Source organism: Lepidochelys kempii, chromosome 17 (genome assembly GCF_965140285.1).
Source record: "Lepidochelys kempii isolate rLepKem1 chromosome 17, rLepKem1.hap1, whole genome shotgun sequence".
NCBI lineage: Eukaryota > Metazoa > Chordata > Testudines > Cheloniidae > Lepidochelys > Lepidochelys kempii.
The window spans coordinates 7,119,565-7,263,743 of NC_136396.1; the positions used below are offsets into that span (position 1 = coordinate 7,119,565).

A 144,179-nucleotide genomic window follows, 5' to 3' on the forward strand; every position below is an offset into this window, starting at 1 on the left:
GTCTAGATCAAAGTTTCATTTTTTATTTTTTATTTTTTGGCTGTAATATGAACAGGCTGGGAGGGAATCTTTTCTTTCCTTGGGTCCTCTTACTAATTAAAAGTAAAATACTAATGTATAATTTAAATATAGTAAAAATGTCACTTTCAAGCATAGGTGCCAAACTACACAGCTGAATGCAACTGTTTTATGCAAGTACAAAGAAATAGATGAGTAAGTCTTAATTAGCCATGTGACTACTGAAACCATTTTTGTGGATCATCTGTTTGACTTTGTAACATGGGAGTGTTAAATCAGTTATTTCTCAGCAGCAACATGGTACATGTTAGATGGGTTAAAAACTGGCCACTGATGAGTCTTAATAGACTCTTCATTGTCAGTTATTTCTGTTAGGGTCCCATTTCTAGTAGTAATCTGTTCTAGGCCCTATGCTATTTAACACTTTTATTAATGACCTGAAAGAAAACAAAATCATCATTATTGATAAAGCTTGCAGATGACACAAGTTAGCGGAATGGTAAATAATGATGGATCACTGATACAGAACAACCTGGATTGGTTGGTAAATGGGGCACAAATGAGCAATCATAGAGTCCTAAGAAGAATGTAGGACTGGAAGGGACCTCAAGTCAACTAGTTCATCTGCCCACATGGAAACACAGAATTAAGTATACCCAGACCATGAATTTTAACAACCCACTCTTCTTCCCTGCTACTATGGAGTCAATATAGTCTTGATTCTTGTATTGGTGAAGAAAAATGGTGATTGGCCATTCATTGCCTTTCTATCCTCAGGTAGGGGTGTGAGGGCATGCATGGCATAGGTGCAGTCCCAAAAATACCGCTCAATAAAAGAATGATCTTGTGTATGGAGAGAATGCTCACTTACAGCAGGATTCACATGGACAACACATCTTGAAGGATTACAGTTATTCTAAGGTGTAAGTAACCATTCTTTATCAGGGCCACTGTGATTCATGTGGCTAAAGTTTGCAGTGGTGTGTTTAGCCATGTTGGTATCAGGAGTTTAGAGCAACCAGGTGGGTGAGGTAATATCTTTTATTGGACCAACTTCTGTCGGTGAAAGAGACGAGCTTTTGAGCGAGACAGAACTCTTCTTCGGTATACAGTGTAACCCAATTATCTAGAGCTCCCAACTGTCTGAAACGTGGTCCTGTTCCTTTGACATCTATTTGAGGGAGTTTATAATATGATGATTGATTGACTGCATGAAAAATACCATCATTAACCAAAACCTTTAGTTAGGTAGACTCCATCTCCCTTATCCCAGAGTTTGAATTATCAAGTCTGTAAGTAGAATTATTTGGATAGAGCATTCTACGCCTTAAGGACTTGCAGAGGTGGGCTGTAAGAAAATAGATGCTTGCCCTTTTTATGGAGGGCTATATAAAAGGAAAGGGACAAGATGTCTGGAAAACAAAATGGATAGCCCATGTAGAGCTGAACAAATTGATTTTTGGTGTGGCCATTTTTGGTTCAGCTTCACCCAAAATAGACTTTTTGTGGGGTTACTCAATGAAACAAAAACCTGAGAAATTCATTTCAGGTTAAATTAAACATTTTGTTCAACCCAAACTAACTATATTGTTCTGGGTTGAGCAAAACATCTCATTCAGCACCACAGGATATTTCTCTTTGTTTTTGTGTGTGCTCTGCTTTTTTTGTTCTTTAATCTAGCTAAATGTCAAAACCTTTCATTTTAAAAAGTTGAAACATGACTTAGAAAAATTATTTAAAAAAAAAAAAAGCTGAAACTCTTCACGGAATTAGACGCAAATTTGCGAGTACTCATTCCTCTGGAAACTGCATAAACTATTTTGTCCAAAAAACTTCACGCTGCTCTAATGACATGCCCTTGTAAAAATTGCCCCCTTCTCTTTAAAGCACCTCTTTGAAATAATGAGAGAGTGAGTCTCTTGAAACTGTTCTTTTTAAAAAAAAAATCAAGACTTTTCTGTTTTTTTGGTATGGCAAATCCATGAGTTTTTCAGCTCCTTACTATGCTAAAAAAGACAGTTACAAACCAAAGGAATATGTGTGTTTAGTACTATTGTCCACTTGATGGCGCTTTTCTGGTTTCGTGTTGCATTTGTTGAAAAACACTAAGGATACTTCAGCTTTTAAGGGAAGAGAGCTCTTTCAGTTCCCTATCCTCACAAATGAGCTAAAGAAGTGCTACTTTGTATTTAAAATAAATCCATATAACCCAACCTTTCATTTTTTGTAAAACTAGGTATCTTCATACTTCAGTGAAATGCTGAATACTTGTGACTCTTGGATTTTGCTCTAGGATTTGTTGGTTTCCTACAGACTTCTGTAATTTCATTCTTGTATGTTGGAAATGGAAATAAATTTTAAACCAATTAAAACTTGATGCCAAACAGCACTTTAGGAGAGTGAGAGTGTGAAGGTGGAAGGAAAGCATCTATTTCAAATCTGGCTGGCTTTTTTTTCAAAGTGGGCTCCATAGTAGGTGGTTACTCCTGATGATTTCAACCAGAAAGCTAGAGATTGTAGTTGGTAGATAAATCTTGAGGGAAGGTATTTGGGCATTTTTATTTTCCTGCTCTGGATAGGAGTAACGCCAGATGAATTCACTGAAAATTTCTTGTATTTGCTGGCAGGAAAATACATCTAACAAGAGAAGTTGCATCCAGCAGGGGAGTCCAGGGTAGAAGAATTCTGTGGAGTTCTTAGTTTCCCTCCACCATTGCATGAATTCTGATTCGGGAGCATGGTCCATATAGTCTTCTTAATAAACATGGACCTGAAACCCTGAAAAATGATTACCCTCAGCCTAGAGGAAAGACAGACTTGGATCCAAACTTTGACTCGGGATCTAGTTTTTAGAACCTGTACCCTGTATTAGGGCCATCTATATCTAGCCAGACTGTAAGTGCATGATTGATTGTTGCTCTCGCAGAAATAACGTGTGCCCATAATGACTCAGAAATTACAGATTTTGACCTATAATAGACTTCTGCATATAATGACCCTGATACTAGTGTATGGTCCTTGCCACGTACTTAGTCATCAGAGTACCCATATAATATTTCTGCACTGCTGCTTAAGACATTATCACTGTCCTGGTTTTTATTTTTATTGGAAGAGCAGATTAGCAGTTGCAAGTGCTCAGCACCTTTCAAATTCATGCCCTTCAACTGTGTATTTATTGCCTTTAGGTTAAAATTATTTGCCCATTTATTTGCATCTAGTTTTCTAAACTAAGACCTGACCATTTGTCTGGTGTGTAAAGAGTATCTAGAGGGTCTTTGCCTTCATAATTTCTAGAATATGGTTGAGATCATAACACACACAATGTTTGGAAAAACAGGAAACTTGGTATGTAGTCTGAGAGCCCAGCTTTCTTCTTCTTTCATAAAATCAAATATCCTTGCTTTTGTATCAGCTGTTTTTATTCAGCAGTTTCCTCAAAAGAATTTCTACAAATTATTAAAACATGATCTTCATTTCTTACGAAGGAAGCTGACAGTCCTTAATTAAGCTTTGCTTATCCTGTGAACCTTTTTTCCTGTTTGATCTTATGAAATTTTTCCCCTCAGACTTCTTCTCACAACTGAAATTAATGGAAGTCTTTTGTAATACCCTACTGTCTGTGTCCCTGCATTTTTCTTTTAAAATTATATGACCTAGGCCAGATGTTCTACTGTTGAGCAGGGCTAAGCACTTCTCTGCAAGAACCTGATTACACCCAAATATATCTTTCACGTTGACAAGGGTGGGGAGAGGGAAGTTGCTTCTGGATGGCAGTAATTTATAGGGCTGACATAGGGCTTGTGGTGATTTGGCTCCATCAGTGGCTCCCAGAGGCCTATCAAAAAAGATCGCACGTGAACGACCACCCCCACATGCACTAACATTAGACTGCCTCTTCCTAGTCTTCTGGGATGCTTCCTAAATTGAGTGAACTTGTAAACGTGTCTGAAAACCACTCTTTCAACATCTGCAATGTATTTGAGTGCACACCGTTTGGTTTGGTGCCCGATTGATTTTAAAGGCTTCCAGACTTCAAAGAGGCAGCTCTTTTCCTTTTTATATTAAGATGCCTCTTGGGATCCGCTTTAGGCTTAGGTTTTGGAGAAAGTTGATACTCTTCTGAGCTGGCTAAATTTTCTTAGTTTCACTCTGTCGCTGTCCTATTTTACTGAAAAGCTGGTCTGTGTGTATGAATTTCCAGTTTTTAAATTCTATTTAAAATGTGCACCATCAATAACAGTAAATGAGTTTTAGTGTGATACGTAACCGTATTAGAATGATTTGAGATAATAAACTGGAGTATGATTAGGAGAAGTGGGGTGATGTTAAAGGAAAGCTTAGGCTGAATATCCGGAAAACTTCTGCCCATGGCAGACTGAGTTGATAGTTCCACAAGGAGGTGGTGTTAGCCCCTTTACTTGAAACATGTAAACCAGACTGGACAACATGCTAGTAAACGTGCGCTAAGAAACAATCCTGCATTGGCAGGGACATGGACTGGATGGCATAAGGGAGCTTTTTCATCTGTTATTTCTACAATTCTATGATGTGGAGGTGGTGATAAATCTTTGCAGGAGTGGGGGCCCTTGTTTGTTCTACACATTAAGGTAACGGGCTTGACCTGCATGCAAATATGTTACCCACAAGCAGTATGGGCAGACACCTGCAGTAGCTCTATGTTTGGGGATGTAAGGATCTAAACAAGCCATCTCAGCTACTCAAGCATATTAGGCGTGTCTATGGACAAATAGGATTACAGCAAAACTCAGCTGCAAATATCCCTGCTGTTTATCTGAGAGGCTCAGTGTCCCCTTTGGAGGCTTCCTTGTCTCAGTTAAATATAGTACCTTAGAGACTAACCAATTTATTTGAGCATAAGCTTTCGTGAGCCACAGCTCACTTCATCGGATGCATACTGTGGAAACTGCAGAAGACGTTATATACACAGAGACCATGAAACAATACCTCCTCCCACCCCACTCTCCTGCTGGTAATAGCTTATCTAAAGTGATCACTCTCCTTACAATGTGTATGAAAATCAAGGCGGGCCATTTCCAGCACAAATCCAGGTTTTCTTAACCCCCCCCCCCCCCAAAAAAAAACCAAACACACACACACACACACACACACACACACACACAAACTCATTCTCCTGCTGGTAATAGCTTATTCAAAGTGACCACTCTCCCTACAATGTGCATGATAATCAAGGTGGGCCATTTCCAGCATAAATCCAAGTTTAACCAGAACGTCTGGGGCAGGGGGTAGGAAAAAACAAGGGGAAATAGGCTACCTTGCATAATAACTTAGCCACTCCCAGTCTCTATTTAAGCCTGAATTAATAGTGTCCAATTTGCAAATGAATTCCAATTCAGCAGTTTCTCGCTGGAGTCTGGATTTGAAGTTTTTTTTGTTGTAAGATAGCGACCTTCATGTCTGTAATTGCGTGACCAGAGAGATTGAAGTGTTCTCCGACTGGTTTATGAATGTTATAATTCTTGACATCTGATTTGTGTCCATTTATTCTTTTGCATAGAGACTGTCCAGTTTGACCCATGTACATGGCAGAGGGGCATTGCTGGCACATGATGGCATATATCACATTGGTGGATGTGCAGATGAATGAGTCTCTGATAGTGTGGCTGATGTTATTAGGCCCTGTGATGGTGTCCCCTGAATAGATAGGTGGGCACAGTTGGCAATGGGCTTTGTTGCAAGGATAGGTTCCTGGGTTAGTGGTTCCCTGGGTTAGTGGTTCCTGGGTTAGAGTATTTGCTTCAGGTTGGGGGGCTGTCTGTAGGCAAGGACTGGCCTGTCTCCCAAGATTTGTGAGAGTGTTGGGTCATCCTTCAGGATAGATTGTAGATCCTTAATAATGCATTGGAGGGGTTTTAGTTGGGGGCTGAAGGTGACGGCTAGTGGCGTTCTGTTATTTTCTTTGTTAGACCTGTCCTGTAGTAGGTGACTTTTGGGAACTCTTCTGGCTCTATCAATCTGTTTCTTCACTTCCGCAGGTGGGTATTGTAGTTGTAAGAATGCTTAATAGGTGCCACAAGTACTCCTTTTCTTTTTGTGAATACAGACTAAAACACGGCTGTTACTCTGAAACCTGTCAGTTAGATATGTAATTAGGCAGGGTTTCCCCCACCTCACATTGATTATTGTATAATTATGTAATTAAATTAATGTGCAATTACAAAATTAGTCCATGTAATTATCTTTTCTTACCACTTTTTCCTTTTCGGGCTCAGCACACTTACTATATGGTTAGTTACTTCTTCCCAACACAGTTTAACACTCATCAGTTGGTCCAACCTTCTGATAAGCTCTTTCATGTGCTTCTGTGTGGTTTCATCCAGAACAACTCCTACAGTTTCAGGAGGTTGGGTTGTAGATTTTTCTAACACTCCACCAGCATCTTGGCTTTGCAACCTTTCCATTTAGTCTCTTGTACGCAGGACTCCATGTAATTATGTGGTTTAAAACAAAAAGGTTGTGAAAAATGTTTACTTCTCTGCTGTAGTGAAAAGTGTTTGCTTTTGTAACTTCAAAATCACTGAAATCCCCATAATTTTTTCTAAATCCCATCCTCCGTGCCCCAGTGCACCAAAAAAGAATGGAAAGGTCATCTTGAAAACTTTGATTATATTGGGCTATATTCATTCCTTTTGTAACTCATCTGCTTTCATTAGAATCACACCTCAAATTTAGCCCGGTGATTGTTTTGTTTGTCTACTGCAAAAACGGCCACATGATTTCTCTTTAATTGTGTACATTTTTTTCAAGCAGAGTTTGTATGTGAAGTTCCAGTCCAGTGTGACTGTTTAAATCCCATAAAGCTGAACTTAAAATGGAAACACTGGCACAGTTCTAATTATAGCACACTGGAGACTGCTGCTATAATTATCCTGTGACCCCAGGTGCACCATCAACTTGTATCTTATTTATCATACTTAGGTCATTTCCTGGTACTAAGTAAAATGTAGTTTCTGATTTTGCTGGTTGTCGACCAAATTAATTATTCCTGTAAATATCTGCATGTAAGTGAAATCATACTCAGTTTACTGTATTTTACAGAACTCCCTTATCTTCAAGGCAAAAGCTTTCTGACTTTTGGGGGGAAGTTGCCCTTGAAGTCGATGATGGTTCCTGTACTGTACTTTTGTTTTGTTTAGAACTATATTATCTGAATTCAAAAACACCTGCCATAGTGGTTAGCTTGTAAATGAATTTCCTTAAAAACACTACCACTTTCACCATGCAACAAATTCATTCCTGGTGCTATTCCATGGGCATCAACAAGATTACAGGCGGGGATGAATTTGGCCCAGTCGAGGACCCACTGACAAACTTTCATTGATAGCAGGAGGATCGGGCCCATTATTGTCAATCTCCTGGGTATTGTTGGTTGCCTTGTCCTACTGGGTTTTTTCTTTCTGTTAAGGTATACACAGCCTGATAATTTTGTATTCTAGTCAGTGTCTGAAACTGAGTAAGGCTTAGCTAGTCCCAATGACATGTGCTGCTTCCGTTTTGCGTGAGTGTCACTGACAAGCCCCTTTTCCAGCCTAGTGAATTGTAAGCAGTTTTCTTTAAAGATTTCATATCCCTTCAGATGTTCCCATCACACAGCTTGCATTGCTCAGGTTATTTATTTAGGGCCTCATCCTGGGAAGCGCTGGGCAACTCCTGCAAGCTGTTGAGTGGCCTCAACACTTGGAATAGCTCAGTGGTTTGAGCATTGGCCTGCTAAACCCAGAGTTGTGAGTTCAATCCCTGAGGGGGCCATTTAGGGATCGGGGGCAAAAATTGGGGATTGGTCCTGCTTTGAGCAGGGAGTTGGACTAGATGAGCAGGGAGTTGGACTGAGGTCCCTTCCAACCCTGATATTCTATGATTTTATGAACACTCAACTGAGCTCAGAGTACTAAGGATTGACCTACATCTTTTAGGATTGGGTCGTTAACTTTAAAGGTCCTTGGAGCATGACCTTGTTTTCTTATGTGTTCAAAGGGGTGTAAGTGCTAAAGTGCTGTAGGAATAGTAACAAGTAGTCACTGGAGGCTTGACAGCTCTGCTCAGAAGTTGAATTAACCATATCACTGCAAAATGACATTTGTGACATCAGTTGTCTGGTACAAATACATTCCTTCTAAAGGATGCTCTCTCTCTCTCAGAAATACTTAATTAGAAGAAAATGTAAATGCCAACCTCCCCTAGTTTTTCCTCAGGTTTTCTATACATTTCAAGCCTTATAGATACTGCACATTCAAAATCATAGGGATAAACCAAGCATGATCTAGTGGATAGGGCACTGGACCTGGAACTAAGAATACCTAGGTTTTATTCCTGACTCTTACTGAGTGGCTGTGTGACCTTGGGCTAGTCATTCCACCCTTCTGTACCTTTGTTTTCCCTCACATCTTTTATCTGTCTTGCCTGTTTAGATTGTAATCTCTTTGGGGCAGGGACTCTCTCTCATTGTGTGTGTGTGTGTGTGTGTGTACACTGACTAGCAGAATGGGGCCTTGTTGTCCCTGGGACCTCTATGTTACTGCAGTACAAATAATAAGCATGGTAGGCAAAAAGAGAAACTTACAGCTTCCAAGGGGTGGGTTTGTCTGAAGGCAGATAGCGTCCAGGTCACTTTTTGCCTAGCTTTCGGAAGTGCTGAGTACTCCCATGTCCCATTGTGATGATTGTTCAGCACCTCTGAAAATTCAGCCCTAACACTGAGAGTCTCAATTTCTCAGGACTAACTTATTTAAGAACCTCTCTACCTCCTCACCTTGGGAGGCTGCCAAGGCTCACTCGAAAGCCATAATTACACAGTTTCCCTTTGACTCTCCAGATTTTCCTTATTCATAACGTGACTTTTGAGCACTTCGCAGGAATAAATCAAATTTGTTCCATTTAATGGGCACTTGATTTGTTTCAGGTTTTAGGACCTGCGCTCCGGAGACTTGTCACCACTTGTGGTGGAGAAGGCGATAATTGCCTACCTAAGCCAGGAAAAAAGGTGTTTGCTTACTCTCAAGTTAAAACAAGAAGTCAAAGTGAAGGAAGGATGGCTTTGCGGTTAAGGCACTGGACTGGATCTGGATTCAGTTGGCACTTCGGGCAAGTCACAATCTCTCTGTATCTCAGTTCCCTATCTGTAAACTGGTGGTGGTGATCCCTTTTTTATTCCCTCCCATCCTGTGTCTGTTTAGCCGTTAAGCTCCTCAGACAGGGACTTACTATGTGCATGTACAAAGACTACCCCAATGGTGTTCTGATCTTGGCTGGATGCTCAAGGCGGTACTATAAGGCAAATAAATAATGCGAGAAGCCAAGGTAGCCATGTCTTCATCTATTTGCCCATCAAAGCTGTTGGGAGAATTTTCAGTTCAATTTGACTGGACTGAGTGATCTTTTTGCCAAACAAATAGAAAGTTTGATTTGAAAAGTTCCATGTTAAGGCTGAGGTGGCAAACTCTGTAGAAGAGAAGCTAAAATGTTATGTAGTCTAACCTGTCTATCCAACCCATGCTCATCACTGGTAGCAATAGACTTGGTCTTTGAAAGAGATTGGGGCAGTTGGCCTCCTTAAGGCATTGATAGACATACAGTCCTCAGTCTAGTGGCAGCAGCACTGGGAGTCAAAACAGGGAAGAATTGGGTTGAAGAGGGGTGAAACAAATATAAAACTATTTATTTAAAAAAAAAAACAAAACCTGCTTGACAATCACCTTTAACTGTCCCCAGATACATGGTACACAGTCATTCTGGATGAAATGCTCTGTCCTACACACAGATTTGATTTATTCCCATTTATTGTTGCTATAATTGGCCTTTACCAAACCCTCCGGTTTAATGTAGTTTTTTTTCCTAATCTGTAAATATACTGGCTCTTGCTGGTTCCTCTCAATGGCCTACAGTTGTGTTAAAAAGATAACGGTATTCCCATTGTTTTTTTGTATCTGAAGTTAATCTAGTTGGTGATCTATATAAATATCTCACATTTTATAGCCCCTTTGAGCTCAAAGATCACAAAGCACTTTGCAAATTATATAAATATGCAACATGGAAATGCAGTCATCGGTGGCATTGAGGGTGGCAACCAACTAATCCAGCAATGGTGGAGAGGGGGAAATGTCGGTTAAGAACCCTGAAGTGAATCTCTGCACCTACAAGAAAGGCCAAGGGATCTTTGCTATCCATGCAGAGAAGATCAAATCTTCCCTCTACACTGCCTGGTACACGGTTAATCTACCTTCTAAGTGATGATGGGCTGAGTCCACCCTGATGGAATTTAAACTTCAAGTCCCCGAGAGACTAGGTATTTCAATCCTGATGTTTAGTCCTAAGAGGGTAAGTTCCTATCTCCCCATCCCTGCCAGACCCAATTCACTTCTCCAAGTCTTTATGAAACTCCCCCATGCCATCATAAGGGTCTCATTGCCCCCACTACCCGTTTCTCATGAAAGCATCTTATTCTATTGCAAAGAGAATGTTACTACATTGTTACAAGTGTTGCCTTCCTCTGCCTCCTGTCAATGGTCTGAGCTTTGTTCCTTCCCTTTGTGCTTTTTCCTGAGCAGTGTCAGCCTGATGGAGAAGAGGGTACTATGGACAGAATAGACCCATGGTTGACTGCATATTCCTAATGACCCTTGGCCTGGCTCTGACTAAGCCATCCTCACCTCCTTCCGTTTCTTTCAACAAAGGCAAGGTTCATCTATTTGCTAAAGCATTAGCTTAACAGTTGGTTTAAAAGTAGGAAAAGGCTGTTTTCCAAAGGACAAGAGGTGGGTAGCAAGTTGGCTGGTGGTTATTGCTGCCTGGCTCATCTGTTGTTTTTATTCTGCATAAAGGGCCCCAGACTCTGAAGACTTGTATCTATTTGTTACATAATATCTTGTTAAATATGCACCTCTCCTAATCTTTAGCTGCATGTACAAAGCACTGCAAGTGACAAAAAAGACCTCTCAGAAATTTCCTTCAGCTCACAAACAAAACTCCAACCAGCTCTAGCCTCCTGGGAAACCCTCAGTGCATAGGTAAATCCACAGGGCCTGCTGCAGGAAGAACACAGTCAGGCATTGTCAGACTCATGGAGGAAGTAGGTTACAGAACCCTAGGTGCAAAGCTCATCTCTTTAGCCAGGTCTTTGGGTGAAATGCTGCATTACTGAAGCCAACGGTAGTTAAGAATCAGGCTCTTTCTTTGAAGTAGGTAATCTCAGAGCCCAACGTTGCTTCCATTGATACAAAAGCTCCTTGGGTGTAGAATCAGGCCCTCCGTTCTGTAGGTCACAGGTTCTGAGCAGTGACAGTGTGACACTAGTGTATTCTGTGTTTTAAATTGATTTTTTTTTCATGGATGTAGATTTTTTGAAATAAGAGCATTGTATAAATTAAAATAAATAGCAGCATGTATACAGGAGTCTACTCCTTTTTATTTAGAGGCATTTCTAAGATGCCTATAATGTCGAGCTCTTCACAAATATTCGTGAATTTATCCTGATAAACCCCTTTCCCCTGTGCGGCAGGGGAAGTGTTATTATCCCTATTTTACAGGTGTGGATTCTGAGGCACGGAGAGGTTAAAGGAGTTGCACAGGGTCACGCAGCTAGTCTGAGGCAGAGCTGAGACCGCAGCCCAGCTGTCCTGACTCTGTCCTGTGTCTTAACCATAAAACCATCCTTCTTCTATTACGGTAGCCCTGGAAACCCCCTCCAAGATTGGGGACTTACTGTTATTGTTGCTGTACCTATATATGAGAGGGTCCCTGCTCTGAGGAGGTTACAGTCTAGAATAGGCAAGGTGAGAGAAAAGAAGTATTTATTATCCCAGGTGAAGGCTGGGATTATCAAATGAACCAGTAGTCTAACTCCCTTCGGCTCCTTGTCGTGACGAGCTCAGGCTCACACAGGCAGGTCCTTAGCAAAGCTAGGACCAGAACCATGAGTTCGGGACTCGCAATGGGGGGGGGGGGGCGAGCCCACCCCTTCCCCTCTTCTGTTTAACCTACCTGCAGTAGAACCTCAGAGTTACGAACGCCTCGGGAATGGAGTTTGTTCGTCGCTCTGAACAAAAAGGGGTTCTTTCAAAAGTTTACAACTGAACATCGACTTAATACAGCTTCGAGACTTTACTACGCCGAAGCAAAATGCTGCTTTCCCTTTGTTTTTTTAGTAGTTTACATTTAACACAGTACTGTGCTGTATTTGCTTTTTTTTTTTTGTCTCTGCCGCTGCCTGATTGCGGCCTTCCGGTTCTAAATGAGGCCTCTGGTTGACTGCTCAGTGCATAACTCTGAGGTTTTACTGTGTCTTATTACTGATTATACTTTATTATCTGCACCCTGGTAGCATGGAAGTGCATGGACCAGGACCCCACTGCGCTGTGTTTGGCATTGTACAAATGCCACAAAAAGACAGTCTCTGCCTCCAAAGAGTTTAAGGGCTTTGTCTCATCTGCTTTGCATTCCCTCATTTTTATAAAAAGAACAGGAGGGCTTGTGGCCCCTTAGAGACTAACCAATTTATTGGAGCATGAGCTTTCCTGAGCTGCAGCTCGCTTCATTGGACGCACCCCGGGGAGCTGCAGGGCTGAGGGCGAAGAAACCCAGGGCAGGGCAGGGCAGGCTCCGGGCTGCTGAATATTGAATAGGGCGAGGGAGAGGCTGGGCTTGGAGAAGGGGCGGGAGGAGAGGGGCGGGGACGGATTCATCCTCCGCGGGCAGGAGGCTGGCTGGTCTCCCGTGCCGGCCCGGGGGACGGCGGCTCGGCCGGGTGCGGGGAGCGAGTCCGGGGCCATGGAGCGCTGGAAGGGCAGAGTAGCGCTGGTGACCGGCGCCTCGGTGGGCATCGGGGCGGCGGTGGCCCGGGCTCTGGTGCAGCGGGGCATGAAGGTGGTGGGCTGCGCCCGGAGCGTGGACAAGATAGAGGTAGGGAGGGGATGGGGAATGGGGGGGGGGGAGAGAAGGGGGCTAGGAAGAGAAGGAGCAATGGGGAAGGCGTCTCTGGGGGATCCCCCCCCAACCCCTGAATTTTGGGACCCGGGAGGGGGGACACACTCATCCCCTTCCCCACTGGGGCGCAGCCTCTCCTCCCGCCCCTTAGCGCTCCCGGTGCGGGCTGCGGACAATGCCGGATTCCCACCCCCCACCCCCGCACGTGGGGGAGCCGAGGTGCCTGGGGAGGGGGCAGCTCGGAGCCGGGGGTCTAGGGGCAGGTTGACGGGTCCCTCTCAGCAGCTGTGAAGGGGGGGGGGGGGAAACCTTCCAAGGGGCGGCCCGGAGCGGGAATGGGGGATGAAAGAGATCTGGGGACTCCGTGCAAGCAGTCCCTGTCCCCATTATTCTTCCAGTGCATTTTGGGGGCAGGGAAGCGGTTGGGAAGTTGGGGGGAGGCCCTCAGTTAAACTCTTATTCCCCCATCTGAAATTGACGAGAGCTCTTCCCTTCCCACCTCTCAAGTCACCGGTTAAAGTTGCAGATCCCCTGTGTTTGTTTATAGTCGCCCCCCCAGCCTTACACTCTCTATTGAGCTCTCAGGTTAAAATTCAAGGCCAAGATTTTTCCAAAGTGACTGGTAATTGTGGTTAGCTCCATTATGCTGGGGGGGGGGAGAGTGGGGGTTTGTCTCATTTGAGGTGCCTTGAAAGGGACCTGGTTTCCAGAAGGTGGGTTCTTAGCACTTTTTGAGCTTCAGATCCTTTGAAGGGATCTCAGGCTGAGCACTCAAAACCACTAGCCGTTTTTGAAAATCATGGCCCATATTATTTTGAAAGGATCTCCTGTGTGTATTAGAAATAACCTATTTAGCTTAAATTTTAAAACTCAACTGAGTTCTCCTAATTTTTGCTGTTTGTTTACTTTCCACACTTTTCACCTTGGAAAATAGTCCTGTCAATTTCACTTCTGTTTATGAGCCCAGTTTACTCTCTGGTTCTAGCACAATGCTGCAGTGTAGGGGTTGCAGACATTTCAGGGAAACCATGACAAAAACTGTTGCCATTGAAATTAAATTGTAAAAATTCCTGGAAATATTTCTATTGGTGTTAGGATTTCTAAAGATGAGTTTTTACAAAACCTAAATTTAGGGGAAAAATTGACCTGTGTCCCTCTAGTTAAATAATACTAATAAAACACTTTGACCTCAGTAGATGAAAAGATGTATAGAAGTGCGAAGTATTACATTATGCAGCTGACTGTATTTAAAATGAAGCAGAAAGGAGGGTTGGATAGTAAAGGGTGTGTTGGTTAAGGAGGACTACAGGGAAAAAAGGTCAGATAGTGTTATGAGGGTAGGGTGACCAGACAACAAATGTGAAAAATCAGGACAGCGGGTGGTGCGGTAATAGGAGCCTATATAAGAAAAAGACCCCAAAATCAGGACTGTTCCTATAAAATCGGGACATCTGGTCACCCTACATGAGGGAGATTGTGCAGGGTAGTTGGGTAAGGCGGCATTTTGCTTTACAAGGGCTTACCTCCATTGCAGAATTGTATGGTGTTTGAAAATGATTGTGAACAAATAAGTTAGCCGACATGATTCTGACCACATCTAAGTGGACAATTTGTATTCAGAATCATCATCAGGTCAGCTAAGTGTGATTCATGATCAGTCAGCTGATATGAAGCTAAACACCATTTGTCCTGGTCTAGACAGACCACTCAGATATGGTCAGCAGCATCATGTCAGCTAATTCAACTGTTAAAAGTTATGTTCCGGCACAATACAATTTTGCAGTGTAGAAAATCCGTAAGGGATAATAGAGGGATAGTGGTGAGATTACAGAGGGAGTTTGGTGCATAACGGTGAACATATCTTATAACAAGATAACCTTAACAACTAATGACAGGTTTCAGAGTAACAGCTGTAGCTCACGAAAGCTCATGCTCAAATAAATTGGTTAGTCTCTAAGGTGTCACAAGTACTCCTTTTCTTAACAACTAAGTGACCTCATGACTATATTTCTGTAAAAACCTCATGTGCTCATCCTCCTCTTTCCCTCATCTGCTATGGCTTTCACTTGTTGTGTTATGGCTACCAATATAACCTAAACTCTTTGGGGCAGAAACTGCACCGTGCTCTGTTAGAAAAGTTTCTGGTACATTTTGACTGTTACCCACATTAAGATAATAAATACCATAGTATAAATACTTTGAGTGTAAATTTCATAAAAAGGTAGCTGGAGAGGTGAAGAATGGTTTAGTATTCTGCATAACTGTTCATGCCAGTTTGAAACCTAGTGTTTATGAATGTGTATTATTTCCAGAAAGGGCTGTGAGTGAAGTTCACTAAAGATACTCAAGTCACCTGTGATTGTAAGGGTGAAATACATTCACGTATACACTTTTTTTGGGTAAGACTACACGTTGTCTCATATCTGGTGGTTGCTGTTGTAATGGTCAAAGGCACATTTAATTGACTCACCTAGCAATAAATGTAAAATATATTCTCTCCTTTGCCAGCTTGATTACACTTTGTACAATAATTCAGTTTTATTACAAATCTTTTAGGCCCCCAACTCATCAAAACAGTTAAACACATGTTTAACTTTAAGTTCAATCTTGAATTCACTGGGTCCTACGTACATGCTTAAATGCTCTGACGAACTGGGGCTTCAGTGCGTAAGTTGGAAAGTCATTTTTGGAGTCGAGGTACACCACTAGCCAACTATAATTATATTCCTCTCAGAAATCACTGGGTAGCAGTTACTTATTATATTTTTATTAGGTTACATCTAAAACACACACTGTGTGTGCTATTTTGATTGTTAAATTTGTTGCCTCGCAGTTTAGGTTTAAATCCTTTGAGGGGAAGTAGCTTGTTAATCTAGTTGGGAAAATTTAGGTTTCGCTAGAGAGTGAGGCATGCTTTTTTTCCCTTTTTATTATGGAAAGATTCCCAAAAGCTTGATTTATCCTTTGTCCAGACAGATCTTTCTGTGCAATGTTGGCTCTACAGAGCTAGTTAAAAGCTAAGCAGTAGCATGGTTTATGTAAATATTGACGACACCTAATGATCTCCAGCAATGTATTTGGAAATTTGAGGTACTAAAAATGCTGGCTTTATTGTTATGCCCCTACAGAGAGAGGGAAAAATTACTTCCCAACAAGCCTGAATTTGGAGGCTAGAGCTTGGGGGATGAGGTGGCAAGACTCTGAAGACAGAAAATACATGTAAATAGAATATGGTGAAGCTTTGGGAGAGTGGCTGTAATAGAGAAGAATACCTGAGACATCTAGGGAACATGGGAAGGAGGATGTAAATATCGTGGCCAATAAGGCTTTGGGAAGACTTCTCTCTCAGAAGGATTTGATATCCCAGCTGCTTGTTTATTTTATTCAGGTCAGTTTCTTGGCTTTATTATCAATAGGGCTGCTGCAGATACATGTTTAATAGTCTCTGTTTGCCTTGTATAGTCTAGCCATGCAAATTAATTTCAACTTTTTCTTTCATCAGCTCTTCCCCTGAGATTTCTGCCCTGTTTCTAATCAGATTTTTCACAAAGCTCTTTGTTCAAAGAGAAGAATTGGAGGTTGTACCGTTAAGTTTTAAACATAACCAAAATCCACCTTTATTTACCACCTACTGCCTGTATTTAAGATATCATTTTATTGTTTTTTAGCTTCTGTGTTGTAGGAAAGTATTATTTTAAAATTGTCTGAAAAACAGAATTGGTTTATGTTCTGAGCTGACTGGGGGCCATGCAGCATTTTAAGGCACTTGTATTTTATGTGTGGTTTAATACATTTTATCTAGGCCATGTAAATCCATCTGAACATTGGAGAAATGCTGATCTTGCCATAATTGAGGTTAAAATAGCTTTTCATTTTAAACACAGTTTTGTCCCTACAGCAAACTTCTCCAGAACTAAACCAAATTAGCTGAAATGTTATAGATGTGATTTTTTTTTGTAATGCCAGTGTAAGAAATTTTTTGGGCAAGCCTAAGGTATATTAGTTATTTGGGACCATGTTGATATATATATTTTTGGGGACACCAAAACTCCAAAATGGTTTGGCCTAAAACCTCCAAATCGGTTTTAATCTGTTGGGGTTGGCAAGGACTGGTACCATGGAGTAGTTTTGTGGATGGAATTGTGCAGTTATTTGAAGCAGTTTTTGCATAGCTTAACAACTCCGTGGAGTTTATAAACTCTGGATGGCCACCACATGGGGAGAGGCAGAGGGAAACCACATAGGGTAGAGAGGAGTGGGCTGGTATTCAGGGGAGCAGAACAGAGAGAGCCGCATGGTTGCGAGATGAGAGTTACACCTAACCAGTCAGGAAGCAAAAACAATGTCATGTGACCCATCTAGCCAATCAAAATTAATGAATATATTTTGAGTTTAAAATATTAGATAACCACAATTACCTTCTTCTAAGCAAGCTATGATAGTAGTGTTTGCCAGATAACTCTGAACAATGAATGAATCTGAAAAATGTATAAGTTGGTTGTGGATGATTTGCAAATAGAGAATGGTCATAAGGGCAGATTCTCAGCTGTACAGATCAACATCACTCCAGTGAAAGCAAGGAGCTAAGCTGATTTACCAACTAGAATCAGGCCTTCAATTCATTAAATATATTGTTCCCTATGAGTTATTCATTTTGCTTTAGTTTAAAACCAAAGCCAAGTACTCCAGTCTTGACTCCACAGGTAAACCCTGCAAAGAAGGGGAATTTATGTCTGTAGTCACAGGCTACAAACTTCTTAAAATCTTCATCAGGTCCTACTTCATTTAAAAGTCCTCCATCAGATATCTCCATCTTACAAAAGGTAAAAAGGTAAAATCCTGACTCCACTTAAGTCAATGGAAGTTTTGCCACTGACTTCCGTGGACAAAGATTTTACCCAGAGTCTGAGCCAAAGCCTATTGAAGTCAGTGGAAAGATTCTTATCTACTTCAGAAAGCTTGGGCTCAGTCCCTGTGAGCACAGGGCAGAATTAAGGAATTTGGAGTGGCCTCAAATCAGTATTGCCAGCCCCAAGCATTCAAAACTCACAAGTCAGACTCCAAAATACAAAACATTTTTTGGGGACTGATCTTTATTTGTCCTCTGGTTTTTCAGCCATTGCTGTGTTTGTGGGTAACATTTTCAAACTTTTCTCCGCAACCATGAGAGCTAGTAGCTTACTTCAAAAAAAGCGGAGTCTCGTGTAATCACGTGACTCCAAGGGCTGGGGCTTTAAGAAGAACACCTCATATTTTGAGTCTCCATAAATGTGTGACAGTAGCAACACTGCATTTCCATACATTCTAATATTTTGAGGGTCAGGAGGTGCTGTGTTTTATTTTTAAAGATATAATCTTAAAGGTCACCCATACAGGACAAAACAAACAAAACATCTTTATGAAATGTAACCAAGGCGTGAAAGGTGTTTTTTTGGTTTATTTATTTTTTTTTTGTGTGTGTGTACACTAGAAATTCAGGTTTTGTCTAACCGGATACTTCATGAAAACTACGAGGATGATGAGATCATAACAGATGGAGAGCTGAGCAATTTGTCATGGGGGAAACTGGTTTATTGTCAGATTATTTAAAACTCTATTGTCTTTTGGCTATTTAACATTTCCTTTTCCTTTGTAATATCTTGTAAATGATGCCATTGTATGAGTTTTCCTTTAAAAAAGAAGCCATTTCCAGTATTGCCTTGGTCACAAGTCCTTCTAAACTAGCTCTATAATAGCTTTCATTATGGGGTGATTGGTTAGCATCAGATCCTCCTAAAAACTTGCTGTTTGCTATAGAGGCATAGCAGAATTTGCCAATAAGATTGTGATCTGTGGAGGGTCAGGTTAGTCCATTATGATAATGAAGCGCTCTAATCTGAAGTTGGATAACATTATACATATGCAAGAGTAATGTTTTGTCATAATCTGTCAACGATTGTTTACCCAAATTTTTTATAAAGTCAGAACTCCTGGGTTCTGTTCCCATCTTTGTTTCTGTGCCTCAATTTATTGATCTGTAAAAGGGAGATGCTCTTGCTTACTTAACTCACCAAGTGTTTTAGGAGGCGTAATTATTTAGGGCTTGATCCAAAAGCCCATTGAAATCAGTGGGAGTTTTACCATTTATTTTATAAGGCTTTGGATCAGGCCCTTAATATTTGTAAAGCAGTTTGTGGTTTTTAGGTGAAAGGAGTTATACAGATGAAAATTATTATTGACATTTCATGGGAGGCTTTGGTAAAGTGGCCTTTTATCTTGCTATTTCCTTTTCATTTAATCTTCATTATCATATCTTTAGACTGGCATTAAATCTGCACAGTTCCTAATACACCTTTGCTTTTTTAGGTATCCATAAGCACTGGCATATGGTAATGCATACATCTGAACTTTTTTGAAAAATTGCAGATAATATCCTGCAAGTGGGTTGCGTGGTTTACTTGGAGCTAGAGTTTTTATATATTTAGTTAATCGAGTTGGACTGGTCTTTGTGAAACTGTACTCCTCACTCCACCCAGCTACATTATCCATCCATTCACAAAGGAGTTCTGCCCTGCTTGTATGAAACACAAACATGAATGAATGTTCACTCTGAAACTTGAATCACAGATGATCACCTTTCACAACATTTACTATCCGGTGGAGCAACATAAGCACCATTGTAACATGTATACAGACTTTCATTTAAAGTGGTGTTTTACTGAATATTGGACTTCTGCTGGGCCTCTCTGGTACAGTAGTACTGGTTAGTTTACTGAGTTGTGTAACTGATGTTGGTAATTGCACAAAACTTTTAAAGGAGAGACTTTCCAAAGCATCTGAAAGATTTAGGGCAGGAAAGTCAATGAGGCTTGTGCTCTCTAAATCTCATAAGTGCTTTTGAAAATCTCAGCTTAATGGTCTTTGTTACTCAAACTTTTCTGGCAAAAGTACATTGTGTATAATGTGGACCTCAGAAATGCTATCTTTTAAAATCTTTGCTTTTTATTAAAACCAGCACAAAATGCACATTTTATACTTGTAATTTATTTGTATATAGATTGTGTTGCAGAGTACCCAAATGTCCCAGATAAGATCAAGTTCCATATTCTAATTCTGTTTAGATTCTTATGTCACTGTAGAATCTGAGCATCTTCCAGTTGTGCATGAAGTAATGCACTAACATCTGTCTTGTGTGGGCCATTCTTTCTCTCAGCCTGTCCCCAGGGTGGAATTGGATGTGCAGTGTAGTGATTTGTTTTGCTAGGGTTTTGGTTGATTGGTTGGTGGTCATAGTTAAGTGTCCACACGGCTCTGTTTTTGCGTTAGAGGAGACAAGGTTAAAGAAGTACAGCTTGCACTTGGAACAGAGGGTGGGAGGTTTCTGGTGGTCCTTAGCTCCCAGGGAAGGTCATTCCGCCGTCTCAGACTGGCCCCCAAGAAAGCTGTTTCCTGCACTGACAAGCTTTAACCTTATGTTTGTAGAAAGTTCCATTTTGGAGTGGAGTTGTTAACCATAGTCCTCATCTTGGAGATGTAGGTGATCTTTTAGATATCCTGGGTGTAGGCCCTTCAGCACCTTGAGGATAAAGGCCTTGAACTTGACTATGGGAAACTAGTGTAAAGAGTGGAGGTCAGGTTTGTGTGCTAGGCATTATACAAACACATAGGAAGACATGAAGCCTGCCCCAAAGAACTTAGAATCTAATTTGAAAGTTGCAAAATGCACAACACAATTCCCATTGAAGTCGATGGAAAGTCTCCGGTCAACTTCAGTGGGAACTGGATTGGGTCCCAAGTGAGTGAAACCAGGGGTACTGGAACATTATTTATAGTGGGGGTGCTGAGAGCCATTGACCTAAACTGTAAACCCTCTAAATGATGGAAACCACTTGAAGCCAGAGGGTGCAGCAGCACCCCCAGCACCTGTAGTTCCAGCGCCTATGAGTGTAACAAATATTAGCTGGGAAGTGGGGAGAGAGGACAAAGACAAGGTTAAAAAGAACATGTGGTTACATAGATTCATTTAGAACTTGGTGATTTCAAATAAGTCAAACCGCTATCCCTGACTGCGGCTCCTCTGAGCCATCACTCTAAGGCTGGTTTCTTGAAGGCATCACAGGGGCAGTGGGTCTTGAGTAGGGAGAGGGATAGCTCAGTGGTTTGAGCATTGGCCTGCTAAACCCGGGGTTGTGAGTTCAATCCTTGAGGGGGCCATTTAGGGATCTGAGGCAAAAATTGGGGATTGGTCCTGCTTTGAGCAGGGGGTTGGATTAGATGACCTCCTGAGGTCCCTTCCAACCCTGATATTCTGTGATTCTATGATATGATATGAAAGATGAGTGGACCTATGGATTAGTTCAGGGAGAGCATTTCATGTGTAAAGGGCAGTGTGGAAGGAAGCCTGGTCATGTTTGGGAGAGAAGCAGGCAAATGGAGAGCTCACGGCTGGCATCAGTGGGAGCGATGGGAGCAATGCAGTGAGAGACAGGAGCAGATGAGCCAGGAAGGGAATTAAAGGGGAAGAGAAGCAACCTGTGTTTGATGCAGTGGGAAATGGGAAGGCAGTGGAGGGGTCAAAAGGAGCCACGGTGACATGGACTATTTGAATGGATTGGAGAGAGGCAGTGTGGGTGCTGAAGAAGCAATAATGAGGGAGGAGGCAAGAGTAGGCAAGACGGTTGGTACAGTATGTATCTCACTGATTAAAATCTAATACATTGATAGATAAACCATTGTAACTCTTGTATATAGAAAATAAATTCAAGCCATCTTTAACTGGGGGAGCATAAATGGTACGGTTTAAAAACAAAACCAGATAATCATATTCATAATCTCTAATCCTTCTAAGGTAAACTGGCTGGAACCACCATGTGTAGATGTTTTATAACCTACTGCAAATTGGTGACTGAGAGAATATGTAATCTTGTGGGGGAATTTATCTAGGGCAATAAATACTATGTCAAGATTTCTTAATCTCTCGGAAAATCAGATAAGAGGAAGAGGCAAGATTACAAAGGAGTTGCCGATTTGTGGTTTGGGGTTTTAAGTGGTGGTGGGAGTGGTACGCTCTTTACTTGACTTTGAATAAAAGTAAAATGTTAGAGCTGGTCAAAAATGTTGTGAAAAATGAAAAATTTTGGATCAGCTCTATGAAACAGAGCATGGGCCATTATTATTTAGTTAGACCATCATTTGGTTTCAGTGAGTACAGTACTTACTGTGTGGTTTGATTTGGATCGATAGTTATTTTATCTGTGTGGCACAATAAAGAGCTAGCTTAGTCATTTGGATTTATCCTATATAATAATGTCCCGTAGTGATGGTCTAAAATAAAATATTCTACAAGCCCAATCCAGCAACTGTGACTCACGTAAAAGTTCATTACTCAATTTAAGTCAGTTTCTCACCAGCGAAAGTCTTTAAATCTTAATCAGTGCACTACGCTTGTGAGTAAGGGTTACTTGTGTCAGTTGTACAATTGTGGTGGTCTTCTATAATTAAAGTTTGGAGGAATAAGATAACCCTGCTTTTTCTGTGCAAGTCTGCTAAATTAATTTGTCTAAAGACTTGTTTTTAAGTGGGAATCCTTGAGGCATTTAAGCAGTAATACAGTTCTTGGTGGGTACGGAAACCCAATATTTCCAACGTTTAAGTACAGGTGTATTCAATGTTCTTGAAGGGTACAGGCACTGCTGGTCAACCTTGATTCCGCATTACTAAAGTTTTTGGGCAATGCATGTATTAAAGTCAAGCATGTACTTAAGGGCTTTGCTGGATTGGCCCCAGAGCATTTAGTACTTTGCATTAAGTGACTCACTTGTGTGGTTTCTCTTATCCTCTGTGTGGGAGAAGAATTGTGTGTACAAGCAGTGTTTCATTCTGGGTGTTGGACTCTGTGATCTGCAAGGCTTTTTCCATCTTGAATTTCTGACTTCCGTTTCATAAAACCATTCTGTAGTCTGAAACCTGCGTGTGTGAATATAGCATTTTTCGCTGGGTGTTGAGAAGGGCACCCTGACAAATTTGTGAGTGTTGTAACTGAGAAGACTTGGTAACACAGCTGAATATTTAAAAAACTCAGATGTTTCTAAAGTAACAAGAAAATTCAAGCAATATTTGAGATCTGTTCATGTCACTGAGAATAAAATATCCCATCTCCTGGCTGTACTGGCTGATACAACATTCTCTGCTCCTCTTACTTAAAAATGTAATGCATCAGTTACATTTTGCAACACTCTCCACCTGAGATAAAATTTGAGTATTTATTGGTAAGCATAGGGTCTATATGGCTTGGAGGCATAATAAAGGCAGCTGAACATCCTGTCACTTGTAACAGTGTGCTTTTTTTTATTAGAATGCAGGAACATATTAAATGTTTTCCTCTGTAAGAAGAGGCTTAGAGTAGAGAGAGAGAGAGAGAGAGAGAGAGAGAGAGAACAAAGCTGCTCCTATGGGATATGAAAATGAATTCCATGTGTAAGAATGAAACCAGATAGCAAGTCACTCTGCTGCTACTCCTTTCTATCAGCCAGCAGAACATTACTCTGTGTAATTTTCAGGGAACATATTTGTGCTAATTTAACCAGTACAATTATAAGAAGGCTTTCAACGTTAAATCATGTATTATTAACACAGTGCAGTAGGTGGTAGAATGCTGCACAATAAGACAAGTGGGCTAAGCATAGAGTCCCTCTGCCTAGAGAATTTACAGTCAAAATTCTATGTCATCCTGTTCTTTCAGGTCCATTCAGACTGGATTGTATACCCTTAGCTGGTGGATTTTTTCTTTTCCCTACTGACCTTAGTCGTCAATGTATGGGTTGTATATTTATGTGATAAAAGTGCTCAGCTGGGCTGGAAGAAATCCACTCTCCTCAACCCCTTGGCTGTGGAACTATACCTAAAACTACTATTTTAAAACTCTGGGGCTGGATTAACCCCCCTCTCTTGTCCTTATGCACATCCCAACCAATCCAAATAGACAAGAAAAACAAAGGGTAAGAGAGAATACAGGCACAGAGAGGCGAGGTGACTTGTCCATGAACAGTGTCAGGAGTAGAATCCAGGCCCCCTGTGTCGCGGTCCAGTGCCCTATCCACTGGACCATGCTGCCTCGTGTACAGCTCTCTAGTTTTCTATTTAACCAGATGGGTTTGGAGTACAGAGGTCGATTTTTCGTTTCCTTTTGTCTAAATGTAATAGACTTCAGAGGCGTATTCACCTCACCCGTGATAATTCTGTCCATGTTTTATTTATGTGTATTCTTCCTTTTAACGGTGAGATGCTAGTTGCTAAAGAGGACGTTGTGGTTCATGTCGCAGCATTAAGCGTGGGACACAACATTACAAGACTGAGACAGGGTTAAAGTATTTCCTTGGCTCCCTGCCACTCCACCACAAGAGGGGAACATCAGAGACGCGTGTTGTCTCGTCGTCTGTGTGCTGCACACACAACACAATCCAGACACAGCAGGGGGAGGCAGGCGCGTTACGCTGACGCCCTGGGGACACAGCTGCAGCAAAAGTATAGCAGACGGAGCACAGCTCTGACTGTAGCAAAAGGATGAGTTCAGTGGGACTTGATGCAACTGTGCTAACCACTGCTCAGGGGGCTACCTCGTATTTCATTACATTTAGCGGCTGCTTAGGGAGATTGAAAACTGTTTCTAAACTAGCTGCTGGTATGCACAGGGCTAAACTGTATTCACATCTGCTTTGCCAGGGTCAGGATGAGTTGTGAAATGCTTTTTAAACACCTTTCTTTCTAGTTTATATAGGGATCATCCTCCCATCCTAGCTGTATTCATTTGGGGCCAGATCCTCAGCTGGTGTAAATTGACTTTGCCCATGGAACTGTCAGTTTAGACAGGCTGAGGATCTGGTCCCATTTCAGAAAAGTTGATAGGTCATTAGGTTGTTGGTTTCCCTATAGGAGAAAAAGTTTCAAGGTGAATTTTTTGGTGGTTTTATCCTTCTCATTGCTCCTTACTTCCTCTGCCACTCTTTCCTTTTCGCTAAGATTTGCAAATACATGTTCTTTATTTGCCAGCACTGATCATGGTTGCAATGTACCTTGGAGATAGGTGGCAAGGTGGAGTGAGCCTTAACTATGTTCTAATACCGGTATGCATTATGAAATTGTGCTCACGGCTGCCAAGGAATCTAACTGTAGATAATTTGACAGGTACCCAAAGGTACTTTTGCTCTTTTCGTCTGTAGATCTCAAAATGCTGTAGAAAGATGGGTATCGTTCTCCCCATTTTACAGACGAGAAAACCAAGGCACAGATTGATAAAGTAACTGGCTTAAAGTCACATATCAGGTCAATGGCAGGGCAGAGGGTAGCACTATCTCCCAGCCCATGACTCTTTCCACTGGACCATACTACCTCTTTCTATGATTTGTGTTTCTCTTGGTGAATAATTTTTCCATCTTAAATTCTCCTTTAAGTCCTGCGTTGAGGCAACTTTCTAGCTGAGGAGGCCTAGATGTGGCTTCCTCTGGAAACAGGCAGTGTAACCCCCGGAAACATTTGAGCAGTGTGAGGTGCTTCCTTTCTTCTCCTCTTGGTTTTAACACACATCCTTGAACAGTCAGAGATCCATACATGTCTTCCCTTTGACGATTTGCATTAAGATCGCCCGTGGCAGCTGTCACTTATTTCATTAACCTATAGGCTTTTTAAAAATGTTGTGAATTCATTGCTTGTGAACGTTCCTGGATTGACAGCCCAGGAAACTGAGGTCTTCTATGTACAGAACATGCACCGCTTACCCACACAGCCCCACCTGTGTTCCTTACCCTGCCTCAGGTCGTTCAGCCTAAGGATGAGAGGGAGCTCAGCTGTCTCTTTCAATCTTAGCCTCTCTGCTAAAAAAAATAACAAAATGGGAGCTTTTTTCCTTTTCTCTCTCCACACATCTGGCCATTAGGAATTGGACTACTTACATTGGAAGCTATTTGAGGCAGGGACCATCTTTTTGTTTTGTGTTTGTACAGCGCCCAGCACCATGGGGTCCCAGTCCACAGCTGGGGCTCCTACGTGCTACTACAATAAAAAATGGATGAATGAGTTAGTATCTTATTATTATTTATTATCACACAGGCCACCCAATGTCCACCAAATTCAATAACTTTCAGCCACTACTAATCTAGGTTGGATTAGGATCAGGGACTGAAAAGTAAAAGGTTCAGGATCCCATTACATAGTTCCCTTAGCCAGCCATTCCCCCCATGTTCTTAATAAACAGGACAAAACAGGAGGACCAGAGAGACCCAAACTAGCAAAGGGGAGTGTTGGGAGATCAGACAGGATATAACTGGTTTCACAGGTGTGTTTTGATTTTTCCTTGGATTGCTTTTAATAATTGATATTGTGTCCTACAAAACAACTTATTTTGGTAGGCTGTACACAGCGTGATACAATGTGGCTCCAGTTACAAGCTTTAACAGGTTAATTTTAATGCATTTGTGACAGTTATTGATCAAAGGTAACATTTATAACCAAGGCCTACTTTGTCAAGGTTAGATGTTGCTCAAGAAACAGCCTTTGATAAGATGAGCTATTGACTGTAAATTCTAGACGCCCAGCTTCTTAACAGATTAGTGCTTTCCTTTTCAAGCAAGCTGTAAGTAGGAGGAGGGGGAAGAGAAATGCCGGGCCTCAGTCTCCCTGCTATATGCACATATATAAATGTTCACTCTTTAAAACCTCCCGATATATCCCACTTGTATATTTATTATTTTTAATTACTGGTAGTACAGTAAGGCCAAGAGAGAGCCCAATGGAGATCAGGGCCCCAGTATGCCTGCAGTGAAGTCCCTCCTGAAAAGTTTGCATTCTAAACAGACAGACAAAAGGAGGAACACAGGCCCAGAGAAGAAATGATTTGTCCAAGATTATTGCCAGAGCCAAGAATTCAAATCAGTACCGGTCAAACGCCCTATTCATATACAGCTCATAGAGTAAATGCAAGCAACCTGCATAAGAGCTGTAGCCATATCAGGTGCTACTGTATTCCCCTCTTGCAAAGAAAGCCCCATTGCGTTGGGCTAGTACTTGGATAAGACACCGCCAAGGAAAAGCTAGGTTGTTTGCAATTCAGTAGCCAGCACTCTTTCCTCCTAGTCAGCACTGAACCAAGGTACTAGGATGTGTTGCACCGTTTTTGACATGTGACCTTGTCAGGCTCTTGCGGACATTAACAATCCAATGGCATTTTCCACAAGAACAAGAATGCTGGCCCAATTCCAGCTCATTACATTCTGTCTCCTTAATAAATTCCCCCTCCAGCTTCAGGTAAACATGGCAAATTTACTTTGTCCTAAACAGTTGTGTAGATTTTAGGGTTGCCAGGCATCCGGTTTTGGACCAGAACACCTGGTCGAAAAGGGACCCTGGCGGCTCTGGTCAGCAGTGTCGACGGGGCTGTTAAAAGACCGGTCGGCGGCACAGCAGCGCCAGGGGCTAAGGCAGACTCCCTGCCTGCCCTAGCTCCATGCAGCTCCCGGAAGCGACTGCCAGGTCACTACAGCCCCTAGGCACCGGGGCGGCCAGGGACCAGGAGGCTCCACGCGCTTCCCCTGCCCCCAGCACCGGCTCCACAGTTCCTGTTGGCCAGGAACCGCGACCAATGGGAGCTACGGGGGGCAGTGCTTGCAGGCGGGAAGGCAGAACACACCGCGCAGAGCCACCTGCCCATCCATGCACCTAGAGGCTGCAGGGCCCTGGCGGCTGCTTCCTTGGCACCGCAGTAAGCGCCGTCGGGATCCTGCCCCAGCCCGGAGTCCCCTTCCGCACCCCAAACCCCTCATCCCTGGCCCCCACCCCCAGACGGAGCCCTCATCTCCCCCAACCCCCTGCCCCCACCCAGAGTCCCCTCCCAAACCCCATCCCCGGGTAGGATTTATTTTATGGCAGTGTAAACTGCTTCAGTAATTGTGGGTCTTTAAGCTTAATTGGTTCATATTTATCAAATTATCCTTTCAGTTCTTTTGAGTCCAACCCGAACTTCCCAGCATTTGGTACCTCTGGTTCAGTTTGGTATATGGGTTGCGTTCAAAATCTTTCCCAGTCCTGAACTTGAAGTTCCCAGAACACTAGACCACTAAGACTTGGGTAGCCTTAATTTTCTGAATACCACTAAATGCTGATCACTTTAAACCACAGTAATTGGTGCCAGAATTATAAAATATAAAGCAAGAGGAAAGCTTTAGACCCTATATGTACTTTGTACAGTATTTTGGTTAGTTAACTAAATGGTAAATTCTCTCTCAGTGTATGCACATGGGAGTAAATTAGGTTCTAGGAAAATTGCAAAGGTGACTCTCAAAGCTACCCTTCTACTCCAGACTTATTTCTTTCTGTCCAGTCTAAAATCTTGGCCCGTCTCTCTGATATCTAGCCATCAGCTGAAGTTCAGCATGGCTAAAACAGAGCTCTTCGTCGTTCCTCCCCCAAATCCCTCCTCACTACTTCCTTTCTTGATCACTGGGGACAACATTAGTATCCTACCTGTCACTCAGGCCTGTGATCTGGGAGTCCTCTTCGATTCGGAACTCTTTCTAGGTCCTCACATCCAGGCTGTGTCTAAGGGTTTGTCTATGCCAACAGTTAGACCAGAGTAAGCTGGGGTCTGACTCTACTCCACACTAGCCTGCTGTGGTCTAAGTGTCCTTGTGCACACTACCACTGCATGTTCACAGTTTGTGAGAATGCTTCGCTCTAGTCCTCCTTCAAACAGGACAAGATCAAAGGGCTCGAAAGAACTGTTAAATTACCTCAGCAGCATGCATCCAGGTAGTGAGGCCGGTCAGTGCCAAGTAGATTTACAGCCCAGCTTACTGAAGTCATCTTCTTGTAGATAAGACCTAAATCTTGCTGATTATTTCTGTATAACATCTCTCACATATGACCTTTCCTTTCCAGCCACACAGCTAAAACTCTTGCCTAGGCTTTCATCAACTTGCCTCCTGATAACTGCAGCATTCTTCTCTCTCGCTTTGTGAAGTGCAGTCTTGTCTTGCTCATGTCCGTTCAGAATGCTGCTTCAAAGGTCATTTTCCAAACCCATTGCTTTTATCATGCTGCCTTGCTCTCTGACTCACTTCACCAATGGTCCCTTCTCTATCTCAACAAGCACCAGCTGCTTGTATCAGAGGGGGAGCCGTGTTAGTCTGTATCCACAAAAACAACAAGGAGTCCGGTGGCACCTTAAAGACTAACAGGTTTATTTGGGCATAAGCTTTCGTGGGTAAAAACCTCACTTCTTCAAATGCATGGAGACTTGTTTTCACCTTCAAAGCTCTACATGTCTTATTCCCACCATATCTGCCATCTGTAGTTCACTATTGAAATGTCAATGCCCGCCTCCAACTGGCCATGACGTTAGCCCCAAGGACCTGCTTGTTAAATTTTCAAATAAGCTCCATCATGCTTTCTCCTACACTGCCTCTCACACTTGGGAGGAGCTCCCCATAAACGTCTGCAAAGCTACCTCATTCTCCTCTTCAGTCCTTCCTAAAAACTCTCCTTTACTACGATTCCTAAAAAAAAATTGACAGCAGCTACGCTGGTGTACTGAGATCACGGTCTGTCATGCTGACCAATATTGTCTCATTGGTTCTTTGTACTTCCCCGGCAGTCTGTCTGTGCCCCTCTGTTGATCTCTTGTGTTATACTTAGATTGTAAACTCTTTGGGGCAGGTACAGACCGTCTTTTTGTTCTGTATTTGTACAGCGCCTAGAACCATGGGGTCCTTGTCTATGAATGGGGCTCCTAGGTGCAATGGTAAAAAAATAAATTTCCTTTCTTGTTGAGGGTAAGTGGTACATTTTTGCTAGTGATGTTTTAGCCTGCCCCTAAGTTAATTAGCCTCGGGACAGAACTGTACAGAACAGAATCCAGCTTGAGAACGGTTAATGAGAAATGTACTCGATTCCAAAATGATTAGCCTGCTACATCAACCTCAGAAATTGCCTTGGAATTTTCTAGGTTAAATAATAGTTAGGCATTTTGTTAATAGCTTCTTGGTAATATTTCAGTTCATAGTGTCTCTCTAAAATAACTCCGTTTTACAGGTGACAAGATGGGTGAGGTAATATCTTTTATTGGATCAACTTCTGTTGTCTCTGCATGTCTCAAGAGCTTCTCTCTCTCGCCAACTGAAGTTGGTCCAATAAAAGATATTACCTCACCCATCTAGTCTCTTTCATATCCTGGGACTGCCACAGCTTCAACTATACTGCAAATGTCAGTTTTAAGGAAGACAGTCCCGGAAAGTAATATGAGAACTTTATCCACTGTGATTTTTAATCCTGTATCTTTAAGAAATAAACCGAAACCAGGACTATTTCTCTTGTAGGTAGAAGACACAACACAAGTCGGTAGTGGCTTGCTCCTTCATGAACAGCCCTTTGGTTTATTTGACGTCAACCAGACTATCATGTGTGCTAAGTTACTCCTGTGTGTTTGCAGGATCAGGCTCATGTGCCGTAACTTGAAAGGATAAAGAAAAGGAGGACTTGTGGCACCTTAGAGACGAACAAGTTTATTTGAGCATAAGCTTTTGTGAACTACAGCTCACTTCATCGGATGCTGTAGCTCACAAAAGCTTATGCTCAAATAAACTTGTTCGTCTCTAAGGTGCCACAAGTCCTTCTTTTCTTTTTGCAAATACAGACTAACACGGCTGCTACTCTGAAACTTGAAAGGATAAGGCCAGGTCAGCGTGCAGGGCTATCTCCATTGTCTCCTCTGCATAGTAATGGTGGTGTAGTAGGGAGCTGTTGTGGTCTGAGGATAAAGTCACTGCCGGTAGGCAGTTTAACGGGGTATTGATTCAGGAAGTGGCAGAATGTCGATAGGGAGCACAGGCAGGCGTGTGTGTGTGTGTGTGTGTGTGCGTGTGCCCAGCTGGCTGAGGAGAATATAAATGCTGGGCGGTCTAATAAAGACAAGGTGAACCTTGCTGGCCTGTGTTGCAGTCTTTGTTGTTACTTTTCTCATGTTCAGAAAACTGTAACAACCCCTCAAGCAGCTGTCTCCTGAGTGAACAAGGCGGAGGCCTGATTTTCAGAGGTGCTGAGCAGCCACCGTGTTTACTGACTTCAGTGGGAGAAATCTGGCTCTGAGTGCTTCCTGGTTGTGTTGCCATGGTGGTCTTGGAAGATGCTGCTGCCTGCTCTTTTTGTCTTCCCAGGGGGGTTAGAACCTGCCCGCTGCTTCCCCCCCAGTGCTGACCACTGTTATCGAGGAGTAAAAATTGGTCTCCTAAAAGGCAGGGATTTTTGTTTGGGCTGGATTTCCTCTTATTGACAGGAAAGGATTGCAGAGGCTCTGTTAGAGGAAGCCCCCCTCAGGAGCACGCAGCTCAGAAAGCTTCTGTGCCATGGGGGAGCCCCATTAATTTGACACTAAATTGGGCCCCAGACGCAGCTTGCCAGAGGCTTTTTTACGACCTTTAAAAATTTTAATGACCTTCAAAATTTCCTGGCCCCCTGCAAAGGCTTGTTTTTCTTTTGTGGAAGCAAGGGCTGAGAGACATTGAATACTAACTGCCTCTAAGAAACCACCCTTTATTGCCCCTTGACCAGATTCCTTTCCTGATCAATGTGAAAGAGATCCTGTAATTGTGTTTTGTGAGCAGCTGGAAGAAATACTTCACTGCACTAAACAGTTTCTCAATCCTTGAATCGAGTGAATTGAACATGTTTTAAAAAACAAATTAAAAAAATAACCCTTGGGTGTTTATATTTTTCAACTATGCTTTGAAAATCTCCCATCTCTTCCCCTGTTCTTTTCTATTATTATTTCTTAATGAGGTTAAAAAAGGACAGCCTCCGATTCAGTACAATCAAGATATTTTGCCATCCAAGCCCGTTATTGTGCCTCAATGGTTGAAATAGAATAAGCGTTTATGGAGGAAGAATTAGATAAATTAGACCATCTGCCTAGTCCCACATCTTCCGAATTCATCTTCTGACCACAGTGCTCTGGATCTGTAGCACTGAAGAGGTGGACACTTTTGAGGGTTGGCTATGATTTATATATAGTCCTCTCTGCTTTCTAACCAAAAATAGTCTCGCTTTTTACAGCACAGTTAGAGGTGGACAGAACTGTAGCCAGCCGTAAGAAGGGTGATTAGATTGAATGGAAGGATGGGACAGTGGTTAGGGGATGTACCCAGGGGCGAATTAAGAAATATTGGGGCCCCGGGCACAAAGAACATTTGGGACCCCTACATCCCTCTCTGCCATAGGGCCCCACCTCCAAGGCCCTGCCCCCTGGCCTGGCCCAAAGCCGGGTCATGGTAAGAGCTGCCCAGGGGCCATTGTGAGGAGCTTTGGACCCTTCACTTGCCCTGGGGGACAGGGACACGGGCTGGGGGCTGCTCAGATGCAGGGTCCTGGGCTCCTCACAGCAGTCTGGGCTCACTGGACAGCTCTTACCACAGCCTAGGGCAGTAGTCCCCAAACTGTGGGGCCCACCCCCCTAGGGGGGCACAGAGGAGTTTGGGGGGTGCAGTGAAGCCCTGTCCTGCCCCCAGCTCCAGCTGGGGCTCTGCTCTTGGCTGCTCCCCCCACTCACAGCCCCCAGCCATGGGCCACAGCCCTGGCCCTGGCTCCCGGGAGAGGCGCAGAATGGGTAAGAGGGGGGTGCATGACCGAAAAAGTGTGGGGACTCTTGGCCTAGGGTGACCATGCTTCCCATTTTGGCCCCAGACGTCCCGACTTTGTGCGTATGGCAAAACTGGGCATTTGTCCCATTTGCGCTTGCCAGCTGATCATCACGGTGATTAGCTGGCAAGAACAAATGGGACAAATGCTCAGTTTTGCCAAAAAGGAGCTGGAGGCAGTGTGAGCGGGGGAAGAGGTGAACTTCGGTGCACTCGGGCCAGCCCTGCCCAGGGGAGGGGAGAGGGACGCAGGCGAGCTCCGCGACGGTGGGGGTGGGGGGCTGAGACCATCTCCACGTTGTGGAGGGGAGGGAGAGGGGCTCGTGAGTGAGCTCCATGCCGGGGGGGGGGAAGAGGGGCTTGGTTCAGTCCCTCACAGGACGGGGTGGGGGTGCCTCATTCTAGCGCTGGGTGTAGGGGTGCATCTCGGTCCAGCCTTGTGCTGCGTGGGGTGGGAGGGACCCCTTGGTCCAGCCCTGCGCCACACAGGACGTGTGTGGGGGTGCCTCGTTCCAGCCTTATGTGTGTGGGGGTGCACATTGTTCCAGCCCTGGCCACACAGGGTGGAGTGGGGGCCCTTGGTCTAGCGCCATGCAGGGTGGGGGGCTTGGTCCAGCTGCACGCTGCGTGGGGCAGGGGGCCTCCTCTGTCGGAGGGGGTTTGGGCCAGTTCAGCGTGGCGCTGGGGCGAATTGGCACCTCAGCCAGCTCCGCCTGGAGGCGGGGGGGATATTACTCACCTGGCGCTTCCCCAGGCTTCTGGCTTGGCTGGAGGTGAGCCTCGGGGGGAAGAGGAGGAGCAGGGGGTGTGGCCAGAGTTCTGGCTGCTCCTGTGCGGGCCCCCAAATTGGTGGGGGCCCCAAGGCATGGGCCCCATTGGCCCATGCGCTAATCCGTTACTGGATGTACCTAGGACCCGGGAGACCTAAGTTCAAGCTTGAGGGCTATCACTAACTTCCACATGTGACCTAGGGTAAGTAATTTAACCTTTCTGTACCTCAGATCCCCGTTTACAAAATGCGGAGAGATACAGTGGTAACTGAGAGATACAGTGGTAACCCAGGGCCATATAAGTACAAAGATAGTAAAACTTTCTTTAAAAAAAAGAATGGGGTGGACTCTTACTGGCATTACTTACCATTTCAAGAGAATTATATCAGTAACAAAGTATTGAGTCAAGATCAAAGACTCATATCATACAATTATTTATTTATTCATTTATTTGTTTATTATTATTATTTATTTCATTTATATCTATAAAGCAGCTCCAGTATAGAGAAGAAAACATCAGGTGCACATTCTTTACCCTTTGTTTATTTGCATTTCCACAATGCCTAGGAGTTCAACTCATGGTCCAGGACCCTTATGAAGACCTTGTCAGAGCAATGAAGAAAAAGAGTCCAAATTACTTTAGGGATGAATAGAAAAGGAAAGTGAACTGATGAATTTAAAAAAAATTTTTTTTTTAAAGCTGAACTTACATAGGTTACATTTCAATTTTCAGTATCTGTTAGGAACATAAACGACACAAACACCGATTTATTTGAGCATAAGCTTTTGTGAGCTACAGCTCACTTCATTGGATGCTCACGAAAGCTTATGCTCAAATAAATTGGTTAGTCTCTAAGGTGCCACAAGTACTCCTTTTCTTTTTGCGAACACAGACTAACACGGCTGTTACTCTGAAACGAACACCGATGTAAATTAGATCTGAAATTGGCCCATTGTTGCTGGTAGCCTAAAGTACTGTTGGTATTTGTGCAGATATTTAATTACAATATGTCAAATCTGCAGCTGTGTGTTTCCGCTCAGAAGTTGGAATGTCTATCTCTGTTGTATGTGTCTTTCACTCTGAGTATTACTATACCACTCTATGCTGAATCCTTCACTTCACCTGGCTGGGGGTCATAAATCCAAAACATATTAAAATTCAGTAACCATCAACTATATTTTGCTAGTGGGGAATATCAGAGCCTTGTGAGAGAAGCCTGCTCCTTTCCAAACATATGTTAATCTTCCTTTTCAGAATTCATTCAGGATTATAGTGGCATGTAGTAGTAGCCAATGAATCGGAGATAAATGCATGAGGAATATAATTTCCTCTCCTGTACACCCCTGGCATAAATATTTGTCTGAATGACATTGGGGGCTGTGTGGGAAAATATCCAGCCCTGTATTTGGATGTTTAAAAAAAACCAAAACACTGGGGAGTGTTGAAAAGGAAAAAAAGACTGATCTTATAGCAGGGACCTGCTGTTCTTGTACTGTTCTTTCCATGATAGTGTTTGAGTGATTTCCAACCAGTCAGCAGGCTGCTTTACTGACAGGCACGTTTCTTATAGTGTGGCACAGATTGCAGCTGAGTTGTTGGAAGTTTATCTGTCTCCTTCCAACTTTGTTGCAACTGAGCAATTCACGCCTGGAATTTACCAGACTCCGTCCTTTGCTGTTACTAACACTTTGCCCTCCTACCCAAGGTTCTCAAAGCCCATGAATGGCTCATCTCGCAATGCCCTATTTTACAGGTGAGGAAACTGAAGCAGAGTATGGTTAAAGTGAGTTGCCCAAGGTCAAGTAGTGAACCTGTGGCAGAATTGGGAATATGGCTCTATTCTCCTTGTTCCCACTTCTGAACCTTAGCCCCAAGACTGTCTTTCCTAGACCCCCCGTGTCAAGTTGTTGTTTATTATTTGTACATTGGTAGCACCCAGGTGGCCTGTTCATGGACCAGGACTCCATGGTGGTTGGTGCTGTACAAACACAAAACAAAAAGAAAGTGCCTGTCCCTCAGATTTACAATTGACATAAGTGTGCGAGGTCACCCTGGCCATCTTGAAAAACTCTTGTGCCAGTGTTGGGTGGCACTTTATCATTTTGCCCCTGGGTGACATTCAAATCCATGAACCCTGTTTTACAAAGAAATGTTGTCCCCATGTGCCTGCAAGCGCCTTGGCCCAAGATTGCAGAAGGTATCAGTATGAAGAGAAGGGGGCAGAGGTGAAGCAAGACATTCAGGGCCTCTGGCAGATATGAGCAAACTATCTAGCAAATCTGAAACTAGCTGGTTTGGAAGCTGGGAGGGTCAGTGATCCTTATTAGGGGATGTGGGAGAGTTCTAGAAGTGGGGGTGGGAGGGGATCAGGTGGGAAGTAATATGCTGGGTCAGGAAGTATTCATCAGCTATATGGGGATAGGGATAGTTTGGGTAAGTTGGAGCGGGTTCAGCCATACAGTTCATCTTTCCTGAATGGATGTTGAAGGGAGGAGGAGCTTAAAAATTAGGGCTGTCTCCAGAACCAGGGAATGCCTTGTGGCTACATGCTCGGAACAAAGGCCAAGTCCTGCTTGGCAGATCCCATTGCACAAAGTATTTTCCCTGCTCTGTTGTCAGTCCCTCTGGGTGTGCATGGGATGTAAGAGGACTCAAAGAGCCTACTGTTCAGTTGTATTTTTTTTTTCATATGCAGGCATAAGCATTTTGGAGCCCATTGGTGCAGCTTGATTTGGTGAATACTGGGCTGATTAGATGTAGACACTGCTGTTTAGGGTAACTGTGGGGGAGGAGGCGAGGAAGGTAAGTATGTGTGTGTATGTCCATCTATAAAGCAGCTCCAGTATAGAGAAGAAAACAGCAGGTGCACATTCCTTACCCTTTGTTTGTTTGCATTTCCACAATTTTGGCTTTGATTTATAGCTGTTGTCCGTACAAAGGCTCACACAGCAAGGTTTTAGGGGGGAAAAAATGAGAGCAGAGGCCAGTGTTCTGAGTATTCTGGTGGGAGGCTGGCTGAACCACTGTGCTGTTACAGGGGACTGTGGTGTATGATGCTGACACTGCAGGGGAGGGAAGCGCTGACCACAGATGCTGCCTCAATATTGTTGCTCTGAAAAATCCTTCAATTGTGACATCTTTCCCCGCTCTCTGCCAGCCCCCAAGTGTATTTTACTTGAGGGGAGCCTAGAAAATCAAGACGGAGGCGGCCTGTTAGATCATCTACCCCATCTCCTGGGAACCCCTGCAAGATAATTTCCCATGAAGTATTTTTCTAATGCTTAGCCCTGGTTAGTTTGAAAGATTCACCACTTCCCTTGGGAAACTGATCCACAGCCCAAGAGATGTAATTGTCAAAAACAGATTTCTATAACATTCAGCCTAATTTTTCCCTTTAATTTAATCCCACTGCCCCTAGTTGCATCATCATGACTTGTTCATTAATAAAATAATTTTATGCAAGGGTATGTGTGTTTGGGTGTCTTTCTATTTACTTCGATGAGCTTTGAATCAAGCCCTAAATTCATACAGTGTATCCAGAGGTGTTTCCCACCTTTCTGGAGCAGACTTTCATGGATACTCCCACAACTGCCGCAAGAACTGATCAAGCGTAGTTGAATTAAAACAAATTAGCAACATCTAACTGTATACAAATATCGTCAGTTGTGATAGAATAAAATAGAAGTGTGTGTGTGTCTGTGTAAAAGTATCTCTCTAGCTGATATTGAAATTCAGATCCTCCCCTCATATATTGCAAGCACACACTGCTCTGTATCAGCAGGTTGCCTTGGAAATTTACTCCCAGGTAGGCAGTGATCCATACTGTAATACATAACAAGTCAGGCATGCTGGGTGGAAGAACTTGCATGTATTTTGGACAACACAGTCTTTCACTAAACCCTCCCCACTGTGAGTTACTCAGACTGCCGAGTGTCTGGCAAATGGACACGTATGACTGCAGAACATTTACTTCCTTCTTAATGGTAACAATAATGTTCTGATAGAAAACAAGGGTGGGGGAGGGGTGAGTTTGAATTTGTGTTGTGGAACTAACTGCCTTGTGGAATTAAGGAAAATGCAGAAATCTAAGATGTTCAGGATATTCACACTTCAAGGAAAACATTGTTTTAATGAGCTGTCACAATAGAAATGGCATATTCCCCTCCGTGTATACTCCCAGCCCAGAAGAACACTATTAGCAATCACTGCAAAGCAGTGTCTTTAATCTTGATGTGGAGAATGATTATTTATGTGCTTTAAGGTAGCCGGAACACTCATTAAAATATAAGCGGAATTATTTGACTTGTACATATCAGACTGGACATTTCATAGAATCATAGAATATCAGGCTTGGAAGGGACCTCAGGAGGTCATCTAGTCCAACCCCTTGCTCAAAGCAGGACCAATCCCCAACAAAATCCTCCCAGCCAGGGCTTTGTCAAGCCTGACCTTAAAAATATCTAAGGAAGGAGATTCCACCCCCTCCCTAGGTAACGCATTCCAGTGTTTCACCACCCTCCTAGTGAAAAAGTTTTTCCTAATATCCAACCTAAACCTCCCCCACTGCAACTTGAGACCATTACTCCTTATTCTGTCATCAGCTACCACTGAGAACAGTCTAGGTCCATCCTCTTTGGAACCCCTTTTCAGGTAGTTGAAAGCAGCTATCAAATCCCCCCTCATTCTTCTCTTCTGCAGGCTAAACAATCCCAGTTCCCTCAGCCTCTCCTCATAAGTCATGTGTTCCAGTCCCCTAATAATTTTTGTTGCCCTCCGCTGGACTCTTTCCAATTTTTCTACATCCTTCTTGTAGTGTGGGGCCCAAAACTGGACACAGTACTCCAAATGAGGCCTCACCAATGTCAAATAGAGGGGAACGATCACGTCCCTCGATCTGCTGGCAGTGCCCCTACGTATACATCCCAAAATGCCATTGGCCTTCTTGGCAATAATATAATACCTTGTTCTGTGTGTAGAAGGCTTCCTGAGTTAAATGAGGGTTCCTCCTGTTGCCTGGCACACCCTGGCAAGATGATTTATGAGGTTGCAGAAGCTATCAGAAGAAGGTGGAACACTCAGGTGGAGCATCTGTTCATTGTTAATGATTCCCTGTAACAACTGGATTCAGGAGCACCGTTTTGAAGGGATCATTAATGACACCTACTACACAGATAAACTGGATAAACACAGAACAAAAAGAGGTTTCCCTGTCCCAAAGAGCTTACAATCCAAGTAACACATGCAGAGCTCGGTGGGTTGGGGCCAGTGCAGAAACCCTTTCAAGTGCCCTTATAAACATGAAGCCAAATACACTCACTTATGCTAATGACGAATCTCCACTGACCTCAATGGAGTTGTGATTTCTCACACCAGCCAGAGTTCCTATGATCACCTGTAACCACCCTGAAATCACCTTTGCGTTGCATTGCTTCTGCCATAGCAATTCATCTGAGCTACTTGACTGGCAGTTCAGTAGATGCTGATAAGACAGCATTTCTAGCACTGCCGGCATCCAATCTCCCTTCTTCCCTCGCAGAGTAGCTGCGACAATGACTAGTGGCAGCTGTTCCCTAGCTGCTTCCCATGGGTGCTGCCTGTCACTGTGCACTGTTAATAGACGGTGAGTAAGGCCAAGAAAATCCTTGTGTCGTGTTCCCTCCTCCACAAACATCAGCTCTAATAATTGATCTGCATTACATATTATTTAAAGGTTTCAGAGTAACAGCCGTGTTAGTCTGTATTCGCAAAAAGAAAAGGAGTACTTGTGGCACCTTAGAGACTAACCAATTTATTTGAGCATGAGCTTTCGTGCACGAAAGCTCATGCTCAAATAAATTGGTTAGTCTCTAAGGTGCCACAAGTACTCCTTTTCTTTTTGCATATTATTTAAAATAGTTTATTTTGCATGCCAGGAGCAGGTCTTGACTAAGAATATCCTGTTGTAATATTACAATTATGGAGAGTGAAAATTGTGCGTTGGGAGCTGAATTCCCTATAGATTCCACCAGCTTTTGATCACATCTTCCTTTGTCGAAGCTTAGAGGTGAGCCTGACGGTTCCTGGGGCAATGTTATAAATTCGTTCCTGCTAATGAGTCAGCACTTCAGATTCATTTGGTGTAAACTATTTAGAAACTGCAAGACTCCTCCGTTCTCTGTTAGCTCCTGGTGTTGGAGTTCCATGTTGAATGCTGATGTGATGTCTCGTTAATCTGCATGTGTTCGCCTTTCCACTTGCAATGTTCTATTTCAAAAGCCCAGATCCTCAAAGGTATTTAGGTGCCTAACTCCCACTGAAATTAATAGGAGTTAGATACCTAAATACTTTTGGGGATCTGGGCAAAAGTAGTCTTTCTCTTCTACCATGCCTCTTGGAACAGAAGATCTGAGTTGAGGAGCAGTGTACTCACTATGTTTAAAATACATTGGTTTAATCCATTTAAAAACAAAAAGTTAGGGGGATTTAATACCCAAATATTGCACCAGTTTAGTTAAACTTGTTTTGTAAATTGATTTAGTTAAACTGGTGCATGTTCCTGTGTGGATACACTTAAATCTGTTTGAAAGAATTTAGTTAAATTGATATAACTCAGACACTGTTTGAATGTCTCCCAAGAGGGCTTTCCACCTGCTTAATGAAATCATTTAAAAAGCCAATTGTAGTTAAACAAGGACTAAACTTTTGTTTATAGGCAACCCCAATTGCTTTTGGTGATTTAAAGATAAACAAAAAAAAATCTAGTTCCTATTTAGTGTTTTCGTCTGTAGATCACAAAACACTTTACAAAGGAGATAAGTATCATTATTCTCATTTTACAGATTGGGAAACTAAGGCACAGAGAGGTGAAATGACTTGACCAAGGTCAATCAGCAGGGCAGTGACAGAAGTGGCAAGCAAATCCAGGTCTCCTGTGTCGCAGTCCAGTTCACTATCCATAGGTGCTGGAACTAGGATCTGCTACACCCCTGGCTTGAAGTAGTTTCCATCATATACAGGTTTCAGAGTAATATATACATATACAGGGTTTGCAGTTTGGTGCAATGGCTCACAGCACCCCTACTATAAAAATTGTGCCAGAACTCCTGGTGCTGTCCGCTGGGCTGCAGTGCCTTTCTTGTGTTACCATCCTGGCTTTACATCTTATTTAAAACAAGCATCAAACTTGTCAATAAGTAAAAATGGAAATAACTTACAAAACCCAATTTCCTTTCACCATTGATGCAGTTTTTTTGTTTTTTGTTTTGTACTTCACTCACCTTGGAAAATGAAAATAGAGGAGACAGTTTCACTTTCCTTTCTAGTCAGTTTCTTGTTATGGAACATTTGGGTTACAACACTGCAAGGTGAAATATTTAAGACTTTGATATAGCAAAGCGCGTAAACATTTACACCAGTCTGTCCCTTTCAGGAAAGTGCTTAAGTACATGCTTAACTTTAAGCCAAAGGGATTTAAATACCTGTGATATACAAGTGGATGGAGTAGATGTTCTTATGGTTCGTTCTGGCCTTCAAGTATATGAATTAAGCATAGAGTTAATGGGTTAGTTTGCCAAATCAGGGCCTAAACCTTTTTTAAGAGTCATTTAAATATTTATATTAAGTTTTTGTAAAATCTTTAAGAATTATTTACTGGATCCTAAATTTTGGGTCTAAAATATGTAACTGTGTCCTTTACAATTGTCTAGTGCACAAAAGTCTTGTGAGGACTGCTGCTGTCTATTTTTAATATTCATGGCACATGTCATATACAGCAAGATGCAGTTTTTTTAAAAAAAGGTAACCAAATGTATCCTAAACAGCTGGACCAGATTCCTCCTTTGGGTCTTTATTGGAGACCTAGTTCTTCTTTCCTTTATGCTAGTTTAGGTCAAGGTTAACACAGACACAATCAATAGTAAGACTGGTATAAGTGAGAGGACATTCCTGCCCTATAGATCAAGTATCTGATGCAGTAGAACCTCACTGAAGGGATGCTCCTTGCAAAACATTGTGCTTAATGAACAATTATAAGTCTAACAGGATGTTGGGAATGACCTGCTCAAATCCTGCTTTTGTATTGGCTACTTTTCAGGCTTAGCAGCTAGGAAATACTGTCTCTATTGCAATGGGTGGTTCCATTTTTAACTTTTGAACATGTGAAGTAATTATTTTTTCTTTGTTATATTTTCCTAATATATAATGGTACTAATGGCCACCTGGCTGGCACTTAATGACAAGCTGGGTTAAAGGGCTAGGGCTTCATCTGAAATCTTCAACTCTACCAGCTGGTGGTTAACTGCCAGGAAATAATCTTCCCCCATAGGGCATCCTGGTTTAAATGAGATCATGACAATGAGATTGATTGTATAGGATCAAAAGGAGTTGGGATTGGGCAGGAGCAGTGATTAGATCTCCGGTTAGACGCTAGGAAAACATTCCCAGCCTGATTCCAAATCGTGTTTAACTGCTTACACGTTTCAGACCCATTTTTCACTGGTGTAAATAACCCCACAAGTCACAGAGCAATGAAGAATCAGACCCTTCGGCCTGGTTTACACACAGATTTTGCACTAGTATAACTATTTTGGCTAAGGGTGAAAATTTTTCCCGAAATTATTATACTAGTACAACCCCTAGTATGGAAGGAGTTATACCTGTATAAAAGTCCCTTATTCTGTGAGGCTCATTCCACCTCCTGTGGGAATAAGCTGTACCGGTATATGCACTTTTAACTGTGTCTATGCTGTGGGGGTTTTGGTGCTGTAACAGTAGTCATGTAGTTAAAGTAATGCAACTCCTGCATGTAGAAAAGGCCTTAGTTGAAACTGTAGCAAGGGTATTCAGCTGATAAATCTGTCCTTTGAAGTTCACCTTCATGTACCAAATGCTTACCGTATGCTTTTAAAATTTCCTGGCTTTCCCATTTCTGTATCAAAGCTGTCACTTCATAGACATCAAGGTGATTAGCTTAGTATAAATGTCTAGAGAGACTCACTGTATTACCTTTTGTTCACCCCCTGTAGGTGTGATCAGAAGCTGACTAGTCTCTGCGTAAATGAAAATCTGGCCTATGGAAATGGTCCAGCCCTATTTGAGTTCTTGATCATCTTAACAGCAGGGAATTTACTGTTCTGATCAATGTCTATTTCCAATGGAGAATGTTAGGAGGGATTAGCCTAACAAGCTAGACAAATTCAGACTGGAACTCAGGTGTACATTTTTAACAGCAAGGATCATTAACCACTGGAGCAATTTAGCAAGGGTTGTGATGGATTGTCCATCACTGGCAATTTTGAAATCAAGATTGGATGTTTTTCTAAAAGATCTGCTCTAGGAATTGTTTTGGGGAAGTTCTATGGCCTGTGTTATACAGCAGGTTGGACTAGATGATCACCGGGGTTCCTGCTGGCCTTGTCGAGTGTAGTGGCAACTAAACTACAGGGTAAGGACTCAGATCTGGGTTTTGGTCCTTGTTCTGTTAGTCACCTGCTGTGTTACTTAATGCCTAAATATTTTCAAATCCTCTATCAATTTTCAGTGCCTCACTTTTTGGGAACCCGATTTGAGACATCTCTCATCTCAAGTTGAGACAGAAGGCTATATAAAGGCAAAAGGATACAGTACCAGACTGGAAGTCAGGCGACCTCGGTTCTCTCTGTCACTCTGTTGTAGTGTGACCTTGGCCAAGTCACTTCACCTCTCTGTGCCTCATTTCCACTATCTGTAAAATGGGGATAATGGTGTGCACCCACCTTTTGTAAAGTGCTTTGATATTTATGATTAAAACAGGCAATATTGGTGCTAAGTTTTATTATTAATATTACTATTTAAGAGCTGTGAGCAAAGACAGTAAAATGTATTATTTATATAAGAACATAAGAATGGCCAGGTCCATCTAGCTCAGTCTCCTGTCTTCCAACAGTTGCCAGTGTCAGATGCTTCAGAGGGAATGAATAGAACAGGGCAATTTATCAAGTGATCCATTCTGTGTTGTCCAGTCCTAGCTTCTGGCAGTCAGAGGTTCAGAGGCATGGGCTTGGGTGTCCCTGGCCATCTTGGCTACTAGCCACTGATGGACCTTTCCTTCGTGAACTTATCTAATTCTCTTTTGAACCCCATTATAGTTTTGGCCCTCACAACATCCCCTGGCAACGAATGCCACAGGTTGACTGTGTGTTGTGTGAAGAAATACTTCCTTATGTTAGTTTTAAATCTGCTGCCTATTGATTTCTTGGGTGACCTCTGGTTCTTGTGTTTTGTGAAAGGGTGAGTAACACTTCTTGATTCACTTTCTCCACACCATTCATGATTTTATAGATCTCTACCATATCTCTGCTTAGTTGTGTCTTTTCTAAGATGAACCTGCCCATATGGAAGCTGTCCCTTATCCCTAATTATTTTTGTTGCCTTTCTCTGTACTTTTCCCAATGCTAATATATCTTTTTTGAGATGGGGTGACCAGAACTGCACGCAGTATTCAAGCTGTGGGTGTGCCATGGATTTATGTTGTGGCATTATGAGATTTTCTGTCATATTATCTATCCCTTACATAATGGTGTGTAATGTTCAGTTAGCTTTTTGACTGCCACTGCATAATGAGCAGATGTTTTCAGAGAATTATCCACAATGACGCCAAGATCTCTTTCTTGAGTGTTAACAGCTAATTTATACCCACAAAATGATGGGGTCTAGTTGGGATTATGTTTTCCACTATGCTTTACTTTGCATTTGTCAACACTGAATTTCCTCTGCTATTTTGTTGCCCAGTCACCTAGTTTTGTGAGATCCCTTTGTAACTCTTCACAGTCAGCCTTGGACTTAACTGTCTTGAGTAATTTTGTATCATCTGCAGACTTTGCCACCTCACTGTTAACCCCCTTTTTTTCCAGCTCATGTCTGAATATGTTGAACAGCACTGGTCCCAGTACAGATCTTTGGGGAACCCTGCTGTTTACCTCTCTTCACTGTGAACACTGTCTGTTTATTCCTACCCTTTGTTTCCTATTTGAGCTCTCTGTTGGCTCAGCAGCTGCTATCCTTCTGAAACCCAGAGAAAATGTCCCTAAGAGTTAAATGATGCCCTGGAAGAATATCACAATCTCCTTCAGTTTGTAGAGTTGCCATCCATATTTTCCATAGCACCATTTCTTTGCAAACTTCCATGAGGCTGGTCTATCTTTGAGGAGAGCCTGTGACTTTCCTTTATTCACAAGATCCCATTAAGCGATTTTTGGCTCAGACTGAATGCCAGCGATGTACACCAGGCACTTTGTTCTCAAAGAGAATTTGCTAGAGCAGACGTAACCTGGGAGATGAAAAGAGCCATCTTGATTCATGTTTCTGCAGGTGGCAAACTGCAGAGAACAACAACAACCAAAAAAATAAACCCCTCAGGAGATTTTCTGGGATGATTGCTGTGGTCAATCTTGACAGCGGAGCCCTTCATTAAGTGAGGAAGAACTACATGCTGTTGTATGTGGTTTCTAACCCCAAGATGATGAGATTAACTAGAGGCAACGTGTGTCCTTTGCAATCCTCAGGAAAACAGCATTAGCAGCTCTGGATCATCATCAGCTGGTCTACCCTTCTGTTTTGTTTGAATCTCCATCAAGGTCCATATGCTTGGGTTTATGGCATCTAGGCCTGATCTTTTTTCATGCCAGTGTTGTACTGAATGTTTAACAACACTAGCCAGCTGAATGTGGAAACAGAGAGGTTAGAAATGTTGGTTTCTCTCTGGCTCACAACAGTGCACTGAAAACTTATGCTGAAAGCCAAACCAAAGAAACAGCAATGGATCGCCTGAGAAGCCTGAAATTGCAAAACTAGTTTCTTTCGGTGCAGAATTAAAAATTTTCCCCATGGAGGGGAATAAGGGGGGCAGAATCCTGGAGTGGACTTTAAATGGCATGACGGATCTCTCTCTCTCTGGATACATTTGAGGGTATGTTCTCATTCCCCAAGGGAATATGCAAAACGCTTCCCCCAGGCTTCCCTGTGGTCTTGTCCACACAGTCAGTCCCGTGAGTGATGCCAGCTTCAGCACACCCAGGGGGCAAAGGACTGAAGTCGAACCTTTAAATATAAATCACTGTCTGCTAGTGTTTCTGTTCTTTTCACATCACCATTCGGATGCTGCAAGCATTGGCAGATCTATTCTCTCCCCTCAGTCTTCCCCTATGCGCTGGCCTACGGCAAGTGGGCCTGATTCTGGTCTCTCTTTCTCCAGTGTAACTACATTGACTTCAGTCATATTATTTCTAATTTACCACTGATGCAAGTGAAATCAGAATCAGGCCAAGTAGTAACCTTTTGCTGGCCAGGGCTAGCTCTGTGAGGGCCAGATCCTAAGCTCATTGAAGTCAATGGAAAGCATAGATCAGAGCATGAGGGCTTGTCTATGCTACCGGCCAGATCCACGGGCAGCGATCACTCCAGCGGGGGTCGATTTATCATGTCTAGTATAGACATGATAAATCGACCGCTGATGGCTCTAATGTTGACTCTGGTACTCCACCTCCATGAAAAGCGCAATGGGAATCGACGGGAGAGCGTCTTCTGTCAACACACCACAGTGAAGACACCGCAGTAGGTAGATCTAAGTACATCAACTTCAGCTACGTTATTCACGTAGCTGAAGTTGTGTAACTTAGATCGACCTCCCCCCCTCCCGCCCTCCCCTCCTTCCCCCCTGTAGTGTAGACCGGCCCTTAGTCACCTTCTGCCACCATCCCACCTTTACCTATTTGGTTCTGTGTTACTTCTTCCCTAATCTAGCAAAGATGAAGGGGGTGAAGCATGTCCTAAAGTTTTAGGTGTTCCCTATTCTTCTGAACTGTCCCATGGCTCTTAGATCAGCCCTCAAAACTGGAGAAGCAACAACTGTTTAAACCTCCCTTGAGTAGGCATGTGCCTCAGAGTAACCGCAATGATTTGTCCTATGTGCAGAAGTGTGCTGGGAAACTTGCATATACAACTGGAGACCATATAGACCTGGCTGGGGGGGAAACTTGATGAGGATTTGATTGGCTCCCCCCCCCCATTTATTTTAAAAACATTGAAATTACATTGAATTTCAGCCAGCTCTACTGATCTTTGGGGTCGTGTGGGGAGAAATGTGTGTACGTGTGTAATTTCCCACACACAGTTTAAAATTCCCCCTCTCCTACCATTATTTTGAATCTTAGAATTCAGAATTAACTCAAATTTGAAACATTTTGGATTGCTCCAATAAACCTGCATCAATGAGAATGAAATAAGAAAGACTGTGTGTGTGTGTTTCTCTACACTTTTACAGCTTGTAAATGTATGGTGTTGGGTTTTTTTTTTGTTTTTTTGTTTTACTCTTTCTCTTTGTTATCCAAGATGCACAATGATTCTTGGTAACCTTGAGATACAGTGGATGTCCTGTTTTTGTTTTCTGTACCTTGGTACATTAACATCCAATGACTGCATCCTGCTTTACCATGATGGAAAGTGACAGTGACCGTTAAAATTCCAGGCACTGCTGGAACAGTAATTGAACAAAATTCTCACATCATCTTTGGGTGTACTGCAGTGCACTTTGTAAGTTTTTTAAAAAGAAGAGCAATTCAGGAACATTAAAAATGGCCAAGACTTGCGAAACTAAGACCAGCTCAGTCTTGAGCCTACCTGATATTTTATTTCATTCTTGTTACATCTCTGCCCAGTTGTCTTGCTGTTCCCAGTAATAAGAGACAGGTGAAGTCAGTTTGGAATTAGTTGTTATTAATTTTCTCCACTCTCTTCCCAGCCACCCACAGTTAGAACTTTTTAATGTTCTGCAGATGCCAGAATTTGGGGGTATTGCCCCACTTGCCTCAATTAAACATTTAATTACAAGATAGAGGGAGCCTTATTCCCATTTACACAAGGCCCTTTTACACTGATCTGGATGTAAATGTAATTCATGCCCATTTTAAGGCCCCTCTGCACTGTAAATGAGAATCTGATCCAAACAGTTTTGACACTGTTTCACAGGATCAGGTCTCCAGTAGGTTTACTCATGTGCCCTGTGTTCTGTTTTCTTCTGTATCTTGGGGGAGCAGGGACCTGATGGGTGTGTGTGTGTGTAAAATCTCTCTATCTCTATCTATCTCAAGTGAAATTTCTTAGGGAGACTCAGCGGGGGAGAGAATTATCTTATCAGGAAGAGGACAGAAGGAAATATTCTTCCAACTGACCGAGCTCTTTGTGCTGCGTGTTAACTGCAGCATTTGGACTAGTGTATCTTAATTTCCTGAAAAGTTTATTTTACACGGCAGTGGGCATGATGGCTTAACATGTGCCGTCTGCTGCTCAGAAATCCTAAAATCGAGAGTGACCTTTGGTGTCTGAGTGCCTGGCGTAGGTTGTTTACTAGGACTTCCTGTTCCCTTGGCACGACGTACCAAGATACAGTGATTGCATTTGGGAGCAAATTAAGATCTTATCCCAAGTACAGAAAGTACATGGCCATGGACAGGCTTATGGGAGCAAAGAATGTGACCGCCAATGCTGTGGAGACTCTTCCGCTGTGATACTTTGTAACAGGCAAATATGGCGTGATAAGCTCTCCCTTTTGAGGTATTGGCATCCAGGCTGCAAGATTGTTTTCTGGCTGGGAAGATCTCTGAACTTGGGCATTATGTCTCTCTCAACCACTGAAATAATCATGAAAGCTGACGTCTTGATGTAAAGCTACGATCAAAAGGGATGAATGGCCCCTTCCATCTTATCAGCTGTGTCCGTCTAGAGTCTCATACGGTCATTGCTGTATTTGCTTTCTAAAACCAACTCTCTGTATAACTTGGATGCTATATTAAATTTTCATCTAAATTTGGGTTATTGCAGATTGTTTTGTATGTAATTTATGACTTTTAAAACCAACTTTGTAATTTTGAATTATCTAAGCCCTATACCCAGATCTACAGACACTCCTTCCTTAACCTGTGTATTATATAATTTTAACATTAGCTTTGATTAAATTTTAAAATCTGAACACCTCCCAGCAGCTCTGGATGCTTCTTTTAATTTGCCTAACTGCTGCTGGCCTTTTAAAAATGTTTCTTTAAGTGTATGCTACAGTCTTTTCCCCTCTTTTTAAACACACATCTTCCTTCAAACCTTATCAGCACACAGTGGCCTATCAGCAAAATCACATAGATGGCCAAATGAAACCACGCACAATAAGGGGGCGGAGGGCTATCGTTCAATCAGAGGGGCAATTTTATGCTGTGTTCTACAGAAATATTGGCTAGCTCAGAACAAGCAGAGCCCGACAGACAGAATGATGCTATTCAAATGTATCGATTTCCCCGTCATTTAGGCTGAACTCAGCAAGTGCCCCCCCTTTTGTTCTGTAATGCTAGTAATAATAGTAATCACAGTTTGCGTTAGTATAGCGCCTTCATTTAAGTAATTTGAAGTGTTTTAGGACCTGATCTAGTGCCCATTGAAGACAATGGGTTTTGGATTAGACCCTTAGACATTAAGGCTGAGATTTGCAAAGTCGCCTAAGAGATTTGGATGTCCAACTCCAATTAAAATAAATGAGAATTGGGCACTCAAACCCAATCTCAGCCTGTGAGTCTCCTCATCCCAGTGGAGACTCATTGGAGGTTGTGACTTGCCTAAGGCCACACAGCAAGTGATCAGGAGAGCTGGAGTCAGAACCCTGATCCCCAGTTGTGCCTCCCAGGTCACACTTTTAGGATGCAGAATTCATTAAGTTCTGCTAGGGAGAAATTTTCTTGTTAGGATTTTCTGGCCTCTTTGACCATGTTGCTGTCTCTCCTCATATCCACGAAAGCCAGAGGAGTGAATGAGTTGCACAGTTCTGAGTTATGTTGCTGTCCTAATTTCTGCTGGCAGATGAACAGAATGTTGATTCTTGCAAAGCTGTAGGGGGCCGTATATTTCAAAGTTCTCTCTCTCTTGTTCGCACATTGCATTGAGGAATCTGTCGCATCAGAGGCAAGCTGGAGAGGAGCCAATGCTCACGCTTTGGTTTTGTGGTTAACAGGTCCCGTATTATTTGTAAATACACTGCAATCACACATCAGTTCACACTGCACTTCCTCCCATTTCTCTCTGCAAATCTTGTGACATGTAGAGAAGATTTCACAGTGTACTTTCCCCCCCATTTTCCTTGTGCGCCATAACATTTGTTTTTTCTCTGTCTCTAATGTTTATTTAGAAGATGATCATTTTTCTTGTGCCCCCTTGGTGACTCTGACAGATGCTCTCTACCTCCCTGGGTAATTGTACAAGTGGAACAAAGCATTCTGAAAGCAGAATTCCCACTGCCCTTACAACAGCAGATTCAGGGTGCATTGTAGCTGCTTACGTCCTTGGAACCTGCATAGTTTAGCTTTCCTATGTGCAACAGGGTTAAGAGAATCTGTTTCCTTCATTCTTAGTCATGGACTGATGAAAAGGAAAACCCTTTGAGAAGTGCCTGAGCTGCAAAATTTGGCTCTGGAGTCAGATCTCAAACACTCTGAAAGTTCAGGGAGTGAAATTGCCAGTGAAGTCAATGGCAAAGCTTCCAGTGACTTCATTAGGGCCAGGATTTTAACCAGGGTATTTAGATCTGTGGGCTTTGGCTCATTATATTGATATGGACCAGCTGCAAAATTCAGATCTGGGTCTTGGTTTCAATTCTGACCAACCCCAAATTTCATAGCATTTGGACCTGGAGGTTTTGTTTGAAGTTCACCTCTGTGATAGCTGACAAAAAAATAACTCTGTTAATAAGCAGTGAAAGTTGCCTGCCAGGCTTGTTAGCGTCCCCCAGACAGGAGATACCTTTAATGCATTGGTTTATCACTCTTGTTATACTGAACCTCTGTCCTAAGTGGGAACTGGGATGCAGAGGAGCTGCAGGGGCAAAGCTGCTGTCCATTTACTGGGACGCTTTTGGGGAAAACATGGAGGGTATCCTTGCAGGGTTTTCAGCTTCCAAGCCTCATCTCACTGGTGTTTCTGTAAGACAACGCAATCTGTGCCACTGTATCCCGTAGAAATGTAGTTGGAATTTAGATAGGCAGCCTTGTTGGCCACTCAGGTTCCAGCTTGGATTAGCACCTTACCCGGATGGGGCCTAATTCAACAGCCATGGAAGTCAATGGAAGGACTCCACTGATTTCAGTCGGTCTGGAGATGGCCCATGAGGAAAACGCTGCAAGCAGCTAACGCCTTAGTTTTACATCTCATCCAAAAATCAGCACGTGCTCTGAAATCCTAGAGCCACACTACCACAGTTTCAGAGGAACAGCCGTGTTAGTCTGTATTCGCAAAAAGAAAAGGAGTACTTGTGGCACCTTAGAGACTAACCAATTTATTTGAGCATGAGCTTTCGTGAGCTACAGCTCACTTCATCAGATGTTTACCGTGGAAACTGCAGCAGACTTTATATACACACAGAAATCATGAAACAATACCTCCTCCCACCCCACTGTCCTGCTGGTAATAGCTTATCTAAAGTGATCAACAGGTGGGCCATTTCCAGCACAAATCCAGGTTTTCTCACCCTCCACCCTGTTATTCACCCTGGACATGGAGGGAATGGTGCCATCTCTGAAATCCTTGACCACACCCTCTCAAGATGCTCCTTGAATGCCTCCTGTTCAAGCACTGACCCTGCACAAGGCTGCATAGATCACGAGAGCAGGTCAGATCACAGCACAAGTTGGTGTGGCTGTGGGCCATTTACTGATTGAATTTTTGCAGAGGCAACATGTTATCTGTTTGCATTGTCAGGATGCAACACAAATCAGTCTCCTGTGGAGGAAACTACTTATGATACGTGGTATGTCACATAGTCATGCACTGTTGTGTCCCCACTGTCCTGCAAACGCATAGGCCAGTCACTTTGGATACAGAGAGAAGGGCTATAAAGGAAAAGAAAGCTCCCTTTAATGCCATGTACATTTTATTTCACCCGCTGAAATGTCACATTGGTGAAACGGCTGCAGGCTACAGAGTTTGCAAGTGATTTGGTGGATGTTTGTAGCCAGAGTCCATCTCTCCCCAGCAGCCAGACATCATGTGACTATCGCCTCATACTGGAAGCTGTCACTGTCTCTAATGTGACATATCAGCGATGAGATGCTGTTTCTCATTAGCATCAGGGCCCTTTGGAAGGGGTGAGAGGGGATCCTCTGGAGAATTTTGGGCTGTGGCTGTTGAATGATTAACACACACAGAGAGCCGCAGAACCTCTCATTTCATTAGCTTTGTATCATTTAGTTTGATAAAAGAGCTGGATGCTTATAATAATCGCCGATCATGATTAATTAGCAACGGTAATGCATGCAATTGCTGTGTCCTTTATCCACACTTGTGTGTGTTAAACCTACAGCTTGTCACCCTCCATGCTGTGACATTATTTATTCTCTTTATTAGTGGCTCCGACCTTGTAACGAGACCCCTCTTGTGCGGGGTGCTGTACAAGTATAGAACATGTGTATGCAGTTAAATAGTGTTAAAAAGACTTTCACATCCAGATTCAGAATCTTGTCTGTGTAAATATTTTTTTTAATATGATCATTTACATTTTTTCCCTCTCAAATGACCTGATTTTTGCCTTTAAAAATTCTCATGGAGATGATTAAGGGTTTGCTCAGATTAGGTCACAACCTCCCAGGCGAATGGATACAAAAACATAGGATAGATAAGCCACATGGAGCTAGATCATTGTATTGTTTAGATCATTGTATTGTTCTTGATGCAAAACCTGATACAGGGAAGCAAAAGTCTATTGCTTTCATGCCCCCTTCTGATCCCAGGGGCTGTTTGGACATGGCTTTTGCCCTGTGTGCAAGTTTGAGGAGCCTCAATGTTGCTCTAAACTAGGGCAATTTTAAAGCAGTGGAAGCAGAGACCAGGATGTGGCTTCCAGGGTGCGAATGCATAGAACAAATGCATTACAGTGTGTAGGTGATGCACTGGAAAGCTATTCAAGCTCCTGCAATAAAAGATGAAAACTAAGCAAGGAAACAAAATACAGTACCAATGTTAATATCCCCTGTGAATGTGTGTGAAGATTCTATTCCTCTCTGCATGCAGGCAGGATTAAAAAAAAAAAAAAAAACTAATAAACTCTGGGCCTGATTCCCCTCTGACTTACACCAGTGTAATACCATTGACTTCAAATGACTTACACTGCTGTGAGAGGAGAATCAGGCCCTTAAAGCGGCACAAATAAAGAATAAATTGAGCCATATTTATGTTGGAAGCATACACATTAGAAAGCACGTACATACAAATTCCCTTTGGTTCCCGTAATGTAATGCTGCTTTATGAGTTTTGCCTCTTAAATTCAGGGGGAAAACAGGACAAACAAACCCAAGTACAATAGAACTGTGGAAAAAAATGTATCCAATAATCTTCATCTTTCTGTTCAGATACAATGAGCCCTAAGCCTCACCTGCACAAAGACCTTTTCTTAGGCTTCTTGTGAAGGAAAAGAATTTCACCCTGTTCTCACTTGCCAGGTTTTTGATACCGGATCATTATGCTTTTCACAATGTAGAGTTTGTTGTTTACTATATGTAATGAATCCCAGTGCCCTCTGAGCATGGTATACATGTCCCTTTTTTTGTTTTTTAAGGGCAAATATTCAACAAAATTGAATATAAAATTACATTGTGCAAACTGACAGTGACTTGTAACAAGGCGCTTTTGCTGGGATTTAGTTGCTATTTAAAGGTATGACTGTGTGATTGCAGTTACACTGGTGTAAACCAGGAGGAGCTCCAGACAAGTCAGTGGGGGTAACGCTCAGGCCAGTATTAGGGAAGTTGGTTTGTAGTTTAGGGAACAATTTCCCTGCACCTTTAGTTATTTACATTAATGCAAAATGGGGACAAAAGGCTACCAGATGATAATGGTAGCACTTTAAACCATTTTAGCGTGGTGTGATTGTATACGATGCAGGAAATCGTGAACTGGGCCCACAGCTCCTGATTATTAGTAGTAAATAAAACATTATTTTTATGACTGTAGTGCCAAGAAGTCCCAGTCATGGACCAGGCTGTCAATATACTAGGTGCTGTCATCTCTTGTTTACACTGTTTTTAATCTGGTAATGCCATTAATTTAGTGGAATTATTCCTGGTTTGCAATGGTGTAGGTGAGATCATAATCAGGCCTTGTCTTCATTGCTGAAAAGGTGTGTGTGTGTTTTTTACCTCAGGGTAACTAATATGGTAAAAACATGGTGAAAGCCTGGCATTTTTGCTTCACCTCAAGGTAAATTAGGCGAGGTCAGCACTATAACTCCACGTGAAGTTTAGACTTTACCCAGTTTACCTCATATAAAACTTAAGTGCCTGGTCTTTCCTGTATTTTTAATTCAGGATGGTTCTTGCATGTTAGTTACCCTGAGATAAAAAATGCGTCTTTTTTTAGCAGTGAAGTCAAGCCCTAGGCCCAAAGCCTGAAACCCTTACTGCATTCAGTTCAGCGCCGTTATTCCTGTGGGATTCAATAGAAGAGGTGTGTCTGGGGAGAAACAAAACACAAAGACGTCTTCCTTTTGCTAATGTCACTTGGGGATGTAGGGACCAATTCTCATTTACACTGTGTAGACACGTAAAATGCTACAGCAGCACACATTCAGCGCTGCAGCTGTGTCGCTGTAGCTCTTCAGTGTAGACACACACAGCAATGCTGGGAGGGGTTCTCCTGTCGGTGTAGTTAATCCACTTTCCAGAGAGGCGGTAGCTAGGTTGATGGAGGAATTCTTCCATCGACCTGGTGCTGTCTACAACAAGGGTTAGAGACAGAGACAGCGACATCTCTCGGGGCTGTGGATTTTTCACACCCCGAGAAATGTTGCTGATGGACATTTTCAGTGTCAACCAGGCTTAACACTGCTTTGCATCACTCTAGCCATGTAAAAGGGGTGTTAAAGGTGGTGTAAATTACCTCTTGTTTGGATTCAGAGTAGCAGCCAGAGTAGCAGCTCATCGGAAGTGAGCTGTAGCTCACGAAAGCTCATGCTCAAATAAATTGGTTAGTCTCTAAGGTGCCACTAGTACTCCTTTTCCTCTTGTTTGGAAGCTCTGAGAACTACTTTAACCCTGAATTACACTTGCATCCACTCTTAGTCCCATCGCTCTTTTATGCTGCCAGTGTAGCATAAAAGGGCCTTCGCATAACTGAGAATCAGGCCCAAGGTGACCAGCTAAATTTCAAGGAAATAAAGGACAAGGATATGGAAAAAATATCAGAGAGAGGTTAATTTGAAAGGACATCACCTTACAGACTCTTACTCGTGGTACAGACTTTTGTATCACTCTGTACTATTCTTTGCATATTTACAGCTTGATTTTTTTTTCTCTTTTATCTGGGGCAGGGTTTGAGTCTTGGTTGACTTACGCCTTGTCTCATCATTTGCACCAGTGCTGAGTGAATGATTCCCGAAGGATCACGTTCCTTGCTTTGGCACAAACAGTGCTGATCTGCTTGTGACTTAAGTCCCTCCCCCAACCTATCTGAGGTCTCACCACCTCCCCACAGGTCAGCAGGCAACCTTTTGCTTCACTGCAGTAGCCTGCAGGATGTGAGATTGTCTTTCCTTCTCAAGTGCTTTGTCTTTTAAATGACTCTTGTTTTATGTATTCAATCCCCCCACCCTTCCATCTGGCTTTTATATTCTTACTTTTTAGAGGTTTTAACCATTCTTGTTTCTTATGTATATCGTTTATAGTGACACAAGGCCCTATTTGGAGGTGCCGTGTGTGTACATTGAAAGCTTTATGAATATTATTTTACATGGTCTCCAGCTCAGATACCATGATAATGAGTGGAGGGTGAGAAAACCTGGATTTGTGCTGGAAATGGCCCAACTTGATGATCACTTTAGATAAGCTATTACCAGCAGGACAGTGGGGTGGGAGGAGGTATTGTTTCATATTCTCTGTGTGTATATAAAGTCTGATGCAGTTTCCACGGTATGCATCCGATGAAGTGAGCTGTAGCTCACGAAAGCTCATGCTCAAATAAATTGGTTAGTCTCGAAGGTGCCACAAGTCCTCCTTTTCTTTTTGCGAATACAGACTAACTCGGCTGTTACTCTGAAACCTGTCCAAACCTGGAATACAGTAGCTCTTTCCCACCCAAGATCTCAAAGTTCTTCACAAACATGAATGAATAAAGCCTCACAATATGCCTGTGAGGCAAGTCAGAATTAGGCTTGTCTACACTGGCAATTTACAGTGCTGCAACTTTCTCACTGAGGGGTGTGAAAAAACACCCCCGAGTGCAGCAAGTCTCAGCGCTGTAAAGTGCCAGTGTAAAGAGTGCACCCGTGCTGGGAGCTGCGCCCCTGGTGGAAGTGGTTTTTTTTCGAGCGCTGGGAGAGCTCTCTGCCACAACCACACAAGCCACATTAAAGCGCTTTAGTGTTGCCAGTGGGATACGTTCAGGTCAAAATGTTCAAAAGTAGCCGCTGATTTTAGGTACCCACCTCTGAGATTCTTTGAGCTGGATTCTCAGCTGGTGTAGATCAGGATAGCTCTGTTGACTTTGATGGAGTCCCAAACTTCCTGAATTTTAAGAGCTCTGAGAGTGCAAACCTCCAATTGAAGTCAGTGGGAGCCGAGTGCCTCTGAAAATTAGGTTCAAAGGAGAAGATCAGCCTCTAAAGGTGGAAGTACATGAAACAGTAACTTTTGAAAATGTGGCTGTGATACACAAACGAATGCAGTAACTGGGAACAAAACAGAGGTTTTCTGACTCCCCCTCCCTGACTGAGCCCCCCGCCCCAAAAAAAAACCCCTCCAAAACACCCCTGAAGCAGTTGCTAATATTTTAAAATTCTGACTGGAGCTAATCAGAAAATGAGTAGGGGAGAGAGAATCACATTTTGTTGTGATTTCTCTCCCCGCCCAACCCTCTTGGGCAAAAATAGATATTTCAATGGAAAATGTAATCAAAAAGGTGAATTTTGAAAAATGTGAACCAGCTGTAACCCTCATATTTTATGGAAAAGGAAGGGGAACAGTTAAGAGAATCCAGTTTCATTTACTGATTTGGTTTTTAATTTTTTCCCCCCAAAGAAAGGAACTCTTTATATGCTCTATGTTGTTATTTAACATTCCAACTGAGTATTTATATTCCAAGAAGGCAATGTGTGAACTCTGGTACGCTTTCACTCTGTCTTATATATTAATTTTAAAAGACAATGTCAAGGTAACTAGTTCCCAAAATGTACACACGGTGGGGGATCCTGGTTTCATTGAAATCAATGGGAGCTTTGCCATTGCCTTCGGTGGGGCAGAATTTATTTCACCCCGTGTCTTTTAAAAATGAGCTAGTTCTTTTAATGTCGATGTTCCACTGATGCTTCTTTGACAAACTGATTGTTGCGGAGAGCTCAATTTAAATCACTCAACCGCTCCTGCTGCTTGCATTAACAAAGCTCTGCGTCTGTATTTTTGAGAGTGAATTTCACTCAGACCCTGTCCTCTACAGGACTCACCAGAAGCCAGGCATGGTTTTTGCTTGCCTTTTAGTTGTTGTTTAAATTACTTGTTACTGCAAAGACTGGTTTATAAAACAAACGCCTCAGTTCAACTGGGAAGAGCGAGGTTGGGTGTACAATAGTTTAGTCACCGAAGGCCGTAATACAGTACTTTGGTCTAACTCTGGTTGTTGGGTTGAGTATGGGTGGTTTAGTGGCCTCTGATATACAGGAGGTCAGAATGACCTAAAAGCATTAATGATACGTTTTAGTCCATTTTGTAGAGCTAACCCCTTTGAATATATCACTTGGTAAGGGAAGGGTAATATTTATTATTATTAATTATTTAATAATAATTGACCGATTTAATTATTTGTATCATTATTAATACTACTAATATATATTATTATAGATGGTACCTTTTACGTCTGTCACAGTAAGTCACCTTGGATGATCAGGGCTGGATCACTAGCCTGGGAATCATTCTTGCACAGCAATGCTAATGCCTCATCCAGTGCCCGCTCACATCCAGGGGAGTCTTTCCATTGACGTCAGTGGCTGCTGGATCTGATCCTTAGACCTTTACCTCGATCGCTTCCTTGTGGGCAGCAGACAGGCCAGTCCTCCCAAACCTAAGTGCCCTTTAGGAAGATTCCTTCAAGAGCTGGTGCTTTGTAATTTATTTTGGCTAGTTAAACCACATGAATGAAACTTAAATCAACAGCAAGTCACCTCCAGGCGTGGACTCTGTTACTGTACATTTTGGGGTGTGCCAAGACCTCAGACCCTCGGTGGATCTAAATCAGTGTTTCATGGTGCATACGCTGTAGTGCGGATGGCGCTGAAAAGTACTTGTATGGAAGCCAGTCAGCTTAAACCAAGTCCCTGATGCAGCTAAGACCTAAACATGTGCTTAACTTTAAGTACATACTTAAGTCCTATTGAAATCAATGGAAAGCTGAAGCTAACAGTGCAGGATTGGTGTGTTTGGAGGACCTTTGACTTGAATTCATTCCTCCCCAGGCCTGATCCAATTCCCATTGAAGTAAATGGAAAGGCTCCCATGGTTTACAGTACTGGATCGGGCCCTAAATTTGCTGACCATCTTCAGGACAGAAGGCAAAGCTATCTGTTTTACAAGGCTTTCTCTCCTTTGGGTGTTTTTGGGGGGATTATTTGATAAGAGCATATGTTTTGTTTGAGTTACTGCCCAGCGGCTCAGTGGACAAATTTTGCTTTTTGTTGTTCTTTGTTATAAATGTAGAGGTTGACAATTATGTGCACCATGCAAGGTGGCTGAATTAAGTGATCTGAATAATAAACACATTTAAGTGTTTAAAAAATGACTTCAGTGAAGGATAATTGTCTTGTCCAGTGAAGAGTCATAAGGGCCAAGACTGAACTTTATATAAATCCTTTAATGGTTCTGAGAACACAGTCCATGCTGTGCCCTGGTTCAATTTCTTCAAGCTTCTTGGAAATGTCTGATATTTAAAAAATCTGCCAGGTGCAGAGGTGATCTTCTTACTGTAAAATACTACAATCCAGCACACACATTAGACAGCATGGGGCCAGATTGTCAGCTAGTGTAAATCAATGTAACTCCATTCACTTCAGTGGAATGATGCTGATTTACGCCAGCTAAGGATCTGGCCTTACAAATGCAAACCAAGGGGAATTCAGTTTTGAGTGGTTATGTCTGTGACATTTATAGCATCCAACCCAAGAGGATATGCTCTGTGGAGCTGGATGAGCAAATGTAATGTGCAAGTGACAGGCAATTAGCAAGACAGCCTATGCTACACATAAGATCAGGCCTCCTCTTGCCAAGTCTGAGACCTGGTTTACACCTAAAACTTAGGCTGATGTAGCTACATTGCTCAGGAGTATGAAAAAATCACATCTTGGAGAGATGTAGTTAAACTAAACTAATCCCCGATTTAGACATGGCTTGGTCGATGGGATGATGGATGAATTCTCCCAACTACTACCTCTCGAGGACGTGGATTTACTACAGTGACTGAAACCCCCCTTCCATCGCTAGAGCAAGTGTCTACACTACTGTGCCTCAGTGGCATAGATACAGTAGTGTAGCTTGTAGTGTAGACCTAGCCTTAGTCCCTTTCTGCGAAGATGTTTTAAAATCAAGGGTCAAGGACCATAATTTTAGTCATCAGAACAGGAGATTCTGGCAGCCTTATCTGCAGAGGCAGCGTGGTCCAGTGGATAGGGTACCACGCTGGAATTTGGGTTCTGTTCCTGGCTCTGTGACCTTGAGTGAGTCACTTCCCCGTCTGTGCTTCTGTTCCCATTGTCTGTCTCTCCTATTTAGACTGCAAGTTCTTTGGGGCAGCGACTGTCCCGTACTATGCATTTATACAGGTCTAGCGCAGTGGGGCTTTGATCTTGGTTGGGGCTGTTAGGTGCTGCTGTAATACAAACTAATAACGAAAGTACTTGCTGGCAGAAATGAAGTGCACAGCTGATCAGTTGAGCCTTTCCCAGGGAAAGGGATTCTGATTGCTTTTCTCTTCCTTCCTTTTTTCTTTCTCTAGAAATTGGCAGCAGAATGCCAGAGTGCGGGATACCCTGGCATCCTAATTCCCTATAAGTGCGATCTGTCCAATGAAGAGGAGATCCTATCTATGTTCTCTGCAATCAAGACTCTACATCAAGGGGTTGATGTGTGCATCAACAATGCTGGCTTGGCTCGCCCCGAGCCCCTGCTGTCTGGGAAAACGGAGGGTTGGAGGATGATGATAGATGTGAGTAGTTTGCCCGCGAGACAATGGGAACTATGATGGGCTGGACAGAGAGAAGTGAGTCTTTGCCATGACCAAGCGTTTGGATGCAGAGACAAGAGTCGCCTGCTGGCTGGGTGCTAGGGGTGGGAAAATGTGTTTTGCCTGATTCTTGAACCATCTGGAATGTAGCAGTGATTAGAGTAGGGCACAGATTGGGGGAAAAGGGAGCAGAAAGGGAGGGAACTCTCCACTGGAAAAAATAGGGCAAAAAATGGAGCAGAGACCAGGTGGAGTGAAAACCAAATACAAAGAGACAGTGGGGAAATAAGGAGCAGGGATGGTGAGAGGACATCCTAATTAAAAAATACACTGTGGTATGTCTACCTAGGTATTTATCTGGCCCTCATCACTCTAGTATCTGGGCACCTCACAGTCATTCATGGATTTTATCTTCAGGCCACTCCTGTGAGGTAGAAAATTCTGTTGTCTCCACATGGGGAACAGAGGCATTAGGTAGATAGTGTCTTACCCATGGTCACCCAGGCAGGGTGTGGCTGAGCCAGAGATCAAACCCAGTTTGAGTCACAACCCAGTGTCCTAGCCAATAGACCCGCCTCTCTATCTTGATATGCTGTAGGCATCCACTGGTCCTGGCCTAGTTTGGGGTGAGGAGTGATTATTTTTCCCCAATATAGTACTCATCACAGGCTTCTCTTTACCAAGAAACATAAGTTTTGGTTTTAAATGAGATCACTTTCTGGCAGGAGGTGAAACATGGGTATAAATTTCATGGGAAAAAGATTGGCAAATGTGAAGGCACAGCCTAACAAGTAGTCTTAGAAGTGTTGCAAAATCTCCACCCCCCACAAAGGTTCACCATCTCAGTTGAGCACTGTTGCTGTGTGCTGTTAAACAACTGCTGTGTTCCACCCTAGAAGTGTTGCCTGATCTTTAGATTATGTATTAATTATATTGATTACTTAAGAATCCTCAGTTATCACTTTGGGGGCTGCCAGATTCTTGCCCCAAGATCATGCCCAGTATTATTTAAATTATTATACAGTTGGGAACCCTGATGTACACAGTTGCAATACACACACTATAGGAACTCTCTTATATTTACAAATATAGTTTATTAATATATTTAGCACGGTCACAAACACCCCAACTTAGGAAGATAGATAGAAATACGACAGCATGTACATCTGCACACCCATATACTCACACCATCCCTTGTAGAACAGCCTGAAACGTTAGCCATCGTCTTCCTCATCACCATCACCTTCCTCATCTTCATCAGTGGCCATCATTGTGGCACCTCCCAAGGACTAAATCTCTCTCTCCTACCCCCCTTAAACTTTTATAATACATTATGCTGTTGCCGCTATGTTTGATGCATGTTCAGTAGGGGATTTTTCCCTTCTCCTTATTTGTATTTCCTCACCTTACTGATGTTGGAGTGTCTTTTTCCTACAGGTTAGTTTATCAATGATCCTAACTTATTATCGTATACGTCTGTTCGTTACCATGGCCCTTTTGTGGTTAGGTATCACATTTGTTATTTCTGTCCTAACTGGTTATTTTGGCTCTTTCCAAGTTCCAAGTGGTGGTGTACCTGTTAAGTTTAAAAGGGTATGAACTTAGGAAAGCCCCTATGCCAACCTACTTCAATGCATTCTTTATGTTAAAGGTTGCAGCCATATATGAACCATATGCTTTAGTTCATCACCATTTATCTAGTGAAAGGTCCCAAACCATATGTATGCTAACTTTGCCTTAGCTCAACATACAGGATGTGGTTTGCAGGTACCTTATGTTACAGCCAAAATATACGCTAATATAAACCTATTATAATAAAACAAATAATCAAACCCATAAGAAACGTATAAGAAAAGATATATAGGCAAGTAAGCAGGCCAGCCTTAAATGTATCTCATGTACCTGTTATGTACGTCAGTTCGTTGCCAGGACACTTCTGCAGTTAAATTATTTATCTGTGGTCTGAACTTCCCCTTAAACTCCCCAAATACTTGGGGTTTTCGGTTGGGCCGTTTATCTGTGCAAAGTTTATCTGTTCAAAGTTCACAGGGTCACAGGTCTTAGCCTTATGCTAACTTGCTGAAGCTAATGTCTTACAGGATACAGGCCTGTAGGTTTCTTGCATTACTGCTAAATCTAATGCAAATCAGAATATAATGCAAAGCAGTAAATAAAGGCAAACTAGCCCACTGGGCTACAGAAGTGGCAGCATTCCAGGAGAGTCTGCTACATACCTGCAGGATGACTTCATTACATGGATAGGTCTGCCGTTGCTGTCCTCTTTCGTGAAGGCAAAGACCACAGTTTGCTTTCTTGTGGCTTTGCCACTTGTGGACTATTCTGCTTTTTCTTGCCAAAACTATGCTTCGTCATTTTGTGTTACATGGATTCCAAACTATGGATTGTGATATTACTGGGGTCTGCAATACTGCATCACTGTTTAATTCTGAATTTTAACTGGATTATATTTTACCTTGGGACTGATTTTCAGAGGTGCTGAGCTCCCATTATTTTTAACTTGGGAATGGCCTCGTTTTCATTTTAATTGAAAAAAGGACCTATTTTCAAGCAACCCCCTCTCCAAATCACCCTCCCCCCAAACAAAAATATGACAAATCCAGTACATGAGCCCCCCCCTTTTTTTTTTTTGACTTGGTACCAAAATACAAAAGCTTTCAATTTCATGTAGATTTGCATTTTGTCGTGATCGTGTCACACTTCTTCAACACGGAGGTCCCCTTTATAGTAGACAAATGCTCCAAAGGTCTCCTTGGAAGTGGATGATGTATCTATAACCCACGGCTGATTAATAGATTTCATGTGATAGAATGTTCTCTCTTGGTCTGTGTGTAATATTGGTGACCTGGAATCTGTGGCATGCTGATTCCAGGAGCCCTAGAGGATGGTCCTATCCCTGCACACTCAGGGAGTCATTACCACGTAGTTGTGTCAAATGTCCACTCACATAAGGGTATGTCTAGACTGCAGCCACTGGGTGTGATTGCAGCCTGAGCCAACATACCCCAAGTTAGCTTAAATCTTGCTTGCTCAGGTCCGTAGTCAGCCGCCCCTCAGCCTAATAAGCTATAGCATTCCTTTTTTTCTGGTCTTTATTACTTTATTTTCCGTTCAAAATCTGGTTAGAGCTGGATACCACTGAGCCGATTTCACGTGCCGTACTAGGAAATTGTGAAATTCTATCACATTATTTACAAAAACAGTCTTTTATGATATGTACATACAGTACCTAGCATAATGGGACCAGAATCTTAGCTGGAGATACTACTGTAATATTAACAATAAGTGCATGTATTTATGGTTCTGTTTTCTGTACCACACTGTGCCTTTAAAGGTCAGAAGTCCAGCTGCAATGGAGGCAGGGTTGTGAGGTGATGTGGGATCTTACAGCATTAAAGATACTTTCTGTTCTCTCTCCCTCTTCTGGAAACTTTATTTTTTCTAATGTTAAGTTATGGGAAATGACAAAGAGAGTCCTCCATACTGGAAATGTATGTTTTGCTCATTGTGTGCAGACAACATACCTGTGTGTGTCTGCTTTGACCTAGCTGTGGCATTAATTGTCAGGATGATGTTACGCCGCCTGTGATAAACCGGGATGTCCAAATATTATCCAAATGACGGCTTTATTGAAAGCTTGCAAGCAGCTGAGAGCTGAACCTAACTTTTGTCTAATGAACCCAGTTTCAGTGGCACTTTCAATCTGGAGGGAAAGTCCATGGAAACCACAGGTCCCCGTGTGCTATAAGCCATCCTGATCTGAGCAGCTTTACTGAACCTGGCTCATGACTTTTAACCTGCTAGTAAACATTGAAAATGCCATTAAAAATAGCTCTGGGTTTTTCTTCCTCTCTGAATAGTCCCCTTTTCACAGCTTGGAAATCTCACTCTCTGAACACACTGTAGCTGAGTATAACTTTCGGTCTGGTAGTGGGGCTTTTGCTGTCTCTCTCTAACTACATATGCATCAGAGGGATATGCTTACTGAGTGCCACATGTGTGCCTCTAATCAACATCTGTCTGGTCTGGTTCTGATGCACTTTCCAAAACTTTTCAAGAATTTCTTGAAACGGAGGCTGCCAGCTCCTTTCATGGGCCATTGGATCTTCGCAGTGCTCTGAATAGTACGTAGAGAATTTCTTCAAATGTTCTGCAGGAAGAAAAGCATTAGAGAACGCTTTTATTTTGAAGGGTGTTACGGAAGCATTTCAAAGTCCAGCTGTGCTGAAGGAGAGGGGAAAAAAAATCCCCAAATAACCGTAGATCCCTTCATTAGGAGACATTTATGGCCTTAAATCTACTGGAAGGGTTTTTAAATTGTTCCTTCTTTCTTTACATCATTTATGAGCTTTTGAGACTGACTTTGACTTTTAACGATCCCTCTTCCCATGTTTCTTCCTTGAAACCTGTCCCTGTAGCTCCACCAACCGAAGATGTGCTATCATTTATTTATTACAGCCCCTAATGCTCTGCTGCAGGATTCCAGATCCTCATCACCTGAACTGTTGTCTGTTGTTTATTCCCTCCGCGCCCCTGACTGCTGGCTTCTTAGGGCATGGACCACATCCGCTTTGTGTCCTCTACAGCACTGAGCAAGCTGTTGGCATTTAACAAATGCACAGTGCATGAGTGTGAATTTTATGCCACTCTGGCCCCATAAAAGGGCCTTAAAATGAGTGGAAATATCCCCTAGCCTGAAAGTATCCACAAAATGCCCCTTGTACAGAGGAGCTCCTTTGAATGGTGTGGAGAGAGCCCCTGGCTCCAGCCCCTGGTGTAGGGGGACGTCGGGGGCATCACGGATGCATACTGCATTACGGCTATTCTTTGTGTCCCGGGGCTCACAGAGGGCTACATTCGAGCAGTCTCAAGGCAGGGGCTAGCCAGGCTCCTGCAGGACCCCAGCATATGGGGCTTACAAAGGTGGTTTAAAGCCACCCTTGTGCCCTTCCCCTAAGTGCAAGAATGGAGCAACTGGGAAACAAACCCTGAGATTTTTATCAGTCCTTGGTCGGATGCACTCCCATTGACATTGGCCAGAATCTCGAGAAGGACCTCCGATTTGGCTGGTATTACAGCATGGTTTTGTCTGAATTTCCCCCTGATTCTGTTTCCTATTAAGGTACTTTGTCTCCAGCTGGATGGGCAGAAAAATGGCCTCTTGCCAATCCATTGCTGAGAGAGGAGAGGTATATTGGTAGGTATATTGCTCAGCTGATTCTATTTTGGGACTCCCAGCAAATTACCAACTTTTCCAATATCTCTTTATTGAGTTTCTTTCTTTGAATCACTCCAGGCAGAGCCAGAAAGTAGCGGAGAAATTGAAAAGGTCAGAAATGAGAACTGGCTGATCCCAGGCAAGGTGGATCAAAGGCAACAATCCCTCTGATCAAAAATAGGAAAGGTTTTACATGTATTGGAGCAGGTCCTCAGCTGGTGTTAATCAGCGTTGCTCTGTTCACTTTGATGGAGCTGTGCCGATTTTACACCAGTTAAAGATCTAGCTCATAAAATCACAGGCAGAATGAAAACAATGTTTGCTTCCTCAGCATGGCTCGTCTCCACATGTACAATGCAGCTCCCGGCTAGGGTGTGAACCGGGGGTGGGGGTGGGGGGAAGGGTTCAAAAGCACTTATATGATTTAGGGATATAAAACCCAGTGGGGTTTTGAAAATCTCACCCCAAATCTCAACGCCCAACGAGTCATGGGATGGCTCTGCATTATCACAAGGTGGTGGCTTTGGGATAGGAGTGCACACACACCATACCTGGAGAACAATCCCTGCATCTCCTGGCACAGAGAGGCTTCCAGCAGCCAGGTTTATGCCCAGAAAACAGATAACCAAAGGTTAACGTTTAACACCAAATCAGAGATCTAGGCTTTCAAATTCCGCAAGAGCCACCACCTTGTGCAATGTCTGGTAGGCCTTGAAACTTTAATGGCGTGATTTATGGCTGCCCCCTGCAAGGGTGCCCAAGTGGGGGAGGATGCAAAGAGCCTGCATCCTCAGCGCAGAGGTTGGTCATAGTTATAGCCTTAGCTGTATAGGGGACACTCAGGGCTAAGCTCCTCCAAAGGGAAAGGGTTAGGAGGCAGGGCTGTAGTCCCACCTGTCATGCCCATCCACACCAGCCCAAAGACTCAGGTTCAATTTCTCAAAGGTATTTAGGTGCCTAACTCTCACTGAAATAGGAACCTAGATACCTTTGAGTGCCTGGGCCCCAGTATGGTGCTTTCACCACAGGACTATCCTTCCTCTCTTTTCGTAGAATAGTAGGACTGGAAGGGACCTTGAGAGGTCATCTAGTCCAGTCCCCTGCACTCAAAGCAGGACTAAGTGTTATCTAGACCATCCCTGATAAGTGTGTATCTAACCTGCTCTTAAAAATCTTCCATCTCCTTTCCTCCGGTTTATGAGATTTCCATTCTCCCCTCTATTCTCCCAGCTTGTTTATAATATTGTGCTCTAAATGAGACCGGACTAAAGTCTGCTCAGCCTTCTACATTCTGCTCAGGAGCATCTGGAGTCCTGTGCTGTGTACACACCTTATTTTACACAGTAATCTTTGAACAGCTCCTTCACGTTTTACCCACTGACCTTTACAGTCACGAATTCAAGCAGAACCTTCCATCCACTCCATGTGGGCTACGTTCCAGCCCAGAGGCAAAAGATACTAGTATGCATACTACCATATTCAGTAACTCTTGCATGGTGCAGGGTTGGGTGAAAAGTCCTGGCTCTCTGGGTCTTTTGACAGTTCTTCATTGACCGGGGGTGCTTTTTGCAGTTTGTTTGACTATACCTCTGCTGTGCGTGTATGCAAAGCGACAATACAGTACCGTGTAAGGCACATTTTCACAGAGGCCCCTGAAACGGGTAGCTCTGACGCTGGCAGATTTTGCCAGTAGATCTAACACGTTCTCCTGGAGAGGCTTCGACTACTTGAGATGATTGCGAGCCTCAGGACAAGCAAAATGAATCCTGGCAGCTGCTTCTTCACCTTTGTCCAGCTGAGGCGTGGAGGCTCTTTGATGCTACGGATAGATTTCCCTACACTTGTCACTAAAGTAGCGCCGTTAATAAGATTCGTAATGTGGTGGGTGGGGTTTTTGTTTTTTTTTCCTGATGGTAAAACGTTAACTTTTGGCATCCTCCCCAAACGTAACTGCATGTTGTAAAGCGCTCTGTGTTGCAAGATCATGATGATTTTAGCTCTCTACATTAAACAGTGCAGAAATGTCCCCCCGGCCCCCCTGTCCTTGCTCCTTCAAATAGCCTAATAGAGAGGCAAGCTGCCAGATCCCCAGCTAATGTAAGCTGGCACGGCTCCATTGACTTCAGTGGAATAATGCTGATTTACATCAGATAAGAATCTGAGGCCATTATACTCACAACTTTACGGCTTCACGGGGAGCAGCACTGGTGTTCATGGAGGCTTTTTGTGCTACTAAAAGCCAAGATCTGTATCGCAAAGGTTTTTTTTTTTTGGTTGTTTGTTTAAGATTTGGATTGAAACAATCCATTCACACTTCCTTGACCTTACTAACTGTGAAATCAAATAGATTTGAAATACCCTGCCTATTCTGGGCTTTACTCCAGCCCTGGAATACAGGGCAACTTTGGTGAGACCTCTAGAGACCTCCCACATAACCAAGGTAAATTTTTAACCTGGTATGTGGGGATCTTAGCCTCAAGTTCCCAGTGTGATGGCATTGTGCTGGCTAAATGCCCAGGTAGTGTTTATATGCTCAGCCAATGTGTAGTAAAAAAAAAATTTTTTTTACTATTATTATTTATTATTATTATTTAATTTATTTATTTTTATTGTGGTAGCCGTGAGGAGCTCCAGTCATGAACCAGGATCCCACTGTGCTAGGTGTCATACAAACACAGAATAAAAAGTCAGTCCCTGCCTCAAAGAACTCACAATGAGAAAACATAGTTTTCACTTTCCCGTAACTCAAAACCAACCAAACACGAGTTTCCTCTCACTTTGTTTTAAAACAATTAAATCAAATTCATACTGGCTGAGACAAAGCCTAGAGAATTTAATCCCCTAAAATGAATGATGTTGTTGTTATGGTATCAAACTTTACAAGTCCAATAGATACTGTAACGAACTGGCTAGGGTGTATATATCACCACTGCACTCTACAGGGTGGAATCAGAACTGCCTGGCATTTATCTGAGGACCTATACTGGTGACAGCTAATGGCGGGTCTTTTTTATCTCAAGTTGTAAGAACCTGTGCTTTGAAGCTGAAGGATCAGACTTCTATCCTGCTAAGTTCTGAATGGTAGTGGTTGAATTGTAGTGAGAACTGTGAAGTCCCAGGTGGCTGTGGATTCTTTGCAAGTCACCAACGCTAGTTCCAGCCACATTTCCCTCCATGACCTGTTTTAAAGTGCGTGTTAGTATATTTCAGCAAAACCCATTTCTTTGGCTGCAGTGTGGTTACATGGGGTGTAAGTCAAGGCAGAGTTTAACCCAAGCATACAAGGATGAGCATGAAATCCCTGATCACTGCAATGGGCTTTAATCTTCATTTTTTCCCTGCTATTTCAGGTCAACGTTATGGCCGTAAGTATCTGCACCCGGGAGGTCTATCGGTCCATGAAGGAGAGAAACATTGATGATGGCCACATTATTAACATTAACAGGTGAGAGACTGGATTGTGGCTGTCACTGAAAATAACCCTAATTTGCTGTGGGTTGGCTTTCTTCGCTGTTTTCTTTTGTTGCTTTACAGTGCAAAGCTATCCATCCCTGTCTCCCCTGCTGCTTGTCTCTGGAAGTCTCTGTATCTCACTGGGGGTTTTTCTGTGCATCTGTGTTTTTGGGCCTTTCTGTTTTTGATACCAAAGATTCATGCAGCAGGTTGCCAGTATGTGTTGCTGACTAGTCCCACATTGTTCCATGCTCTAGTAATGGGCCTGTACTGTAGCACTTCACAGCTTCTCCTTTTCCAGATAAGGCTGCTGCTTGTGCCTCTGTGCACGCGGTATCGGGACACAGGCTATCAATGAGCCCTCTTCTCTCCCAGGCGCCCACGCTGGCAGTTCATGGACAACATTCATTCATGTAAAGCCTGAATGATGGAGCTCTGTGTGGGTGAAGTTTTGGGTTTGGGAAGATGAAATTCACTCCTCTAGCCCGGGACCAAGGTACAGGCAGAGACAACAGCTGACCCACTTAAGAATCTACACAAACACATGGATCTTCTGGTCTCTTCCCTGGCCCAGACTCTTCGCTGCCCACTGAGCTGGCAAATGTAGGGGTAGCATGGAGAAGCCGTCTGGGAAGGGGGACTCCATTCACAGCCACGATGTAGGGTTTACACATTTCATTGGCCCTCTGCACTGGCATGATACAATCCCATGTCTGGTACTAATATTGACTTCAACTGATGCTGGGCCCTGTATGTTGTCCTATTCTGTTTGTACCTACAATTACAAACTTTCCTCTCACCTTCTAATAAACTCGGGCTTTGTTTACTGGAGATTTTTCGTGGTTACAACCATTGGTGTCTATCCAGCCATATAGCACCAGTACAAATCACAGCTTTTAGCTTTTTTTTTTCTTGTTGACTCTCTGGTGTGGCTACACCACTGACCAGCTACCTCTGGTTAACGCTCCCAGTGTAGACAGAGCCTTAGTGTTATCCCATATTGAAGCCCTAGGAGCTCGGTCTTTGGGATGGGTCTGAACTTTCTTTTTAATTTGTTTTGGGGAACTTCAGTAGAGCTGGTTAAAAACTTGGAACATTTTCATTGAAAATTTCAAATGTTTTCAACATTCTGACCACTCCTGTCAAAAGCCAGAAAGATTGTCATAAAAATGTTGCCCCCACCCCTTCAAAAAAAAAAAATTCCGAACTTTTCAACTAGTTCTAGAAATCAATGGTGTTAAAAGAAAAAAAAAAATCTCAGCGTACATGATTCCCCCCATTTCATTTTATAGTTGACTATGCTCCTCCACTATTCACAGCCCATTAGCGGGAAAGGGGGAAATTCCATATGTACTCATCCATGTCGGATAGGTAGGTTGTTTCCCCCCATCCCTCTTTGGGGTGCTGGTTCCTGTTTGGGACTTCTCAGGCTGTTCCCTGCTCTCCCCCCCATCACCCCCTTTCTTTCTGTTCTCTTCTCAGCATGAACGGTCACAGTGTCGTGCCCCAGTCAGTTGTTCATTTTTACAGTGCCACCAAGTACGCGGTTACAGCATTGACGGAGGGGCTAAGACAAGAACTTAGGGAAGCCAAGACTCATATACGAGCTACAGTGAGTGGTTTTTCTCTCGGCTGTTGTAATGAACAGTGGAATGGTCGCTCGTGATGTGTGTCGGAAGTTTTATCTTTTGAGTCATGTTTTTGAGGGCGAGGGTAGCACTCCTAAACCAGAGGGCTGAAGACCTGTTCCTGGCTCTGCCTCTGACTTGCTGTGTGCCTCAACTTCTGGGCACCCAAACTTGAGATATCTCAGGCCTGATTTTCAAGGGACGTTGAGAACCTACTACTCAAACATACAGGCTCTCAGAACCACTGTGTTATGTTTCGTGGCACACACCGAGAGAAGTTAGATAAAAACATAAAAACTGTTACCACAAGGTTGCCATGTAACACTGCTTTATTTCTTAGAATTCAGAATAACACGTAAGAGCCGCAAATAAACAGAGAGCGAGAAAGCAGACTGCTCCCTAAAACAGAGCGGCACAACTCACCCAACCTTACTCTAAGCTGAATGCTGACTGACTGCTGTTAGACTCATATCACATGATCCCCTACCAACCTCCCTAACCTGCAAGAAGGACCAGGAAAAATCCCTGAAATTAAAAGTGACAGCGTACAGATTTAACAGTTTTCAGAATACCACACACTGAAAATCAGCACCTAATTTGTCCAAGTTAAACACCCAAAAGTTGAGGCAACCAAAATTAAGGATGCTTGTAGAAATTTAACCTATCTATGCCATAGGTCCCTCATCTGTAAAATGGGGTTAATAATTCTTATCTACCTCACCAGGGTCTGAGGAGGCTTAATTCATGTTAGTGAAGTGATAACGTGAGTATAGACGTAAGTATAGAAATGTGAATGGACAAGGCCTCGCACTGGGAGTCATGAGACCTGTGTTCTACTGCTGACTTTGTCCCTAACTCACTGAATGACCTCAGGCGAGTCACTTAGCCCTTCTGTGCCTCAGTTTCCCTTCTGAGAAAGGGATGGGGAACCAGACCAAGAGACAGGAGATATGGATTCTGTTGGGAGAATAGCCTTTTTTGAGCTGCAGTAACTTACTGAGGAAGCAGGGGAAATGTATTAAAAATGGATAATACCAGTCAGATAGTAGCTTTGCTCGAACTGTTTAGTAAGCTTGGCTCTCAAAGGTATTTTATTCAGCAGTTATACTGTGTTGCAAGTTATTTTGTTATTTGCTGTGCTGAACCTTCTCTTTGTGGGGTAGGGGATATCTATCAGAGGTCCCCATGGTAATACCCTTCAGTGATCTTTAAGTCAATATCTATTCTCTTAACATAGTTGTCTTTTTTTTTTTTTTTTTAAATGAAAGGGGAGTTACAGATCCCATTAGGATGTGCTCTGTTCTTTTCCAGTGTATATCTCCAGGACTGGTGGAAACTGGATTTGCTTTTAAACTTCACGATAATGATCCAGAAAGAGCTGCTGCAACCTACGAGAGCATTAGGGTAGGGAACTGAGAAACTAATGCAGAGTACATTTACACTGATTGCATGGCTAATTATCTCTCTCTAACTAATAATCTTTTAGGACCCCAAGTCTGCATGTCACTGAGCACTTCCTGAAAAATGCTCAGCACCCTCAACTCTCATTGAAATCAATGGGAGGTGAAGGGACTCAGGACCCATTAGGAGGTTCTCAGCAGGATTGGACTCTTCAGACTGAACCACTGACCTCCACATATACCTTGTAGATTTTAATATGTCTCAGTCTTTTTTTAAAATTTTCTTATTTACAAGAAGAACATCCAAGTATAAAGATCAACCAATTTTTAACATTGTGTGGGTTTAAGTGACTTGTGTCTTATTGGAGAGAATGTGTACTCCATTAGCTACTACACTTTCTGAAAGTTCGACCTTGCGGTTTTGGAAATTCAGACTCTAACCAGCTTCTTGTAGAGATGTTGGTTTAAAATATTTTTTAAAAACTAAGCATCTTGCCTTCGGAGCTCATCTTAAATCTGATTTATTTAATGAAGTGCTGTAGGAGGAATATAAACCCTCATGCTTCAGGACACAAGCCAGCCTCAAACTAATGGAGGTCAGGAAGGAACCTTCCGAGGGAGCAGATTATCCCTTAATTGACAAATGCAGGGTTCTTGTACCTTCCTCTGAAATGGCTGGTACTCATCAGTATGGAGATGGGTCACTGGACTGAATGGGTCACTGGACTGATCCAGTCTGGAAATTTTAATGTTCCTAATTATTACGCAGTTTGTCCATGAAGTCTGGAGTGTCACCCCATTCCTCATAAAACCCCTAGCCTTCTGCTAAAAGGTTGCTTTTCCATATCTCTCCTAGTTACATTGCCCCCTCTTCCCCACTACAAAAGCAGAATGTAGGTCTCCATCCTGGGTAAAGGGCAGAAAGTTTAGGTCTGTGAGGAAGTACATCGGGGCTGAGGGATGGAATCTTCAACCCAACTGATTGGTCTGACCCTAAGTAAAGCCATGAGCTGTAATCCAGGCCAAGGATAAGAGTATCAGATATGGTCTGATTCTTCTCCTCCCCACCCTATGCAGGATTTTGGCCCAGTGGATCTGTGTAATGCACATTGTCACAGGCCACATCCCTTGCTCACCCCAAAACCTCCTTTCAAAGGGGGGAAATGAGGAGTCTTGCCAGGGTGATTTTCCCATGTGTGGTTTCTGCTGCTGCTGCTATCCTTTGCTTATTGGGCCAGATGTTTTTGGACACACCCTGGGACTTGTCCCTTTATCTTTAACACAATGACTATACTGGGAGTTTTATTCTGATCAGCCTTTTGGGTTGTAAATATATTAAGAAAGTGTCTAAATAAAACAGATCCCATTAAAACAAGCTTAAAACCCAACCTGAGCCTGCCAGAATCTATTGTGTGTGATCACAATTTGCCTAACCTAGGGAGCAGGTCTCCCTTGGCAGCTTGAAAACTCTCTCTGCACATCCCAAACTCACTAGTTATGCTGGTTAGATCATGGTACCTTTTTTGTTTATACACAGTATGGAACATAAAAGCCAGCACAAGTGAGTGATATGCATAGAGTATGTTTAACTTTGATACTGAATAGTCTGCCGCTGACTAAGGCAGGGAGAGAAGAGTATATATTTTTCCTTAGCAAACAGCCCAGTTCTGAAAATCTATTGCTCTGGTAAAATCATCTTTGCAGGCATTAAATTATGACTATGCCACTGGCTGAAAATCTGCTAGACGTATTTGCAATATGTCTCATAGGGATAGTGTCTGAGGTCCAGAAAGGTGAAAGACACTTCCTAGGAGTGGCAGAGTGGTGTAGTGGAGAGCACACGGTACTAGAAGTCAGGAAAACTAGTTCTGTTCTTCTGCTGCCCTGCTGCGTGACCTTGGGCAAGTCACTTTCTCTCTCTGCTTCTGTTTCCCTTCTGAGTCTTGCCTGCCTCATCTATTTAGATTGTAAGCTCTTTGGGACAGCGCCTATCTCACTATGTTTTTGTACAGCACCTAGCACACTGGGGGCCTAATCTCAGCTGATGCATCAAAGCACTGTTGGAATAGTAATATTAATAATAGCCGAGGCAAAAATAAAAACAATCCACTTCCCTTGTTAAATTGTTTATGCCGTTTTCCCCATGTCTGTTTTTCTTTTTGAAATGCACTAAGTGTTGTTTGTTAAAAACTGAGCAATTTTACTGTTATATTTTCCTAAGTAATCCTTTGTCTTGGCTAATATTGGTTCTGTCTTTCCAGTGTCTAAAAGCTGAAGATATGGCCAATGCTGTCATATATGTACTAAGCGCTCCACCTCATGTACAGGTAAGTTGCAGCTCATGTAAAATAACATCTCTGTTGGGTGTAACTGAAAGAGTAAAGGGGAATTTTGCAGATCTGACATCTGTTAATCAGCGTTGTAGTCTCCATATCAGCTGTGAGCTCAGAAGAGCATGGCCTAGGGATTAACATTGATCATTTTCGTTTACATGTACCTTATGGCAACATTGAAACTGCAAGGATCCAACCGCTAAAGACTGTACGTCTACAAGATAAAAAGTTCCTGCCCCCAGAGAAAAGTTATCTGGGACTCCTTCTAGAACCTAGATAAAATGGAAGGAACATGGACATCTCTTGCCCCTTCTGAACTGAATCGCCTGATGTCCTGCTGACATTCTTGGGGTTAGATCAGATTCTACCAGTCACCAATTTAGGGCCCAATCTTGCTAAGTGCCCAGGGTCACAGAGGATGCGTGTGGCGGAGCAGGAATTGAATGCAGGTGTCCTACAGGGCTAGCATTCTACCCACTGAACCATCCTTCCTGTCCCTCAGCTCTTCCCAAGGGGTACTGAGTACTTCACCCAAAGATGCCATATGGGCTGTTAACAGGTCTGACACCTAGGTGCACCCGCTCCCCTCCAGTGGCTGGTCCACACAGAAGATAACAGACTACTACTGCTGCTGCTCCTTTAGTTCCAGAAGCCTGTGCTTTTAGTGCTAAAGAGCACAGGTTCTGTTACCAGTGAGGACACCTGCAAGCTGCGAATTCAGAGTGAAGTATCAAATTTCCAATACCTCACCACAACTAAATCCAATAGTTCTTAGACACTGAAGAGCTGATCTTCTGCTCCTGGCTGTCTTGCTTTTATGCCTCTATTAAATTTGCATTTGAAGTAGTTTTTACTTTCAGTTGCTTTTAAAATCACAATGAATTTGTGGCTCAGACATGAAAATAACTTGTGTTATGCACAAACTCCACTCATTCCTCAGCTATATGGCCAGATTTTGGGTGCTGAGCACTTCAGGAAATCTGCCTGATACCTATTTTGTACTCGCATTATGCCTCTTCATCGAGGGTCCCAAAGGGGTTTTCAAATCTTTTGTGCTTCCAGACATATTTTTCACCCACTATATAATAAATAAATAAATAGTTCGCTTCTCTGCTGTGTTTCAGCTCTTTGCTGATGTGAAGTGACAAACCCCCGACAATCCACATTTGTAGAGTCTCTGAAAAAAATATTAATGAGTGGAGACCCATGTAGATATCAGTCCATACCACGAAAGCAAGAAAACATGTCAGATGACTTTGGACATGAAAAAAATGTCTAGCAAGATCTTTACATGGGCTCCTGTAAAGCCAGGGCATGAGACATGTGGATATAAGAGCGGTCTTTCTGAATCATTACAGTGGCCCGTTTAGTCCAGTGTCCTCTCTCTGACAGTGGCCACTACTTGCTTCAGAGAAAGTTGCAAGAATCTGTGCTATAAGCGGTTATAGAATAACCTGGCTGTGAGCAATGTTCCTTCCTGACTCTCATTCGGTAGAAGTTGCTTTATGCCCTGAAGCATGAGGATTTATAACCAATATCAGTTTACGCTGTCTTCTTTCTCTTCTGTGTACTAAGATTAAAATCACTGTAATTCTGTTAGAAGAAAAAAATCATGGTTAAAAGAAAAAAACCTGTTATTAAAAACTAACAGAACCTAATGACTGGTGGCTGAATAACTCTGAAGGGATCTATATCTTGTCATATGCATTGTGTTCATTTGCAGTTTGTCATTATTATGTTTCACTCATGTTTAGCGTGTTTATGTTTAGCACACTGCGAACCTTTTAAAATGGGCTTCAGTGCTACTGTAAAATCACCTATTGGTCTTTTCCAGATCGGAGATATTCAGATGAGGCCTACAGAGCAGATTTCATAGCAAATGAAGAGGAATGCAAGCAGCACCATGCATCAATCCCCCTTCACACCTTCCAGCAGTTTAGGGTTTCATCTGCTGGTTGACAACATTTTAATTGGATGCCAAGGATCGCATTTGAAGAATTAATTTTCATTTTCTCTCTCTGAGCTGGTGCTGAGCCAGTAAAAAAAATTACTATTGGTCTTGGGTATCTCTCCCCCTCACTGTTACTGTAAATGTAATTTGAAAACACTGCAGGGAAGCAAATCAGTGGAATACTGTATATGATTGGTTTGGGTTTTTAGTTTAGTTTGTTTGGATCTTGTTTGCTGATGCTCCAGACAGACACAGGTGAAGCGTCATGAGATATTTGCCAACTTCAAAGCATCACTTGGTTGCTGATTCCTTTCTGCTGTTGTGCATTCTTTGAATTGTTGCAATGAATTAAATGGCACATGACCTGTCACTTTCTTCTCTGTTTTTTAAGTATTATTGTTGGAGGTGTCCCAACTACTTCATTTGGCAGATGTGATTTCCACCTCCTCCCTGTTCAGCTGTGACATACTAATGCATTGGAAGGAGATTTCCTTTGTACTTAGAACAAAGGATTTGTCTTAATACCAGTCCTCTCTTCTAAAGTCAAAACAATAGACAAGACATCCGCTGTCCACCTTTTTCAACATACATAATGCTTCAGATTTTTGGTGTATATTGTGTATCAGTCAATCTAATTTCTGTTCCTCTTGCATCTATTCAAAGCTAATTTTCCTTGTCAGTAATGGCGCATGTGACTCCCCTTCCCCATTGTATCCCACAGTGCCAGAAGAAGTGTAAAGAATACTCCTTTCCTGTTTACATGAATTGTGCCTGACAGATCTGAAGAAGTATCTCTGTGTGATTGCCGTTTCTCTCTCTTTCTAGATAGGTAGATAGATGGAGGGATACGCACCTGAATTTCCACAGGTTAGGGAATGACGATCTAACGTATAAGTGGCATAGTTAAAGTATGAGTGAGTTGTTTGGTCTTTTTAATAAAAGTAAGATAAAATTGTGTACGGTCTTCTTGTGATCATATATATCCTTTGTACCATCTCGTAGCATTCTTGATGTTTTTGTATGTTTGATATTTGCATGCAATGACACTTTTTGGAAGTATTGACGCAGTCTTAGAAATGCTGTATGGTGCTGTTTAAATGCTGATTGCTGAAAGCTAGTGAGTTGGAAATGTTGAAACTGTGAAATGGTATACGATCAGATTCTTTTGGAGTTGTGGGGGAAGAGACAGAGGGGTGAACCATACTGAAGCTGTCCAGAATGCATGACTTCTGCATAAAACCTCATTCTGCTCTCATAACCGGTTTTATGCTGGTGTAATTTCACTGAGTTACACCTGACTTACACTGGTTTAGGACTGAGGACAGTAAGGCCCATAGCTGATTACACTTACAGTTGCGAAACTACTTTCGCTCCCATGTTTAGGCTCCATTAGAATGGTATAAAAGAGCCATAGGTGTGCACTCCAACCTGATATGCAACTGTGGAGCTGTTAATATGTGTTGCCTTAAGATTCTGATTTCACTTCTGCTGTGCTCTCAATTTCCTGTAGCATTTCTGGTGGTGAACCTGTTGTATTAGGTGGAGCAGGTTTGGTCAAGGGACCTGAGCAAGGACTGGGAGCCAGGGGACTTGATTTTGATATCTTCACGTACACTAGTTTTACACCATCTATGGGTGTTACTCCTTGTTTATATCAGTGTACGAGAGACCAGGATCAGGCCAAATACCTCCTGAATTCTGACTCCCTCTTTATCCTTGGGCAAGTCACTTAACCTCTCTGCCTCAGTTTCCCCATCTGTAAAATGGGGATAATAATACTTACCTACCTCACAGGGGTGTTGTGAGGACTCATTATCTGTTTTGTAAAGCACTTTGAATATGAAAAGCGCTATGTAAGTGCTAAGTATTGTTATTAAGTATTATTAATTACATCTTGTGATACACAGAATTGCTTGTGCCAAAAGTTGGCAACAGTAGACAGATATGGCCAGAATAGCTGGTAATGCATACATTAGTAATGCTAGCATAAATGAAAAAACATATAACTTTTTTTTCTCTTTAAAAGTGTGTTCATTATTTTTTTTTTCTTTCCATTCCTGGTTTCTCATCCCCCTCCCTCCTGGGTAAGGCAAGTGCTGACTCAGCCGTTTCTGGATTTGGCTTTTTAATTCATTGCAGGGTAAATTCATCACTGTGCAGGGGACATGAAACAAGCAAATGCACCACTCAAGTCCCACTTAACCAGGACCGGCTCTAGGTACCAGCAAAGCAAGCACGTGCTTGGGGTGGCACAATTCCAGGGGCGGCATTCCGGCCATCCTTTTTTGTTGTTGTTGCTTGGGCAGCATTCCCCTGGGTGCTGAATTAGGGGACACCAGTGCAGCCTTGATTAACAGACGCTGTCCCTAACAACAGTCCAACAGAGCTCAAGACAATTGGCACATGCTTTTCTAGATACTGGAGCCCTTGTTGTGCTCATATTTGTGGCACTGGGGTAAGGAGGGTCGCAGCATTAGTGCATAATTGCAGTGAGACATTTTCGAAAGCTGCCCTCCCAGATTTTGTACAGCACCCTTGTGATATTCAGCTTGGTTTAACTTTAAAACTCTTCGTGTTCTTCCAAGGATTTATATGCATTGGGAACTGGAGCTCATCATTTTGACAGATGTACTTGTGCCACATTTGTGATAGTCTCTGTTTGCCAGAAGCTGGGAATGAGCGACAGGGGATGGATCACTTGATGATGACCTGGTCTGTTCATTCCCTCTGGGGCATCTGGCATTGGCCACTGTCAGAAGACAGAACACTGGGCTAGGTGGACCCTTGGTCTGCCCCAGTAGGGCCATTCTTATGTGTTGTTATAAAAAGAAAATATTGGAAATGGTGACAATATTTGGAGCCTGAGCCAAATTAATGTTTAGAAATAGGAAACCTGCTGCCCCCGTCCAGCAAAGCATTTAACCACATGCTTAACATTGAAGTCAATGGGAATACTCACACGCTTAAAGTTAAGCACATGCTTAAGTGTGTTTCTTAATCAGGGCCTAAATTGATAATTCTGCTTTGAATTCAGAAAGCATTACCTAAGGTATCTTCCTATGATTTAGTTGGGGTTGGTCCTGCTTTGAGCAGGGGGTTGGGCTAGACGACTTCCTGAGCTCCCTTCCAATCCTGATATTCTATGATTCTATGAAAAGGGCCATTCCAGTTTGCTAGTGTTCCTTAAAATATGAACTGGCAGCCTCATGGTTTTAAAAGTCCCATTCAAATGCTTTTCTACATTTGTAACCTTCTCAGACTGATAAAATAATGTGTTGTCTTTCAAATTATTTTGCTTCCAACTGTCCAGTATATTTTCTATTCCAAATTTTTTAGTTAAGTTAAGTTAACTGCCAGTTAAGTTTCTACCTTTGGCTGATTTCCTAAAACACGTGCAAACCTTTAAGGGGCTTGAAAACAGATGGCTAGTTCTGCTGCTCTGCCTCTCATTTACACTTACCTAGATGGATTGCACTTCGAGCCATCTTTCCAGAATGATGTGGCATTGGCAACACGACTAGGAAGAGGAGGGGTTGTTTTGAAACTCCCAAACAGAAGGGTGAACTGTTTAATTTATCGATAGGTTTCTAATTGTGAACTGTAAAATAAAAAGAGAAAAATACTATGGCTTTGTCCTACTTTTTAAAGATATAATATACAGTTAAATCCGGTGTGTAAAAAAACACTTGTCTTATGAAGAATTCAAGCGGAGTGATTTCAGGGTGGAGAACATAGCTTCCTTTGTTTTTGTACAGGGCCTAGCACATTGTTGGCACTACTGGAAACCGATGTTAATTCTTGATGTTAAATTGTAGCAGTGATTGTTTTATTAAAGATACAGATGTCCTTTCTGACAGTATCTGCCAATGCCTGTGTCCGAATATGGCAGAGGGAAGATTCTCGGGTTACATCTCTAGGAATGGGTGACTCAAACTGGTGTAAGAGCTGGTGGTGGTTTTGCTAGCTGTTAAGTGATGCAGCAGGCAGGCGGAGTTGCAGGAGAAAGACCCAATGCACAGCTACAGACTAGGGACCGAATGGCTAGGCAGCAGTTCTGCGGAAAAGGACCTAGGGGTGACAGTGGACGAGAAGCTGGATATGAGTCAACAGTGTGCCCTTGTTGCCAAGAAGGCCAATGGCATTTTGGGATGTATAAGTAGGGGCATAGCGAGTAGATCCAGGGACGTGATTGTTCCCCTCTATTCGACATTGGTGAGGCCTCATCTGGAGTACTGTGTCCAGTTTTGGGCCCCACACTTCAAGAAGGATGTGGATAAATTGGAGAGAGTCCAGCGAAGGGCAACAAAAATGATTAGGGGTCTGGAACACATGACTTATGAGGAGAGGCTGAGGGAGCTGGGATTGTTTAGCCTGCAGAAGAGAAGAATGAGGGGGGATTTGATAGCTGCTTTCAACTACCTGAAAGGGGGTTCCAAAGAGGATGGCTCTAGACTGTTCTCAATGGTAGCAGAACGAGGAGTAATGGTCTCAAGTTGCAGTGGGGGAGGTTTAGATTGGATATTAGGAAAAACTTTTTCACTAAGAGGGTGGTGAAACACTGGAATGCGTTACCTAGGGAGGTGGTAGAATCTCCTTCCTTAGAGGTTTTTAAGGTCAGGCTTGACAAAGCCCTGGCTGGGATGATTTAACTGGGAATTGGTCCTGCTTCGAGCAGGGGGTTGGACTAGATGACCTTCTGGGGTCCCTTCCAACCCTGATATTCTATGATTCTATGACTTTTATTGAACATGCATAGAGACCAGTGTTTACATGCAGAGAGGCCACTGTTTGTCAGGTAGCACTGGGCCACCAGCATACAATCCGGAGCCTCTGGTGTCACACCTAACTAGATCCCTCCTGAAAGCTGTCCCTCTTCCTTCAGTCCCACTCTTCATAGTACAGGGGCAAAACGAACTATTTGTCTCAGCATTTTAAGTAAACACTTTCCAACAGAGTGGTTTTAAAACAACTGGGTCTGGGTCTGATCCCTTCTTCAGGTGGGCCCCAAGCCTGCAGTCAGGCTGCATGGGTTGGCCTTGCACCTGTACAGAGCCTTATTAACTTCAACAGGGATCCACCAGAGCACCCAAATGAATCCCACTGCACGGTCTGTGCTAAGGGTACTCTCACTAAAACCAAGGTCTCAGGTGAGTAAAGGCTGATGGTTGGGCTCTTACTTTCATGGCAACCATTTGTGTAATTGCTTTAAAACATACAGGGGATGATCCAAAACCCACTGAAGTCAATATAAGGCGTCCCAATGACTCCAGCGGACTTTTGATTGGCCTCATGGATGTTCGTCTTTCAGAGGGAGATGTTTGCAGAAAGAGCATTCAGTTATCTTATGAATAACCAGTTTAGGTTGGACTCTGCTACTCGTCCTCGCATTGAATAGTACCTTAATCTGCAAGTACTTCCACTGATTTCAGTGGGACTGTCTGTGAGGTAAAGTACTAAACATCGGGGTGGCAGACTCTGAGTCTGAATTGCATTTTTGAACTACTCAAGAAATGAGCTACGACCACCCTGGAAAACATAGACTTGCATCTGAAACTAGCACTGTATCCTTGTAGGGAGTCTTTCGTTCATTACTGGGGGGCAAACAATACAGAAGACTCTTTTTTCCATCATGGCTATTTATTTATGAATCACCTTCTAATTTACCCAAGTGCAAATAGAATTGTTTGCAACCACAAACAGGTGGCTGGAAAAGAACTGTTAACTGAGTATTAACGAATGGTTGGGTGTCTTGTGAGCAGCCAGAAAGACCTTGTGAAATAGAAGGGCAGCATTGCCAACTCTAGTGATTTTTATCATACGTCTCCTATTATTTGCTATTTATCATGAAGCCCTAGCTCCGGGAGTCATGAGTTTATGTGAGAATCTCAGCTTTAATTAAAAAATAGTAAGTTGCTAGCCATCTGCAGAGAAAACCTTAGAAAAGTAATGTAAGTGCATTCTAAAGGTTCAAAAACCAGAAGGCAAATAAACAGAGCCCAGTGTTTCTTTACATTTTATGATTTTAAAGCCAATCTCATGATTTTGGGGGCCTGATTCATGATTTTTGAAAGTTTCAGGTTGACAATACTAGAAAGGACTAAAAGAAACTTGACTGGTTCTATTAAATCCTTTTGTTGTTTAAAAGATTGTCCGAATGTTAGAATACACGCTCTAAGGTCTTGAACCTCCAGGTTTGCAGAAGGGGCTCAGCACTTTGCAGGAGCTGGGCCTAGGAGAATTACTTGTGTGAGCAAGGTGTGCAGGAAAAAACCCTAAAGGTCCAAAAGCTCAAACTAACATTTATTATGGACATGATCCCACACCCACTGAAGTCAATGGGCACAGTTCACCTTTGTCCTGCACCCAGTTTAGTCATTTACACAAGTGTAAAGAGGACATAAAAATACTTCCAAATCAGCATTTTGCACTGGTGTAAAGGTGCAGGGTAATAGTGAACTGGAGCCAATGGGAGCAGATTTGGCTGATTCAATGCATCGTTTATGAACCATTCCTATTTGTAATCCTAAATATGTTGCAAATATGATGTAGCTCAGTTGTAAACACTTAGGGTAAAATACCAGCCTCAGTAAAGTCAATCGTAGTTTTGCTGTTGATTTCAAGGGGTCGGGATTTCACCTTTACAATTTGTATTTCCAGCTGGTTAGACATTGTTTGGACAGATTCAGCTGTCCACTGAATTTTACAGCCTGCCTGAGTGCACAATGCCTTGCAGAAGGGAGTCACAGATAGCTCTGGAGTAACTGACGTTCTCTCACTTGCTTTTTAATATTTAAGGCGCTCCTTGGGCCTCAGAATGTACATGTGCTTCGTGCCAGGCTGAGAGGCCCCTGAGTTCTCAGCAGTTGTTTTTTTGCTGTTGGGTTTCTTTAGGTGGTGTTGCTGGAAGCGAGGAGTTCAAGAACAGCTCTGGAAACAGGCAACACATCAGAGGAACCTTTCTGAGGCCCCGGTCCCACAGAGGGACCCTTCTTACCACACAGAGTCCCATTGACTTCACTGGGGTTCGGGGTGGACAGAAGAGACTGCCCATGTGGGTCCCAGATGTGTGCGCGCAGACAGATATCTAAGGCCAAATTCTGCCAGCCTTAAACCAGTCTGTGGGCCAGGCTGTGGCGAGCCTCTGTGCATGCATGAACACAGCTTCCATCTCAAGCCCTCTCTACAGGGCCCAGCCACAGTCACAGCCCTTAGGCTCTCACAGTCAGGAGCTGCTCAGAGCTGGCACCCACAGGGGCTCAACTTTCGGCAATGGAGTGACTCCAGAATTACACCAGCGTACAGAAGAGGAGAAGCCAGCCCAGTTTGCCTGCATGCAGTGCAATGCGTCCTCTGGAGCTTCCCTGGGGGCTGGAGCTTCCCTGGGGGCTGATAGGGCTCCACAGAGCCCCCCGGTCGTGTCTGTGGCCTAGTGGCACAATCTGACCACGAAACCGGAATAAATCCGTTAGTTTAAAGGGATACAACTGAGAGCTAAATTTAGCCCTTAGTCCCCGCCAAAGTGCACCTGTTTTTCTGGCTGTGCTGCCACGGGCTGCTAGGTACATCTGACCCCTCCCCGTAAAGCTGTGGACGGAGGAAACACTGCTGGATAAGGCAGCATTGTGTAGTCTCTTCATGTCGCCTGTCCTGGAGGCTCATCGGTGCTTTCTGGCAAATACAGCAGCCTGTACTCTTCTTTTATGTTCTTTGTAACCTCGCCCGTGAAGATACAACATTGACCTTTACCAGGCCATATATATTCCCCGTTGATAAAGGTCAATTATCCAGCTAGCTTTGTTCTGCCCAGCTGCTTAAGTTTTTTTTTTTTTGGCTCTGCTGAGGCTAATTTTCCTGTCCCAGTTGTCAGCCCGTTGATGACATGGCTTTCTGTTTGATTCCACTCCGCATTTGGATGCAGTTGTTGTCCACCATCCTGGGGGGACCCTTCGTGAAGGCGTGTCTGCTCAGGCCGGTTTCACATTCTGCTGCACGTTGCCGGTGTCTGCCTCACTTTGCAGAGGACAATGGGATCTGGGGGACAGAGTAATTTTCCCATTGGTATGTGCGGGATTTACAGAACTAATTTAGGCCTTCTCTATCCTGGGGAAGTCCTATTTCCAACTCTTGGTGTCACTGCCCCAGTGCAACTCCCGTTGTAGCAATGATCCAAATACTAGCTTTGCATGTGGAGGTTGCAGCTCTGCTGATGGCTGAAATCAAGGTAGAGCCCCAGGAATGTAGACAAGACCTTGCTGCACATGGGGAGAATCAGGTTGTAGCCAGTTGTCAAGCCTGGTTCGTAGGTTTACAAGCCCTGAGAGAGGATCAGATCTCTGCTCTCCAGCCATGTAGAGACCAGGAAAAGAATCCATGTTTAAAATGTTAGCTAATATGTGTTTACATGCTTGTGTAGACAAGGGTCTAACACTTTTTTTTTTTTTTTAAAGATGATAAAGCATCAGCTGGTTTTGTTCAAGTTTTGGGATTTAACTTGTTTTCCAGCATGACCTATATTCCTAGTCTGGCTTCTGACTGCAGCAGCCTCAGCGCTTCTGCTGAACGCACCGCTCCTGCTCTTGCTTTCCCTCCTGCGCAGTGTGGGCTCTGCTCTGGCTCACAGGCCTGAGCCCCCAGGCTCACTGGCGGAGTGGTGATCAGGGCACGGCAGCTGCTGGGAAGCAGGAGAACGGGGACGGGCTCAGCACACACCTGCTCTGACCCCAGCCTGTGGCATGGGATAATTAAGTGGTTAAAAAAGTACCGGTGAGTTTTCTGTTTAATGTCTTGACAATGAAAACCTGATAATTGGATCGCAGGTGCTTGAGCCCTGCGTTAATGAGCTCAGAGGCACCGTGATGCACCGTGTCTTTCGTTGGTGTTAAGGATAATCTCTTTAACCTAGTAACCCCTAGAGATATTGGAAACAAACCACTGGTTACAAAAATGCGGCTGGTATATGACCCTTTCCTTGCTAGCTCTCTGGTTGTCCTGCTACTATAACTTTAAGGCTCCAGTGAAATCAAGGAAGGGCCAGCCCTTACATACTGCTGACTGCTATTACATCCCGTTTATTATCCACTCAGACCTATGGTGCTCAGCAATAGCCTGGGGATTAGCACTGGGCACAAAAGGTGCCCAGATAGTGCTATGGAACTAAGGGACATGGAAACACTGAGGCGGATGGGCAACGGCTGGAGCAGGAGATGGGGACTCAGCACCTCTGGGTTCTAGTCCGACCATTGCTACTGATGCACTGTGTGAGCTCAGTGAAAGCCCTTCTGTGCGTAAGTATCCCCCATCCGTAACACGGGAATAATATGAATACCCATTCCATGGTGTCCTGATTGTCTATAGGTTGGAACTGGGACCTTTTGGTGTTGCTATGTCCTAATTTTTCTTTTGTTTTCTAGTGTGAGTGAAACCATGCAAACTGTTGTTGCTTTGCAGAGCGGTTCCCCTGGCAAAGCCTGTCTCTCTGCAGATGGGTATGTAGCTCCATCAGCGGGGGAGACTGATGGATACCTCATGATGACAAGGCCCCAATGTGGGATGCAGTGGGGAGAGAGATCCCCAAAACGAGCAGCTGCCCCTGCCTTAAAAAAAGAAGCCTCTAAAGAAATGGTTTGTATTGTCTGTAATGGCAGCTACATGACCTGGTGTCAGGAATGTCAATTCTGGATGATGATGAAAGCGAGAGGCCACAACATTGGATGGGACTGAGACAAATTTGGGTCTAAACTGAGGGTCATCCTGCCTAATGAGGGGCAGTTAAGAGGCAACAGGAAGGTACCATGTTCAGACTGTCAAACCCAATCAGGGAGAAGACAAAATGTTCCTTTAACTGTGGTCAGCAAAGCAGAAGCCCTGGTTTTGAAAAATGCTTTGAGTTTGGAAAGCAGACAAAAGGCACTAATGGAATACAGTATATGGAGCACATCCTGCTCAGGCTAAAAGGGAAGCTAAAAACAAAGCTGTCGCTGAAGGATCATGGTAAATTAGGAGCCCTAAAGAGTGTTCTTAGGTGGATTAGGTGGTGAGGATATTTATCAGGGTTAGTTACAAGCAAGGGCATATAGTAATAAATGCAAAGGTAATAAGGATTGCTCTATACCTCTTCCTTTGGGTTAGGGCTTGTTGGCACTCCAGTTGTGTCCAGCTGAGCATGGACAGGTTGTTCAGATCCACAACCTCTGCCCAAATGCTACAGTGATAAGTATATTATAGGGTGACCAGATGTCCCGATTTTATCGGGACAGTCCCGATTTTTGGAGCTTTTTCTTACATAGGCACCTATTACCCCCCACCCCCGTCCCGATTTTTCAAAGTTGCTATCTGGTCACCCTAGTATCTTATAAATCAATGTACAGGAGCTAGACAGGTATAGCGCATGTGTCTGCTCATTAAAATCAGCGGCTACACTATCATCTGTTTCGGCGGGCTCAGGATCAGGCCTGTAGACAGATGCATATAGGTAGGGCACTGTCAGGTTAAAAATCCGGTTTCAATGGACATTTTTTAGCTGTGTTACTGATGGCAGAGGGAGAGCTCCGTACCCGCTTTGATGCTGAGGAATGACTTTGGTGACTTGTTCTCTTCTGGGAAGCAAATTAGATTAATTTTTTTCTCTTAAGTAAATGTCATTTCTGTTGGGGGGGTCGGGGGCTGACTCTTCTGGAGCAAGGCCTTGATGTGTTTATAAACTCATGCAATGGCAGATGGCTACTACCCTGATGGGCACCTTATAAATGCAGGGGGTAATGTCTCATGAAACCTGTTGCCGTTGTAACATGCAGACTTGCTTCATTATCGCACTGGAATGAATCAGGAGTAATCCACTGAAGCCAAGTGAGTTACACCAGTATGAAACTGGTGTGAGACCTTGGGCCTGATTCTCAGTCACACAAAGGTCCCTTTTCACCTGACAGCATAAAGACACCTAAAAGTCTGCAGAAAACAGACCCTAGCTGGTGGAAAACTGCTGACCCTGCCCAGTGGCAGGAGCTGATGGAGGCATGGCCGACGTGCATTGTACTACAACACAGTAACTTTTCTCTCTCGCTTCCCACGGCCTATTTATAAGGCTAGAAGGCTCAGGAGCACAGAGGGCCAAATATTGCTGGAAAATGGAAGAGCTCCCAAAGGATCCCAGTCTCATTGAATTGCTCTTTCCCCGACCAATGTCTTTTTGGACCTGATCTCCAGGTGCCCAGGCATGTGAGAATAGAATCTGCCTCTGCACTTCTAAGTTTGATTTTATTTTTGTGGGTGCAAAGAGTTTGTGTGTGTGTGTGTGAGAGTGTGTGTGTTCTTCACAATAAATAAATAAAGCTGGAGAGGAACATATGGGCCTGCTTGAAAATGCCATCTGCCAGCAGCAGCCTGCAACTGCTCTAAATACCAGAGGGTAGGAAAGGCAAGTTGCCATTTCATCTTTCTATTTCCTAAATGAACACAGTTTTAATGAATAGGGCCTTAGGCCTTCTGATTTACACCCACATACACACAACTGCTTCCCACTGCCTCTGGTCTCCAATGCACAGCTGTAATTAACTGTCTGCCTCAGCATCACAACAAGGTGCTGGAGCCAGGTTAATGCATGCTCTATAGAAATGAAAGATGAAGTAATCTATACATTCCTGTCTCTGTATATATCTTTTGTTTTTAAAGTGAGTTGCTAATGATTTACTGTCTTTTAATCAATCCAAGATAATAATAGTTTGTACTGTTACCCTGTGTTTATCACATGGTGCAGGGCAGAAAGGACAACTGGCTTCACCTTTCCTATATAGCATCCTAGACTTTTATGGAGATGGGTAAAGGAGGCAGGGTAAAGGAGGCTGTATTTACAGCCCTCAAGGATTATGAGGCAGAAAACCCCTAGAAATGGTTTGATTTGAAATAAGCACACAGTGGAGACACGCTAAAAGGGACAATGTCGGTGTTTTTAGGCTCAACGTTTGACTAAGCTGAATGTAGCGAATGTGTTCCCCAGAGGCGCACACTTGTGATCAGGAACTGTGAAACCTACAAAGGTTTGTGTTTGAAAAGGGCTAGCGTTTGGGGTCTAAATTAGCTATTACCACTTTAGAAAGAGATCTTGGAGCCATTGTGGATAGTTCTCTGAAAACATCCACTCACTGTGCAGCGGCAGTCAAAAAAAGCGAACAGAATGTTGGGAATCATTAAGAAAGAGATAGAGAATAAAAGAGAAAATACCATATTGCCTCTATATAAATCCATGGTACGCCCACATCTTGAATACTGCGTGCAGATGTGGACACCCCATCTCAAAAAAGATATATTGGAATTGGAAAAGGTTCAGAAAAGGGCAACAAAAATTATTAGGGGCATGGAACGGCTTCCATATGAGGAGAGATTAATAAGACTGAGACTTTTCAGCTTGGAAAAGAGATGACTAAAGCAGGATATGATAGAGGTTTATAAAATCATGACTGGTGTGGAGAAAGTAAATAAGGAAGTGTTATTTACTCCTTCTCATAACACATGAGCTAGGGGCCACCAAATGAAATTAATAGGCAGCAGGTTTAAAACAAACAAAAGGAATTATTTTTTCACACAATGCACAGTCAACCTGTAGAACTCCTTGCCTGAGGATGTTGTGAAGGCCAAGACTATAACAGGGTTCAAAAAGAACTAGATAAGTTCATGGAGGATAGGTCCATCAATGGCTATTAGTCAGGATGGGCAGGGATGGTGGCCCTAGCCTCTGTTTGCCAGAAGCTGGGAACGGGTTACAGCGGATGGATCACTTGATGATTACCTGCTCTGTTCATTCCCTCTGGGGCACCTCGCATTGGTCACTGTCGGAAGACAGGAAAATGGGCTAGATGGACCTTTGGTCTGATCCATAATGGCCATTCTTATGAGCCCTAATGTGGTCATATCGGGCAGTGAGTTGGAAAGAAAAACTCATCCACTGCCCCAGAGCTATGTTGGGGGGTCCTTGGACCCAGAGTGCAGCCTCTCTACACAGCGGCAGCTTAGCACAATGGGCTCCTGGTCCCTGACTGACGCTCCTTGGTGCTATGGTAATACGAATCATAAGAAATAACAGTATTGAACTGAAGTGGATGGAGATGCATTGCTGTGGGCCCAGTGGCTTTGAAGGCAGTCTCTTAAGAAAGGAGATTGCCTAAATAAAAGTGGCTTGTACGGGGTTCACTGTACACGTGCGGAGAGATAACGTTGGCTCTGTTTAGGGGAGTCATGGGCAGGTTCCCTGTGTAAATCAGCAGGGCTCCATTGAAATCAATGGAGATAAAGCTGATTTACACCAGCTGGGGGCTGGCCTAGGCAGCACAGCTGTGTAGGACTGTTCCTGAATGCCTCTGCATCTTGGAGCCCAGAGCCAAGCAGTCTGAAGACAGCTCCTGACACCCCCCGACGCTTGACGGTGAAAGCCAGAAAATTCATTATGTAGAAAAAGGTTTCATTATTGCTGCAGCCACTTAGCTATTTAATTGAGCCAAGGGAAAAAAAATCTGATTTATTTCAAGGCGCGTGAAAGGTCTGTGCTCCCACACAGGCACTTCCCATCACAGCTGGAATTGCCCTAAGGAGACAGAGCATTTATCCTTCCCCAATAATATATTTTATGTGGAGTAAAGAGAAGAGCTCAGTGGCAGGGTTCCAATCCCACCAGCCCCATATTCCGCCTAATATGTTATTACACTGCAGATTGTGAGGCTGAGCCCAAGGAATTGTTTTCCTCTGTTCTGTTTCCTTGCCATTGGTTCAGTCACAACCCTGCTCCAGCTGGGTGGTGCATGTGTTGTCTCTGGGTCACAGGCAAAGTGTAATAGAAGTAGCACCTTCTCTAACTATGTTGTGCAGTCATTCACACCTGCTGTTCTAGGGATACGTCTACACAGCACAGAAAACCCCATGGCTAGCCTATGCCAGCTGACTTAGGGTCACGGGGCCCAGGCTGCGCGGCTGTTTCACTGTTGTGTAAACTTCTGGACTCAGGCTGGAGCCTGGGCTCTGGGAAACTGCGGGGTGGGAGAGTGGGAAATGGGAGTTAGGTGCCTAAATGCCTTTGATGATCTGTAGCTAAGTACTTGGTGCAGAAGAGTAGCTTGCGAGCTGAAGTGTGTACATACACCATCCAAGCTGCTGCTGTTCCTGAACACACACAATCAATGAAAGTACATTTTCCTTTATGCACACTGCGGATAGTGTATTATTACAAAAACTAACACTCGGCTCTTTCCATGTTCAAAGTACTGTACAAACATGAGTTCATGCTCCAAACATCCCAGAGAGGCAAGCAGTATCATCCCCATAATACAGATGGAACAAATGCGACTCAGAGAGATTAAAAGAGATGGCCAAGTCCGTCAGTGGCAGGGCCAGGATTAGAACTGGTTTTTTTCTTCTAGACCGGGTTGTGTCTCTTCGCATCATCAAGTCCTTTACAGGCATTAATTAAGCTTCACGACACTTAGATAAATGGTATTTTACTCATTTTACAGAGGGGTAAATGAAGTCCCATGTCATTGGCTAACTACTGGACATGGGTGTCTATGGTACGGCTACACTAGCACGTTTACTGGTATAACTTATGTCAGGGGTGTAAAAAACCACACCCCTGAGTGACACAAGTTTCACCAACAGGTGGGCTCTCACCAGCACATCAAAGAAATAGCAAATGTAATAAATATAACATAAATAACATAAGAAAACATGTCAGCTGCCCCTGACTAGGCACCATGAAGAAATGTGGAGTATTATGTCCTCCTGAGATGCCTTGGAATGCGGCATAAGCAATTGTGAAGAATGCATAGGCAGAACCATCAAGAAAACAGATCCCAGAGGACAGAATGGATCCTTTCCAGCCCTCAGCCCAGCTAGGTTATTTGTAATCTTTATATGCTGCAGCCTCAGCCTTAACTGCACGGAACATCATAAGCAATCTGGGGGGAGAAGGCAGCAGCAAAGTTTGATTTGGTCTGTTACTGCAGCAGAAATCCAGAGGGTGATGTCCCCAGGACACTGCAGTCAGCGTGCAAAGATTCCTTCTATTTCTAGAACCTCCTGACCTGGAGGAGGAAACAAAGTGAGTCTGCAGCTCTGAAACTAGGATGTCTCTTTTTATGGATCCTCCCAGTCTGTGTGTGGGCACCATAGGGGCTCAGCACTGCTGCGAGGACAGCTGGCCACTGGCTGCGCAACAGAGGGGCGTGGATGAGTAGCAAAAATATGGACTTTGCTTCTGATGAAGTGAGCTGTAGCTCACGAAAGCTTATGCTCAAAGAAATTTGTTAGTCTCTAAGGTGCCACAAGTCTTCCTTTTCTTTTTGCGGATACAGACTAACACGGCTGCTACTCTGAAACCTGTTTTCAAGCAGGGGGACTGTGGCCAAGTGTTTGTAGGACAGCTCCTTCCATGTGCTGTCTGCCTATGTTGAATCTAATTCTACATACCAAGCTCTGCTGCAAGGCCTTATTCAAATATCTTTGATTATTAGAGATAGGAGGAGTCACTTCCCCACCCTCTCGTAATATTTAAACAACATGCCTTAGAGGGAAAGGCAGACAGGGCACTCGTTAGAAGGTGATTGTTACTGGGGGCACAAGTCCTTCAGGCAGGCCATGGGCTCCTGTGGGAATGTTCTAATGAGACCATATGAATTATAAAGAGTTATTAACAACAGCAATCTAGAGCAAAACCCTTCACCTGTCTCCAGGCTCTTGCAGCTCATTGAAAGAAACAATTAACTCCCGCACACACACACCCCATCCCACTCCTCAATGTTCCACCGGATCTTTGGATGGAAGGTCCACATATTATTGTTGTAGAAGTATCCTGCGCACAGGGACTTGCTGGGTTGTGACTGTACGTAACCAGCTGTCACACAGCTTTCTCAGCGTTGGAAAGCAGGATGTGCATTGCTTTTGAGTGCCAGAGAAAGCAAACTGGCAGGCGAGCAGGATGGCACGTAGTGGGCACACATCTGCCGTGTATCACAGAATTTGTGGGACAGCCTAGATTTTGTCCAATCAATCCCACATCCTGGAATCTCAGCTTATAGCACAATATCCAGTCCCTCTGATATTGTAACAGTTTTATGACTCAAATGACACTAGATCTGCACTTGAAAGTTGTACTAATATAACTATGTCTGCTAGGGGTGTGATTTATCCTAGTATACACTGTAGTTTAGGCAGAGTTATACCATTATAAAGTTGCATTATATGGTATAGTTATTCCCCTTGCTGTAGGAAAATAGCTATACCAGTATAGTCCTTTATACTGAACCCACATGAGGAAGGTTCCACTGCTTTGCCTACATTGATTTATTAAAGGGTACAACTTTGTATTGTCTATGAGGTCTATGTCATCCAATCATACCAGTATGTGATGCTACTGCCTTCTGACATCATGACACAGCCTCACCAGATCATGTAACATACTCTCTTGTATCAAGTCATGGGCAATCCGGAGATCTGAAAAGTGGCAACCTGAATCCACCATCACTGTGCTTTTAGCAGCAGGTCACGCCCAACCTCCGAGCTGGCATTTTAGAACTGTTGCAGCTTTTTCTTTGAGAGGAGCTGAGGCGTTTGGTCATTAGCAAAAGAAGCTGCATTTTTAAACGTGCATTTTCAAGCACAAGCCTGAGCCAGATTTCACTGAAGCCAACAGAATTACACCTGGGATGAATTTGGCTCTGTAAGATTTGTTTATGCTGTCAGCCTTGTCAAGCATCTCTTTACCCTAACTGGATTTTAACACTGTACATCAGGAGGTTTTCTGTGCATTAGTAGTAGCCAAGCTCCCTCTGCTGGCAACCAAGGAATCAAACATCTTTAGCAACTTGGGCCATTCTCTCCCATGCCCAAGGTTCACTAAGTTGTGGAAATTAAATCAAGTTGTCAAACTAGGACAGATAAAGAGCTGGTCGCTGTCTTTGGGAATTTCTGCAGAAGTGCATCACTTTACAGAGAAGGGAAGTAATTATTGCCAATAAGTTAGTTTTTCCAAGAAAATATCAGCAAAGCTGGAGACCTAAATACCACTCCCAGTTCTGCTGCGTGACCTTGGCAAGTCACTTCACCTCTCTGTGCCTCTGTCTCCCCTTTACCTGTCTTGTCTATTTAGAATGGAAGCTCTTTGGGGCAAAGACTGTCTATGACACTGTGTTTATAAAGCACCTAGCGCAAGGGGACGCTGATCTCCGTTGTGGTCTCTAAGTGTTACTGTAATACAAACTAATACATACACTAAAGGATAGAAAATCATCATCATAAATGACGTCTTTACAAAATAAGCTTATATCTCAGGTCGTGGAACCATTTAGTGTGCAACTAAAGCCACAGTAGGTGGGTGGGAGTCAAAAGCTTGTGCTCAGCATGAGATTGTGTGGTGGTGGTCGTGGGATTTTCCTCAGTGGGGAAAGCAGGCAAATCTGCAGGTGCCAGGCCAGGTCTCTCCTCTCAGTGCACGCTGCCAAGGGGCCGTTTTCACTTGGATATTCTGACCATGGGTCCTGAGCATCTGCTGGCGTCAGCATGATTATTCCCAGCCTTCGGGCACGGCAGCCGGTCCCACAGGCGCCCGGCCGGGTATGGGGCACTTCTCTGGGCTACGGCTCTCTGCAGGGAATGGCGCTCTCTGGGGCACAGGGCCCACGCCGGCCCACTCCAGGGCACACCCACGGTCACCCCACCCTGGGAGAACCTTGGGGGCCCTCTCGGGCTGTGCCAGGACATGCAGGACGCACTGGTCCCCCGGACAACCTCCAGGGCGCAGCTGATCTCCAGCCCCTGGGGCTGGTGCCCCCTGCCCAGCAGCTGCCCCCCCCCGAGACCTGCTATAGCCTGAGTGACCCAGCTGCCCACGCCACCAGGCCTTCCCCCCCCACCACCACGGGGCACGCCCCGCAAGGGACAACGCCTACCAGCAGGTGGCGCTGCAGGGCAGGGCGCCCCGCTGTCCTCTCCTCTCTATGGTGGGTTAGGGGCGGGGCCTGGCGCGCGGACCCGGAAGTGGAGTGTGAGGTAGGGGAGTGGGTGGGGGCGCCCGGCGGCGGCGGCGGCAGGGAAGAGGTTGCTGAGTTCTCAGCCCTCCCGGCGAGGGGTCACCGCTGGCGGGGTCTGGGTGACCCCTCCCCCAGCCCGGGGAGACTGGAGCCGCTTCCCTGAGGGGGGGGGTGTTCCCTCCCCCCCCCCCCCAGCCCGCTGCGCTGCCTCCCGGGTTTCCCGCCCAGGGCCGCAGGCCCGGCTCGCGCCCCCCGGCCCGAGCCCCGCGGGTAAGGCGCCTGCAGCGCGGCGTTGTCTCCTCCGCGCTGGGCCCGCGGGGTTTCCCACCCGCCTCCGGCTTCGCAGCGGGTCGACAACAGCCCCACGCCGCAGCCCGGAGCTGGGCCCCGTTCTCGTTTTCCCCGTAACGAGCCCTGTTGCTACCCTGCTTCCAGGGCCCCCGTGCTGCTTGGGCATCTCCTGCCTGTCCGCCCGTGCCGTGGCCCAGCGCAGCCGAGGCAGAGAGCACAGGAGCTGCCCGGAGCCGCAGAAGAAGTCCGTGGCCGAGCTGGGAATTGGACGGAGAGCCCTGGAGTCCCGGCCCTGTCAGCCCTAAAACCCGCAGTTCTTTCCCCCCTGGAGGCCGTTTGTTTCCATCTTCCTGTAATCCAGGGGCTCTCAAACTGGAGGTCGGGACCCCTCGGGGGGTGGTGAGGTTATTATACGGGGGTCGCGAGCTGTCCGCCTCCACCCAGGCCCCGCTTTGCATCTAGCATTTATAATGGTGTTAAATATGCAGAAAAGTGTTTTTAATTTATGGGGGGGGGGGGGGTTCGCACTCAGTGGCTTGCTGTGTGAAAGGGGTCACCGGTACAAAAGTTTGAGGGCCACTGCTGTAATGCTACTGGATAGCAGACGAGTGCCTTGGTGCTCGGGTTTGCAACAGCAGCAAGCACTTGAAGATGACTGAAGTTTAGCCGCAAGGAGCGATGCAGACTTGGTGCAGCTGCTTATTGTTTTTATGTCTGTAGCAATATATTAGGCTAATAAAGCTATGCCCGAGAGGGGAATGGGGAGGGTCCAGTGGTTAGGACACAAGCCTAGAACGTGGGAAACCTTGCTTCATGTTCCTGCTCTATTACAAACTTCCTGTTTGACACTGAGTCCATCACTTAGCTGCTCTGTGCCTCACTTCCCCATCTGGAAAACTGGGATAATAATAATAATAGCTAGTTCTTATCTAGTGCTTTTCATCAGATCTCAAAACACTTTACAAAGGAAGTCATTATCATTAGCCCCCATTTTACAGATGGGGAAACTGAGGCATGGAAGGGGGAAGTGACTAGGCCAAGGTCATCCAGTAGGCCAACGGGAGAGCCCAGAATAGAAAGAAGGACTTTCCTTCCTCAGGGTGGTATTGTGACAATAAATACGTTACAGTTTGTAAGGTACTCAGTATGACAATGGGGGCCATATAAGAACCTTAAATAGACTATATTCAGTGTGAACAAGTCCTGCCAGTTGAGTTTATTACTATAAATATATATATACTTACACAAAAAATATGTATATTTATTTCCTTCATGGAGTTCATCAGTAATATATCATGTAGACAGGTAATACTCAGTATGACAACTTTATTGCAAATCTATGAAATACTCTGTCACATGACATGGCACAACCTATGGCTTCTTAAGTCTGTTGATACAATCAGAAATGCTTAGATTAAATAGATGTGTATTTAAAAGAAAATCATGCAGGGAACATTCTTAACCATGACTGTAAGTTATTGTTATTGGCCAGAGCTTGAGGAGGGCTGGAGTGATGAAATAGAGGACCAGATCATTAACTGATTTAAACGGGCATAGCATCTTCTATTTGAATGATGCTATACCAGTTTCCACCAGCTCAGAATCTGGCCCAGAGTATTTTAACTAGATTTTGAGAGTCAAGCTGGACACTTTCTGTGGCTTACATGTGATCATCAGTGAAAGATTCTGCAGTTTGAATTTAGCTAATTCTATTAGTGATGCATGAGCGAGAATGGAATCCAGCTCATTCTCCCATGAGCATATTAGGCTAATATTAAAAACTTATTTTAGTCAGCAAAAAGCAGCTATGACTTGGAACACAGGCAGGGAGTAGATGTTAAAGTTAAGTGTAAAGTTTCCATTTGTAAATAGTCCTTTTTTCTGATCATAAGCATGTTTTAAAATTGTAAATATCAGTGGTATATTAACCCATATTGCATAACTGGCCCTTTATCTCCTTTTTCAAGGGGTAGCCGTTCTGAGGGAGGAGACTGAGTGGTAGAATGGCCTTTGTGGTGGAGATGGTGCCGATCTTCAAGTTCAGCATCTGGAAAGCTGCAAGAGTTTCATTTACTTTTAGTTGCAACAGTCATTTTCAGGCAGTGAAACATTTTTCAACTCAGGAGAAGGAGCCCTCGCAATCTGCATCACCCCCAGGGTTTGGGAATGAAGGAAATTCACACCACCACGGCAGCCACCATCTTTCAATGTCGGGACTTGGGGATGCTGCACAAGTGATGCCTAAATCACATCCTCCTCACAAAAGCTATAAAGGTCTCGCCCGTCAGAAGAATTTGCGGTGGCAGTGGAAGTCTAACATGAGAAGCACTGAGCAGGCTGCATCTTCCCGTGAGGAATTTAGGAACCTGAGAGAGGATGACTTTTCAAAAGAGTGGAAAAGACAAGTGCCAAAGCCTACATCCATTGAAAGGACCAGAGGTTCGGAGATCCTGTTTGGCATTGCGCCCTGCTCCCTGGCTTTGTCGCAGTCAAAGAGGGACTTTTTCAAGTTATTCCTCAAGTCGGGCAGCAGCTGCGCACGGCCTGTGATGGAAGAGTTTGCCCAACGAGCTAAGGCCTGCGGGGTCCCCGTGCACCATGTTAGAAGGCAGGTGCTGGATGCCCTTTGCAAAGGTCAAGTCCACCAGGGAGTTTGCTTAGAGGCTACTCCTCTCCATTTTAGGAGCTTGGAAGAAGCTGAAGCTTCCCATGTTGGGGTTGCCACTGGACTGGGCACACAGCTGATTTGGCTGGTGCTGGAGCAGATACAGGATCCTATGAATCTGGGTGCAGTGCTGCGTTCCGCACACTTCTTAGGAGTTGACAGAGTGGTGACCAGCCAAAAGGACAGGTAAATTTTATGCTTTGCTTCTGTGGTGGGGTTTCCTGTTCACATTACTGCTGGCTTCCAAAGGATGTTACTATCTTGCATATTTGTATAGCTCCTTTTACCCTAAATGACCCCCAAAGCGTGTTCCAAGCAGATATAGAAACTACGCTGGCTGCTGAAGCTCTGCATATGGGAGGCAGCATGGCTTAGTGGATAGAGCACTGGCCTGGAGAGGCCTGGCTTCTATTCTCAGTTCTACCCTGGGCCAGTTGATTGACCTTAGGCAAGTCAGTTCACGCCTCTGTGCCTGTACAGTTTCCTTGCCTGTAAAATGGGATAATAATGCTGACCTTTGTAAAGCACTTTGAGAGCTACTGATGAAAAGCAGGTTGAGTGTGGTACTATTGTTATTTCACCCCATCTACAATCTTTGATTTTCACTTATGAGTCCTCCAATAATTGGAAAAGCTCCCACCTCTTGTTTACCAAGTGCCCTCCCTTTCCTTCAAATCCCTTCTTAAATTCCCCTCCTTTCCACAGGGCCTTCCTACGATGCTCCTCTCACCAGTGCAGTCCCATGTTTTGTTTTAGTTTCTGTTAGATTGTAAAGTCTTTGGGGCAGGGACCTAGATCTCTTATTTGCTTTGTCTAGTGCCTTGTGAATTGATAGTGCTGTGTAAATAATGGCAGCATTAGGATATCGGCTTTGCCTGCTGCTTTGGGACAGATGCTGATTTCATTTCAGCAACCTGTGCTCCTTCAGGGATGGAAGGTGGGGAAAGTTTTGTTTGCTAACTCCTCTTGGATCTCTCCATTTTCAAATGCATTCCCCCCTTTTATTGCTGAAGTCCTCCTCCTATACCTGAGGCTGCTGAAGTCAACTGCCTCAGGAGCCAGTTAATGCAGTTTCCATTTTTCAGCTGGAAGGGGTGGGGGGTGCACCTTTCCCCATTGGACTGCCCTCTCACTGCTTCTGCAGCAGGACGATGAGTCAAAATCAGAAAATCCCCTGCTTCCTATTGGACAGCGTGTTGTGTAGCCACCAGCACACTGGGCAATCCCTGATTGTTGCTTTTTCCCCTTATTGCTGTAGGAGTTTCTGAGTTGCAAAGGGATTAAAAACATATCTTAATCTTTGGCGTTCTAACTGCCCCCTCTGCACTCATTCATTTCAGTGACCGAAAAGCCATTCCCTTCCAGCTGTGGAGAGATTAAGGGATTTTTTTTCTGTAGTCCAAGTTTTCAAACCCTATGGGTTTGATCCTGCATGTGGAAGGACTCCAGGATATAATGAGGATTTGCTCACATGTTCTTAACTGTCCTGTCCCCCAGTGCTGTACTATTAACTCCACATAAAGGGAACTGGAGCCTTTCTCTGAGCTTATTCTATACAAGCTGCCAAGAGTAATTTCCTTTTTCCAGTAAATATTGCTTTGTTGTCTCTGCCTAAACAGTTCACCGGTCTTTCAAATAAGAGGTAAAACCAAGGTCCTTTTATAGGCATTAAAGATTTTATCATCCTTTTTGTAAGGATAGAAGAGTCAGTCCCACCACTCTGGATGCATTCCAGCTCAGGTTGTTGCCTCCTGCCTACCTTGTAGTTTCAGCTGGATGTTGCCTTCTTCACTTTCGGTCTTAAATTGTTGAGCTGCCATGTTCCACCCCAGAAGTGGATGGCCATATCCTTTTATAGGGTGTGTGTATATGTTTGAGCTACTGAGGGTTTCAAGGCAATTAATCATGCCCCAGCTACATCAATTTTGATTTGTTCACTACCATGACAGCTGCGCTCCTTTGGGTCAATGCAGATCACAAAGCCCAGGAAAAAGTGTGTGAGAGGTGGGGACGAAGCATTCTCGGTCGAGGGGATCTGGCTATGGAACAAACTCCCAGAGGACATCGGGTGAATCCAGAGTTTGACCATCTTTAGAAAATCTTGCAAAGCTTTCCTCTTTGAGAAGGCCTTTACATCATAAAAATGACCCTCACAGAACTGACATGCTTTCTACCCCAAGATGCTACCGAAAAAATTGAAAACCTGTACCCCCAAGTAGAGTTTTGTCCTGAAACAGAGCTGGAGCCCCCTTGAAGTCTGCTAGGGAGAAGACTATTGCTACTGATTTTAGAGGGAAGGCATTCAGCTACTGTGGTGATGGGCAGCAGTATAGAACCTCAAGATAGCTAGAGAGATGGGATCTCTTGGGATGCAAAGAGATTTGTAAGCATGCTCACAGTTCTGTGCTGTGCACAAACACACACACACATGCAGAATGCCAGGTGTCCGTAGCTCCTAAGGGCAGTGTATAATCTGTTTAAAAAAGCACAGGTGCTGCTAGTCAGAAGAGCCCTGAATTCTTTACTACCGTAGGTTTTTTTCTTTCTTTCCTTCCACAGTACGTTTATTCTAGTCCCTCTGCCTCTAGATTCAAAAGTGCAAGACTGCTGCTTGCACGATTGCAAGATTTGGCCTGGTCCCTGCTGTTCTCACTCTAGGGATAATGTGTTCTTGCACCTCTGAGCTGTGCTTTTCTGATCAATATCACTTGCTGAGCAAGTCCACCACTGTGTGTGTTTTTTGGAGGTATATTTTAATGTAGAGGGAATATGATTATTTTGTAGTAGAACTATTAAGGTTGCACCCAGAGGCCTCAGTCAGGGAGTAGGGTGCCACTGTGCTAGGCACTGGACATGCAGATACCATAAAGATAATCCCTGCCCTAAAGAAAGTACAATCTAAGTATAAAATGAGAAACAACAGGTGGAAATGGACAGACATGGGGAGCACAAGAGAATAGCGAGAAGATTATGAGAGGGGTGATGAGCAATGGTCCCAGCAGACCAGCAGCCTAACTATTGCATTGTAGGCATCACAGCAGAGGTAGTTTTAAGGAGAGATTTTAAGGAGGACAGTGTAGAAGCCTTGTGAGGCCAGTGATAATGGGAGGGATGCTCACTTCTCCCTGCCCTCTCTCTTCTGAACAGCTTCTGCTGAGGGAGGCAAATAGGGGATTAGCCCAGCTGATTCAGGTGTGTGGCAGGAGGGTCTCATGTATGCAAGGCTAGGATTCACATAGATTTTTAACAACGGGGAGGAGTCACCAGTGCAGTAGGTACATATAAAGATAGCCAGAGGTATTTAAACTTGGTTTGATGAGAAGTTTTGTTTTATTACCATTTTTAGTTAGTCTTGGTGTTCATTGTGCTCAAAAGTACTCCTCCAGCCTCGTCCCTGTGTTCCTGTCAAAACCTCCCATTCCCTATAAGAAAGTGCATCTATACAGTGATTAGAATCATTTGTAAACCGATTTAAAGTGAGTCATGAAGGCAGTAGGATGACCTAGCAAAAACAGTTTTTCAGGGTTTTTGTTTTGCTTTGTTTTAACTTGGAACTTTTCTTGGCTTCTCTACTGACAGCTGCCCCCTTACTCCTACAGTGAGCAAAGCAAGCGCTGGAGCCATGGAGGTTTTGGAAGTATACAGCACAGATAATCTCCAGAGATTTCTGAAGGTAGAAGAGCCCAGCTTTCCGTTTTTATTTTCTTTGCCCTTTTACCAAGAACTTTCAGGCTGTCTCACCAGCTAGATTGCGTGGCCTGTCAGTAGGGGAGATCACCATTTTACAGCATTAGGTGCATAGTTAAAAGCTGTTACACACATATCCCCGATGACAGAGATGGAGGTTTTCAAAGGTACAAATGACACCCAGCTTCACTTACTATCTATAGCGATAAGCTGTATCTTTATCTATCAAGTAAATAAAGGCACTTGCCTGGGTTGATGCTTTTGAACTAAGGATCTTGTAGCCTTTTAGCATGAATAGCCCATAAACAGCTAAGGGAATTTAAAATAAATAAATATCTATCAGCTGCTTATTTTAGGCCACCATACCATGTATTAGCTGAACAATAACAGGACTGCCACTTATTCTGATTCTCCTCAGTGGTGAGAACCTGGTTCAGCCACTTTATTATTTATTTGTATTGTGTTGGTGCTTATGACCCCAATCATGGATTAAGGCCCCATTGTGCTAGGCGCTGTACAAATATGTAACATGAAGATGGTTCCTGCCCAAGTGAGTTTACAATCTAACTAGATAAAAATCCCAAACTGTTTTTAGACTAGCAGTAACGGCCTCGGTCCAAGGCGTCTGTGGAAGAACTCCCCACGGGTTGCAGACAATGGTTCAAGCCAAAGGAGACTGTGCAGTGTCTGCTTTCTAAGGGGGCTAAAATCAGTAAATAAGTTGCAATAAATGCATTGCAGGGCCAGGTGAGTACCTCTCTCCGTGTATCAATGGGTGTAGATCTTAATGCTTCATATAGGAACATTTTTATAAACTGAAATGAATAAAGGCACCTGCTTCCATGGTGTCAGGGTTGATGCTTTTGAACTAAGCACTTTGTAATCCTTTTGAATGAATGTCCCTTAAAGGGCTAAGGGAATTTTCAAAAGCACAACTCCTATTGAAAGTCAGTGGCACTTACATGCTTCTGAAAATCCCCCTAAATGTGCAAAGAGAGCAGATCTAATATTGATGTAATTTATGGGTACAGTTTTCAAAATCGACTGAATCCCATTTTTGGTGACTTAAGTTACTTTGAAAAATGAGATTTAGGCTCATGAGTCACTTAGATGCTTTTGAAATTTGTACCCTACACCTGTCTCAGTGTGACTGATCCTTTAAGGGGAGATGGGTCCCAGCCCCACCCGTGACACTTAACAGGTGGAGAGAATGATAATATCACATGACAGGCAGGTCATGCAGCTAAATCAGGCTTTCTGAGGGGAAAGTTAAAAAGGGAGCAGGAGGATTGTGTGAGCAGGTCTACACAACTCTTCTGAGCTCCCAGGCACTGGGCTCGGAAAGTGCAGAGCCAGTACCGGCTAGAGTGTAGGGACCAAGCTTGCTGAAGGAGAAGTTTCAGGAGGGGGTTTGTTTCCTTTAGAACTTGGTATTAATAAACCAGATCCCAAGAAGGGGTGTTAGCTGATACACAAAATCTTTGTGAAGTTATTAAGGAGCCTGAGAGAAAGAAACTGCTGCAGCAACGTCACTGAGCCCAGAGCAAGTAGGCAGCTCTACGATAGCCTTTCGGAGTATGTCCGCACTGCAGCTGGAAGGAAGGCTCCCAGCCCAGGTGGACAGATGCACTGGGGAGGGCTCAAGGGAGAACAGTAAAAACAGCTGTGTGGACATTGCGGCACGGGCAGTGGTATGGGCTAGCTACCAGAGAGTGGATCCACTGGGTCAGACGAGCTTATACTTGTGCGGCTAGTGCGTGCTACCACCCATGCTGCAACATCCACACTGCTATTTTTAGTGCGCTAGCTTGAGTGGAGCTAGCGCCTAGCTGTCTTCCCTGGGCTGGGAGGCTCGCTCTCAGCTGCAGTGTAGACATACCCTGTGAGGCCTCTGTTGAGTTTGTGCAATATTTCTCTGTCTTATGTACCACCCGCTACAGGCTGCTGCTCAGAGGCTGGTCACACGAGGGCAGCATTGTGCAGCAGTTAAAATGTAGAGGAAAAGAGAAACTGTGGGTGGGTTGAAATGCTGTGGATGTGTTCACCTCGCTGGAGGGGCAGCTACAAAACAAATCTGGAGATTTGAGCTCCATAATGAAGCCTCTGATGAATGACTCTACAGAGAGGGAAGAGGGCTTTGAAAAGGCTCTTTAAACAAAAAATATCCTTGCATTAGGGTTGCCAGGCTTCCAGTTTTCAACCGGAACTCCCGGTCAAAAAGGGACCCTGGTGGCTCCAGTCAGTACTGCTGACCGGGTTGCTAAAAGTCAGGTCCTCCTCGAACGCCGGCCACTCACACCCCAGCACACTCCCAGCCTGCCCCTGCTCCGCGTGGCTCCCGGAAGCAGCCGGCATGTCCGGCTTCTAGGTGCAGGTGTGGCTGCGGGGGCTCCACACGCTCCCCTTGCCCCGAGCGCCAGCTCCGCAGCTCCCATTGGCCTGCACCTCAAATATCCTGTTGCACCCCAACACCCTGCCCCAGCCCTGAGACCCCTCCTGCACCTAAACTCCCTCCCGGAGCCCGCACCCCCTCCTGCACCCTAACTCCCTTTCCCAACTCGGAACCCCCTCCCGCACTCTTAACTGCCTCCTAGAGCCCACACCCCAACCCTCTGCCCCAGCCCTGAGCCCCCTCCCACACTCTGAACCCCTCGGCCCCAGTCTGGAGCTCCCTCCAGCACCCCAAACCCCGCCCCCACCCCAGAGCCTGCACCCCCAGCCAGAGCCCTCATCCCCTCCTGCCAGAGCTCTGGATGATGGTGAGATAAAAAGCACATAAAAGATATTGATATTTAATTGAAACACCTGGAAGAATCGCAGTGTTGCTATAAAGTTCAATTTATTAACATTTTGGGCCATTGCTGAAGTCCATTTAATTGGACCCAGATTGGTCAGTCTAACCTGTGGCATCACAGGAGTGTAAATTTAATGTAGTGTAATGTAAAAAGTGCAGATTTCACAGGAAATGAAGCTGGCAAGAAACAGCAACTTGACTCTTGTTAAAGTGGATTTTCTAGTTAAAGGGACCCTGGCCAAATTAAGGCACCTGTACTGAGATTTTATCAAACAAAATGGGATTCATAGTCTTCTAAACTGCCACTCAACAAGAGTAAGGGAAGCAGAATTGGCCCACTAGTTAGATAAGGGCACTGGGAGCTGAAAGTGCTCAGAGTGTTTGAAAATCAGGTTCCATGTTTAAGGGCATAATTTTAGGCACCCAAGTTTGAAAATTTTGGTTTGGGCTTCTTAAGCTAGGCCTACACTTAAAGTTTTGCAGGCATAGCTGTATTGGTTACAGATGTGATATTTTTTTTAAGGACTTAGCAATGCTGGCAGAAATCTTAGCAGAGATGCAGCTACTGCAGCAAAAAAATCCTTTTGCCAACATAGTTTATTTTGCTCACCAGACTGGAATAAATTATGCCAGCAAAAGCACTTTTTTGCTGGTATAAGCTATGTGACAGATATTTGCAACCCCTTGCAGTATGTTTGGGGGCATTGTGTTAAATTTATATATGAATGTGTTCTACTCCAGAGGGGAAGGTTACCGCAGCTCCTCCAGGAACCAGAAACAGTGGAGTTCTATTAAAGTGAATCACTTAGGTTGCAAACACCTCCAGAGAGGTACCACCCCCTTGGGAGGTTTGCATGTACTGGTTTTCCCAGAAACCAACAGACAGAGAAAGGGATTTTGGTATTAAAAGGCTGGGTTTGAACTGACTCAGGGCCTTCTTTCTGATCCAGCAAACGGACAAGAGGGACCCCGACCCTTGCGGAAGGGTTGGAAGGACTTTGGCCTACTAGGGCCTCCTAAGACTGACGGGTAACTCCTGGTATGTTTAGTGTGTGTTTAAATTTGTTTACTGTTTTCTGTATGCTTTCTCTGTAATTCTTTCTACTTTTAGAAAATGTGTGTGTGCTTGGAAAGAGCTGTGTGGTAACTTGTGACAGCTGGGAATACACTGTTCATAGCCCTCGGAAAGAGCAACAGGCTGGCCTGCTGGGGATATCACAGCAGGGAGCTGTGCAGCCTTAAAAATCCCTGGTCAGAAGGGAGTGGGAGAAGGGTCCCTTCCCAGAGACAGGGGATGGCTGGAGACCTGACTGGGAACTCCTGGAGTGGCCCATGGGGGTGGAGTTACAGGTGCAGTTACCCTGAAACTGTGACAAGCTATCTTTACAGTAGCAGAGTTTTGCTGGAATAGCTATATTGGTATAATTTGTGTAAACAAGACCCAGATGTATTAAAAAATGAACAAACAAAAAGAAGCAAAGTAGATTAGCTACATGGTTGTGCTGAAAATCTAAAAGCTTGTGTGTGTATGTATTGTTTTTGTGAATTTAAAGAACCTGGAATCATATTTTTCTTTTTTGTCCCGTTTTCTTTCTAAGGCTAAAACTGAAGAAGGCTGGGAAGTCATAGGAACAGTCAGCAAATCTGAGGTCGAGGATAAGGTCCCTGTCATCAGCTGCTTAGAATTTCACTGGAATAAACCCACTGTTTTAGTATTAGGTATGGTATGTTGCAAAACTTTAACTGGGGTGAAGGTCTGTGATATGGAGACGTCACCTCTTAAGCTAGTGCTGATGTAGCAGTGTTGTCTTCGTCACATTAACTCTGAAAAGAAGCTAAGCATCAGGTGACGTAAAACAATCACTCTGTCTGGGACAGTCATATCCGAGGTGCCTATAAAGTGAATGTGCTAAGGGGAAGCTTATTAGGTGGACATTTGCTCACCCTTTGCTGAGTGGGTTATGCCTAGTGGTGCAATAGATGGGAGAGCAGCAGTTGGCTTTTCTTTTTCTTTTTTTTTTTTTTTTTCAGTTTAATGAGCCAGCCTGAAAACCTTTCCTTTTATTAAAAAGAACCCTGCAAATTTAGTGCTGATGATAAAGAGACTAGCAACCCAGTCCCTGTTTAGTCATAGAATGGGTACCGCAGGGCAAATGACAGTTTCGCTTCCTCACACCGTGCCTTGATCTAGGCTGACCACTTACAGGAGTGGCCAGGGAGTTCAGTATTCATCTGTACATGGGGGTACCCAGAGGTCTTCCAGGGTGTACATCCACTCGTCTAGATATTTGCTTAGTTTTACAACAGGCTACACTAGCAAAGTTAGTACAAACTAAAATTTCATACAGACAATGACTAGTTTATACTGCTCTATACATTATATGCTGAAGTCTCATCAGCTCATGCCCCTTCTCGACCTATGCTGCATTGATGACATCTTCATCATCTGGACCCATGGGAAGGAAACCCTGGAAGAATTCCACCACAATTCAACAGCTTCCACCCCACCATCAACCTCAGCCTGGACCAGTCTACACAGGAGGTCCACTTCCTAGACACCAAGGTGCAAATAAGTGATGATCACATTAACACCACCCTTTACCGAAAACCCACCGACCGCTGTGCCTACCTTCATGCCTCCAGCTTCCATCCCGGACACACCACATGATCCATTGTCTTCAGCCAAGTGCTGAGGTACAACCGCATTTGCTCCAACCCCTCAGACAGAGACCAACACCTACAAGATCTTCACCAAGCATTCTCAAAACTACGATACTTGCACAAGGAAATAAGGAAACAGATCAACAAAGCCAGACGTGTACCCAGAAGCCTCCTGCTGCAAGACAAGTCCAAGAAAGAAACCAATAGAATTCCACTGGCCATCACATACAGTCCTCAGCTAAAACCTCTCCAACGCATCATCAGTGATCTACAACCAATCCTGGACAATGATCCCTCACTTTCACAGGCCTTGGGAGGCAGGCCAGATCTCGCCCACAGACAACCCGCCAACCTGAAGCATATATTCTCACCAGCAACTACACACTGCACCATAGTAACTCCAACTCAGGAACCAATCCCTGCAAGAAACCTCGATGCCAGCTCTGCCCACATATCTACACCAGTGACACCATCACAGGACCTAACCAGATCAGCCACAGCATAACTGGTTCATTCACCTGCACGTCCACCAATGTAATATACGCCATCATGTGCCAGGTGCTACAGGACTCATAAGGTGCAATGCCCCTCTATGTACATCGGCCAAACTGGACAGTCCCTATGTGAAAGGATAAATGGACACAAATCAGATATTAGGAATGGCAATATACAAAAACGTGTAGGAGAACGCTTCAATCTCCCTGGACGCACAATAGTAAATTTAAAGGTAGCCATCCTGCAGCAAAGAAGCTTCAGGAACAGACTTCAAAGAGAAACTGCTGAGCTTCAGTTCATTTGCAAATTTGACACCATCAGCTCAGGATTAAACACAGACTGTGAATGGCTCGCCAACTCCAAAAGCAGTTTCCCCTCCCTTGGTGTTCACACCTCAGCTGCTAGAAGAGGGCCTCATCCTCCCTGATTGAACTAACCTTGTTATCCCTAGCCTGATTCTTGCTTGAAATTTATACCTGCCTCTGGAAATTTCCACTACATGCATCCGACGAAGTGGCTATTCACCCACGAAAGCTTATGTTCCAATACGTCTGTTAGTCTATAAGGTGCTACAGGACTCTTTGCCGCTTTTATATGCTGAAATGTAAGTAAAATATTTATATTCAAATTGATTTATTTTATAATCATATGGTAAAAATGAGAACGTAAGCAATTTTTCAGTAATAGCATGCTGTGACACTTGTGTATTTTTATGTCTGATTTTGTAAGCAAGTAGTTTTTAAGTGAGGTGAAACTTGGGGGTATGCAAGACAAATCAGACTCCTGAAGGGGTACAGTAGTCAAGAAAGATGGGAGCCATGGAGATACAATATTAACTTTTGTTCACTTCCAACCCTTTTGTCATTTGAAGCGACTCTAGTTTGTTACTAGACCCCTGAACAATGCACACCTCTCCCCCCCCAAACTTATCGTAAGCAGATAACGGAGATGATTGCAACGAATTTATCATGATGGTGTCTTTTATGGAGAAGTGTTTGAGTTTATAGGGTCTGAATGGTAAAGAAGCAAGTGGACGTTACAGCTGAAGTAAGAAACATTGCAGAATTCATCCAAGAATGCATATTTGGAAGCTCTTTTTGCTGCTCCATGTGAGCAGGCAACAAACGTGGTTTGAACCATTGCACTGAAAGGTAATGTCATGCTGATGATCAGCCATTGAGGGGCTGTAATCCTGCCTGATGCTACCATTTACTTGGCTCTGAAGACATTTCTTTAATTAAAATGTTTATTGAACTCCAGGAAATACTGACAAGACAACACAGCAAATCTGGCATCTCTACAAGATGTGTGGCACTATATTACAAAGGGAATAGAAAGGCTGGCAACGCAGATGATGGACCACAAAGAAATACATACCAGAAACAATGACAACCGCAAGAGAAAGGAAGAGAGAGAAAGTGACAGAAGTGTCATTATCTTGAATTATGAGAGATTTCTCCAGGAAAAAGTCCAAATATTCTTTTGTCAGGGGAGACTGGAGGCTGATTGGTAGATGCATGAGAAGAGTTCCCAAACCTTACAACAGTAATGACTTCAACTCTCTACTGAGCACTAACTCTTCACTGAAAAGAAAATTGAACATTATGGAGTTGTGTGATACTGGGATTGTTTGAAGAAATGTCCTGGATCTAAATATGTAGCGTACCTGTAGCAGCAAACAGAGAAGAGCAGCAATAAATTAGTGTGGAAGCAAGCTTCCCACACACTGTCTTATAAGAAAAGTGTTACAGACTTGCATTTGCCTTCCCAGCATCCTAGTCAGCTACAGTCTTGCTTGCTTGCCAAAGAGAATGATCTGAACAATATCTCTTAATGTTGTCTGTGTGCAAAGTCAATGCCTAAGGCAACAGATTGACTTCCCTAGAGACTGGAGATCTCTGCATGGGCCAGGATAGGATTAGCTCCCTTTCCTGTCCTGCCAGCTATTCATATCCTTTCAGTTCTTGGCATGGGTGCTGAGTCTGGGAATAAGGGTGCCTACTGTGGTTTTGTTTATTTGGACACCTGTCCACTTAGATCAATCAAATTCATTTTTCACAGGCCACTGAACAACCATCATCTTTTGGTCGCTGCTTATTTTGGCTGGATTTGAGTTGTCAACGTCCAACGCTACAATAGTTAATGATAACATAAATTCTGGATGTGATATTCAACATCATGCTTCATGGCGTAAGCCAAGTTCTGACTACGTGGTGTAGGAGGTTTCTTGCACTGTCCTCTGAAGCATCAGGTGCTGGTCACTATGGAGATGGGATACTGGACTAAATGGACCATGATCTGATTCAGTCTGGCAAATCCTAACTTAATGGGATGCAGAGCCTTTCATCTCTGTCAACCCCCCGAATCATCAGGCCACACCCTGAACAATATTACAGTCAGAAATGGGGACAAAAAAAATAATTAAATGATTGCATTTCAGCTGCACTCTCAAGGAGAGACAAAACTATGAGATTAAATTCAAAGAGCCAAAGTGGTAAATGTTTTGTGCAGCAATATAAACTAGCATCTTGTATTAGTTTATCTGATTCCATCAGCACTCCCTCCCACATCATTCTCTATCTACAAGTCTTTTTGCCCTGAATTTATGGGTTCTAATTATCTTAAGCGACTAAGGCCATAAAAAGCTTTGTAAAAGCTGGAAGGAAAATTGCTGCTTTTATTGGGAATCATAAGACCCTTATCAGTGAGAGAAAGGGAGTGTTCTAGGAAACATGACACCTCTGACAATAGCTGCTGGCCCAAGCTGAAGGAACACACCATAATATGAGCGCGAAAGGCTGATGAGATGAATGTGTTTGAAGTTATAAAACTTTTTTCTCTTCTGTATCAAATCAAGAAAAAGTAGAAGGGAAGGTGAAATCATTGCTTTTGCCTCCAGTATCTTGTGACTGAGAGGAATGGTGGCCCAGTGGTTGGGATGCTAACCTGGGAGACCCAGGTTTGATTCCCTGCTCCACCTCAGACTGCCTGTGTGACCTTGGGCAAGTTACCTTAGCTGCTCTGTGTCTCAGTTTCCAATCCATAGTATGGGAATAATAGCACCGCCCTATCTCACCGGGGTGTTGAGTGGATAAATACATTAAAGACTGAGGTGCGCAGATAGTACAGCAATGGTGGTAATATAAGTACCTTAGACTGGAGAGATGATTTGGTGACAGCATTAGAAGATGGAGGCTTGCAGGCATTTTACAGAGACAATTCCAGCATGTAGGACAGCAGCTAGGTTCTAGAGTAATAAGCCTAAAATCCAGTAGAGATAGCCAGTGTCTCTATTATCAATCCCTTTTTGGCAAGGCTAAGAAAGGGGAATAGGTGGCTTCCTGTTCCATGGGTCTATTCTGTTGACTGCAGACCAGGGACCTTATTCTGTGTTTGTCTAAACTCTGCCAGGTGCACCTGTGGAGCTCTATAAATAATAGAGCCGATCTGGAGTCAGAGGTGGGGGGGGATGGTACTGGGGTTAGTCTGGGCCTTCTGAATTCATTTGTGCACAAGTGGAATTGTTTTAAGCAGCTCCCTTTCCATTTTCCTTTGTGACAATGGAAGCCAAACTACTACTAATGACCTGGCATAGATTTCTACTCTGCTTCACTAGTGTATCAGGTCAAACATATTAGGGTTGTTGGATGGCTTAGCAACTAATCAATTGAAGCCTCTGGTTAAACTCTCTGTGTTCACGAGTTGCACCCAGCTGGTAGTACTGTCTATTGGAAAAGTTGAACAAGTCAATATCAGTAGAGACATAGGAGTTGCTGTACCAGATCAGACCATTGGTCCATCAACCCCTGTATCCAGCTGCCAGCAGTGGACACTATGAAGCTTCCTCTGCTAAGTACCTGGTCAACTGTGCATTGCTCTACATTGAGAATAGGGAAGGATTTCCCCTGGCCCTTGAAAGGGTGCTATGAGGCTTTGTAATGAAAGTGCTACAGAAGTGCAAGGTATTAGCACTGGCTCAGAAACTCCCTAGACCTCTAAAAGCAAATCCAGACAGGTTGAAATGGGCCAGTAAGGAAAACTGCATGCATTACTGTCATTTGTTACCTCCGATTTCAATTTAACAGCTGGATCCTGCAAAACTGCTCTTGATCATGTATATTGTCCTATGGGACAAAGTCAATGGGACAACTTCTGTGAGTCAGCGTTTGTCAGGAGGGTGTTTTGACGGTTTTATTCATAAATCAATAGCAGAGTTGTGAAAATGTGCGAAGTTGGCGACACAGATCCATGAACATACCCACATCATATCTTTTTTCTGCAGGGAATGAAGGGTATGGGCTATCTTCGGAGACACAAAGTTTGTGCCACAGGATGCTAATCATCCCTCCTGGAAGAACGTTGCAGCCTGGGATCGAATCATTAAATGTCTCTGTTGCTACTGGTAAAAATAATTTAATTGCTCAAACTGATTGCAATTCCTGTTTCTTTAAAGATAAAAATTTTCAGGATGAGTTTCTATTAATGATGCCTTTTTGTTTTTTTGCAGGGATTCTCTTGCATTCTATATGCAGCCAAAAAATAAAGTAACAGAATGTGATTTTTACCATGAATTGCGTAGATCTTTACAAATCCAACCCTTTTGAGCAGGGAAAACAGTTCAGTGTTGTGTGGTTTCACTGACAATAAGTAGAGGTGGACACCCTTTTGCACTTTCCAGAGTCTTTGTACAGCTGTGAGCTCCTGAGAAGCTAAGGAGAAAGTAAACACTGAACCTTCTGCTGTGAAATGTTCAACTTAAACTTTAGAAGATTCCAGATACCATTCCAGGTTATGTCCAATGTCCTGCACTCCAGGTTGTCTCTGCACAATATTCCACCTGAGCATTGGATGCACTTGCTTCATCAAGCTGTGTTTACAGACTGCAAAAGCTCCAGGAACCTGATGAATACATAAACTCCCAAGAGACAAGATTAAAGGAAAATGTGACAGAGAGAAAGCTAGATTTCAAAAGCGGAGCCAAATCTCTCTGTGTTTACTGATGCAAAACAGTCATTAAAGTAAATGAACCTTGGATTTTTTTACACTAACACCCCTTTACAGAACTCATTGCAGCAAAGATCTCACTAGGAATAAGGACTGCAGAGTCGGGCCTATTCTGTATTTTTTTCATAGTGTGATGGTGTTTCCCATTCCACATCACTGTTTGGACATCTGAAAAAGTTGCATTGAATCTGACTGTAAAATAGGTCCGTAAACTCAATCGTGTGACAGATGTGACCTATAATGAAACTCAGTTGAGGGGAAAAAAAGTAACCCATTGAAATAAAACTGTCTAAAGATTTGTCATAGATTTGTGTTAAATTGTTCCTTTTTTTCTCTCTCATATGATTAGTGAACCAGGACACAGTGTATTTGTGTGAGCTGTGGGTGAGGAACAAGGATTATAGAATCATAGAATATCAGGGTTGGAAGGGACCTCAGGAGGTCATCTAGTCCAACCCCCTGCTCAAAGCAGGACAATCCCCAACTAAATCATCCCAGCCAGGGCTTTGTCAAGCCTCACATTAGTGGATTCACTAGCATGTTCTCTCATTCACATTGTGAATGTTCCTCTTCCATTATGGTTCTTGTCCTGTAGAAGGCTGAACACCTGAGCACCTTCAACTCCCATTGAAGTCAATGGGAATTCATGACATTCAACATCTTGCCTTGCATTTGGGTGTGTGTGTGACGGAGGTTTCATTTGCAAATATTTCTGGCTGGAAAACCACACTTGTTAAATTATTGAAAACAAAATGAATGTTATCGTTTAGCATCTTGACTATTTTATTTAGTTACTGTGGCCCTTTGCATAGGATCACTCATTAACACTTGATTTACAGTGCCCTTTAGGGATAATTTCAAACAATTTAGCTTACTCCATCCCCCCCCCTTTCAAATGAGCAGCTAAATCACTCAGAGAGACTAATTAGACTTTCCTTTGAGCTAAATGAAGTCTGTAAACTCTGGTCTGTGAATCTGAAAGTTTTTCAGATGTTTCAGGCGGGTGGTTGATTTCATAGTCTTTGGAAAAGCTGTGGTGTCTGCCAGCCCAGTCGCCATTCCATTGCCTGGATTTGCCTTGGCTTATTTAGTAGGAAGGAAGGTGATGTCCTAGCTCATTTTCATGTACGTGAATTCCTTTCTGGGATGCTGTAGGTTCTAGATGCAGTGGGTGTGAATCTGTGTTACATTTGTATTTTGCTAGCACTTAAAGGACACAATCAGATTTGGGCCTCATGGTGTTAGACGCTGCACAAGCACATAATAAATGAAACCCTCCCCGCCAAAAAGAACTTTCAGTCTAAACAATGCTATCGTCCCAATTTGTTGTTGTTAGGGGATTTTGTTTTTTTTTTTTAGCGTAGTACTTTCTTTGGTTCCTTTGTTTTTGCAATCTCTCTTCATCGCAGCCCTTCTTTGGAGCAGTTATGGGGTTGGTTCCTGCATTCCTGTGCAGACCCAAAAAATGCCACTGAAATTGATGGGAATTTCAGGTGTGCAAGGAATACAGGCTGCCCCGAGGCGAGATGCTCAACTGATGTAAGTCAGTGTAGCGCCATTGAAATCGGTGGAGCTATCTGATTTACATCAACTGAGGTTCTGGCCCATAGTCTTTGTCAATATGCTATGGGAGATTCCATTCTTTACTTCACTGTCAACCATTTCTCCCTCTTGTTCTTGCCATGGGCCTAGGTTTCTGCGGAGAAGTGTTGCCGTGAAATATTTCCTTTAGGGTGGATGCTTGGGATCTGAAATGAACAGAGTCATAATAATCTTGCTGCTCACTAAGGTGCCATTCCTTCAGGATTTCTTTTTGCATTATCTGAGGTGCATGCCTCTGGCTTGCTATTTTTACCAATATTTCCATTCAGTTATACTTGGCACTGTACAGTCTCCTTAAAACCTTCTTGATGAAGCGAATGGTTTCTCAAAAAGGGAATGGACCTTGAAGCCTTGCACAGGCAAAGTTCATTGGCATTTGCCTTGTTTCGAAAACTAACTTGCCAAATATTTTCAAGAACTGAATTGTCTTGTGGCTGCTTTGCACACATTATTTTTCCTTTGATGCTGGCACCTAAATAGCCTGCTTTGTGCAGCTCATAGCAAGATCCCACCGACTGGCATTTGTTACAAATTGTTGCTCTTGGCATTTCTTAAAGCATGGTTTCAAATTGTTTTTCCAAAGACAGAATCTGTGTACCTTTTTACATTAATAAAATAGAGGATTTGTTTATATGGGAAAGATGTACTGGTATAACCTGAGGTGTGAATTTAAACCAGTAGACTTAAACTGAGTCAAACCTGTGTGCAAACACACTGATTTTGGTATGGGAGTGGTTTTTTTCAGTTTAGCTTAAATTGATAGAGAAAAGATTTAAGTTTAAACCAAAGTAAGCCCCCCTTAAGCTAAAATAAGAGCATCCACATGGATTTACACTGGTTTAACTATTTTGGTTTAAAAACTGATTACATTAAACCTTTGCAACTTTTCCATGTAGACATGGACAGAGAAAAAAGTTGGGATAGAGGTTAAGGCATTGGTCTGGGACTTGAGAGATAACGCTAACATTCGCTCTGCCACAGATTTTCTGTGTGACCTTGGGCAAGTCACTTAATCTTTCTGTGCCTCAGTTTCCCTTCTGTAAAATGGGGATAGTAACACTTCCATTCTCCCACCTGTTTATTTACATTGTAAGCTCTTCAGGACCAGACTGTCTGTTTCCATCTGTTTGTATAGTGCCTAGCAAACATTTCATATTAAGGCCTTTTGGGGTAATCGTAATACAAATGAATAATAGATTGTGATCATCTGTGTTTTGTGTTGAATTCTTGACATTTTACCTTTATTTGGCCTGATTTTTAAAGGTGCTGAGCACTCATGTTTCCTATTGCAAACCAGGGAAGATGTGGGTGCTCAGCATCCCTGCAACAGACTCGTTATACTTAATTATATTTTCCCCTCCAACTCTTAATTGAGAAAATAAAACACTCGCCAAGCAAACAATTATTATTTTGTGGAACACAGCTCTTTGGAACTCAGATTCTTTGTAGTCATCAAATTTAAAGGTGAGAGCTGTCTATTAGGTGACATTGAAACAACTGGTTGCTGGAGAGTAGTAATGCTTTTCTGGTAGATATATAGCATTTTAGTTTCCTGTGCAGAATGAGTCAGTTTTAATATAGTAATAAAAAAGGCTAGGGATAAAGAAAGGTTCATATGAATCTTTTCCCTGTATTTCAGGTTGTTATTAAGGAGAACCCTTGTTCTGTCCATTAGGTGGTGCCCACTATGCATTTTTGCATTAGGGGAGGAAAGAAAGATTCTAGAGACTTAGAAGCAAACAAAATCCATCCTTGTTAACATCAGGAGAGGAGAATAAAGCCATTTCTTTATTCTTGTCATATAGGTAGGTATATATTTTTTTCTATGTACTAACTGATTTTTTTATGTAATTAGTTGGCAAGGGGAGGCATATCCTTAGGTTTGATTTGCTCCTGTATGTATGCTGAGAAATTTCTTGTAATTTCAAGTGTAAGAATAGTAAAGCAAAGTTACACATTAACAAAGAGGCAGTTGTAAATAACGTGAACATGTTTGACAATTATTTTGCCCATTTCCTGAAGGTTCCAAAAGTACTTTGCAGACACTAGACCTGTAGGAATTCTGATACACAATTAGAGATGAGTGGAGACTGATGGGAACTTTTGGAACATTATGTTGTTTTGTTATCCTCCTGTTGTTATCGTTTATTGCCACCCAGCTCCTGTCTGTTGTGAAGTCCTGATCCTGACTTCCTGATATCACAACATGCTGCTGTGTAAACTGTGGCTTCCCACTATCATAGAAGGAATAAATGCACTTGGAAGTGAGAGGATATGGAGGTCAGAATGTGAGAATTTAGAGCCAAACCTTGCTGCTCTTACCCTTAGAAGTCAGCCATGCCTACTCACATGTGGAAGAAGCCTAACAGAAGTTGGCTTTAAGTTTGTGAAGAGCTTAGGGGTGGAGAAAGACCTATTAGGTCTCCCTGGCCAGTGCATAATTGTTCCCTATCGTATGTACAGATGCAAGTGCTTTGTTCAATCTTGTTTTTAAATGTGCCAAGCAGTGAGGTTTCCACCACTTCTCTTGGTAGATTATTCCATAGATTTTATAGATCTCACTATTAGCTTGCACATGCATATCAAAAATAAGAAACTGTAGTTGTTTGTCTTGTAGTTTAATTGCATTTACCAAAAGGGATGACAGACTCCTTGCCTTCTTCTCTGTTTTTTCTCATTCTTGTGGTCTTTTATGCTCTTTTTGGTAATCTGATTTGGCAACAGAGGATCAGAGGACAAGGGCTGGCCGTGGCATATAGTGTACATTTCATGGTAGCAACATTGTTTTTTAATTTTTTTAATGAGTCTGTGTATTTAACACACTGCTGGATCTCTGTGGAAATGCATCTGGTGTGCTAGTGACTACATTAGGTCTAATGCAGACATAGGGTAGGGGTATGAATTGACACACATGTACATGATTCAAAACGCCAGCTCCACAAATGCACTGAGTACTTAGAATTGCATATCTGTTCCTGAGTAGCAGCCGTGTTAGTCTGTATTCGCAAAAAGAAAAGGAGGACTTGTGGCACTTTAGAGACTAACCAATTTATTTGAGCATAAGCTTTCATGAGCTACAGCTCACTTCATCGGATGCATACACGAAAGTTTATGCTCAAATAAATTGGTTAGTCTCTAAGGTGCCACTAGTACTCCTTTTCTTTTTGCGGATATCTGTTCCTGTATTTATATGTGCTGTATTAAAGGTATTGTAAGCGTATTAACATTCAGTCGGGACTGCGTTCTCTGTTCTCTAGGGTTCTTCCTATCCAAATCTCCAGGGAGGGAGGGTCACTTGATGCTCTCACTCTTGTTTCATTGTGCTGATATGCATGTCCTTTCACTGCAGCAATTGACCAGGTGGCTGGGATAGTCACGATCATTTGCCATCAGAATTTCTCTCCATATTTTGACCCCTATTTTGCAGGATGCTGAAAGCTTCCTAAGAAGCACTGAGCACCCTTGAATCCCATTGAGATCAACAGGAGCCAAGGATCTTTGGCCCCCTGGCAGGATCATGCCCTTTGAGACAGAGCTCTGTGCTATCTCATTTGCCCCCTGATTTAATAAATGCGATTCATTAATTGGATCATTGCCTTCTTCTCCAGTTAATTTCCTGGGTATTTTTAAATGTTAAAATGTAGTTTTTATAGTCTTTCATTATTTTTAGCCTTGAGCTTGAATATAATTGTCCCTGTAATGTAACTGTAAAAAAACCTCCCAGCTTCATATCATAAAGGAAGTTATTAATTGTCATTTTTGCGTACATTTGCAAGATCAAAACATGTTGGCTGATTACTTCTGTTTGTACATACCATCTCTTTGATACTTCGATATGAATAACGTGAGTGTGTAATTTGAAAGTCAATTCTTCCCTCCCTGCTGCTTGTCATGGATTATTTTCAGGAACATATTTACCAAATTGATTTTAAAATTTCGTAATTGCCCTTCTACAATGATTTTTCAATAGTCAAAGTGTCTAAGCACACTGGCAAAATATTTTCCTTATTAGTTCAGTAGATACTTCATGCACATTGTGTCTTTGCCCAGACAAAGCTGAGTACATCTGTTTCATGCCCAATCTTCACTGTTCAAGCGAGGCATTATTTAAAGGGACTCCATTAATTTAGTTTAAGTCCCAAATTTAGGTTTTGTGCTTTAAAACAGAAACCCCAAACCCCCACAACCCAAAACCTTTTTCTGAAATCAAATACTTGTCTCAATGAGATTTGCACATATACTTGGATTGGAATCTCCTTGGGAGCAGAAACTGCCTTCTTGTTCTGTGCTTATACAGCGCCTAACACCAAGGGGTCCTGATGCATGTCTGGGGCTTTCACAAGACAAATAATAATAATAAATTCTAACACTTGTGTGCACAAGTGATAGCACTGTGTGCAGCAGACGTTAGTGCAAATTTAGGTGCTTACATGTGCAAAATTGCACATACATAAATGGAGGCTATTTCTAAAAATACAAATATGTTTTATTTTCAGTTGAAAGATTTTAAATTTTTAAAATTAATTTAATCATTTCCCTGCCCCTGCCCTCCCATGTTAGGAATCTGGCCAATACCGTTTTAGTGCAGGAGAACTGCCTGGATTGTAAAGTGAAAGGAGTGCAGAAGGTAAACAGACCATGCATCCTGGTGAAAAGTAAAGGAGATTTGAAGGCTGAGAATGTCAAAGCTGCCTAAGGGACCTGGACACCCAAATTCCATTAATTGCAATGGAACCAATTCAGGAAAGCTTTTAAAAGAATGTGCTTATACCTTAAAACTCTCCAAAAACTTGACAGTGATTAGGCAGCTGGTGAGCTAACATCACTGCCCATCATGCTGACCAGTATTGTCTCCTTGTTTCCTGGAGCTCTCACATCTGTCTGTATCCACCTGTTCTTTCTTGCCGTATACTTAGAGCGTAAATACTTTGGGACAGGAACCATCTTTTTGTTTTGTTTGTACAGCACCTTGAGGTCCTGATCCATGACAGTGGCTCCTGAGGGCTACTGCAAGACAAGTAATAATACTTAAGTCCCTTCCTATTCAAGAAAGTACTTAAGCATGCGCTTCAGGTGTGTGGACTTCAATGGAGCTTAAGTACATGCATAAAGCTAAACACATAGTCAAATGCTTTGCCTAACTGGGGTCACTGTGTCCAAGTCTCTTGGGATATGTCTACACGGCCATAAAACCACCTTAGGCTTGTGGGGCTTGGGCTGTGGGGCTGTCAAATTGCAGTTTAGAAATACGGGCTCGGGACCCTCCAGCCTGAGCCTGAACATCTACTTTGCAATCTTATAGTGTTGCAGTCAGAGCCCCTTGAGCCCAAGTCAGCTGACATGGCCAGCTGTGGGAATTTTACTGCAGTGCAGCCGTACCCTCAGGCTTCTTTGAACATCTCTGCCTACACGTTCTCTCAGGTTTAATCCGGTAAAGTTTTGTATCTGTAATTCAGTGAGGGATTTAAAAATAGATACTTTTTTTATATCTTGGCAGTGCCCCCTCTTAACAAACATACAGTGCATATCAAATTCTTGTTTCTTGTTATATCTTAAAAGGGATATAGATGTCATATTTGTTTTAGATATGTCATAGCTGTTTAGTGAACAAAGTTCTCTGAGTTTTCCATTTACCCAGTGCCTGCGCTCTACCTGTTTATACAGTGCACAAAGCGGATGTATGGTTTTTTGCCACAATTATAACATAATCTTGATAGCCTCTATGCTTACTAACCAAGCTGCAACACTGAGCCTGTTGTGCTTGGCCTGTTTTCATTGGCTCTTACACGATTAAAATTTCTAAGACAGATGGAAAATCCCCCACCGAACTCCAGCGCTCTGCCTCATGCTGGGTTAAATACAGCCTGGGTGTAACACAGCTCTCAGCTTTAGAAGGGTTAATACTCACTTCCACTTGATTTGACTTTGGCCCCTTATGCAGTGTTTTGATAGCTGTACAGAGAAGTTTACACATACATACCCCGTCTCTCGTGCATACGATTAACTCTGCATGTTAATTTCTTTGAGGCTCACACATGTCCCTTTTCAGAGGGGATGCCAATTAACCTTCTCCCCCTAAAGCATACAAACATTAAATGTGAAAACAACATACACACAATGCCCCTAACCCCAAGTTGTGAACAAATCCCAGCTTGTTCTTTTTAGGAATTTAAAAATGATTTTGCAGTAACCTGTCTAGTTGTTTGTTTGTTCTGATCTGAAGTGTAAAGTCTGGAAATCAGTGTAACATGATTCTGTTTGTCTTTGAGAGGATGAGTGGTTAATGTTACCGAAATACTTAGGTCCCAATCCTGCATTGAGCGCTGCGAGTGCAGAACCCAGTGCTCATATAAATACCCACTGAGACTCCCCATGGATGCATGCTGTCGGATCTGATGCTGGGCTGGCGCTTAGGTCCTGATTAAGCAGTCTGTCGCTATTCACATTGACATCACTAAAAGAAAAGGAGTACTTGTGGCACCTTAGAGACGAACAAATTTATTTGAGCGTAAGCTTTCGCATGAAATGAGCTGTAGCTCACGAAAGCTTCTGCTCAAATAAATTTGTTCTTCTCTAAGGTGCCACAAGTACTCCTTTTCTTTTTGCGAATACAGACTAAGACGGCTGCTACTCTGAAAATTGACTTCACTGGCACTAAGCTCAATGGGCCAGATTTTTAAAGGTATTTAAGTGTCTAAAGATGCAGATAGGTGCCTAGTGAGATTTTCAAAAGTACCTAGATGTCTGTCTCCCATTGAAAATCCCGTTAGGTGTCTATCTGCATCTTTAGTAGTCTAAATACCTTTAAAAACCTGGCCCCATGTCTCCTCCATTCCTATAGGTGAGAGTTGAGAAGATTTAGCATGTCCCAGAATTGGGCCCTTAAAGAGCTTTTTAAAAAGTTCCTCTTCTGACTTTTTCCTGAGGCTGTTTTCAAGAAAGTTACATAGTCATCATTTTGTTAGCCGTATCATGTTTGTTAAACCCAACGCCCCACCCATTCACTATTCCAGGTCCTCACCACTGTTAATTGTCCCAAGTTTGTTTGTGTCAGCCTTATAAAGAGGCCGTGATGAAAATATTGCTTGTTGGTTCATTTTGCAGACTGTTCTTCCTGAATAAATGATACCTCTGGGTACTGTGTTGAATCCTCCAGCCGCACCATAGTGATAATCGGAGTTTGTAAATGTAATCAACCTTGAGGTCTTGTTACTTCCACAGGTGCAATTAACATTACCATCTGCTAATCCATGATTAACGATGTTTACAAATATGCTACAACATGTTAAAATGTGCCTGAACTCTTTCCCCCCCCCCACTTTGTGTGTGTGTGTGTGTGTGTGTTACCATTAGAAGTGGAAGCATGGAAGGAATTTCCCGGTGGAGGGTTCTCAATACTCCGCCATTAATTCACAGGATGTTTTGTTTTCATTATTTAAAAGTGCTGTTAAACTCCAAACCAGCTGTAGGAATGACAAGTTCAAATCAAAAGGTCGCTGCCGCTAAATGGGATTTAATTGCATGGGGGTTGGGGCACTAACTGATGAATCTGAATAATAAAACTTTGTTGGAAGCGACATATGGCGTGGTTTAAAGTAAATTTTTATTGATCATCCCACAACTGATGTGTTAATGAAATGGCAGTGTTCGCTTTGAGTTTAATATTGATGTTGAGTTTTAATAATGTCACACAGGAATATAGTGGCACATGGCTTTTAATGGGAGTTTTTATAAAAAAAAGTTGTTTTTTAGTAGTTGCCTTTTTCTTTTTAACAAACAAAGGAATGTATTACAGCTCAAATACATGTCCTCCAGATCTATATTACATGTAATTTTTCTGTAATTGGTAGAAGCATAAAAAAGCCATCGTATTTGCCAGTGAAACTTAAGTTACCATGATATTGAAGTGTGATACTATTCTCTGTAAGACTTGTGTTACTCAAATATTGTATACAATCTGTTTTTGTTTGCTACAGACATATTTTTGTTATACACTGTGTATATACATGGAATATTGCACCAATATTAACATTAAGGAACATTCATTTTTGACACACAAGGTCAAAACATTATTTGGTTACATTGGAAGGTTATTGAACCTCACTATCCTTCAGTTTAACCATTGGTAAAATAAGAATATTATAAGGCTAAAATTCAAGAAGTTTGGCGTTTTCAAGAGAGTTTAGGGGAGTCAGACACCTAGCTCTCTTTGAATTTTCCGTGCAATTTGGGCATCTAATTCTCCTTAATTATTTGAAAAATCTCAGCCTAATATTTGTAAATTGTTTTGAGATTCTCAGATGGACGTTGCTATGGAAATACATATTGTTGTTATGCCCTCAATTACTAGGCTTACCAGGGTCTATTAAGAAAGCCAGTAATATAGAATCGTAGAAATGTAGGGATGGAAGAGACCTTGAGAGGTCATCAAGTCTAGCCCCCAGCACTGAGGAAGGACCAAATAAATCTAGACCATCCCTGGCAGGTGTCTGTCCAACCTGTTCTTAAAAACCTCCAATGATGGGGATTCTACAGCCTCCCTTGGAGGGTCTGTTGTGCTTAAGTTTTTGGGAACATTTTGTAGGTGAATGTTGTTTGCATTGATTCGCATCATCTAGTGTACTGGTTTTTTTTTTTAAAGTTGTTTTTGGTTAATGGATTTGGTAAAAATGTGTGACCAGCCGTACTGAATGGTTGTTTGGTGATTCAAATTGGGGATATTCATTGTTCACGTGTCTGAAATCAGATCTGGTACCATTCTTCTGCATAGAACAGATTACATCCTCAGACCAGTTTGATCTCTATGGATGTCAGTGCAAGAACATCATTGGCTATTGTCCTATTCAGATTGGGTCTGATCCATTCTGTGTCCACCTAAATGAATGGGACTTAAATGGACAAAAATGATGGTTGACTTAAATGGATGCAAGATCAGACCCATAGTCTTTTTTGGATCCAATCCAGGTTTAGTAAAAATATATGTGGAAGGTGTTTACAGTTCTCCCACACAGATCAAACTGGCCCCACAGGTTGACCTAGTGTCCAGATTGTCCCCATATTGATGAAGATGAAGTGGAAGCACAATGAGATTAAATGACGTCCAAATCCAATCTGATCTCAATCTGGAAGTTCATGAGAAAAATGCTGCCATGCCTGTTCAGATCATGCTGATCCCAGGAATCAATCCACGTTCCTCAAGGAAATTCACAATTAATCATAAACTATTATGAGATGTTTCAGAGTAACAGCCGTGTTAGTCTGTATTCGCAAAAAGAAAAGGAGTACTTGTGGCACCTTAGAGACTAACCAATTTATTTGAGCATAAGCTTTTGTGAGCTACAGCTCACTTCATCGGACGCATACTGTGGAAAGCGTAGAAGATCTTTTTGTATTGTGTGTATAAAAAGCTCTTCTACACTTTCCACAGTATGCATCCAATGAAGTGAGCTGTAGCTCACAAAAGCTTATGCTCAAATAAATTGGTTAGTCTCTAAGGTGCCACAAGTACTCCTTTTCTTATTATGAGATGAATTTTCCTTTGAGACTGGCTTGGTTCCAGAAAGTTAGTACAGTTCACACCCATGTAAAACTAGGTATAAATGAGAGGTGAATCATGTCCCAAGAGGATGTGAAATGGTGTATTTTGAATGTGGCTATTTTTTGTTCATGGGGCTGTTTTAGCAGCAAACAAATCCCAGTACCAGAGTAAAAATGGGAGAAAGGAAGGATGGTACAGTGGTGTGAGTGCTAGCCTGGGCCTTCAGAGACCTGGGTTCAATTTACTACTCTGTCATAGACTTCTGGTGTGACTGAGGGCAAGTCATTCATTCTTTCTGTGCCTCAATTCCCCATCTGTAAAATGGAGATAATAGCACTGCCCTACCTCTCAGGATAAAGAGTATAAGATGCTCAGAAACTAGAGTAATGGGAACCTATAAGTACCTCATCATGACAAATGTCCCAAAGAAAGTGCATGTCTGTTTGTTCCTCCATCTATCACCCGGTGCCCTTTGTGAAAAGTAATACGTGCCAAAGTATGGAGAGAGGCAACAATTGTGCCCTTTGAGCTCAATAAAAATAGCTGTTGATAGCTTCTGAATTGTGGAAAGCTTTCAGTGCTGCTTTTCTTTAGCGCTGGAATTATTCTGCTTACAAACTGTATATGTTTAGAGTAAGTGCAGCATATGGCACTTATTGAAACCAGCAGTCTTGGACATAACACGCTGGGGTTCCAGTATAATTACCCTTCTCTTGTCTTTTTTCTGACTTGGGTTGTTTTTTTGCCCAGTTGTCAAATGGAGTGTGCATTACTGGTCTGTCTATTAAGCAATCACTCCTTATTTGCCTAGCATGTGACTTAAAATATGGGGAAAGGTAATTGAGTTGCATGTAATGCTTGCTTATAATCAATAGTTTATATATTTTAAAGTGTAACAATGCAGTATGAATTTGATGCAAAGTTAATGCTGCCAATTTTTTTTCTGTTGGCCTGTTTTAGAAGCTGCAAAATCAGCAGTTTTTCATGTGCTCAATAAGTGATGAATCAGCTGTTTTATTTGAATATCTAAAAATTTGATCCCTTACGTCATGTAGATACTAAGGTCCTGGAGCTGCTGTTCCTTTGAGTGTCAATTTCACAGAGCAAAAGGTCTACTAGCCCCAGTTCAGCACAGATGTATACGTCTTAAACATTTTTTAAAAATGTCTCTGGCTAAAGTTTTTTTTCTTAATCCAAATGTCTTGAACTGTTGGAAAATAACATTCAGGCCAAGGATTATTTATACTGTGGCTGCTTTGGACGCTGATTGCACAAAGTTATCAACTCACTACAAAAGTTGCATCTCTATGATGAGGGCGTATGTGTGCAGATGAATAATAATACTTGGCACTGATATTTACTTATTTAGATTTATGCAGAATTAAAAAGGGGCTTCTACGGCAGGGGCGTTGAGGGTCATTTAGTAACGGCAAGGAAAATTGCTCGTGCCCCTTTCCTTGGCTTTCCCTGTGGGATTATTACTGAGACATAAACACCACCAAATTGTGCATCAATTCTGAAGAATTGAGTAGTTTTGCAATTTCACACAAAGATTCTCTAAAAGCCCAATGAATAACATTGGCGTACATAGACTAAGAACCCCCTTCTCCCCCCAAAAAAATCACCTGCATTTTTCGAAATGGATCATAGGTGAATTGGCAGCATTATAATATTTAAAAGTGACTGGGGATGCACGTATGATGTGCTAGGATTTGTATTACCCAGCAGAATAAATTAGGCAGCAGTGTCTGTCAACATGTTCACAGCTTTACCTAGCCTCATTAGCACCTCTCAGCAAAGCGGCGCTTGTTCAAACTATAACACAAATTTTTTACTTTAGATTTCATCTGTGCGTAACATACATTTTGATGTAAACAAAGGTACTAAATGGCCTTTCAGATCCTTTCCTAATGCCTTTTTGTAATAGACGGTCCTGAATTAAAAACATGTATATGTGACTTTAAAAATTTTCTAAGTGACACTGAAAACCTATTGTAAAGTAGGATTTCTTCTTGCAAAATTATTTTAATGAAATTCTGGTTTATTTTCTGAGTATATTTTACGTCTTTAATCCTCCAGAGGGGTGTTCAGAGGCAGCACCTCTTTTCAATGCCAGGGAAAACGTACCTTTCTGAAATGCATGGAGGGGGAAAAAAAATCAACCCACCACCAGAGGCAAATGTATGAGATAAGAATAGACTTGAAAAGCTTTGAGGTGGTTTATGGCCTCTCTTGAAAGAATAACAGTTCGTGTATTTTTGTTATGGTGCAGTTTAATGATGCTTGCAGAAAAAAGATAAAGTAGAAATGGAAATATAAAATTAAACCAGGAACTCTAATGTGCTTATTTTAGTTACTAGTATTACCTGGGGAAAGTGTACTCAGAGTTCTTTATCTAGTGTAAATATTTGCTTTTGTAAAAGGAAGGGCTGTTAGGACCTTGCAAGATCAGGCCCTGTGTTAAAACATTACCATGTATTCTGACACCTTGCAGGGGGACATAACAGGAAGTGATTTTTTTCTCCCCCACTTCTCTCTGCTTTATACCAAGTACTGCAGTAATTCTGACTGGATCCCATTCCAAATTCCCAGTTTGATTCCTGCTGGTGTCTCCCTGCACCCCTTTAACAGATTCATCATTGGCTTAATCACCAGTAATTACAAGTTGTACTTTTACTTTCTCTTAAGGTTCATGCAGTGTTTTAATCTTTGATTGTGTGTAGAGGGAGGAGCTGGCTCATGCTCAGCCTGCATGCTCTTTTGTTTAGATTAGGTGCTGCTTTTGCATCTCGCCTTTTGTTTTTAGGGACCTGAGATACTCTAAGTGGCTTTGTCTCTGAATTCTTTTGGAGACAGCTCCTTTGGCTCTCCTTGGGTCTTACTGCGAGTTCTAATCATAGATGTTTAAATTGTCTAATCCAAGGCTGCTCGATTGCAATTGCCCAGGGTCCAATAGCAGAGTTTCTAGGATGTGCTGTTGTCTGGGTTGTCACGCACCCCTCCAATGACCCACATGCCTGCAGAGGGTAAAAGTCTGGAAAGCAGGAGATTTTCTAACACAGAGACAGAAAGGGGGCCTTTTGCACATTTTAAAAAATCTCTTTTCCACCTGTTCTTTGTTGCTTTTTTCTCGCTTTTTCCCTTTTCTTTGATTCTTTTGGGGGCGTCTCTCCTCTCGACTCCCTGCTCTCCATTTGTTGCTGCTTTATTTTGTGCCTTTCACTCTGCCTCCTGTATTATTATTGTGAATTTTGGAGGGGGCAGGATTCCTTGTAATCTCTCTTCTTGCCTTTGTAAACTCTTTGCAGGAAGAGCTGCTCAGTGGAAGGGCTGAAAAGGGCTAGTCCTCCTATCCTGAGATTGCAAGCTGTATGGGGCATGGCCTGTCTTTTAACCATGTGTACGTACAGTACCTAGCACAAGGGAGGGCATGATCTCTGACTAGGGCTTCTAGGAGCTACCACAATACAAATAGTAAACAATAATAATCAACATCACCAGCTGACTAGCCATCAAAACGGAAATTCCCAAAGGCACCAGTGTGAATGAGGCTCCCAGTTCCCATTGACTTTCCCACTGAAAATCTCCCACCTAGTCAGTTTTCCCTCTTACATAATTATGTGCCTGGAGGGCTCATGTTACTACTGCCCATGACGTGTGGATATGTAGAGACTATCAGTCTCCAAGGCTGTCAGTCTGGCCCCGTTCACCCCCACAAAACTCAGCTAAGAGCTGTATTTCAAAATGTATTTGTCTGCTCTCTATTCGCTTCTGCTGAGGTTCTTATTTCCCAGCCATTCACGGTGGTGTCTGAACATCTTTAAGATTTGCTTGACTTTAACATTTGATTCCAGCTATGATGCTTTAGGCTATCATTATAATTAAGGATTTGTCAGCATTGCTCTCAGGGATTTATAACTCAGCAATTTCACATTACTAGGGCGACAGCCTGGCATCCCAGCATTGTCATGTCACATCCCCTCCACAAATGGCTGTTTCTGTGTAGATAATGTTCTCCCACCTGTGAGCCTGTAGAATGCTACTGCCCTCCTTAACCATAGTGCGTTGCTGCCATAAAGACCATATCTGATTCTGATAGATCAGCAGGCGTATTCCACCCCCTGTGGCTGGAATCTGCTATTGCTAGTGATGGTGGTCAGCTAATCGGAAGATGGAGAAAAACAAACTGAACAGCGCAAACACATTTCAAATTCAGAAACTTCCCTCTTGCTTCCAGTTAGCATCTAATAAGGGTAGGTTTTTTGAGCCAGTTCACCGTTTGTGAGCACGTTACGGTTGTTCAGTAATAAAGACAGCAACTGGTGTTATTTTCTTGAATGAGAGAAACGTGGCCTGATTTGCCATGGTTCCGAGCCACCTGCAGCCCCGGCTGATTTCAGTGGGACCTTGGGGCTGATCTGTGCCTCTAAAAATTAGTCTATATCTTTCAGTCCCCTCTCAGGTTGTGCAAACGAAGAGACCAAGTTAACTGATATGTACCTAGAGATGTTATCTTGACTTGTAGCAGTTCCTTCAGCCTCAGCATGTTTAAAAGTTGATCTTATAAAACAAGTAAAATAATGTCATGACTTGTGATAACATTAAAGGACCATAAAAGCCACACCCTTGTCTCCTGGCATTTGTATTATTATTTGTTTTACTGTAATGTCTAGGAGCCCTAAATATGGACAAGGACCCCGTGGTGGTAGGTGCTGTACAAACATAGGACAAAAAATGGTCTCTGCCCCAGAGAGGTTATGATCTAATTATAAGACAATAGCCAACTGATGGGCACAGACAGACAGGCCAATTGGGGGAGCACAAAAAGGAGACAGTGTGCGTAGCTGAGTGCAGCCCTGGTCGATCCAGTGCAGCTGGAGGTTGGATGATGCTCTTGATGTTTCATATTGTAACCTAAAACGTTAGGCAATGACTTGATCAGGGCTAGATTCTGGCTAGAAGACATTGCCCATGGTAACAGCATTGTTCATGCACATCCCTTGGCAGTAGTGCCAACGGGCTTATGCTTGAAGAAGACACAATGGCTTTGTGCTTGAAGAAGGCACAACGGCTGTAAGAGTGCAGGTTGTCGTCTGCTGCACCCTTTCATAGGCTGCAGTATACGATCCTTTCTGTGCTGGCCCAGCGCTGCTTGTCCCTGTGCGAGCCTCAACCCCTGCACCTCCTCTCCAGTTTCTAGCACCTGCAGTTTCTACATCCTGAGAGCAAGATTGTGCCTGGACCCCTGCTCCGAAGTGCCATCTCCATCACCTTCGCCATTGTGCGCCTGTGCCCTCGTTTACAAACCACGTGCCACTGTGGTGGAGCAGCAGCACTTCAGAATCATTTGCCGGCCAGGGGTGGTATTTATGGAAATGAAATTAGTTACCGAATGCTGTTGTGAGGGATGATGGAACATGGGCTACTCAAGGAATTTCTTCGCCGTGTAATGACTGCTTAGTGCAGAGCATATTTAGAAGATAAACACTCTGAGTGAGACCCTTTGAAGCCAGTTTGGAAATCTTTAGAGCTGTAGAGAAATGACCCTTTAAAGAAACGGGGGCTGGCTACACTAGGCTGGCAGACGTCCCTTGTTTATAGGTTTCAGCCTAGACTGCATTGCATCCCTTTCACCCAGATGCCTTTTATAGCATCACTGTGATATTTCTATGGAAGGAAGTGTGCTCTGGAGGAATGGACACAAGGAAAAGATCTGACTGCTGAGCCTGGCTCTGTCACTGATTCACAGTGTGACCTTGGGTAAGTCACCCTTTCTATCTCTTTCCCTATCTGTAAAACGGGGATAATGATGCTTACCCACCTACCTCATGGTGATGTAAGGATTATTAATTACTCAGTGTCTGCACAGTGCTTTAATATGCAAAGTTGATGTAAATATTAAGTATTAGTATCATGTTAGAACTGACATTTAATGGATTTCATTCTGTTTTTATCCTTTCTGGAAAAAGCCCTCCAAAAGTTGCTTGCATGTTTTAAAAATCAGTAAATGCTTGTGTTCCTACAGTGGTGCCCAGTGACAATAAGTAGTTTCCATGCAGCATGGTTGTTGCTATTTATTATTCGTTTCTTCTATTGTGATAGTGTCCAGAGGCCCCAGTCAGGGATCAAACCCCATTGTGCTGGGCATGTGTGCACACACAATGAAAAGATGGTCCCTGCCCCAAATAGCTTGCAGTCTAAGGGTGATGCCTAGTGTCTTAGGTCAATTATACTCTGCCCTGCAGTTCAGACGATGCGGGTGTGAATAGCAGTGTGCAACAAAGTGCTGCATGGTAACTCCCCCTTGTGGACGCGAACTAAGAGGTTCCTAGTTCATGTTAATCTAATCCTGTTTGAAGAGGACTAGGTTAACCTGAACTAACTGCCCACAGCTCCCACTTGGGGGAGTTACAGTGCAGCACTTTGGTGCCCACTGCTATTCACACCCCTGTAGTCAGAACTTGGGTCAATATAGACATAGCCTTAGAGTTCAAATCTGGATTCCCTTTTACATTTCCCCTTGCCTATTACCCATTCTGGGTTTTTTGTTTTCCTACAACCCGAGGCCTTTCAGGGCTTTTTTCTAAACTGAACATAAGTGCTTGGCATTACCCTTCATATAGTTGTCTATGTTAAGAAAAAGAAATAAGATTATTCTTGACACATAGGCATGTTTTTCATTGTCTTTGTAGGTTGAAAAGCCACCTGCCTCTGAGAAAATCCATACTGCGCTGTTCCCACTCCCTGACTGTGTTTTACAAATCCTGTTGCTGTCCCCTGTTGTGTAATTTTAATACCCTGAAGAGCGTTCATATCATCTGTATTTTGTAATAAGTTGGTTACTTTGCAATAATGCAGAGCCTTTCAGCCAGTGATCTCTCTGCACTTTCCACATTCTTATGAAGACAGCACACCTCTGAGGTGTTATCAGCATCCACATCACACATGGCTGAAGTGTGACACCGGGGGTTCCTAAAGGCCACAAAGGGCAAAGATGCCCTCATGCTGTCCACACCTGGGCAGAAGTCAGCGACAGAGCGGGGAGCTGAACCTGTGAGACTGGATGCTCCATTCCCAGCTATTCTAATGACTAAACAACATTCTCCCTCCTATTCTCCATCACTCTGTTAAGGTTTTATTTTTCCTTCTTCGTGAGCTATTTCATAATTAGCAGTTTGACTCTCCAAGAAAATTCGTGGCCAACATCCAACTCCAACGATCCAACGACCCTTACTCCTGTGAGTAATTCCACCAACTCTGTTTGAAAATTATTGGGAATCGTCTTATGAGTAAAGCATGTAGTTGTTTACTCTTTGTAGATATAGTGGTGATTTGCTAGGTTTAGATAAGTTCTCAACCTAAAAGTACAACAGGCAAAATTACATTTGAGTTCTGACATACATCGAATCATAGGATTGGAAGGGACCTCGAGAGGTCATCTAGTCCAGTCCCCTGCACTCATAGCTCCATGCTGTCTCATTCCAGTCCCTCTCTAGTTGGTGAGCCTAGTGTAAGGGTCACAAGAGTTAAGCTTGTAGATGAATTAAGTATGACACGTGGCCTTGAGCTTTACTGGGTAGATAATTTTTCCGTTTCTTTCATGGATCCGAAATAGAGAGCAGTTTGTTTATAATTAAAGTACTTGAGGATTTATATTTTAATTCAAATAGCTGAAAAGAAGCAGTTTCTGTGTAGGTTTCCTCACTATCAGAATCTAAAAAAGATTATTATGTAAATTTTTTCTATCCTAAATTCATTATAATATTCAATTTCAGGAAATGCTCTTGACCATCTGCTGCTGCTCTAAGAAATGAGTCTTGGAGATTGTTTACTACCAGAAATATTGTAGGTCTTTAGGCTGTATCACAGTGGAATGTGGGGGCAATGTATTTATTTCCAAATCCTGATGTTATAAATCAGTAATACTAAAGCCACAAGCCTAGTAAGTTATTAAAGGATGTACCCTCTACTGGTGAAGGTACATGTATCATGATACAGCTCACTATTGTTCAAACATCCCAGTTAATACCACAGCTTAAAAAAAATACAAATTCCATAGTATGTTGCCAGCGGTGAATTAGAATTAGAGTGGAGTAAGCACTTGAATACTATGGTGATGGGTGCCAATAGAAGAACCTTGATGGATGGATGCATAGCTAGGTAGATAGGATGCATTTATATTCTCTCTGAGGCACTTCAGCTATTACGGTCCATATTCTCTCTGAGGCACTTCAGCTATTATGGGCCAAATGCTCTTCAGCTATTATGGGCCATATTCTGAAATACTTACTCACAATGGATAGCTGTGAGTTTAGCTGTTTACTCTTGTGACCCACCGGTCAGGGTGTGTTGTGTGTCCTGTTTTGTGTCTGATCCACAGAGGATGTCAGTCTGGTACAGTCTGCAAGTTACAGAGCCTGTCTCTTTAGTACAAGCTGTAGAGACTCATGCTTTTAATTCTGGCTTCCAGCACAGGCCACCTGCATTTCCAGGCTCTGTGTGGGTGGGAAAGCAGCTGTTTCTGAATCATGGCTTTGGTCCCCCAAAAAGAGCAATCTCTTTTTTAATTATAGAAAGTACACTCTCCAATAATTGCTTTAAAGTAAATGCAGATTCCTGCTGCTCTGCCCCTAAATGCATCACCTCTGTCCTTGGTCAGGCTCTATTTAAAGGGTCTCTGATGTCTTGAAAAGAATAGCTGTAGTTTACAATATTATTAAAATAAACAGCCTTTCATAAAATACGTATTGAACTATAGATTTAGCTTTATTAGTCTTCTAATAAAAAAAAAAGTCCTAGCTCCATTAGTCAACCATTTATGAAAACTGCAGTTTATGGAACGACCCAAGTTTAAAAAAATATTTTATTAGAAATTCATATTCATTATATGAAATCTAATTTGAGAAGGACATTTTCATTATGGTCCTAGTACAGGACTATGATTCGTCTAGGTCCTCTCCTGCTAAGCCATTTAAAACAAAATTAGGCCCCTTTAGTGGGAGAGATGTACAGTTGACCACTCAGCTGATATTTTCAAGTGACTGCTCAGTGGGGGATTCTCAGAGGGCCAGCACAACGGCTATTTTGAAGACTTGAATGGTACATAGGACTTGTGCAAGGGTGAATTCACTAGCCTGTAAACCACAGCATCCATTTTAGGGCTAGATCCTAAGCCATTGAAGTCACAGAAATCAGGGTGCTGTTCCCAGTTCTGCTGTGTGGCCTCAGGGAAGTCACTTAACTTCTGTCCCTCAGTTTCCCCATCTGTAAAAATGGGGTAGGAATACTTACTGATCTCATAGAGGTGTGGCGAGGCTTAATGCATAGTCTGAGCAAAAACGCTTTGAGATCCTCAGCTGAGGGGCACTATAAAAAATATCATTTACCAATTATTGTAACCTCTAAGCTTGCCAAGACAAGTCAAATCCTGATTTGCAGAGAGCTATCCACCCAGATGATTTCTAAAGAGTAAAGCTACCCAAACCTCCAGACAAAGAGGAAATGCAAGGGGAAGACCTCTTTATCAGGAACTGTGCAGGACCAAGAGCCCATAGTTACCACTGCGCCACTATGAAGTTTAATCTGTTTTTTCCAGTAGCTTGTCAGTTGTTAGCTGTGTCAGAGGCAATGGCTGAAACACAATGGATGGTGATACAGATGTGTTAAGGGAAGCCCTTGCTTCTCAAGGCAAACCTCAAATCTTTTGTTTGGCATTTCTTTTTGCCAACATCATCATTAGCATTAGGAAGTTTATTACAAGACTTTATGCTGCTCCCGCCCTCTGATTTTTTAAAAAACGGGTACCTATTAAATATGATTTTTCTTTTCTTAGCTTCAGTCGACCAGTGTGGCGCTGTACACACTGGCCCATCTCCCCGCACAAACCAAAATGAAATTCCCAACAGGGCCATCAATAGCGGCTGCTGCCTATTGATTAGGATGGGAGCCTGAGCAGTGATGCTTGGAGCAAGAATGTGCTCTCTCTTCATGGTGATTGGGTCGAGTATTGACAGGTTGAATTGGCTATCAGGGTCCTATTATGGGAACAAACGTCTGCTGGCTGTACATGGGCCGGGGGGTTGAAGGCAGAGTGGTGTCTCTAAGGATTAGACTCTGTAAAATGACCAGCCCCAGCCCCAAACATATTAACTTCTTTTCACTACAGCAGAGGGAACAAAATATTTCAGTTTATAACTTGAGTCACTTTGGACTTCAAGAGTAATGGTCTATAATATGTGACTCGCTGCACCTGAAAGTGGCAATAGTTAGGAGAGCTAGTAATATTAACGTGTGTGCAGGATGGGGGACTATCCATAAGAGCTAGTACTCTTAATAGGAGCATGCAGCATGGGGCTAGTAGGATAGACATGGGAAAAATTTAGTAACCAGTAGTATTAAGAAGTATGCAATATGTGAAGTATTAATAGATCAGTAGCATTAATGTGGGAGGTTATGTAGCATGGAGAATATTCAGTACAGTTAATATGAGAGTATGTAGAGTATTTAATAAGATTAACTATTAATAGGGGAGTGTGGGGAGTATTCGGAAGGGTTAGTAGTATTGGTATGAAAGTGTGCATGACAGCGTACCTATTTATAAGAGCTGGTAATATTAAAAAGTCTGCAGTATAGGTCTACAGTATCAATGTCAGAGTATTTAAAAATACAGTATTAAATTAAAATTAATTAAATTAATTAAAATACAGTATTAAATTTAAAAAAAATACAGTATTCAGCGGAGCCAGTAGTTTTGGTAAGTGGTGCAATATTGAAAGCATTCGGTAGGGTTACTTAGGGCTTGTTCAGTAACATTAGTTTTATTAAAATGAGTCAATGTGGCCTGGGGAATATTCAGAAAGGCTAGCGGTATTTAATAGAAGAGGCTGTAATGTGGGGAACGTTCAGTAGGCCTAGTATAAATGTCTGAGCATAAAGTATAACAAAGAATTATTTTGTTCCTGTTGTTCTGCATTCATGTACAAACCAATGAAAACACCATTTTCTTATCAGGAACCCTTTCTAGGATTCGGTATTCAAATACTCACGAACGTTAATCGTCTTACTTTCCCTTCATTAGGGAAATTTTAACTCTTGTCCTCAGTTCTGAGTAGATATTTAAGCTGGTAATAATGTGAGTCAGAGGGGAATTAGCTGGCTCTGCCTGCCCATTCTGTTTACGAAGACCTCCAAAGATCATAGCTGTAGAATTAAAGGGGTATAAATTTGCATTCAAATTATTTTTCTGCTGTGGAGGGGTTCATTTTTAACATGATGTGAGGAATATTATGTACATTTCCCCTCCTTGCCATCTCTTTTATCTTTAGCTGCATCCCTCCAAGCTTTTGGCATAGGTATAATTAGGTATGAATCACGTACTATTCTCCCACAGTGCAGTCTCAAGGTTAGTTATTCTGTAGTGACCAGTGTGTTGTGTTGTGTTGTGGGTGAAAGATTACCTGTAAATTCTCCTTCCATAATTTATTTCCTCAGCCAAGGAACCTGTTTAAAAACTAGCATCTAGATGTAGCCTGCCAGTTTCTAGAAAACTTCTGCCACTAGGCCAGATTCTATAATAATGGAATAGCTCCACTAAAGTTAGTCATAAATAAGATCAAAATCTGGCCCTTGGTTTCTAACTTAGAGGGAACGGTAAGGATCTTACCGCTGCTTGATATGAACAAAAGTCACTGACTGTCCCCTGGGACCCATTTCTCTTGAGGATGTTGGGCTGGGTGTAATGGGAGAGGAGGGGACCTACCACCACTCCTCAGGATGGGCACTGCAGCTCTGTATTGCTGGGATTGCATGGAAATGCATCCCCGTTTCCCTTAGCAGCTCTTACCTGCTGGGGCAGGAGGTGGGAGATGAGAGACAAAGGGTAGGACTTGAACCTTGCAGGGTGGGTGACCATGGCATGCCTGTGCAGAGTAGGGTGGAGATTACCTTCAGCCTAGCTAGATTCCTCCCTTTGAAACAGAGCTACACAGAGATATCAAGACTCCTTAGCCAGGGAGATGACTTCAAGCCACATAGTCCTTTAAGTCTCTCCGTCCTGCTGATTGCCAATCAGCTGTGAAAGATTCCATTCTCTGCTGATTGAAGGGAGTTCCCATGTCTCTCCCAACCTACCTCCTCCTTAATATACAGCAGTAGGGCTTGGTGGAGAGAAATTCTGCTCCTGGGCAGTGAGAAAAGTTAACAAATTGGGGTGCTTCTCCCACCAGGTATATAGTAGCCTCTATAACCATGACTCACGGAAACTCCTAAGCCCCACAGCCATTGAAATTATTCTGGCCAGATGTACGTCCCCTTAAGTGCCTAGAACATATGCTTGGAAATAGGATCTTTTTCGCTTACAGTAGTTTATTTGCGTCAGCTACTCTTTCCTCTCCTCATAAATCTTAATCCTCACTGGTCCTCCCACCTCACTGCTGTTGAGGTGACAAAAAGCCAGGAACAGCTGCCCTCACAAGCAAAAGACACCTCATGAATGAATAACAGAGAGAAGGGAAATTTGCTCAATATGATGGCAGTGGTGGGATTGTGTCTACTATGTTCTTCACCCTTTCCCGGAAACCATTAGTAGTTTCACTCATTTATGCATATTTCCGTTTGGACTTCAGTTTGCTTCAGGGAACTTTTTGCATTAACTTTTCCTGGTGATTCTGGCACCCCCGAGCAGATCTTGAGAGAGGAGAAACTTAAAGTGCCCTGTTGATCAGGCTTTGGGGGCCCGTATGTGAGTTTGTGGAATGACTCAGCAGGAAAAAAAGCAAAGAGTCGCAGTCAGCATGGTCTCCTCCTCAAAGGTTAGTGTTTGAAACAAGAGGGTAAAGTGAGTCAATGTAATCAGGAAATAAAAAGGAAAACTTTTTACCATGGTGTGGACCATGCTGAGTAGGGTGACATGGACTTCTGGAAAATGGGCTGAGAACTACGATCATTTAACAGAGGACACTAAACATTAACCACACATGTGGATTTTGTTTTTTACTCCGTTCTAATAGTTTCACTGTTGGTTTCTCTCCTGCTTCTACATTAATCCTGTTCTGTTTCCGAAGCAGCCTGCACACGGGCAACTGTGGTCACAGGGGTATATATGCCAAGTGGTTGTGGGGGGTACTCTTGGTTCTGTCAGCTTCACTCCAGGCGTTGCCTTGCTCTATATTCAATTTTTCTATTAATAATAATAATAATTAATACTTTATTTGTATTGTGGTAGCGTGTTGTAATGCACCGGGCCCCGTTGTGCTAGGTGCTGTACAAACACTGAACAAAAAGATGATCCATGCCCCAAAGAGTTTACAATCTAAAGAAAAAAATGTTGAGGTCCAGCAGAGATTTGAACTCGGATTGCTGGATTCAGAGTACAGAAGCTGGCTGTTACACCAGGGAAGCAGCTAGGCTCTTGGGCTCTCTAGTGAGGATGGGAATCTCTGCATTGCGGGGGACATCTTGAGTCAGGAATTCTAAGTAGCAGGGTAAGCGTTATGCTCAGTGCTTTAAGAGATGGAAGGAGGCGGTGGGTTTGTGTGATCTTACCTAGTCACCTGAGGTGGAGTACGCTGCAAGAAGTGAATGTGAACTAGAAGAAAAGGAGTACTTGTGGCACCTTAGAGACTAACAAATTTATTTGAGCATAAGTTTTCGTGAGCTACAGCTCACTTCATCAGCATCCGATGAAGTGAGCTGTAGCTCACAAAAGCTTATGCTCTAATAAATTGGTTAGTTTCTAAGGTACCACAAGTACTCCTTTTCTTTTTGCGGATACAGACTAACACGGCTGCTACTCTGAAACCTGAACTAGAAGGAAATTCATCATTACAGATGCTTTGTGTCCCAGACTTGCCCCATTATACATGCACTCAGAGAGAGCAGGGCCTCCTGCTGACATTTAGGAGGAGGAATGCATCGTCGCTTGCTTTTTGTGTGTTTTGATTTTAGTCACATCTAAACATTTCCCACATGTCTGCAATCTGATGCTTGTGTCTTTCATGCATCGAGCTCTCTGCTGTAGCATCAGATAAGGGGCAAATTCTCCTCCCACTTGACTGTAAGTAAATGTGGAGATGCTCCATTGGCTTCAGGAGTTACTCTGGATTTACAGTTGTGTATCTGGGAGGATGCATAAGGACTGCTGAAAATGGGAGTAAAGAACTGGTTTAAAGTGGTGCTCAAGCAAGAGGCAAACAAACCCCAAAGCACACACAATCTCCCCCCGATAACCCAGAAATAAAAGGTGACACCCCCACTGATTATCTAAGGTTCTGTCTTCACTGCAGAAAAGGTGTGTGTTTGCATCAAGATAGCTAACTCGATGTAAAATCCTAGTGGAGACAAGGCGAAGGCAAAGGTAGTTTTTACTTGGACATGGCTAGTTGACGTCAGCCCTATACCCCACAGCTGAGATTCACCTTGACTAGCTACAGCAAGGTAGAAATGACAGTGCTTTATCTCCACTAGAATTTTACATGGAATTAGTATCTGAATGTAAACACGCACCTTTTTTGAAGTGATCATCATTGGGGTGTCACATTTTATTTCGGGATTGTAGAGGGGCATTGTGTGTGGTTTGAGGTTTGCTCACTATCAGGCTATCTTGATGGGAAAAAAAACCTTGTGAAGACAAACCCTAAGCTTTATTTTCATAGTTTATTTTCTACAGATCAAATAAATATCAGTATGTGCATGTTGACTAGACTTTTTCTTCTTTATGGACCAGGTTGTTATCTCCATTACACTAGTATAAACCCAGAATAACGCTATTGACTTCAGTGGCGTTATTCCAAATTTATGCTGGGGTAACTGAGAGCAGAATTAAGACCAAAGTCTTTCGTGGATACAGTAAAATCTGGCAATTGCCTCATTCACAGATCAGAGATTTTAATTCTATTTTAGCTAAAATAACATTGTCCAAATTCTGCAGTCTCTACTCAGGCAAAACTGCCATTGATTTTACTGGGATTATTTGCTGAGTCTTTGATTTTCCAAAAGGCCTCTCACCACCATTGTAAGCTGTAGCTCAGCGGTTTTCAAACTGTGGGTCGGGACCCCAAAGTGGGTTGGGACTCCATTTTAATGGGTTGCCAGGGCTGGCTTAGACTTGCTGCTCCCGGGGCTAGAGCAGAAACTTGAGACCTACCGCCCAGGGCCGAAGCCTAAGGGATTCAGCCCTGGGCAGCGGGGCTCAAGTTACAGGCTCCCTGCGGGGGGCTGAAGCCCTTCGGCTTCGGCTTTGGCCTCCCTGCCCGGGGCGGAGGGGATCAGGCTTTCGCTCAGGCTTCAGTCCCCCCTCTTGGGGTCGTGTAGTAATTTTTGTTGTCAGAAGGGGGTTGCGGTGCAATGAATTTTGAGAACTCCTGCTCTAGCTCAAGGGTTGTTTGATGTCAAAGGAGCATGATCATTCTGCCCTTTCCACATTGCAAAACGGGAGAGGGCCCTGGTTAGATTGAAGAGGTGTTCTGGGGTGATCCCACTGAGGATAAGGTTGAGGATAACTGGTTTAATCAATATGGGGCCAGTACAGTGTAAGGAATATAGGATTTGGATCTATATTAATTAGGACATGTTTTAGCAGGACTAGGAACATAGGGCCCAGTTCTCTACAAATGTAAATCAGTGTATCACCATTGATTCCAATGGAACTATGCTGATTTACCCATGGTGAGGATCTTTTAAAATGAAGGGTTACTTATTTACCAAGTGCTATCGGTGCACGTGGTGTGGTGGAGAGACGCTTTTCCCTACACAAATCTTGTTGATTGCCCCATAGCAGCTGCAGCTTTCAGTCATCTGTCATTGCATAGGAGACATAACTAAGGGGTGATTGGCTGCCTAAACAGTCAAGCTGAGCTTATTGCACTTTCCAGCATAACTCATGGCAGATTTTGTACTTCGCAGTCAGAAGTGGAGGAAACTTGGATGCAATAACATCATTTGAGAACGCATCGACCTTTCAGCAGCCCGGGAGAGAGTTATTTATGCACTAGCTGTTGTTTTCAGTTTTAATCCTGGGGCAAAACTTCCTGAGTTTCTTGGGGGTAAATCCTCAGATGGGGTAATTTGGCATAAGTCATTAGAGCTATTCTGATTTACACCAGGTGTGGCTCTGACCCGTAGTCAGATTTATCCAACAAATGCCATTGTTTCATTGACTTTTATTCTGATTTCAATACATCAGCTACACCGGTGGAACTCCATTGTCTTTAGTGGAATTACTTTTGATTTACACAAACATAAACAAGAGGGGAAGTTTCCAGTTAAACTGAACACAACCTTTCTTGTGGCTCTGAAGGAAAAGAAATGCTGTTTGTATCTTTAGTCTGCAGCCTCGCCTAAGTGTTATGATAAGGTGACAGGGTTACTAAAAGTGGGATATCTTTTGTGTGTGTGTGTGTGTGTGAGAAACAGATGTGAATAAACCCAAGTTCGATTTCCAAGCACTGCCTGGGGAATATTGTTAACTAATTATAGAAAACAGAAGATGTGCTCCCCTCTTCTTGCATTTTTGATAAACATTGTCTCCTCTCAACAGCTGAGTATTTAATTAGGGTTGATTGTTGTTAACATGTTCAATAACTACTCATTAGAAGGGGGAGGTGTCCTCTGATCCAGTGTGGCCTGAAGCACAGAAGAACGGAGGGTGTTCATAATTAAGGATGCAATTTATTTTAGTAAGTCATGTGTACAGCAGCTAACATTTTAGGTTAATTTTCAAGGTTAAAGGGTAGAATTTAAAAAACCTCCACTGCAACTTCTGAGGACAGTCTTGTTTGATAGCTATCCATCTATACCCATGGTGTTGAGTGACTTCACCTGTCTGACCTTAGATCAGATAGGTCTAAGAGAGTCCAAAGATGCCAGGTATCAGTGGATATACAATATATGCTAGGGTTGCTCATACCTCTGTAAATCCATGCCATGGGGGACATTTGATACAGCAAGATCTGTATATGTTTGCTACTAAACCTCTGTCCGAAATGGCAAAGCAAAGCAGTGGAAAGGTTTTACCTTGGTCATCAGAAATGAACTATCAGGTAAAATGGAGTTAGCACTGAGCCTTAACTCACGCTCCCAGATCGGCACATCCTTTAATTATGGTGAAGTTTGGGTCTTGGTGTGAACTTGGCAGCTCAGGTTTGTCTTTATTTCTTAAGAGAAATTAGTGATGAAGGAAGATCTCTAACTGGATATTCATACAAAAAAGGTGTCCTGGGCTGTGAATCCTGCATTTTGAAAAAGTAGCATGGCCTTGTAACCTCATTAAGAGTCATGAAGAACAGAGTTCACAGGACCAGCTCTATAAACAGCCCATAAAGTTTGGTTTTTGCAGGTCTACTGTTGTTTCTCAACCAGGTGTTTAAATCTGAGTTACGACATTGTCTCTAAACTCATGAAGATGAACGCTCGATCTAAACCAGTCCTGCTGAATAGCCAAAGAAGATAGACATGATAGTACAGTGTGATATAAAGGTATTGACAGCTTGTGTTTGGGACAGCAGTGTCACTTGTGCAGCAAAGTCTCAAGTGAGTTCAATAGGCTATCCTGAAGGAGTACTGGCGTGCGCATCTCCCATCACATTTTCTATAGTTGTCATATATTTTAGAAAAGTGTAGGTGAATTTAAAAACATGTATTGGGATGCTTGCTTTTGTATAGCTCTGGCTGTAAAGCCTGGCTCATCGGTGTCGCAAGTCCAATTCTACAAATCTCTGCAGGATAGAAAAAAAATCACTAATACATTAAAAACAACTATCCAAATTACCTACAATAGGTCTTCTAAACATAAAAAATGTTTCAACTTTAAAGTCTTGGATTTCTACATCTCTGGACCTTCAAGTCCAAAAACAAATGCTACGTGGTGTTATGGGTAGGGCCCTAGCAAATTCACAGTCCATTTTGGTCAATTTCACGGCCATAGGATTTAAAAAAATCATAAATTTAATGATTCCAACTATTTAAGTCTGAAATTTCACGGTAATTGTAATTGTCGGGGTCCTGATCCAAAAAGGAGTTGTGGGGGGTGGGGTTGCAAGGTTGTTGTAGGGGGCGTTGCAGTACAGCTACCCTTACTTCTGCGCTGCTGCTGGCGGCGGCCCTGCCTTCAGAGCTGGGCGGCTGGAGAGCGGCGGCTCCTGACTGGGAGCCCAGCTCTGAAGGCAGCAGCGCAGAAGTAAGGGCACCATGGTATGGCGTTGCCACCCTTACTTCTATGCTGCTGCTGGTGGGGCGCTGCCTTCAGAGCTGGGCGCCCGGCCAACAGCTGCCGCTCTCCAGCCTCCCAGCTCTGAAGGCAGCACAGAAGTAACCTTGCAACCCCACTTCAACCTCTCGTTTGGGTCAGGACCCCCAGTTTGAGAAACACTGGTCTCCCCTGCGAAATCTATACAGTATAGGGTAGCAGCACACAAAAGACCAGATTTCACAGGGGGAGAGCAGATTTCGCGGACCTTGAGGCGTTTTTCATGGCCACGAATTTGGTAGGGCCCTAGTTATGGGTTGAATTAAAACTTGCTGAAAATGGTGGGTGTAGTATCCACCCTTCGTTATAAATAAATGTAAGAAACAATTAAGCCCCTCTATGGAACCACATAGCTAAAATAATAGCAGGGTCCACCCAGAACAGGTGGTCAAACTAGATGATCCAATAGTCTCTTCTGGCCTTAAGGTCTATGACCATGACAAACCGGAGGCACATGTCACCACTCAAACCAAAGGTACATGTGGGTTTCAGGGGTTTTGTTGGCTGTTGTTTGGTGGAGGGGTGTGTGTCTGTCTCTATTGGAGAAGCATGAGAAGAAACAGCTGGGAGAGAAGCAGCAGAATGCAAAGGACATAGCCAGAACAAGCACGGGGCATGTGGCCCTGAGAAAAGCCTAGAAGGAGAGAGAGCTTTTGGGATAGGTGCTGGCTGGAAAGTGGTTTGGAACTGTGTGCAAGAAAACTGTCTCCTGCTGTTTGATTCCTGTTATGTTTAAGGAAACAGGACTTGATACCTTTTTTATGAATAGACAGGATTTGGGCGGGAGGGATAGCTCAGTGGTTGAGCATTGACCTGCTAAACCCAGGGTTGTGAGTTCAATCCTTGAGGGGGCCATTTGGGATCTGGGGCAAAAATTGGGAATTGGTCCTGCTTTGAGCAGGGGGTTGGACTAGATACCTCCTGAGGTCTCTTCCACCCCGATATTCTATGATTGCATCAAAGAGACTTGACTCCAGCATCAATTTCTCTTCCTAACCTTAACAACCCCCTGGGCCCTGAATTTTGGCTAGCCTGTGATGTAAAATAGGGGAAGCAATGCCATGTTGGAAAGCTGAAAAAGTTCACGTTTGGGACAGAAAGAAGGAAACATTTTGGTGGCAGATGTATTAAGAAAATAAGGTATCTCTTTGAGGCTGATTTGTGGTTTAGAATGTTAGGCTAAACCCTGGGTGGGATGGATTAGTGAGCAGAGTGCTCGTGAGGTGGTCAAAGGTGCATGTTCAAATGCAGTTTTTCATGTGGCTGTGTAATTTATCACACTTCTACCCTGTGACTTGAAGAAGAGTTCCGTGAAACTTGAAATTTGTCCCTTCCACCAACAGAAGTTGTTCCAATAAAAGAGATTACTTCACCTCCCTGTCTCTGTCATATGGTATATGTTAAAAGCTTCATGTAAAGAATACACACAAGAAGCAATTTATAGTACACAATTTGTATTGGTCCTACAAAAATCAGAAACCTGTGACATATATTCTTGAACATCCTCTACTGGCACTTTATTAAACTCTTTGCATATATATGGACATCTCTCATTTATAGAGCACTACAAGGACTCCTTGTTGTTTTTACTGATACAGACTAACACGGCTACCCCTCTGAATCCTATATCAGAGTATCCCTCTCTCTTTGTGTGAATTATAATATAATTTAACCATAGGTTTTATTTTTTTTTAGCATTTTTGGTTAAGGACATGATTTAAACTGAAAATTGAAGGAAATTCTGAGGTTACATACCTTAAACCACTCTATGCCTAGGGACTGCAGAAAGCAGAATAGTGACACCACCTTACAAATCAGACTTTGTTACCCTATAATATCTTCAGACAACTCTGTAAGACATAATTATTTAGAATTTTTATTTATTATGGACAGGACCCCATTGTGCTAGGCTCTGTACAAACACAGAACAAAAAGATGGTCCTGGTCCGAAAGAGTTTATAATCTAAGTAACTCTCAACTGTTAACTCTTCTAATTTGCTGATGTTCTGGATTTCAATGGGGAAGCCTTTACACTGCCAGAGTGGTAAAAGGAGCTTAAGTTAAATGAGAATCAAGCATATGCATGTATAATCACACAGGCCTCTACATCTTGATACATAACATATTTTAAAGAGGAAAATGCCCTTGATATCTTGCAGAACAGGAGAATACAATTATTGAAAAAGAAATTGATGCACAAATACTTCTTGTACTGTGGAGAGAAGGAACTAGATATCTCTCTGTTTTGACCTCAGGCAGTGTCTTCTCCATCCCATATCCCTGCTATCTGAATGCAAAGTCTTGCATAAAGCAATGAAAATATGCTGATTTGGAATTACATACTACAAGAACTTTACAGCTGCGTCAAATTATCTTGGCATATATATTTTTTGGGGTATATATGAAAATAATGTCTTTTATCATTTAATGCAATCATATGTTTTCTGAGGGAATTGAATTAGATAAATATGTACACAAAGAATTACTATATCAAGATACAGAGGTGTGTCTAAATATATTTCACCAGAGAGCTTGCAGCAGAAGTCAGAAGTATGGAGATTTTCAGACCTACCCACTCTTTTCCAATAGTCTGTGTCTGTTCCTTTAAGTTTTGTGTGAAGAATGTTGTCTCCAATGTCAAAATGTCTATCTGAAGAAAGGTATTTAGTAAGCAGGTGAAAACATGCTAGGTTGTTTTTTTTATAAAGCTGAAGTGTCAGTGTGTAAGGATTGCTGAGGTTTACAATCAATATGGGTGTTATCAAATAATACAATCGTGGGATGGGGGAACATTTTTCAACATTTCACATTTGACTGTATTTACATAGGAAATAACTGTGTGTGTGCTCCAAAAGATATTATACTGAGGACTTAAAGAGCTTGCAGACTAGGTCAGAATCAAAGGCAGACATTCGGATTAATTGTCAAAATGTAACATAAAACTCCCTGATTCAGGTGTGTGTGAGGGAATTTGAAAAAGCCCATATATTTTTAAGGCATATTGAAATTTATCAATGTCACTTTTCAAATCACAAGAACTCTTCCTTTTTTTCCCATTTGACTGTAAAGGAAGTGGATTTTGACGATACTTAACTGACCCATGTGTCACTCAGGTAACTCAGGAGGTGCTGATGCAGATGGTAGGAGAATATTATAACAGCATCTCCTTCCAGTGAGAGTTTTGAACTCGTACTACTGTGTGTGTGAGTGTGTGTTACTGCCCTATAACAGATGAAATGTCAGATGTGCTTAAGACTGTGTGAGAGAAAAAGAGAGATACTAAACCGATAGGCTCTTGAAGCATTCCTAATATGGATAATGTTGCCCCCTATAGACTACAGCCCACAAATGGTATGAACTGTATGTATGTATGAATGTAGTATCCTACTACAGATAATACAGATACACATTTTAACAACATTGCTGGTGATTAATGTTTGGAACATCTTACCAAGGGATGTGGTGGATTCTCCATTACTTGAATTCTTTCTAGATATGTGCTACTTCAATCACATGTTATTGGGCTTGGTGAAGGAATCACTGGGTGAAATGCTATGGC

General features: G+C 43.1%; 2 protein-coding genes across 9 annotated transcripts; both read left to right on the forward strand.

Moving 5' to 3' along the window:
• Positions 1–12,729: 12,729 nt before the first annotated feature.
• DHRS11 (dehydrogenase/reductase 11) lies at positions 12,730–79,259 on the forward strand. The gene is made up of 7 exons (XM_073315525.2): positions 12,730–12,951; positions 59,409–59,618; positions 68,223–68,317; positions 69,808–69,937; positions 71,265–71,357; positions 73,615–73,680; positions 75,521–79,259. Exons 1-7 carry the CDS (start codon positions 12,820–12,822, stop codon positions 75,560–75,562), a joined length of 768 nt encoding a protein of 255 aa, XP_073171626.1. The 5' UTR covers positions 12,730–12,819; the 3' UTR covers positions 75,563–79,259.
• Positions 79,260–93,592: 14,333 nt separating this feature from the next.
• Positions 93,593–111,544, forward strand: MRM1 (mitochondrial rRNA methyltransferase 1). Of its 8 annotated transcripts, none has more exons than XM_073316074.1 (6): positions 93,593–93,661; positions 95,901–96,784; positions 100,178–100,271; positions 104,678–104,798; positions 110,518–110,637; positions 110,743–111,544. In XM_073316074.1, exons 2-6 carry the CDS (start codon positions 95,937–95,939, stop codon positions 110,781–110,783), a joined length of 1,224 nt encoding a protein of 407 aa, XP_073172175.1. In that variant the 5' UTR covers positions 93,593–93,661; positions 95,901–95,936; the 3' UTR covers positions 110,784–111,544. The 8 variants fall into 8 exon arrangements, 6 of the variants coding, with proteins under 6 accessions (XP_073172175.1, XP_073172174.1, XP_073172170.1 ...); XM_073316073.2 differs by lacking the exon at positions 93,593–93,661 and adding an exon at positions 93,668–93,912; XM_073316069.1 differs by lacking the exon at positions 93,593–93,661 and adding an exon at positions 93,919–95,238.
• Positions 111,545–144,179: the final 32,635 nt, after the last annotated feature.

Coding starts and splice junctions, on each gene's coding strand:
- DHRS11 (XM_073315525.2), top strand. CDS start 12,820: ATGGAGCGCTGGAAGGGCAGAGTAGCGCTGGTGACCGGCGCCTCGGTG. Junction 68,318..69,807: donor CACATTATTAACATTAACAG/GTGAGAGACTGG, acceptor TTCTCTTCTCAG/CATGAACGGTCACAGTGTCG. Junction 71,358..73,614: donor CAACCTACGAGAGCATTAGG/GTAGGGAACTGA, acceptor CTGTCTTTCCAG/TGTCTAAAAGCTGAAGATAT.
- MRM1 (XM_073316074.1), top strand. CDS start 95,937: ATGGCCTTTGTGGTGGAGATGGTGCCGATCTTCAAGTTCAGCATCTGG. Junction 96,785..100,177: donor GTGACCAGCCAAAAGGACAG/GTAAATTTTATG, acceptor CTCTACTGACAG/CTGCCCCCTTACTCCTACAG. Junction 100,272..104,677: donor ATCTCCAGAGATTTCTGAAG/GTAGAAGAGCCC, acceptor TTTCTTTCTAAG/GCTAAAACTGAAGAAGGCTG.